This window comes from Chenopodium quinoa, unplaced genomic scaffold (assembly GCF_001683475.1).
Source record: "Chenopodium quinoa cultivar QQ74 unplaced genomic scaffold, ASM168347v1, whole genome shotgun sequence".
NCBI lineage: Eukaryota > Viridiplantae > Streptophyta > Magnoliopsida > Caryophyllales > Amaranthaceae > Chenopodium > Chenopodium quinoa.
In genome coordinates this window covers 4829489-4973667 of record NW_018745650.1, presented here as the reverse complement: position 1 = coordinate 4973667, position 144179 = coordinate 4829489, and the positions used below count along the sequence as shown (strand labels likewise).

Here is a 144179-nt window from a genome sequence, read left to right as displayed (position 1 = left end):
GATGCTAGCGAGCCACGCATGCTAGCCTCTTGCCACGCACCGCACTCCCACACCATGCGCACCACGCATCTCTCTCGCACACACTCTCGCACAGGGTCCCTCGCACAGGGCCTCTCGCACTGCCAGCCAGCTGGGCCAGCATGCGCACACCTACCCAGCGCACTACGCACGCAAGGCCTAGCATGCGTGATGCTAGCGAGCCACGCATGCTGGGCTTGGTGCTCCTTGCTAGCATGTTGTGCTTGGTGCTGCCATGCGAAGGCACGCACACAAGCACACAGCTAGGTGCCTCAATGCGAGGCTGCTAGGCTACGGTGCACACGCATACGCACACACACGCATGTGCCTAGCACTGCGATGGTGCTGTGCGTGATGCTAGGTGTTGCGAGAGCGCCTATGCACACACACATGCACACGAGGGTGTAGTGCTTGGTGCGATAGGGCTGCGATGGTGCGAGGCATGCATGCACAAGCCCATGCGCCAGTGCCTGGCACTACGATGGCTGTGCATGGTGCGATGGGCTAGCGATAGCACCCATGAGCACCCAGGGACCCTCGCTAGCACGATGCTAGCTGCGATGGGCTGCCTGGTGCTTGTGTGGCTTGCGATAGCTGCCATGCGCACCCAGGCACCCATGCTAGCATGCTGCTAGCTTGCGATGGGCTGTTAGGGCGCGCCTAGGCTGCGATGGTGCCTAGCACACCATGGTGCGCCTAGCACACACATGGTGCACCTAGGCTTGAGATGAGCTAGCCTAGCCTAGCTATGACTACGCTCATACTAGTCGATTGTGATTTTGCGATGCTCGGTCACGACGCCCTAGGCTCGATTTCCGACGTCTGTATTCGTAAAACTCTGTCGACTCATTAAATCCTTTCGGATTAATTCAACATCTCGGATCGGAGATTCGATTGGGTTCGACCCGAAGGGTTCAGTTAAGATCAAGCTGTAATATCAATTGTACCTTGATATTACTGATCGGAAGCGGCCTCCACCTAGGCATTCCGATCACTTGACCTTACTGAAGAATTAGCTCTGTAATAATTCTGAACCCTCTATAGGAATAATACACTTGTTGGAAGGACACCATTCCTTTTAATCTCCCACTTGTCCTTCCGGACAAGTGTGTATAGTGTGTATGGCTCATTTCCTTTGTCTCTTAATGTTTCTTCGTGAACTATAAGGTAAGATTATTTTTCATCCTTATTACGTTCAGAAGTGTTTCTCGATCTCTGAGTTTGACTGTCAAATAAGCAGATGATTTCTAAAATCCATCTGAGCATGGCCATGCATTTTACAGTCTCACTCTTCGAGCGGCCTTTTAAACAACAAAACATTTTCCCTATTGTTAGTAGGGGGACAATTCCAGTCTTGTATTGTAAGTTCTTCTTACTAAGAGGACATAGACTCCCGAGTGTTCCCGTTATGATCCCCAGTTACGGCAGACGTTTGGAAACATCAAAGAGCCTAGTACTCAAACAAGAAAACTTCACAGTACTCATGGTCTGAGGAAATAAGTTCCGATAGCCATAATGAGAAATGTACTTATGACAAAATTTAAATTTTCTTAAAGTACTCTCATAGGTCTTATCCTGAACAGTTCCAAACTATACCTGTGCAAATGATTTATGACTGTCACGTCCTCGCAGCACAAGAAACGGTGCTGAAAATCATACTACACACTAATCTATGGCGGTTATCAACCGTCCATCTATTAGATGACCTCGATTAGAGATATTTTTCGATTTAATATTCAATGTTCACTTAACAGGTGTTTCTTTATCCAAGACATGGTCTTGATACCCTGTTTTGAATATTTCCGTAAATCGAATGGACTCATTATTTAATTCTAAACCACAATTAAATAGTAATGGAGTGAACGATAATTTTACACAAAAATTAATTACTCCATTAATGAATGGTTTTAGTACAGTGTCTTACATTAAATCAACCTGTTTAATTAAAACACATGTACAGGGAATTTCAAAGCCAGTCTCCAACATGCTTGATTCCCATTGCCTCAATGTGCTTGTTGTGCTTCACTTGAGGCAAAGGTTTAGTCAAAGGATCGGCTACATTATCATCCGTGCCGATCTTACAAATTCTGATTTCACCTTCGGATTTCCATTCCCTTATCATGTGAAATCGCCGTTGCACGTGTTTGACCTTCTGGTGTTCTCTTGGCTCCCTGGCCTGAGCGATAGCTCCATTATTATCACAATAGAGGTCTATCGGCCCCTTGATTGAGGGTACAACACCAAGTTCACTAATGAACTTGCGAATCCAAACAGCTTCCTTGGCAGCTTCCGAAGCAGCCAAGTACTCGGCTTCAGTTGTAGAGTCTGCAGTGGTGCTCTGCTTGGCACTCTTCCAGCTAAACGCTCCTCCATTCAGACAGAATACGTATCCTGACTGTGACTTCGAGTCGTCTCTGTCAGTCTGGAAGCTAGCGTCGGTGTAACCTTCAACAACCAGTTCTTTGTGGCCTCCATACACCAGGAATTTATCCTTGTTCCTCTTCAGGTACTTAAGGATGTTCTTGGCCGCAGTCTAATGCGCCTCTCCTGGGTTCGATTGGTATCGACTCGTTGCACTCAGGGCATACGATACATCTGGCCTTGTACATATCATGGCATACATAATCGATCCGATTAGTGAAGCATATGGGATCTGATTCATTCTTTCTCGCTCAACAGGTGTCTGTGGACACTGTTTCTTGCTAAGAGTTATGCTATGGGACATGGGTAAATGCCCTCTTTTAGCATTTTCCATGTTGAATCGAGCCAGTACCTTATCAATGTAAGTACTCTTGCTTAATCCAATCATCCTCTTAGATCTATCCCTGTAGATCTTGATGCCCAATATGTACTGTGCCTCTCCTAAGTCCTTCATTGAAAAGCACTTTCCCAACCAGCCCTTTATGGACTCCAATAATTTTGTGCTGTTTCCAATGAGCAGTATGTCATCGACATATAGGACTAGGAATTCAATATCACTCCCACTGACCTTCTTGTATACACAAGACTTATCTGGATTCTTGATAAAACCAAACTTGCTGATGGCTTCATCAAATCGCAGATTCCAACTTCTGCTGGCTTGCTTTAGTCCATAAATAGACTTCTTCAGCTTGCAAACCTTTCCAGCGTTGCCTAGATCAACAAAACCTTCTGGTTGTGTCATATACACAGTTTCTTCCAAAATCCCATTAAGGAAGGCGGTTTTGACATCCATTTGCCATATTTCGTAATCGTAATATGCAGCAATCGCTAGGATGATCCGGACGGACTTTAGCATTGCAACTGGTGAAAAAGTTTCATCATAGTCAATCCCGTGGACTTGTCTATAACCTTTTGCCACCAGTCTAGCTTTGTATATCGATACATTTCCATCTTTGTCTGTCTTCACTTTGAAGATCCATTTGCAACCAATGGGTGTATAACCCTCGGGCAAATTCACCAAGTCCCAGACTTGATTTTTAGACATGGAGTCCATCTCGGATTTCATGGCCTCTTGCCATTTTGCAGAGTCGGGGCTCGTCATAGCTTGCTTGTATGTCGCCGTCTCATCACCATCCATGACTAGGATGTCTTGATCATCGGTTAAGACGATACCGTGGTATCTATCTGGTTGAGATCTTTGCCTTTGCGACCTACGTAGGGTAATCGGTTGAGCATTCTCATTGTCTGTTTGACTCTGACCAATCTTCTTAGATGCTTCCAAAGTATCTAGATTGTCAGTTTTGTCAGGTTGACATTGTTGCTCGTCCTCTCGAACTTCGTCGAGTTCGATTTTCCTCCCACTTGTCATTTTGGAAAGGTGATCCTTCTCCAAAAAGACACCATCACGAGCAACAAACACTTTGTTCTCGGATTTATTGTAGAAGTAATACCCTTTGGTTTCTTTTGGATATCCCACAAAGAAACACTTATCCGATTTGGGGTGAAGTTTGTCCGAAATTAATCGCTTGACATATGCGTCGCATCCCCAAATCTTGAGAAAAGACAACCTTGGAGGTTTCTTAGTCCATAATTCATATGGAGTCTTTTCGACAGCTTTTGACGGAGCTCTATTCAGTGTTAGTGCTGCTGTTTGTAGCGCATGTCCCCAGAACGAGATAGGGAGTTCACTAAGACCCATCATTGACCGAACCATGTCTAACAAGGTCCGATTCCTCCGTTCGGACACTCCGTTCCATTGAGGAGTTCAAGGAGGTGTCAACTCTGAAAGAATGCCACATTCTTTCAAGTGATCGTCGAATTCATGGCTCAAATATTCGCCACCTCGATCCGATCAAAGTGCTTTAATTTTCTTGCCAAGTTGATTTTCAACCTCTTTCTGAAATTCTTTGAACTTTTCAAAGGATTCAGATTTATTCGACATTAATTAGATATAGCCATATCTACTGTAATCGTCGGTGAAGGTGATGAAATATCGGTAACCTTGCCTTGCGGGTGTGCTCATAGGTCCACATACATCCGTGTGTATTAGACCTAATAAGTCACTTGCCCTTTCTCCCAATTTGGAGAATGGCTGTTTGATCATCTTGCCTAATAAGCATCCTTCGCAATTTTCAAACGACTCTAAGTCGAATGAGTCAAGAACACCTTCTTGAAGAAGTTTCTTGATGCGTTTGATGTTAATGTGGCCAAGACGACAATGCCACAAGTAGGTTTGATTCGACTCGATGGTCTTAGTTAGTGGTATCAACTTTTGTCTAATCATATGTAAAAACATGCAATTTGATTTGAACATAAATTTGTAAGACAATTTAAAACAACTATTGTTAAAGTCTTACACTCAAAATTACTAGGTGTCTAACACCATAGATCATAGTATGTTCAAAAGCATGATGAAAAACTAGAATTAGTTTATTTACATATCATAGACAAAATAGTGCATGCAAGCACGACCAAAAAAACCATCTTCGTCGTCTTCTTTCCCTTGCACCAACACTTGATAAGCTTCTCACTTGGTTCCTGAAAAGGCAACATAAAGTGAGTCATACTTGGTATCCAATACCTTATGATAAGCTTAATTTACAAGTGTTAAAGAAGATACCTGAGGCAGATGCTCCATTCCTCTCCTCCTCTTCTCGAAAGAGCTTGCATTCTCTCTTGTAGTGGCCTTGCCCACCACAATAGAAGCAACGCATCCTTTCCTTGACCTTTTCGAACTCCTTCTTCTTTGCTCTTAAGAGTCTTTTGGTCACGCCATAGGCGGTTGCTCGGCTAAGAAGTTGCACCACCTCCTTAAGGGAGCGTGTCTCCTTTCCCGCAGCTATATGCACTCTAAGTGCATCATAGCCCGAGTGGAGCAAAGCAAGCAAGATATGCCCCGCCATCTCATCCTCTATCGAGATTCCGAGAAGCTGCATGTGTTTGAAGAGCCTAGTCATACCAAGCACATGAGGTCGGAGGGGCATGCCGGGTCTCAATTTGGCATTGTAGACCTTGGTCCAAAGTCGTCGCCTTTCCTTAGCAAGACATCCCACGTTTGGTGGCTTTATCCTCATGTTTGAGAGTGACCTAGTCAAGTCAAACACGAGTCCATCAAAGTTGCCATTGTCACTCTTGGAGACTCTTACATTGACAACGTCCTCAAGTGCTTTGAGGAACATGTCCGGAAGATAGGAAGAAAGGGTTTTCTTCCAATTTTCCGGGATGGAATTAGCCATAAGCTGTGAGACTTTCTTGCAATTTGAAGACCATTCTTCATGAGCCTCATCGGTCATGATGCCCTTAGCAAAGAAGCTTGGAATGAGAGTGTCAAGAGTGTACTCTAAGGAACAATTCCGAAGAGTTTTCCTGAGTTCCTCCTCCCATTCCTTGAAGTTGACCAAGTTCAAAGAAAAGGCCAACTTCTCGGGGAGTTCCGGACACATATGGTTGTTGTTTGAGTTACTTGCAGGCATGATTTCTACAATTGAAAGAATTTGAAGTGAAAAAACCATTCATACATCAATAAGTTGAAAATTTAAAGCGTTCATTCACACATTCAAACTTATTGAACATTTTATCCACGCATTTTAAGAATGTCCCTTATGGGCGAGAATAAAATGATTCCGAGATCCCAAAGATCAAGAAATGGATAAGCATGCTTTGGCTTGTCTTAACCATTAAATATCTTAAGGTAAGCAATCCAATTGCTAATAGCTCCAAGCTACTCTCGGTTTGATAAAATGTCGCATCTAATGCATACTTGACATTTTATCTCTTTTGCCACGACATCTAAGGACTCCTTACTGATATCGTTGAGCTTAACCAAGACAACTTGTATACCTAGTATACCTTACGTTCCTAGGGAAGTAGTGATGCCTCGCTTTGGCGTAATCCATCACGTACGCGCATTAGTTCGGTAAGTGTTGTCCTTGGAACGGCAAATTTTAGCTCAATATTATTAAGGGACCTAGGGTTTCTATGTTGGTTGATTTAAGTGAACTTAACTAATCATCGCAACACATAGAAATCCTAGACATGCATCTAGCAATTATATATATATAACAAGAATATATATTCAAGGCATAAGATAGATGCATTTGGCAACTAGCATGACCCCTTGAAATCTTCAATTTCCATGGGTCTTCATCTTGGCTCGTCTTCGTTGAAACGTCGTCTTGAGACATCTTGGCCAAAAATGAAATAAAAGAAGCTAGCTAGAACGACTAAGATTAATCTAAATAGTACAAAAATACTTAACGGTTCGCAGACCGTATTTAGATTTACAAAAATACATAACGGAATGCAGTCCGTATTTTCTATCCTAGTCGGGCCCCACTAGTTGCCATTTTCTAATAACCTGTTTTGAAAACAATTCTTCATTCACCCGTTCACTATTTGTGAACGGCCCATGCAATTTTACGAAATACATGATTAAACACGCAAAACTAGTAACTAACTTAGGTCGTTAATCCAATTAACGCGACTAATTAAAACTAGTCAAAGTTGTTTAATCCATTATTTCTACACGCAAAATGCTAACGCAATTAATTAAGCTCCCACTAAATTCCGCATTCGTACTTAATTAATCCGATTAATTAAGTCGGCATAACCCATAATTTGTCAAAATTTTGCAAAGTCGAAAACGAGGTTTTTAGCCTCGTTAAAATAATTAATCAAAATTATTAACACGAAAAATCGCAAAATCATAGCTCAAGTACTAAGCAAAAATGGCATCGTCCTATGATGCATGGCGCACCATGGCTGCTAGGCAGCCCATGGCCCCTGCGCCATGGTGCGTGGTGCTGGCAGCTAGCAAGTGCGCCCAGCACAGCTTGCCTAGCTAGTTAGCACCAGCAGCGTGCTACGCATGCTATGCATGCTGGTAGCTTGCTGGCACAAGCATCAGAGGGCTGGCTGGCTGGCTGGGGCTTGCTGCCTCGCTGCCCAGCAGCCGCACAAGCGTACCAGCAGCCTAAGGCCCCTATGCGCCAGCACACGCACCACACAGCAGCCCCTCCTCGCCACAAAGCTACGCACCAAGCGATGCACAACCATATGCGCACCATATGCAGCCTACATGTGGGTTGCTAGGCAGCCCGGCTAGCCTTGGTGACGCTTGCGGTTTTGCATCGTTTTGCGTGCATTTTACTCGGAATTTAATTCCGATTTGTGTGTGACAATAATCAATTCTAAATCAAATTTTAGAATTAATTTTGAGGGAAAATAAAATAAAACAAATATTAAGTCTAACTTAAACAAAATTTATTTTATTGGTGCACATGCCTAAATTATCCAAAATTTCAATTTTGAACAAAATTAGGTCTTATTTAATGCTTAAAATAAAATGAGCTATGTCCAAAATTAATCTTGCCAATATGTAAATTAATGATGGATTTGACAAAAGGGAGTTGGAAAAATAAACAAATCATCCAATGATAAAATTTTCCAACTTTCATACTTGTGTAAAATACCAAGATTACATCTTCCAATATGAAGATTAATCAAATTTTACTCACAAGTATTTGAACTTAATGGATTTTAATCAACCAAAACATGAAAAATCCAAAATTTGTTCAACATGGAATTTAGGGTTAGGGTTCCAATCATTTAAACATTTAAAGATTAGAACTTTAACATTACTTGGGAACTTAAAATAAAAAATCACAACAAGTTTTCACACCACATTGCAATTTATTTGCAAAATTTGTGAAAAACAAGTTTATGTGATAAATTGGTATATCAACTTAAGCACTAATAAACAATCCATTATTATGCTCAAGGATATTTTAAAACCAGTAGATTAGTGATGCAAATGTGCATTTAATCTAACCTTGTAATGCTTGCATTAATCAAGGCTTAAAAAGAATTAAAATTTTCGTTGAAAAACGAAAAACCCCAGAAAAAATGGGTTTCTGGTTCGAATTTGGCATCTGGGCAACCCTAAAATGGCTGAAACAGTTCCAGAATATCGATTCCACCCAAAAAATACTATTTTTGAGCCAAAATCTGGGTTCGACAGCCAAATCGAAAATAAAATACGAGTTTTAAAATTAATTAAAATGAGCATCTAATCTAATTAGATGAACATGAATCAGAAAAATAAATTCTTTTAAAACACCTTAATTAAACAATAATTGCAAAAATTAAAAGGAGCGTGGCTCCGATACCGCTGTTGGGTTTCGTAGTGACCCGACACTACGCGGAAGGAAACCCACCAAGACCCGCCCCTAATTAAAGCAATTAACAAGCATAAATAAATTAATCATACAAGATTAAGTACGAGAATTATACCTTTGACGCGTGCTTCGCTCACCGAGGAGCTCTTACTTCAACCTCGAAAACACGAGGCCTCCAACGGGATCGTACCCTCGAACCCGATCCGAGCGTCCTAAGTCTCGAAGGTTAGTCGAGACCCGGACAAATAAAACTATGAGTTTTACGAATCAAAGGTTTACTCAAATCAAGAGTTGCCTTTTTAATTCCACTCAAGGTTGTATCAAATCCCAATACCAAGCTTGGTATTTATAGGGAAATGATCCCTTGATTTTCATTCCCCAACCAATGTGGGAGAATGTTTTATTTGCCAATTAATTTATTTCTAAAATAAATCAATCAATAAATGCAATCACAATTGGACAAGTGTCAAAAGGAGAAAGAGTGTTAGGTGAGGACCATGGAGAGGTGGGGGGACCAATGCCTTGCTCCCCAAGGCTTTCCAAAAGCCTTGGTCCCCACTCTCCTCATAAACCGCCTCACCCTACCCTGCTGCCCAGCTGCCAACTAGCGTGCCAGCTGGCTGTGCCAGCTAGCCCAGCATTCTAGAGCTAGCCCAGCAGCATCGCTGATGCTTGCTGATGCGTGCTGGCGCTGGTGCTGGCTGGTGCGCGCTGGCACTGGTGCTGGCATGCCACGCATCATCGCTGCTCGCATGGCCCAGCATGCGTGATGCTAGCGAGCCACGCATGCTGGCCTCTTGCCACGCACCACGCATCTCTCTCGCACACACTCTCGCACAGGGTCCCTCGCACAGGGCCTCTCACACTGCCAGCCAGCTGGGCCAGCATGCGCACACCTACCCAGCGCACTACGCACGCAAGGCCTAGCATGCGTGATGCTAGCGAGCCACGCATGTTGGGCTTGGTGCTCCTTGCTAGCATGTTGTGCTTGGTGCTGCCATGCGAAGGCACGCACACAAGCACACAGCTAGGTGCCTCAATGCGAGGCTGCTGGGCTACGGTGCACACGCATACGCACACACACGCATGTGCCTAGCACTGCGATGGTGATGTGCGTGATGCTAGGTGTTGCGAGAGCGCCTATGCACACACACACGCACACGAGGGTGCAGTGCTTGGTGCGATAGGGCTGCGATGGTGCGAGGCATGCATGCACAAGCCCATGCGCTAGTGCCTGGCACTCCGATGGTTGTGCATGGTGCGATGGGCTAGCGATAGCACCTATGAGCACCCAGGCACCCTCGCTAGCACGCTGCTAGCTGCGATGGGCTGCCTGGTGCTTGTGTGGCTTGCGATAGCTGCCATGCGCACCCATGATAGCATGCTGCTAGCTTGCGATGGGCTGCTAGGGCGCGCCTAGGCTGCGATGGTGCCTAGCACACCATGGTGCGCCTAGCACACACATGGTGCACCTAGGCTTGCGATGAGCTAGCCTAGCCTAGCTATGACTACGCTCATACTTGTCGATTGTGATTTTGCGACGCTCGGTCTCGACGCCCTAGGCTCGATTTCCAACGTCTGTATTCGTAAAACTCTGTCGACTCATTAAATCCTTTCGGATTAATTCGACGTCTCGGATCGGAGATTCGATTGGGTTCGACCCGAAGGGTTCAGTTAAGATCAAGCTGTAATATCAATTGTACCTTGATATTACTGATCGGAAGCGGCCTCCACCTAGGCATTCCGATCACTTGACCTTACTGAAGAATTAGCTCTGTAATAATTCTGAACCCTCTATCGGAATAATACACTTGTTTGAAGGACACCATTCCTTTCACAAAACAACTAAAAGCTAAGGGGAGATTAACAATATTAAGAGGAATCTAGGGCTCGGGTTATACCACTCAACTTCATCACAAATCACAATTAGCATGCAGTAATCAAGGTAAAATAGGGGATAAAATAGGGGAAGTCATCTAAGGCACCCAACTACTCTCTCAAGCTAGAGGGTTTACTTGAATCATGAATACAACCTACTCTCGTGGTTACAAAGCATAAAACAAGTGTTAAAGCATAATCACAATGACATAAACATTCCCTTGACCGCAAATTCCTATTCTCATGGCATTTCAACTCAAATTAAGCATAAGGGAGCTAACTCAAATTCATCTCTCGATCCTTCGTTGAGAAAGCTTGGATAAATAGTTCTAGCAATGGCCATATACAAGAACTAAACAATTAAACCACTTAGCTCGACTAATTAACATCCCACAATAACAAAATTAGCACATGCAACTAGTTACTAGTGACTACATTGAGGGTTTTACCCAAACCCTAGAAATTAGACTACTCACAATCCATGGAAATTAAAGCAATTAAAGATTTCAAGCAACTCATGAACAAGTTTAAACTAAGAATTAAAATAATTAACAATCTAAGCATACAAGAATTAAGCAAGTAATTAACAACTAAGTAGAGAGAAATGGAAGAGAAGAGTAAGAAATAGTTACTATGAAGCTTCAAAGTGAGCAACAATGGTGGAACTTGTCTTCTACAGTGATTGAATTGAAATTTCCAAGATTAAAAACTAAGAACTAAGCAATGATTTGAGAGTTTTTGATGTTCTAAATTACAAACTAAGAGAAAGGACTCTAAAAACTTCAATCCCCGTACAAATGAGCTCAAGGGGAGTATTTATAAGACCCCCAAATAAAAAGGACGGAGAAAACAAGAATCGGGCTCGACTTCAGGTCTACACGGATGTGCCACCCTATGCACGGCTGTGCAGAGCAAGACAGTAGCTACTGTTTGGGCTGGAAATCCTGCACGGACGTGCCAAGTATGGCACAGACGTGCCAACTTAAGCACGGTTGTGCAGGCCTTGTATTGCAGAATCAGTAGCTACTGATTTGGGCTGGGCATTCTGCACGGACGTGCAGACTTCTACACACGGACGTGCTGGGTATCTTACACGGACGTGCATGTTCTGAAACCCTCAGGCAGAAGGTTCTGACCCTATTGGAGCACTCCTGCACGGATGTGCAAGGTCTGGCACGGCCGTGAAGGGTCTTCTATGCCCTTTTCTTCCCCTTTTCTTCGGTTTTGCTCCTTTCCTTGGCATCTTTCCATCCTCTTCTTGCTTCTAACCTCGGTTTATTATCCATAGGCTTCATTTAGTCGTCTATGGACCTAAAATCTCAACAAAATGCACTAACAACCCGTGAAGCATAGGATACACAAAAATTGCATAATAATAGAGTAAAAGTGAACCAAAACACAAATTTATCAAGTAAACAAGGTTCAAAAACACCCTAAAATCATATCAAATAGCATGTTATCAAATCCCCCCAAGCTAAGATTTTGCTCGTCCTCGAGCAAAACAAACATGTCAAACCAAAGAAGGAAAACAACTTGCTAACATCAAACCAAGGAGAGGCAACAAGGAGGAAGCACAAATACACAAATCCGCATGGTGACAATCATAATCACTTTTAGCGCAAGTGAAAAGCAATTTTAACCTCTAAGCCGCCTTAGAGGACGAGTTTTTATCTAGTAAAGGTTTCCATTGAGCTTAACCCACAACTCACATAAACTACAACAAAACTATCAAACTACACAAATTCCAATGTTTTTATCACCCAAGTCAACTCATCGGGATATAGATCACAAGCAAGACAAGTGAGCGACTTTCAAGAATTACCAATCATAAAAATGTACACAAGAGTTGGGGATAAAGAGGAGAACTAAGCAAGGTTGAACTAGGATACTTCTTTAGACCTTTTACTAGTTCATTAGAGCACATCTAGATATTTCAAAGTTGTAACAAGCCCTCTTTCGGTTATAAAATCTCAAAATGCTAGTCCACCTCCCAAAATGCACACCCAAAGTCCCTTAACTATACTCTAACTCGGGAATTTCACAAGAAACAGCATAGTAAACAATGTGTGGGAGGCATCCACAAGTTGACCTCTAAAGAAGAGAAAATCAAAATTTTGAGAATTTTGGGGGAGTTTTTGTTCTCCCTTCTTTTCTATGTTTTTATTTTTCCTTTTTTTTTTCTTTCCTTTTATTGCCCTCGCCTCTTCTAACTGTGAGCGGCTCTTTCTTTATTCGAAACGTGTGGCTTATTATGCCACTTATTACACATGATACAAATAGAGCTAATTCCCTAATAGATTTTCATTTCGGGGAGGAGAGGAGGCACATTAAGGGCACAAGGACCGCAATTCGATTCAAACATATCCTACTTGGCAAATTTGACAATATCCTATGCTAGACGTGCAATTGACCATTCATCGGTTTTCGTTTCATATACTCTAATGCAATCAAGATTAATAGACCTATAAATGACCCCAACTCTTGAACACACCCTTCTAAAAGAACTTTTACTCATCACTCAAGAGTCAAGCAAGCAAAACATATAAGCATCGTCGTTTGAGTCTCATCCTTGGGTACTTTTTTTTTTTAAGCAAGAATATTTACAACATCTAGCTAAGCTAAGCATAAAAATAAAAATAACTATACATCTAAATAAGGAGATAAGAGAGGTATTCACAAGATAGGAGATTTGGATTTAGGGTATTGGATTTCAAAGGGAGCAAATTTGGATTCAAGGGATTTGGATGTTAGGGAAAAGGAACAAACAACATGCAAACATGAGAACACAACATGAACCAATGACACATGAGAAAACACTCCCCCCCAAGCTATCATAAACATTGTCCCCAATGTTAAAGCAATGCAAGCACAAAGAGAAGGGGAGGAAGAAACTAACTCATTGGTTCGGGCCCCCTTGGGAGCTTGAGCCCCCGCGGTAGAGATGCCGGTACACATTGCGAAATTCGCCTAATTCCGATCTAAGACCCTCGAAACTTGTTCTCATATTGTCGTATGAGGTCTTCATGTCTTCGTTTGACTTTCTTATGGTCTCAAATTCGGTGGTCATGCGACCGAAGTTCGCATTTATGTTGATGATTTGCTGCTCAAATGTGAGGTATAGGTTGTTTTCACCCATACCTTGACCTTGGTACCCCTCTTGGTACCCTTGTTGGAACTCGTGTTGTTGATCAAATTGTTGTTGCTTAAATTGTTGATGTTGTTGTTGATAATGTTGTTGTTGGTCTTGTTCTTGTTGTTGTTGCTCTTGTTCTTGCTCTTCTCCCTCTTCACCGGGAGCCCAAGGAAACTCCTCAAATATCCAGTTGCTTTGGTCATAAATGGCGATGGTCACCGGGTCAGGGGGATAGGCATAGGGCCGCCTACTCACCAACCACGAGTAGGGGTGGTTCCCCTCTGCATCCGGCCATGAGCCTCTTCATGGTCCTCAATGACTGCATGTCCAACTGTGTTGGCCCTGGAACAATCTCTTCATCTGAAAAATCAAGGTTAAGAGCAACAACAATAATAGTAATTATGCCACCTATGGTGATGTTGCCGGATCCCGTGGCAACATCCTCAAGGTGGTCTACAAGCCAAGACCCAACATCTAAGCTAGTGCTCCCTTCACTCAAGTGCCAAAGGAAGCAGAGCTCCCTTGTGGACACCACCCCAGAGCTATCCCCCCTAGCAAACGCCTTGTTTGCTATAGTGCGCTGAGAGAGTCTAAATGCGGGGTGGATAATGGCGATGGCCTTATCGGATCTAGGGCTGTACTAAAAAACCCCCGAGATTCTTCTCCAAAAATCTCCCGCATTATAACCACAGGGGTGTCATAATTCTTCCTATAATTTCTGACCTTAATTCTTGCATGCTCAAGCCTATAAATACCCCATGCATCAAAGCCAAAAACTCACACTAAAACTCTCTCTTTTCTCTCTTAATCTCACGGTTTCTCTCCTATCTTTCTCTCGATTTTCTTGCGCCACCACCACCACTGCCACCACCTCTGGCCAACCACCTACGCCATCCACCCACTACAAGAAAATTGTCTTTTCGTAGCGATTATTTTGTAGCGATTTTACATTCGCTACAATATGCACATATGTTTGTGAAATAGTAGTAGAATCCGTATCATTTTACAATCGACATAGTAAACTCATATGAAATCTATACAAAAAACATATTAATATTTATTCACCTTTTTATGCACATTAATAAAATTATGGAAAAACGTATCGTTTATAATCGCCACTAAAACCCAAAAATCGATACGAAAAGCCTTTTTTACACTTGATTTTAAAAATTTGTTTGACAAAGAGAACATAAAATATGTTATAGCTTATTGGATAAACATTTAATATTAAAGCTTGAGGTTGCATGTTCGAATCTTGTATAGATCATATGTATGGATTTTCTATTTTATTTTTTTTTTGGTAGAAAAAGAGTTCAACATTTGTAGCGATTATAATCGCTACAATAATCACCATGAATATTGAATGATGTTTTCCGTATCGATTAATAAGGACAACCCAGCGAAAGCGAAAAACACTACTAAAGGCTATGGCAACGACGGATATTGTATCGAATAACCAATCGTTGGGATTTTTTTGTAGCAATTACAATCGATACAAAATGTTAAAATAATCGCTACGAAAAGGTATTTTCACCTTCGGCCACCTGCCGGAGTGCTGCTGCCCAAGTCGTGCCCTGTCTTCCTCCTCCTTTTTTCGGTTTTCTTTCTTTTCTTCTCTTCTACAAAAATTATTATTGGTGTTTTATATTAAATAAAATCAGATAATTATTCAAGTTTATAAAAAGAATTTTTATAAGGTTCATGTTCATAGAGTTGGGAGTTTATTTTAATTGTTGTGATTATTTGATGACCTTATATTGATTAAGGTTATATTTAAATGTAGGGTGTCTTTGACAAGAGTGCTTGAGGTTCTTTGTGTTTTGCTTAAGCAAGGATCAAGGTACGTTTAGGTGGCTATATACCTTTGAAATTGATTGGATTGAATAGCATGTTTTGTATGATTGAATTATATTGTTTTGATTAAATTGAATATTATGATTTATGAAATAATCTTGAGAATTCATGTTTAAAATAAATATGTTTGAAAATGGATTTTTAATATCATGTTTTGAATGGTTGGAATTAATTATCATGTTTAAAAGGTTTAGTTTTGAAAGCATGATTGAATTGAATAAAAAGGAGTTTAGAGTTAAATAATTATAAAGGATTGAATTATTGATTAAATGAGTTAAACAGGAATTATTGAATTATTATTATTAAAGCTTTACAAGCATGATTATATTAATCTCACAATGAAGATTTGGTAGATAAGACTTTATTTGGACTTTGTATGACCGAGTCTTTCCTCAAGGATAGTCTTTCAATATAAAGATACTAACTTGGGGGGTGTGTGCACTTAGGAGAGGAATTGGGTTTTAAAAAGTGGAACTGATTTACTAATAACTATTATTGAATTATTAAGTTATTAACATTGTTTTGAGAATCTTGAGGAATTGGTTTTGAATTATGAGTTTGGAATTATTGAAATAAATATTAGAATTGGTTTAAAAAGCATGTTTGCTAATAAATTGAGTTTACTTATCTTGCACTTAATGTACTTAACATGTTTTGCTAATCCATATTTCCTATTTATTTTGGTTTGCCCTGTTTACCTTAACGGTAAGCAGTGTTGACTATTTTAGGTGGAGTCATGAATGAGCATATGCGAAACCCGGGATTTGCTTCACCTAGTTTAAGGAATGTTGGTTTTTGTTTTATTTTGAGTTCTCATAACAATGGTTACTATTTTTATAAGTATTAATAAAAGAGTTTGAGTTTCCGCTGTAAAGTTTTGATATTAAGTTAGTAGTTTGAGTAGCCTTGCATAATCTCGCGGCGCTAGTACGCCTAAGTCTATCTCTACAATATATTATACGTATTATCTAGTATTTCTGTAGAGGGAGATTTGGGGGTTTTACAACCATTCCTTCATAGATTGTTCAAGCATGAGTCGACACTGTAACTGAACAATTGGTGGATGGTGGAACGTCTACTGAGATGCCTAGCGATGATATCCAGAATCATCCCATAGTGAAAGAATTGATGGAAAGCATTCTAGAAAGGGACCAAGGACCAAAGTTCCATAAGGGAGAAAGCTTAGGTGATGATCTGATGGCCACAGACCAACTTGCATCTGAGTTAGTAGACTATCACCTGGAGGGTCTTGATTTGGAAGCCTTAAAGTCATATTTGGAATTTCTTGCAAAGTATTCAGAGGAGGATTGCGAGGCAGATTGCAATACCGAAACTTTACCAGTGGAGTTCAGGTCTCAAGTGGTGAAGCCTGGCACCAGTTCATGGCTAGATGAAGTAGATCAGGCAGAAGCCAGAGGAAAGTATAAACTCTCTATTATATCTGCATATGAATTGAATAAGGCAGTATCTAGCTCTCCTACTAAAGAAACAGTGACCCATGACCAGGAACAGTTAGTCATTCAACATTTGTTAAGAGATTACAATGTTAATAATGCACATAACGAACCTCTTTTGTGACTATGAATTTTGAAGGATTTGAGCTAGCACTATAAGAAAATAGATGATTTCCGATGGGATAATGGATTTCGTCGGAAAGACCCCGTTTTCGATAAAAACTCCGTTGGAAACAGTTATTGTAAACCTATTTGTCGGAAAAACAACATTTTTCGATGGATTTCCGTTGGAAAAGGTTTTCCGACGGAATTAAAGGCATTGTATAAGATTTTTCGACTATCCGTCGGAAATTTCCGACGTCGTAAATGACAATAAAAAAAAAACAAAAAAAAAACCAGCCCCACCCCTAACCTGTACCCCTCCCGTCCTAAGCCACCACCACCACTGAAACCCCCTACAATGATCCACAACCCACCACCACCGAAACCCCTAACCTAGTTCCGCACTCACCACAATCCACAACGATCCACAACCTACCCTATTTCACCACCCCTCCCCCACCCACCCAAACCCTAACCCTAGATTGACCCAAAATCACCTACCACCACCGCAATTCAATCACACACCATCATAAAAAAAAACTCAAACAAAATAAAAAGAAAGCAAAAGAGGACATGCCTTAAATTTCACCAAAAAAACCCCCTAAATTGGCCTCGAATTTGGGTTTTAAAGGTCAAATTCGACCATGAAAACTCTAGATTTCATGGTCGAATTTGACATGAAAAACCTTTAGTTAATGGTGTTTGACATGAAAGCCTCAAATTTGAAGTTCGTTGATGGTGTGCAGGTTGGTAGCAAGGAGAAAGACGAGAAAGAGGAGAAGTGGAGAGGAGAGAGAAAAAGGAAAAGAGGAGAAAGAGGAGAGGAGAGTGAAAGCGGAGAAAAGATCGAAGAGGAGAGGAGAGAGAAAGGGCAGAGAAGAGAAGATGAGAGGAGATAGAGTGAGAACTGAGAAGAGGAGAGGAGAGAGAAAGGAAAGAGAAAAAGAGAAAGATGGGGAAATAAGGGAGAGTGGCGGCTAGCAGTTTAAATTAGGTTTTAGTTTATTTTTGTAATAGTTTCCGACGGAATTTAATTCCGTCGGAAATTATCGATGGATTTTTAATCCATCGGAATTCCGATGGAAAAAATCCGTCGAGAAATACGTAATTTTTGATGGATTTTAGTTTTGTCGGAAATTTTAAAGTTGTCGGAAATTTCCGACGAAGTTTAAATCCCTCTGAAATTTTATATTTTTCGACGGATTTTTGTGTCCGTCGGAACTTGTTCGTCGGAAATCGAGCTATTTCTTGTAGTGTAGGGAAAGTGTTAGTCAATACAGGAGCCACTATAAATCTAATGTCTTTTTCTGTTTTTAATAAAATTGGTAAAAGCAAAAAGGATTTGGCTAGTGTTAAGATTAGCAATTCTGGTTTCAATGGTAAGTTTGAATGTACTGAAGGGTTGGCATGTATTGAGATCCAAGTAGGTACAACTAGGATTGTTCCAACATTTTTTATAGTAAGAAGATAAGAATCTTTTAATGTTATCCTAGGTAAAGAATGATTGCATCAAACGTATGTTATTCCATCATCTTAAATTTGCATCAGAAAATTATACTATGGAATGGTGACGAATACGAAATAATTTGTGTTGATCTAGAAGCTTTTATGATTGATACTAACCAAGATTTTCCCGTAGTTCTTGTAAAGTCAACACCAAATACCGATGAGATTATACTCAAACTTGATTCTCAATCAGTCCCCAAACTGAAAGTAGTGTCAAGTGCAATCGCTAGAATTGAAGTGGCTGATGCAGATGAAGATAAACACAATTCACCTGCAGAGGTTGGCGCCGGGTTGAATTACTAAGGATTTGATATATTTAGTATCTTTTCTGTGTGCAGTTGTAATTCAAACAAGTTTTTATGATTAGTTACACAAAAAAACAAGTTCAGATCTAGTACTTTATTAACTCTTCAAAATTTTAAAAAAAAAAATTATTATTCACAATATGACATAGAGGTTAACACAAACATGGAGAGTACTGACTGTTTATCTGATTACTCAAACTCCAATGACCATAATCGATCAATCATCGCCTAACTCTAATCATGAGTTATGTGGTGAAGAAGTGGAATACGCCGTATTTTCAATCCACTATTTTATGTGCATTTTAACCTATTAAACCTAATTTCTAATTTAAATCTCTATTTCTAAATTAAAATATTAGTTTAATAAATCGTTATTATTTAAGGGTCATCCCAGGCTTTGGAAACCCTAATTATAATATTTTGACGAAGCAATTGAAAGTTATTATTTAAAAGGTTTTATATTTGAGTTTTAATCATTTCAATTATATTTGACTTGTCTGAATTTATATTAGCCTTAAAGGGTGATTCCTTAAGCTTTAGCGTCAATTCAACAAGTGTTATACTCAAATAATATGTAATTTTGATATTTAACCTATTGCGATTGATACGGGTCATCATGGGTGATTCCTTGACTAAAGTGTCAATTTGTAGGTATAAAATGATTTTAAGGTTTGTTAAATGACGTTTTATGTTCAATTGTATCAATATCGATAATTAAAGTTGTATCGGGTGATTCCGTCAACTCGTTTATCGAATTCATATTTTTTATAAACTATTATTTAATTATTATATTTATAAAACTCATTATAATGTCCTTATAATTATTAATTGGGTCATTATAAATGAATAACATTATTGGTTTTGTGTTTCGTCTTTTTATATCGCTTTTTTGTAAAAATATGAATTATATATATATTTTTGTATCATGATTTAAATTATTGTTTTTATTATTATTAATGTAATTATTATTATATTATTATTTAGGTATCGATAATATAATTCATAATATTGTCTTAAAACGCGTTTCAAATCGTCTTCCGTTACTCTTCTTCCATAGTTTAGTTTCGGGCCTATTAGTTGTTGTTTAAGTTCAAGCTTTTAAGTGGCTTTTTGACCTAGCTTTAGGCGGGTAAGTGAGATGCTATTAGGGCTTAATATACTCTATTCTTAAGCTTAACAAACACATCCTAAGTGAGCCCAAAATGAGGCCTTGAACCTTAGCTTTGTATGGCCTTTTGGTGAGCTCAATTTGAGCCCATTCCTAATGATTCTCATGGCAGCCATCAAGGGGTAAGTGGCTGATATTTTTTCACCCTAGTAACCCTCTCCCAACTTTGTCTTAATGACAACCAATCAAAGCACTAATGAAGGTTTCCCAACAGACTCTTCATTCCCAATCACTTTTACGTTCAAATGCAAGGTACAATATCAGTTTTCTCCATCACAACGAAACGCAGCACAACTCCTTCTTTTCTCTTCAATATTTTCGTGCATTTAAGGGGTAAATTAAGGGTAATTTGAACCCTAGTAGCTGCTACCAAGTGCTCCTAATTTGTGCCATATTCATCCCCCTTTGAAGCATCAAAAGTGGAAGAACAAGGGTGTGGAAAGGGTTGTTTTGGGCGTGATCCTACGCGTGGGTGGTCTGATCTCGTGACTCTTTTCTTTGCGCTTTTCTAGTCTATATTTTTATCACGCTTCAAGAAGTAACTTTGATTTACTCCCTTGGGTTGGAACTAGAGGGTTTTGGGGGTGGATTGATGGGTATAAGCATGATTAGGGTAGGTTGTTATTTGTGATTTTCATTGCCTTTCTTGTTGCTGATTTTCACATTGTTTAATGCTCAATTTGATGAGTTTTATTCATGTTTTCATGCCTATATGTAATGAATATCAAAGCCTAGTTGTTTGTGGTATTTTTGTGATGATTTCATTAGGTTTAAACATGGCTTTAGGGGTTTAATGGACTGGTCATTTATGCAGAAAGTTATGCATGTTTTAAAGGGAATTTCTTTTTGTTTATATCATGATTATGCCCTAATTATACTAGTTTCATGTAAGGGAATTATTAAGGATTGAATTTGGGTAAATTTGATGTATTTTGGGATGAGTTTTGATGTGTTAATGACCTTGCATGTGATGATCACGGCTGTTGTCCATGCTCTTCTAATAGGCGTGTAGTACATGGCGTTTATGAGCATGTCTATCTTCTTTTCTAAGGTCAAATGATAGTGTATATCCTTGATTATCTTGAAAGGATTATTTAGGTGTTTTACCCATGTTTAAATTGTATATTTTAACCAAGTAATAGCCTTTTAGTTGAGCATGACTTTCGAAACTTCTGACTAAATTTGCAGCATAAATGGCGAGGGGTTGAGGGCTCTTAAACTGATTTGTCTCATGTTATTCTTTCCTAAATTGACTTAGTATCATGTTAAGGTTAATTAGGTAGAAGTTCCATGTGTTAAACTTTGATTTTGGGCATGTTTTGGACTTGTTTTTTAGCATGGGAAACCAAAATCCGCGAGTAATTTGTAGTAGGTTTGGGGTGTGAATTATGAGCCTTAAATCTGATTATGTAGTTTGAATTCTTGCCTAATTTTAATTAGTATCATGTTAGGATATTCCGTAAATTGATTTGGCATGATTTTATGTAATTTTGGATAGTTTAAAGTGCCTAAATTAGTATAACATAGTTGTTGCCCCTAATTTGCTAGGCATGTGATGGTGATCTTCAATTGTGTATTGCTTGATTTCTAAGCCCAATACATGCTTATTATGGTCTATTATGTTTTTAAAGTGTATACTATAATGGGATAAAATTAGTTTCATGTTTAAGGTGGGTTTTTGAGGTGTTTTGTGTGGAATGGTACTTACGGCAAGCTCAATTGGGGCTGCTGCGTTTGTGATTTTATTTAAGCATGTTAAGTCATAAATTATAAGTTTGAAATGGTTTTATATGATGCCAATTGAATATATGTATGTGCCAAAAAAATTTATGTCGCATTTAAAGCATGTTTGGTTGGGTTTTATGATGATTTTTGGACTTACATGTTACTTAATGAAATGGTAGTTTCGATTTTTGGTTTAATTAAATGAATATGTGTATTTTTTTATTGTAAGTATTATATATTAGTTGAAATTATATTTTAAATAAGTGATGTGTGAATTTTTGGTTATTATAAACCCCTAAAGTGAAATACTTGGATGTGTGTTTTAATTTGGGTGAGTTGTAATTGTATTGTCGACGTCGTAATGCTTTAGAGAAGGATAACACTGTCTTTAGCATTTCTACGTCAAGAGTTGTGAATGCAGTTAATTGTTGGAATTCCGATAACTAATTATACTCCCAAACTCAACCGATACCCTTTTCTGGTTCATTAAGTTGAAATGATGAGTTTTGAAATGGAGTTTCAAAGAATTTAAGAAATATGATTTTCTTATGCAGTTTAAATTGAGTGTAAAACCATTTGGGCTTCTTTGTAGATTTCTGAGTGAAATATAATATAGTAAGTATTTTAAGTGATTTGAATTGTGTATGGGGCCATAGTCGGGTGTGAGGTAGAGTTGCTTCTCGATGGTTACTAAATATGGTAACTACCTTGACTGCGAGTCTTAGGTAGCTAAACCCGGGTTAATTATTGTCGTTCGGGGGTGTGTAAGACCTTATAGGCATCTACCCATAACCAGGAGTTGGCTAATCTTAGACACGATGTTCTCCGAGTTGACCGGGGGTGGACCTAACATACCTTAGGAGGTGGATTGCGAGTTCATCGGCGGTCCTCCATGCCAAATTTGCTGTTTTGAACGTTTCAAGTTTGAAATATTGAAACAATGAAATTATTACTTATTTTGAAGTTTATATAAATTATGATTGAAATTAAGTGATTTAATATTGATTTCCCGTTATAAGTTGATTATGAAATATTTCATAGTTTGTATGGTTTGATGGTTTTAAGTGATTTCATTTGAGTTTGCAAGTTGTTTGCGGTTGTGGTTTTTTTCTATTAATTTAAGTCTGAAATCTTCTAATTCTGATTTAAGGGAGACATGTTAGTTGCTCCCCACTATTTGTAGAACGTTGTTGTAATTTGCAGGTTCTATTTGTTTGTTTGAACGAAGGTTGTGACGATGGGTTGGGAATTGAGAGTTTAGAACCCAACTTTTGGCTTGTATTCCTTTGTTGTTAGTTGATTTTTTAAGTACTTTAAATTTGTTTTAGTTTGATTTCAGTTTGGTCGATAAGGGTTGTTCTGCCCTTGGCTTTTGAATGTAATTAATTTGCCTAAGTTTAAGCTCGTTTGTTATTTTCTTTTTTGCCGTTTAGTTCGTGCTTATATTAATAACTTAATTTGGATGTTTGAATGACTTAACATTAACTTTCAGACCTAGGTTAAGCTTGACTTTGTCAATCGAAGTTAAGTAGCCTCCCGTTCAGGCGTAATTTCGCTAACGCTTCTAGTTCTAAAAGAACGTGGTGTTACAAGAAGAGGATGATTGAGAAGGTATGGGCTAAGAGTGAGGATATTAAACAGGAAGTCCATGATCGTCTAGAAGAAGTCAATCTCGGAACAAGTGATTGTCCTAGGTTTACTTACATAAGTAAGGAATTACCTGATAAGGATGAATCCTTGATGATTGACGTACTTCATAAATATAAGGATTGCTTTGCATGGGAACATCACGAAATGCCTGGTATAGATCCATCTATTATCCAGCATAAACTTCCCATCAAACCAGGCTATAATCCTATAGTTTAAAATCCAAGACGTTTATCGCCAGAATTGATTCCAAAGATAAAGGAAGAAATTTCCAAACTCTTGGAAGCAGGATTTATACAACCCACCAAATATGCAGAGTGGATAGCCAACATTGTGCCTGTGCTTAAAAAGAATGGAAAAATCAGAATATGTATAGATTATACGGACATTAACAGCGTTTCCCCAAATTAAAGGATCAATATCTTGTGCCTATAGCAGATATATATGTTGATAGATTCCTCTTCTAGGCATGAGTTTGTATCAATGCTAGATGGCTTTGCTGGATATCACCAAATAAGGATCGCTGAAAATAATTGCTCAAAGACTGCATTTAGATGTCCAGGTTCTTTGGGGCTCTATAAATATGTGGCGATGCCATTTGGACTTAAGAATGCAGGGGTAACGTATCCAAGATCTATGAACCTCATATTTGCTGAAATGATAGGAGATTTTATGAAGGTTTACATAGATGATGTTTTGGTGAAATCCCATGACTTATCAAGGCATTATTCTTGCTTTTGAAACAATGAGAAAGTTCAATCTAAAGATGAATCCCCTAAAGCGTGCCTTTGGGGTTAAAGCCAGTAATTTTCTAGGATTCCTGGTTCATAGGGATGGTATAGAGGTGGATCAGAATAAAGCTAAGGTTGTTCTTAATGCCTCACCTCCAACCAACAAGAAGGAATCGCAGAAGTTCCTGGGGAAAATTAATTATGTTCGAAGGTTTATCACTAACTTAGCTGGAAAAACAAAAAAAAAATTCCCCTCTTCTTAAACTCAAACAAGGAGAAGAGTTTAAGTAGAAGCCTGAACACCAAGAGGCCTTTGAATAGATCCAGAAGAATCTGGCTGCTCCACCAATTCTAATTCCTCCAAAGCAGAATGGAAAGCCATTGAGGTTATATCTTTCAGCTACCAAAGATTCCATTGCAAGCATGTTGACTCAAGAGAACGAGCAGGGTTATGAGCAAGAAATCTTTTATTTAAATAGAATCTTACACGCATGATACTTAAACCTGATATACCAATACAAAGAAGTGGTGCTTGAGTTTGTATGACGCTTCCATCAAGCTCAACCATTATTTCATGGCCTTTCCAGTATAGGTTATCTCACCAATAGATGTACTCAAATACTTATTAATCCACCCTTTCACCAAAGTAAGGTTATGCAAATGGAGTATGCATCTACCTCAAAAGGCTTTTAAAGGGCAAGCGTTGGTGGACTTCTTGGTTGATCATCCACCTATGGACAATGTGATGGTGGAAGAAGAGAAGCCATGGACTATGTTCTTTGATGGATGAAGCAGGAGAGAGTCAGCTAGGGCAGGAATAGTAATTTATTCACCTTCTAGTGTAGTGACTAAGATGGAGATCACTTTCTTAACTCAATGCAAAAATAATAGGGCACAGTTTGAGGCTTTAGTAATAGGATTGAGGACTCTCAAAGACATGGGTGTTTCAGGAGTTAAGGTGTTAGGGGATTCCCAATGGGTGATAGCCCAAGTAAACAAAGAATACAAAGGAATTTCACCCTTGGCGATGACTTTTTCATCTATAGTACAACAGCTAGTTAATGCTTTTGAATTCATACAAATTTCCCATATTCCAAGAGAGGAGAATAAAGAAGTTGACTTCTGGGCACAACTAGCATCATTACCTAACTCCGAAGGTTTTGACGAATCAGTTATTCATATAAGTACATACAAGCTTAAGCCTTTGGATGAAAAGGTGAAGGCAGAAGTGCACAAGTATAGTATCCTTGCACAAGATCTAGATTGGAGAAAGGAGATTAAAGAGTATTTGATTAACCCTTCAAGAGAAAAGGTGCAAGCCAAAGTTAGATTAGCAGCTACAAAATACTTTCTCATGGGAAGTAAGTTGTAAGGGAAAGATCCTCAAGGCTTACTATTAAGGTGTGTCAGTACAAAGAAGGTGCTAATCATCTTGGCTGAAGTACATCATGGTGTATGTGAGTCACATCAAACTGGAATCAAGATGAAGTGGTTAATCCATCATATGGGCTTTTATTGGCCTTCTGTCAAACAGGATTTCTTGCAATAATCCAAAGGCTGCAAACAATGCAAGCTCTTTAGGCTAATAAGCAGGGCGCCAGTAATAGAGTTACACCCTATAATCAAGCCTTGGCCTTTTAAGGGCTGGGAGATGGATGCAATTGGACCTATTAAACGTCCCTCATCAGCTCACCATGAGTATATCCTCATAGCTACAGATTATTTCACAAAGTGGATTGAAGTCCAAGCTTTTCAAAGATTAAATGCAAAGACGGTAATTCTATTCTTGGAAGAGAAGATCTTTACATGATATAGAATTTTTGAATCTATGTGGATCAGGCTACCATGTTCACAGGACACTAGTTCAATTCCTATCTCAAGGAATTTGAAATTCAGAAGATCCATTCTATACCTTACTTTGCTCAAGCTAATGGACAGGCAAAGGCCACTAACAATGGTGGATGAGAATCCTAAGAATTGGCATGTTCTTCTACATTATGCTACTTGGACTTATAGAACATCAAAGAGAGATGCTATTTGAACTACTCCTTATCAACTAGTATATGGGCATTGAATTCTATTTTTCGGGTTTGGTCAGGAGGGACAAAAGAGAGATGCTTTCTATCAGTCAAAAGCGGATACCGTCCCCCATGCTCTTAAGGTTCGCTTACCGAGGAATAGAAAGGACCTGGGGCCTCCGCAAGTTTGGTTGGGGTGAACCAGTTAAACCAGCAGAGCTAAGCGCTAAGTTTGCCAAAATAGCGCAACAAATGGACATAATTCAAGAAGATTACCAACAGTCTATGTCCATTGAGTTAATGGATATTGAAGGTGAAAGACTTCAAGCGCTGGAAAAGATTGAAGCACAAAAAAGACAAGTAGCAAAGTCTTATAATAAAAAGGTGAAACATAAAATCTTTTTAGAAGGAGACTTAGTATGGAAGATAAAACTTCCAGAGCATGACTATAAAGACCACATTTTTAATAAATGGTCTTCTAAGTTGGAAGGTCCATTCAGGGTTCATAAAGTTATGTTTGGGAATGCCTACCTACAGCAAGAGTTATATAGGGAATTATTTCCAAAAGAACTTAGTGGAAGGTTCTTAAAACAGTATTACCCAAGTATTTGGGAACAATATAAAGTTTTACAACAAAAACATCTATCATTGGAGGCTTTCGACAAATAAAACATAAAGAAATGATTGTTTTACGAATGTAAGGACCTTTTACGAATGCAAGTTAAGTTATCTTTAGGGAAGTAAACATTAGAGCTAAGGAATGTGGAACATTAGTCAGATTGAAAACTCAATAAGTATGGTAATTCATGGAGAGTAAAATACTTACTCTTATCTGAGTCTTTGTCCTTTGGGATCCCGCTAGTTCCAATTTCTTTGTCATAACATGCCATCACTAAACAAAATGAAGCATGTTAGATACAAAATCAATGAGTTCAAAGAAAGAATGCAAATGCTACACTAATCAAAGTCTGGAGATCTGTCCTGCTCCATAGGAACTTCTTCACGAAGACTTGACTCTGTGGCATTGGTTGCCTCTTGAGTGGTATGAAGTTCAGCATCCTTGGTCTTCTTTTTAGCTTCATTTTCAACTTGAATGTCTGCTGTGTTGTCTTGAGCAACTACAGGTTGATGATTTCCTTAAACCGATGCTTCTGAAGTTGAAGATGACAAATTTGAAGCTAGAGGGGCACTAGCATCAACACTAGTATCGACAGATTAAGTGGATTTGTTTTCAAAATTGGAACTGGGATCTATAGGTTGGACTGGACAAGAAGTGAATGGACACTGATTTTGGTATAGAAGTTTCAGACATTGATGGGCAAGATTCTGACTTATCACCCGCATTATCATTGGTACCTAGAATAACAAGGTCACTACCAGATGAAGAACCATCTCCCATTAGCTGATTATACAGAGCAGGATCAGCACCCTGGACTCTTAATAAAGTCATTGTTCCTCTTCCTTTTCTTATCAACCCTATGATATGTTTGGGAAGAGAGTAGAGGATCACGTGGAGGTGACTTTTCTAATGACAACAAGCTTGAGGCAGCAGTTTTCTCTAAGGGACCTCGTGGGTTTGTTGTGCATTCTATTTCTTCTTCATCACTTTCAATTGAAACAGGGTTGGAAGGCGTGGTTTTCTCTGGAGATTTTCGTTTCCTCTTAATGTTAGGAGCCAGACCTAACACGAAGGAAGGCAAAGTGAGTAACAAGATACAAGAAGCTTGGATAAGCTAAGAGCTAATGCACTTACTGTTAAGAGGGATGTTAGTATCTTCTAGCTCTTGCTTCGTCTTTAATGCAGATTGTATTCTAGTGCTAGGACTTGACATGGGGATGCTCCTATGCCTGTTACTCCTTAACTTCTAGATGGACTTCGGATTTGAATGGGAAATCATCTTTTCCAAACCAACTATGTTAGTGTGGATGTAAGTAATACTTCTGTATGAGTCATCTATGGGGATAGGATGATAGTTAAAGTCTACAGCTATTTTTAATGAACGGTTAATTTGATGTTAATCACCTTTGCTCTTCATTTTGACTGAAGACACACTAGTCTTCTTTCTACCTGAATAGTACATTGTGAGTGGAAATGAAGGAAGAAATTGGAATGATTAATGAGAAGAAACAATACCTCTGTAGCCTCCCACGCTCACAGCAAAGTGTGATTTGGCATCATCTACAGCAGAGCCTAGCCTTGAAGTGGTCAATGGTACCACCATTAGAGATAACTCAAGGAGACCACATTGCTTGATTTCCTTGGAAGTAGTTCAACTGAAGGATATGTGAGGGAGTCACTTGTCCAAACATCTTCTTCATTGAATTTTGGTCTTGAATCCCAGGGCATGTTACAAGTGGTGAACAAGGGAACAACAAGAGATTGGCATAAACCAAATAGTCTGGCTACCATCTGAAGATTGTAAGCCTCAAAACCAAAATGTTCTAGTTCTCTTGCAGGTAAATCTTTTGCAACTAGAACCATTGATACTCATAGAGCCAAGGGTATTTGCTCTAGTTTATATTCTTAATAGCTTAGCACGGACTAATATTCAGTGTAATATAGTTGCATTTCTTAGAATGGTTTAATTTATTTCTCAACTTAAAACCATTATGTATCACTCACTACTCACTAAACATTATTCCAGAATCATTTATAAGAAAGACTAGATTAATTGAATATTTCAAATTTGTTGTACTAAAAGGAAGACTTGATAATAGAAGTAGAATCAACGAAAAGGAGATCGTGATTAAATTCTGCAAAGCCACATATATGGTCCATGATACATATATAAAAGCGATGAATGTGGTCTCTACCTAAGGCTAGAACAGAACACCAAAATGGCTAATCTTTCTCAAAGGTTTTCACCATCCCCATTTTCTTAAGCTAGTTTGGAGTAGCATCAAAGCCCCAAAGACTGTCATTATCTGGATTGTCTTTACGACTCATAACATGCCATTTGACAGGCAAAGGGTCTGACTCCATTAGACAATGCATAACTAGCTCGGGTTTAGGAACTTTTTGGTGATCAAAATAGTTGAAACAAATCTTAGCATAAGAAAAACAGATCACCTTTAAAATACTCTCCATACAATCAAGTTTACATGAATATAGAGCTGTCTCATCTACCATATCTTTCAAAACCTCTTCCTCGGTTTTCTCCATACATAAAATGGTGTATAGATGACCCTAACAAGTGACCAACCACAAGGGGCCTCCAATATCTTATAGATTGTGTCCTGTTATAAGGGCTTCTCTACATTTAAACAAACAAATGTACAAATGTCCTAGTAAAATTAGACCTGGAGCTACAAAGGATTTACTATGGGCTATATTCACAGCAAGTGGCAATAACAGTGCAAAAACCCCACCATATTTTCACATCATTAAACGAGTAAGAGTGAATAAAATAAAGAGTACATACCTCTTCCTCTGACGATAATCCAGTTGAGTTTGATGATGATGTAAAGTATGAGATAAAGGCATTGAAGCCGACCTTGCTACTCTTGGATGTTGTTAAAATCTTCTTCAGAAGATCATAGCTTCTTTTGTACAAGGGTTCGGGGCCTTCAATAACATAGAAGACTCTAACTTGATGGCCTTCGTCGCCATAAGGAGACAGACCAGTAAGGAAAGCAATTTCAGCAAGGGTTACAATCATATAACCCTGGCGCAAGATGAAGAAGTTTAACACAGGGTCCCATAGCGATATCAAGGCACATGTCAGCGATCCATTGAATGGAATTTTGCCATATGTCGCTAGCCTAACTGTAAATTCTCTTCTTCTCCCATTTGGAGTGGAACTGGAGAGTCGTTTGAACCAATCTCTGGCTGTAAGGTCTTGAACCCAACCTTTAATTGGATTTTGGCTTAATATCCAATTGTCATATGGGTTTAATTCAATAAATGTAACATGGCAGAGCGTACCTTCTGTAACACCCCCAAATCTCCCCCTACGGAAAATGTAGGAAAATACGTATAAATACAGTAGAGATAGACTTGGGCGTATTACCGCCGCGTGATAACGCAAGGCTTATACTTTAAAAATACTTTTGCAGCGGAAATTCTTTATTCTTATTAATAAAACTTTAAATAAACTTGTTCATAATTTGTGACAAAAAAACGACTCCAACTTTTCCTGCTAGGTGAAACTCCCGTGGACTCCCGTATGCATCAATCAACATCCACCTGAAACATTCACCTGCTTACCATAAATGGTAAACAGGGAAAAGCCAAAACAAAAGCACGTATTAGCAATTTACGCTAAGTAGATAATGTGTAAGATAAGTAAAACATAATTTAAATCGTTTAGGTTTAATTCATAAGATTTCCAATGCCATACTCAAGTAATAACTTTTCCAATTCAATTCTTTCAAGACAAGTTTAAAACTCAATCGATTACATTCCAAAACCAATTCCTCACTAAGTGTGCACACCCCCCAAGTGGTTTACTTTATGAACAAAGGCCAATCTTGAGGAAAGACTAGGTCATGCAAAGTCCATAGTCTTCTCTAATCCATTCCCTAAGTGGGATTCATAACATATCGATTGATTTGCTTAAAAGCACTTTGTTTTAAAATCCGTTACACTTGAATCACAATAAACTTGTAAATCGTTTCCAATCCTTTTTAATAATTTCAATCACAATTCAAAGTCCCCTTTATTTTAAATCAAAATCATTAATTTCAATCCAACATAATTTTATAATTTCATACGGAACGTAATGTCAGAATTTCATACGGAACATAAAGTATAATTTCATACGGAACGTAATAAGATATGATTTGATACGGAACATAATAAATTATAATTTCATAATAAATCATAGTTTCATACGGAACATAAAATATAGTTTCATACGGAATGTAAATAAATATAATTTCATACGGAACGTAATACTTATAATTTCATACGGAATAAATCATAGTTTCATACGGAACATAAATGTAGTTTCATGGTCAACTTTCGAAGGTATCAAACCACATATCGTATCTTGATCGTAACACGAGCGATTCACACAAAACTTCACTTCCCTTTACTTAATCACGAACACCCTACACATTATTATAACCTTAATTAATATAAGGCCATCAAATACACACAACAACTTAATCAAACTACCCTATATGTGCATGAATTATGATTTATTATTATACTTTGATAAAATAAATTTTTCTGTTTTTATAAGAAAATTTTTTGTTTTTATAAAATAATTTATTCAAGAAATAATATTTACGAAATTCAATTATAAATTGTAAAACAAGTTTTGGAGAAGGAGAAATTGAAGGACAAAGATGGAAACCAAGGCAAAGGAGGAGCAAGTGGCCGGCAAAGGGAGGTGGTGGCTGCCGGCGGTGGGGCTGACTGGCGGTTGCCGGTGATGGTGGTCGCCGGTGGTGGTGGTCGGAAATTTGAGGGAGGAGGAGAGGAGAGAAACCGAGGGAGAAAGAAAGGAAGAAGAAGAGAATTTCTGGAGGTTTTTGGTGTGATTCTTGGGGTGTTTGAAAGGGGTATTTATAGGTGTTTAGGTGATGGGTTTATAAAAATTTAGGGTTTATGATTTATGGAAGTTTTGAAGAATAGAAATCAGGGTTTTAAATGTATGGAAGGATATTTATTTTATTTGATCATGAAATTTTATTTGGCAGGTTTTGAGCTTGGAGTGCAAGTATAAAATAGGATCAAATAATTTTAGATTTAAGAATAGAAATAAGGAAATTTAAAGGATTTTATTTTTAATAAAATAAATCAAAAATCCTTTAGAAAATTCATGAGTGGCCGAAAATATTGAGCTAAATATTGTTCAATATTTTCGGTCCTCTTATGTTAGTTTAGGGATTTTGTAAAATAATTTATTTGTCTAAAATTAATGATTCAATAAAGTTTATAATATTTGGAAGAATAAAAATCAATTTTCTTACTAAATTATTGGGGTGGCCGAAAATATGGCCTATAATAATTAATTAAATCGGATTTTTATTATATAAAATCAAAATACCATTTGATTAGTTTAGGAAATTATTTTATTTCATAAAAATAATTAGTTTAGCAAGATATTAAATAAAAATCAGATTTTTATTATGAAAAATCCAAAAGTAACATTTTAATTAGTTTAGAGAATTAATTTATTTCATGAAAATAATTTACTTAGAAGGATATTAAATAAAATCAGATTTTTATTTTGTAAAAATCCGAAAATAACATTTATTTATTTTATTTTATGAAAATAAATAAAATCAGATTTTTATTATGAAAAATCCGAAAATAACATTTAATTAGTTTAGAAAATAAAATCAGATTTTCATTTATGAAATCCGAAAATACAATTTAATTAATTTATTTTAACCGAATTAATAAAATTTCGGTTTATCTATTTAATTTTGAGAAATCAAAAATACTATTTATAACATTGGTATTATTTATTGGATTATCCATTTTAATTAGTTTTGTAAAATAATAAGACAAGTGATTTAGGCGCCAAAATTCAAATATCATTTTGGCTCCAAAACTAAAATACTCTTTAGGAAAATAATTAATTTAGAAAATACGTCAAAAATACGAGGTTAAAATACTCTTTAATTTAGAAAATGCCTTTCAAAAATACGGGGTATTACACCTTCACCAATGATGCGCTTGGTTAATTTCGGATGAATTTCCTTCTTAAATTCTTGTTCAACACCAGGTAAGGAAAAATCAAACTTGAATGTTGGCCCAATGGAGGTTGTGCCTTTCATGATGCCTGAATTGCTGGTTAAAGACGAGATATACCAAAGGAAGTCAGATATGAAGTTCTTAGGGTATTTACCAATCAAATCACATAATTCATGAGCCTTAATTGGACATTTTTTTTACCCTGAGGGAGTCGAGCACTTCTTGCAAAGGAGGGGAAGTCATGTTACACTTTAACAGTTCGAAAGAATCAAGGGTGGAAGAGTTGGAAGATCAGAGAGTGAATGGTGACAAGATGGTGTGAAGGGTGCTTTGAAGGTTTTTATCTAAGCGTTGAAGAGTTAGTTAAATTGTACCGTTTGATTTTTCTTTCAGACACAAAACGATGCAAATGGTTTGTTAGAGTTCGCAAAAATTGATTTCCAATTGGAATTGAGAAACGCAACTTTAAACGATGCGTTTTAAGGCTCAATTTGGTAATTACAAATCAAGCGAATATAACAAGAAAATTACCATATTATCCTTCGACAAATTAATCAAGTAACACCTTGAGTGAATTTTTATGAGGTTTTCTAGGTAATTTTCGAAACTATCATACTAATTAAAGATTCAAAAGTGTCTAGAACATTTATTTCAACTTATAAATATAGGTTGAGATCATAAATTACTTCTCATAAAACACGCAAAGTGAATCTTCTCTTTCAAACTAAAAGTCTTTTGTCTGAGAAGTTAACTTCAACAAGTTCTCCCAAAACTCTTTTTACTTTACAATGGAGGGTTCAACTTCAAGCACTGTTGAGTCTCATCGAAAGGGGCCAAAAAAGATTAACTGGAACAAGGTCAACCAAAAACTTGCAAAGTTGCCTTTTGAGCGTCAAGAGAAAGAGAGGCAGTGCCTGTAAGAAAAAGAACGCCAAGAGCTTGAAAGATGGTAGAAGGTGGAAGAAGAAGCAGCTTAGGAAATGGAAGAAGAGCACCAGCGCCAATTGAGGGTAGGCAACGTGTATCCTGACCACGATCCTGAAGAGGATTTGGGGGGTGCACCTACTAGAAAGAGGAGGAATCTCCGGCACCGGAGAGATGAAGATGAGCCTGTTGTGAGGAGGCGACGAAAGAGAGCAAGAAGATCACCACCAAGGACTTAGGGAAGAATGGTGCTCGTTGAGCAAGGAGATAGCTCTGGATCTTCTAGCCAGTATCAACCAAAGCCAAGAAGCCCCAAAATCCCCAATTATAGTTGGGATTAATTAAGGCTAGGGTTTGTCTGGTTTGTTTACTTTTGTCTCGATTAACTATCTTTTGTAAATGGGTTAAGAACACAAACGTGATGAACTACATGTTCTTAGTTTCTAGTACTTAATCAAAGTATCATAAACATGTTTTTGGAATATGTCTTAAATTTGTAAAAGTTTGTTTTTATTTTGTTGAACTTATGGCTATTTGATCAAACGTTTATCTTTATTTAATGCAATTTTAAATATCTTGATTAATGATCAGGCGATATATTTGATTTTATTGCTTTAATAGCATCACAAATATATTGTTAATTTTCAAAATTAAAATATATGGGATTTAAGCATAATTATGGTCACGGTTTACCAAGTGCAAACAATGATTTTATTAACATTTAATCAAAAAGACACTTCCACTTGCCAATGAAAATTTAAATGTTCAGTAATTATTATTTAACTTGGAAGTTAAATTACCAAGTAAGTTTCGTGACGGTTTAGTTAAATACATCCTCTGATTTAAAATGTTGAAAGGGCATGATGTATCGACGTGATGAATGTGGAGAGTTACGTGGTTTCACCACGACATTTTAATTTCACATAGTAGATTAAAAAGGTGACTCAAAAGTGGCTATAAATACTTGTAGTCACTTCACTTAATTTCCTTTACCAATAAGCCAATTTAAAATACTCTCTTTCTCTCTCTAAAGATCAAATGTCGGAGTTTCTATTTCTACTTTCAAACACTTAATTTTTCAAAAATTCTTTACAAATGAATGATCTTTTAGCTCCTACTAAAATGTTGCATATCGGCAACATCAATGAGATTCAAGGAATCGAAGTCTTCTTCATAACTGAAGTTCTTCAAGGCTCTTTACAATATCCCTGTGAATGTCAAAATCATCATTTGGCCATGAACAGGCGATCCAAATGGAGGAGAAACTATAGGCACAGGAAAAGGAATCGCTTGTACAGAAAGATTAACAAGCGATGGAACGAGAGACCAGAAATTTTAGAAGATGAAGAGGGTCCTACTGGTCCTAGCACTTTCTCAGTAGGCGCTAACGCTGACCACTTGAGGAATCATATCCTCCCCAAGATTGATCTAGACGATCGATCGAACGCTGCTTCGGTCTGTAAAGGTTGGGCCAGAGAAATCAGAGCAATTTTCCCTCCTTCATTTGAGAAGTTGGAGCCAAGGACAATTCCTTTCTCCAGTAAATACTACAAAGTCAAAATAACCCGAGGGACTGAAGGGGAAATGCACACTCTGATGTACAAATGTACATGCCAGTGTTAGGATGAAGAGATCATCAACAACGGGATCAATTGGAAGCTTTCGGAGCCCAGCAATGATGAGTTCGAGGCTTATCTAGATGATCCTGGTTCGAGGAATGATGTTACAAACATCCAAGATGATCCAGGGTACTAAGGGCAACATAATACGTATATATATGTATATATTTAGTTTTAACTCTCAAAGAGCATACGCAATTCAAAATTACTATGTTTTGAAATGCTATTCTTTTGTAATATTTTAATCTTATATATTAATGAAGTTAATGTTTAATGCTTGGTGTTTTCTCCATTGGCAATTAGACAGACGCAATACTTCTTAAATTTTGCAAGAAAGTCATAATTTGTTTAGTTTCAAACGCCATCAACCATCCAAATTAGGGGGGCATTTGTTACACCCAATATTTAAATTTTTTTACTTTTCTTGACTTTGACTTATTGACCAAAGAAAATGGACCTTAGAATTATATTAAGGGCCTTTGGTCAGACGATGGAAGTAAGGAGAAATGGGCTGGATTCAATCAAAAGGCCCAAGAAGATGAACGAACCAATTTGGAGGCAAAATAAGGAAATTCGATTTCAAAAGGGGTTGGGGCCAAGAGGTGTAACTGCACAACAGTTACTGGAGTCAACAATAACCGCTCTAAATTGTCTATAAGTAGATGTGAAGAAACCGAAGGAAGGACATTAGCAAATCAACTAACAACAAGCATTTCATTTTCTTTAAACTTTCTTCTAAGCTTTCTTATGGGCTTAGTAGCCAAGCGATAGTTTAGTTTTCCTTAGCATGTATTGAAGATCGATCATCTTTTCCAATTGTATGAACATGGAGGTAACCTTTCCTTCAACTTGTGCAATTGTAGACCTGACTTTATCCTTTAATTAATGGAGAGCATTTGCATCTATCTTTTGTCGTATGTTTTATCTACTTGTTTCTTTAAGCAATCTAAATTGTTTAATTTCTTTGGGAAGCTGCTTTATTGTTTGTTTTTGTTACTAGCAAAGTTATCAATCTTTTAAAACCAGTAACAAGAGGGGCAGCCCCTTAATACTCTAGAACAAGATAGGGTATTTGACTTGTTGGCAAAGAACAATATTTGCCTCAACAGTAGGAAAGAGAAATAATAATAAAAATAAATAATAAAAAAAAAAGTAGTGTAAGCGGAGTTGGTAGGAGAGAGAAATAATAAAATAGTAGTGGGTTATTACTGAATAAAAAAGTGTTGCAATTATTACAAAACGGATGAAAAAACAAAGTGTAGCAATTATTACCAAACGGATGAAAAAGGAAGTAAATAAACTAGTACTGCGTACCTTTTTCAATATATATATCCACGAAAAATAAGACCTGTAGTCCAGTAAATAAACTGGTGGTAGCTATCGGGATATCAAATATTTTAAAGGGTATAAATTAAACGAAGTATATATACATATAAAAATAAAAAATAGGAAAAATTGGTATTGTTAATCCCAACTTTGGGCCATTTAATTTAATTAATCCCAACTATCAATTATTCCTAAATAATCTCAATTTTGGGGGGCATTTTCTTTCATCAGGCCCAAACCGGTCAACAAAAGTGAATGACTTGTTATACCAGGTTATTGGACACGTGTCAACACGTGATTTGTCCAAAACGTAAAAAAAAAAATTTAAATCAAAGTTTTAAAAAATAAAATTGAAAATATGAAAAAATAATAATAATAATAATAATAATAACTAAACCACCCCAGGCCAGCCCTACCGCCAACGCCACCCTAACCTAGCCCCTCACCTGAAACCATCCTCTTTCTCCTCCCGCCAGAAACAGACCCCCTCCCCTAGCCTCACCAAAACCCAACCTCAGCCACCGCACCTAAAAGCTATCACCACCTGCGACCATCAATTCCCAACTACAGCTGCAACAGTCGCTCCCCCATAGCGCCACCAACACTTCAACCACCGTCAACAACCGCTAACAGCACCAATCGAAATTGGCAGCCCCACAAATCGCAGCAACAAGCATAATTAATTCAGCCCAATTCGCAAACCCTTGATAATCTAACGAACCATCAATTCCCAACTGCGGCTGCGGTTTTGTTTTGATAATCTAACGGCCACGATTTTATGGTGATGATGGATTAACGGTGAATATTGATGGTGATGATGATCGTTGAAGCAGCCAAGCCTGTGGTGTTTTCGACGAAGGGGGGTGGGGTTGCGGTGGTTTCGAGGGAAGAGAGGGGTGAAAATGGTGGCTTTGAGGGAAGGAGGTTGGGATACGAGTGATGTCAAGAGAAGGGTTTGGAGCTGTGGGTGGTTTCAAATGAAGGGGGTGGGGTTGTGGGTGGTTGCTCGGTGGTTTTCGGTCGGGTTGGGGAGGGAGATGGTTGTTTCCGGTGGGGGTTGAGGAGCGAGGGAGGTGGGGCTGTGGTGGGATGGAGGTGGCTGGGTCAGTTTCTTTTTTTTTATTATTTATTTGATTTTTTTGACTAATGAAATTGCGATACGTGGCATTTAAGAAATTTTTTTAAAAAAAAGTTACATTTTAATCAGGTGACCGGTCATTTGAACTGTTAAAAGAAAACGCCCCCCCCCCCCCAAAAGTTGGGATTATTCAGCAATAATCGATAGTTAGGATTAATTAAAGTGAATGGCCCAAAGTTGAGATTAATAATACCAATTTTTCAAAAAAAAATATAAAAATAGCTATTCATACTAGAACAGAATAAATACAACTAATAACGGAAAGCCATAAAATAGACTTCTCCCAAAGAATCAAAGTAAAGCAAGAAACTTTTCAGTTGTGATATCTTCGCCCGAGATGGCGAAAGAGGTCATGAGAACTCACGATTTAGTTCTTTGCAGTCGGCCAAAGATGATGATGCCCCAAGTTGTGTTCTATAATTATAGCGACATTGCGTTAACACCCTATGGGGAGTACTAGCGGCAAGTCCGCAAAATCGCAACACTCGAGCTCTTTACTACTCACCGTGTTCAGGCGTTTCGACCCGTCAGAGAAGAGGAGGTAATGGATGCCATCAAGTCTCTAGTTACGCTGGCAAAGGCAGGGTCTGTGGTCAATCTTAGTGACATCATATTTGCTCTCAACTTTAACATCATTTTAAGGCAACTTACATACCAAGTATATACTCACTAATTTATTACAGACTTCAGAGTGTACTTAGGTGTCGTTTGGTTAACAAAAAAAAAAAAAAAAAAAAAAAAAAAAAAAAACGTAGGAAGTTAAAATTCCTAGAAATTTAAATTCCCTTGTGTTGTTTGGTTGACAAATTCATGGGAAGTAGAAATTTGTTGGAATTTCCAATTTCCACAAAATGAGGAAAGTTAATTACCTAGATATAACTGAAACTTCCTATGGGAATTTCCACTTCCCATGGTTAACCAAACACAATTGAATATTTTCTAGGAATTTCAATTACATGGGATTATGGAAATATAAACTTCCAAGGAATTTGCAATTCTCACATTCAATCAAACGACACTTTAATGTTTAAATAAAGGACATTATGATAGTATAAGAGAAAGTTATAGGATAGATCATAGATGAGAAGTATCATAGGTTTCTCATTTATTCTTTTTCTTTTTTTTTTGGTTAAATTTTTAGTAGGAAGTGCATATATATTTTGAAATTCATTTAAGTTTTGGAGAGTTGTGTTTAAAATTGGTAGCAAATACATACTTGGTACTTAGACCAGAAAATTGTTGAGTCGAGTCATTTCGGGTTTACTTCGGGTATTGGGTTGAGACTTTGGGTCAAGTTCATACCAGGTTATTTCGGGTAAGATCGAGTTTCGGGTCGAGAATTTGGGTTAAATTCATATCAGCTCATTTTGGATAGGGTCGAATATTGGGTTGAGATTTGGGTCAAGTTCAGTTCGAGTTATGTTGAGTTTAAGGTATACAAGTAAAAAAGAAAAAACAACAAAAAAAAAAAAAAATACTACGAATAATATTTATTACACCAATCTATATGTGATTTTATTTGTCATTAGTTTCTAAATTAGTTCTAAATTAGAAAAAATATTAAATGATTAATTTATAATTCCAAGAACTTCATTACTAGATCTATACTATATACAAGTATTAATTTATATTTTTAAATACACCAGTTGTTATAAAAGAGTTTTTTTTTTTTTTTTTGACACAATAAAAGAGTAAATTAAGATTAAGGAAGTTATATGTATTTAAGGTGGACACGCACCTCACTCATTGACTTATCTAATAGATATAATAAAGTCAAGCTAAGTAATTACCCTCTTAGAATTGTATAATAGTGAAACTGTAACATTAAAAAAGATCCGAAAGATTATGACCACATAATACAAATACTTGATGTTGGCAAAAAGTTGTGTCAAATTGTATTCGTGTTTAGTCTCGTGTTTATTCAATATTGTGTTCACCAAATCTATAAAAAAAAACTAGATAAAATGTAGGATAATTACATTATTTCACTAATTTAATTATTACACCGTAAAACGCCCTCAGATCGGGTTCATGTTGGTTTCTTGTCAACTATATGTTTCTTGTAATTTTCTGTCCTATAGTGTCTGTTTCAGTTGTATTGTCGTGTTGTGCCAAAAATTGCTAACTCTACAGCTAGTCCTCTTTACTGGTATATACAAAGTGCAAAATAAATGTATCCTTGCTCATATAATGTCCGGTTTCTCAGGCTAACTATGAACAAGAAAGGCAAAGATGGAAAAGAATTTAGGCAGATGTAGCAGAAATCATCTCCGGATTTTCAATTAGTGACTTGTATCCGTCATTGATGTTCATAAGTACAATTACTGGTATGAAAGGGAAACTCCAAGGGGATAGTTAAGAGATTTGATAAGCTAATGGATCCTATGATTAAGGACCATATTTCTACAAAGAGCAAGGCAAAGATCAAGAGGAAGACTTGGTGGATATTCTCTTAAAATTTCATAAGGATGAATTGCATATTGGCACTGAATTCTCTCTCACCACTGATAACACCAAGGCTATAGTTTTTGTAAGTTCAATTACAATTTTTCTTTCTTATTTACAAGCATATATTTATTTATTTATATATGCAACAATATGACTTTATTTTACCAATTTTTCAATCTAGTGTTTAATGCTTGACCACCCTTTTCTCTCTTCGCCTCTCTATCTTCTCTTCATTAAAATACTACATTTCTTACTTTTTTTTTTTTTTTTTTTCTCTTCTCTTCTCTTGCCTTAATCAATGTGCCACAACTAAAGAAGTATAGTTTATATTTTTTTAATAACATGACACAAATATACTCCCTCTATTTTTAAATACTTACTCTATTTGTCATGGGCACGTATGCCGATGTTAATCTTTGATCAATAATATCTTTAATTATCAATAAGTATACATTCTAACAATTGAAAATTAATAATTTATTCATTTAGACGATTCCAACAAGTACCCACAAGACTATATTTTTTCTTATATATAAATCATAAACATTTAACAAAGTAGGACAAATAAATAGTGCAAAAAGTAGAAATGGAGCAAGTGGAAGGAGTATATATCAATCTAATATATTAAAATATACAGCAGTTGTTTGGTGCCCAAGTGAAACATCATCAACGACAATAGAACGGGTATTCTCTGAATTGTTAAAGAACCCCAAAGCAGTGGAAAAGGCTCAAAAAGAAGTACGACGGGTATTACAAGGAAATGAAGTGATGGTTGACCAAGAAAGTCTAGAAAAACTTGTGTACTTGAAATTTGTTATCAAAGAAACATTATGACTTCATCCTCCTTTTCCTTGCTTGGTTTCAAGAGAATCCATGGATCGATGTGTGATAAAAGGTTATGAAATACCTCCAAAAACACGAATCTTTATCAATGCATGGGCGATTGGAAGAGATTCTAAGTATTGGAAAGATTTGGAAAAGTTTAATCCAGAAAGATTTGAAGATTCATCAATAGATTACAAAGGCACATGGTTTCCAAAATTCACAGTAACCATGAAAATGGCATTGTGTCAAATGACTCAAGACAATGTGCACCGGATCAATTTCCTGCGATTCAGGAGTGCTGACGATACGATGAAAACTTGTAGTCAGTAACCATGAGATGGCCGTTTATAATAACTTGGGACAATATGCACTGGTCCAATTGCAATTACCTGCAAGTTCAGAGCACCGATGATACGATGGAGAAGTGTACTTTGTAATTTGATTATTGGGAAGCCCAGCCTCCTTTCATTACAACACATCTCCCATGGCTTCCAGCATAACTTTTCTCAATCTAACACCTTGAATTGGAAAAAAATTGTATATTCTTTAACAAAATGTCAACTACAAAAGGACTGTCTCAGTCAAACCTTAAATGAAGCCGTGTATGTAATTCTCTAGGGCTGTTTCCTACTGGGTTAATGCCTACTTCGCGGAGATCTCCACAGAGCGACTGACAGAATGGTCAGACCAGCTATGGCTACTGCATACTGTTACATAAAGTCTCTAGTTAGGCAGAAGTAAACAAAAGATCCAAAGTATAAGACAAGCAGATAGCAGTCATAACACAAGGTATATCATTACTGCAATAGAAAAATGAACACACTTTGTTCACGTCATCATGCAGATGTTCAATATAGGTGGATGCAGTTGGCAAAATCAACAGTGCAGGGCAATCATGTAATGAACAACTATGATCCAGCCAAATACTGGGTCTTTGATTACATACGGACTGTTTTGGAAAATTAAAATAATCTAATTATCCAATCAATTAACACCCCTTCATGTAATTTGAACTACTAGCATAATGTCGGGTGTTGGCTCCATAATCCATGCGAGACCATTAATAACCTGAGATAAAGATTAATGTATTTTCACAGGTCAAGTTGCAGGGGTTGTACTTGTATCCAAGCCTCCAGGGTTTACCTAAGTCTCCAAAACCCTAGCCCCAATGTACCGCGCGTCTAAATCTCTGTACAGAGTTGCAATTCCCTAGCATCCCAAGTATCCGAAAAACTGTTGAAGACGTGACCCATCTCTAAGTAGCAATACCTTCACCATTGCCCAAGATATGACAGTATAAACAAGAAAAGTATAATGCTGACCCCAATCCCCCAAAATTATTTGCCTACGACAATATCTTAATATAATCTTCTAGTAATGTAAATAAGTTTTTACCATTCTATATAGTGAATTTTTAAGTACAAGTAACCACATTAATAACTGCTACTTATATCCCTAAATTAAACCTCATGACTGTTTTAGATTGTCACAAAATAAGCAGTATATAGAATTTGTGAACCTTGAACTTTCCAGTGTTAAACTGAACAATGAATCAATGGATACGGCAAAGAGATAAATGCTCAAATAGTGAAGGATAGTTGTGGTGTTTTAACTCAATTCAATAAAAATGATCCCTACTTAATGCAGCCTATTAATAGAGAAAGGAGTAGATGCTCTACGTGATACCCCCCCCCCCCCGCCAATCAAACTACGCAATATTGAATGAAGTACATACTGTATCTGTACCACATTTGCAATGCAAACGTACAACAAAGTATACAAGTCCTGGTTGTACCAAGAAGTAAAATTACAGACCTGCTTCCATCAGCCTGAATCCTCACGACCTAATCTAACCCAAAAAAACGACATGCAAAAGCTGACACATTCCAAATTTCCAACTGACCTTTGAATTTGGGAAGCTTTCCCAAAAGCATGACTTAAGTAATTGGAAACGTGTTGTTTGGGGCATCAAAATGACCACAGTATACTTCTTTCTGCAAGGAAATGGAAGTATCCTTTGCAGTGCAGATTTTGATGTTGAAGGTGTTAGAGATGTTCTTACTTTCAACCGTGCTTCTTCTTGAATCTGCAAAGCAAAACCAGTAATAAGAAAGAAATTTATCTTCAGGAAAGAGATAACCATTACATAGCAAGTGAATGTACCTGCCATCTTTTCTAACAGAAACTTATGATTGAAAGAGCAAGAAAAAAAGTTTGAGGGGTAGGGGGGATGGATTAATTTAGATAAAAAGATCAGGCTACATATATCTTATATAATTTTTGCGGAAGCTTAACAACTGCAGTATATAAGTCTTTGCTACTTATCAGAAAGAAGGCCCATTCAGATACTATGACATTAGTTGCTGCAGGTATAAACAGAAGAAAGGCGAAAAAAACATGGAGAGAGCTAAAAGAAGCACAAAATAGAGCTCCAATGAAAACTTCTAACCTGAAAAGAAGAGCCTAAATCACCAGAATAGACTCTTGATTGGTAGCTTCGAATAATCCTTTCTAGCCAATAATAGTTCTCCTGAGAGAAGATGAGATTAATAAGGAACATAAATCTTAACGTGTACACTCATAAATTCATAATGACAGCTAGAATTACATCAATTTATCTAAAAGAAGAGCCTTAAGGACAACATTTTAGAACTTACCTGCAAGCCATTTTCATGGGCTCTTTGCTCAATTTCAAGTATGGTTGAGATATCTTCATCTGAAGGGCCTTCATTCTGCAGATGCAAAACCTCATCTAATGCCAACTCAACCTGTTACAAATCATTCCACATTATTTTTAGCTCATTGTAGCATAGTCCTTTTAAAAACAAACATAATAGATAAAAGAAAAAGGAGTACAAATGATGACCAGAGTTGAAGACATGGAAGGATCACATGAAAAGTTAATGCTGATGTCTCCTCGTACATCACCAGTTCTTGATGGCTTATTACCCCCCAAGAATACAGACACACCTGCAGAGTAAATCTAAGCCAGATATGCACAAGAAAATCAGGAACATCCTCCATACACAGAGAAAAATTGCAAATCGAAAAATTATGAAAGACATGCCCACCTGCCCATGTTTAAAGCGGAGGACTTGTATCATCTTTGTCTCTAACAACTTACTCAGAAATCCGACAAAGTGAATCTCTTCAATCTAGGACAATGGAGAAAGGGTAAAAAAATCAACAAAGCCAACAAGTGGATATTAATACTTGGTCAGGGCAGGGCGAGCCTTTTCTTGTTTATCTAATGTAGACATGCAGTAAGAAATTCAACTTGTTACTTTGATTTGTGTACCCATGTTAGGCACTCAACACTGAAACGGGAATATAAAATTTTACCCTACACTTCAATATCATTCAGTCACCCAAACACTCAATTATTCTGGACTACATAGCTGTAGAGATAAGATGTATTAAGAGAGGAAAAGTGAAGAGAAATTTATGTGAGACATACTCACAAATGGGATTAAGAACTAGCTAACAATTCATTCTGAAATGTGTAATATATGTATCTGTAACATGAAATGCACATGCAGCAAGTCTTTTAAAAGTAAAATCATGTTCCATATATGCTGTGTTCGCCACATCTATGTCCAATTTCAGGACTGTTCTGGTGTCTCAAATTTTAAGCCCTAATGTATTTGACACTGTGATGTACCCATTACCTGACACTCGTAACAGTGTATGAATAACAATTTCTACTTAACATGACTTATAATAATTAAGTCCTGCGACAAGATTTTCCAATCCAGAGATATAACTGGATAAAATTACTAGACTACTATACACCATTTTGCACACAAGGCCATAAGGGATATAACAGATGAAAAGAAATTCTTAGTGCTGTCAAATCTGTTCTTCATTACACCTCTCAATTATTATCTCCTCTTTAGATTGGGGAGATTACGGGAGGGGAAGGGAGAGGAGAAGTAGTCAACAATTTCAGATAAGGTTCTCGCGAATCACTTAACTCCACTGAACAAGTCAGAACTAGAATAATGGTGGAAATTAGGAATAACTTGAGACTAATAAACATTAGTAATAGAAAATTAATGAGCTAAATATGCATAAATATTCATTCATATATTGGTTCACAGAGGATTAAAGGAAACAGTATCAGTAAGGAATTTTTGTATAAGGTTGAAAGGTTAATCTAAGATGAGTTTGAGAAATAGCTGAGTTGCACTATTGTCAGTACTTTATTCCGAATATTTCCAGAAAGTAGACGATAACTAGGAAAAAGATTTGAACGAAGACAAGGCAGCAATGATTGGTTAATGCAACTTTTCTTAGTAGAAGCGAGACAGCATAGAAACTAAAATTTAAACCCAATTCCAGAAACAGATATAACTTTTAGATCCTTGCTAAAAATCTTGCTTTGAGACTGAAATTAACGATAAGAAAATTGCTTGGGACACATTTATAATTGTATATGCGTTTCTCCCTGATGCTCAAATCTTCTATGCGGAAATGAATGCAAAGGTTTCTAATCTAGGTCCAAAAGGGAAATGGGATTGGTTTGTTATGCAAGCTATATGTACAAAGACCTATTATCACATGTCTGGGACTCTGGGTATTTAAATATTCACATTCAGAAGATGCTTTTCCTAATAAATGGAGGAAATAAATGTGATCTTTTTTCGATATAACTCAAGATCAATAGACAAATAAAAGGTTACTTCGCAAGCTCTCAAGGAATAAGTCAATGCAATCTCTTCATTCTATTTTTTTTTCGAGAGAAACATTCTCTTCATCCTTGTGGAACCTTGTAGTAAATTAGCAGCCTAGGCAACTTAGATGGTACTTTTGGAAAGGTGTATGCATTAAAACAATATCAATTATGACTCAATTGATCATTCTCTCCATCTCCTCTCCTCTTTGCCAATGACACTAAACTTTTAAAAAGCTGACATGAGTAATTTGGTTATTCAAGGCATGCACTGTAAAATTTTGAATTATTTTAAAATTGAAAGTCAAGTTTAAGAAATATCCAAATATTATAACAGGGGAGAATTCAAATTGCAGTGTTAACTGATTCCGATTTGGAACTTCTCCTCACTACCCGATCCTCTGTAGGATCTAGAAAAGGACCTTTGAGTGGAAAACAAAGCTCTTATCTAGACGGAGAAGAATAACAGTTCCATATTTGCCCATTTACTTTAAATTCTATTTAAAATCCCTGTTATCGCAGCATAAAGGCCAAGGAAGGTTGCATGGGACATCCTATGGGCAAACGAGGATTTTGTTAAGGGCTTTCATTGGGTTTAGTGCAAAGATTTTAGCATACCCAAGCAAAACAGAGGTCTTCGTGTAGAGCCATAAATGTTCACAGAACTTTACAATGCCACAAAACTACTGCATACAGGAAGTACGAGAATGAAAATTTTCAAAAGCACAAATGTTGTAATTTCAGACGACAGAATCAGATCAAATCAAGAAACACAAACTTCAGACGAAAGTTTGACAAAAACAAAGTTCACTTACTACAAAAAGTCCTCAAATAGCTAAGTAATGAAGGTCGATACTCTTACCATAGCCCCATTCTTCACCTCCACAGGAAAACATAACTGTACTGAACACTGTGCTTCCACCATAGGTTTACGAACGATTTCCCTGCAACAGATTCTTTGTCTCAAAATTTATAACAGTTAAGAATGTATATGTGAGATTGCAAACAGCACAGGAACTGCTCATTATATCCAGAAGTAGCTCTTTTCTTTCAATTCCATAAATTCACTAGCAAAGCACCACCAGACATGCCAAACATGATTGGAGATGCTCTTTTCTTTCATTTTCATCAATCTGTATGATAAAATATAGATTCTATAAAATATAGTTACAGAGAACTGGTATGGGGTCCAGGGAGAATGGTTGGGATGCTCTAGCAGGTTCTAAGGTCCACTGATACAGTACTTTTAACAATTTCATATCACATATATTCTTTGTTTTTGCCCTTGATCAGGTACAAGGTTAGGGGGGCCCTTAAGATGAGGGTCTGGAAACAAATCTCGGCAAAGGATAAGGCTTTTACTATTTCTTTCCCTTGTTTTACACAATTCCTTATCAGATATAAGATATTACAAATTTATTAGGTGTGTAAGTGTTCCTTTTAGGCCCGCCAGACAAGTGAAGGGATAAGGATATTCTCTGGTTTTTCTCGTGTAAAAAATTGCATAAGTAGATGGATAAATCACCCCATGTTTTTGTTTTCCCACATTCAATTTACATCTGGAGACCTGGGATCTGAAGATGGATAACTCTTGTCTGCGAAATATGACCCCTTGTTTTAAGAGGTTAACACCTACTATAGAATTTAAAGCAGGTGTCTTAAATATATAAATGCGCACCCACAGATGTGTTGATGTGTTTTCAGAATGGCAGATCAGGAACTTATCTCTTCCCATAGTAAGAAATTATCTATAGAACAGGTTATTCACCATTAAAGAGGATCCAGGGCAGTTGTAAGTCTTCTGTTTTACCACAGTATGACAAAGTGAAATTTGATAAAAATAACGAAAGGACGTCTTTGACTCTTGGAGATCATCCTTCCCCACCAACTCACAAAACAGAACCATTTTGAAACAAGCTTGACATCATAGTTTAATAGAGAGAAATTTTTACCATTATAACAAGTGGAAAACTGATTAACAAGAACCAGCAGTTTGAGTATTTTCTTACTCTCTTAATATTGAAAATTTTAAATAGTTGTAATATTACCAATAGCACTTTCCTTTTGAAAATTTTAACATAGTTGCAATGTTACCTTTCTTGCTTCCTTTCCCTCCTATAACATTACCAAAATTACATCCTTGACAAAATTGACGATAACTTGCCTCAAAATATTTTGTAGGGGAGTGTGTTTTGTCTCTATAAAAAATAACTTCATAACTTCATTAATCTAGCACTAACTGGGCCACAGGCCCACAGTAGACAACTTTTGCATGTTAGCAGTAATAATTAATCCAGTGGTGAGCTAGGAAAGAATCAGCCTTATTACTGTTATTAGGCCATCACCTATGCCAGGTAAGACTGTACAAAAATGAAACAGAAAAAGGAAAGCTAAAGGACTTAAGATTTGTAGTTCATAATGACAGATTGATAACAAAAATCTTCTGATTTGTCTTCCATCATCATTTTCATAATAATTTCCTAGGTTTTAACATACGTAGATAATAAAGATTGCTACACTTGATTTCGGAGAAAATCTACCTAATAATGTTGTCAGGAAAAGTGAAGGGCAGGCCATTGAGGTCATCACGGCTGAATTGTAAAATCGGAACGGGAGGCTTTGGTATTCCACCCTGCATATAAAATTAAAGAGTGCAGACAAACAGTATAATGCTAAGTGTAATGAAGTTTGCGAAGCTCCTACTTACCAAGTACTGCAAAATCAATGGACAGGCAGTAGCAAGATCAAGGTTGCCAACAACCACAACCGTGAAAGTTGATGGATCCTTGAAACAGTTGCTGAAATACTCACATGCTTTATAAGCATCAACCTTTTTAAGGTCGCTTATTCTAATAGGCTGCACATAAAAATTAGTAAATCTTAATGCACCACCCATCCAGAAATAAAAATAAATAAAAAAAAAAATTTAAAAAAAAAGGACAAGCATAAAGTTTAAACATACCCTAAAGAAATATGAGTTTCCATAATTTATCTCCCTCACACGGTTTTCAAATGCAGTATATGGATCTCTCTCCTGAGCACGGACAGCTTCTTCTGCCATTTCCATCACTTTTTTAACTTCTTCCTCTCTAGGCTCCACATTTGTCATAAAAAGCTGATAAACAAGCTGGATCCACAACTAAAATGTTAGCCCACAAAACGATAACTAAAAAGAAAGGAAATTTTGACCTTGCCAATGATATATGGTCGAAAATGCAATAAAGTTTATTTCAGAAAAAAAACTAGATTATCCCCGTGCGATGCATGGTTTTATCAAAAAAAAATTATAGTATAGAACTCGCATATACAATGAATCCTTTCATTTTTTTTCATTGGAAGGAGATTTCTTGAAAAGAATACAATTTGAAAATTTCAGGAATTTTCTAGACGTTTGAATATTAGTGTTAAGGAATTGAGGAGAGGGAATGAAAGATCTTTAAATCAAAAGAAATGAATACAGTTGCTATTCAATTTACTATACTCCGATTTTCTAGATTAAAGTTGTTGAAAGAATTCACTTAGCTTGTTTGCGAAGTGTCACACAATAACAATAACAATAACAATAACAATAATAATAATGATGCTACTCTTGCTGATTTGCAAGCTAAGCACCCTTCCTCTCCGGCTCCTATCTTACCGGACATCCCCGTTGATCAGCCCTTATTGCTACTCCTGCTGTTGTTTTAGATCAGATTAGGGGTTTTCCGCGTGGTACGTCATGCGGTAGAGACGGCTTGCGTGCTCAACACCTTATGGATTGCTTGGGTGGTGCTGCAATTGCTATTTCGGATGAGTTGGTAGGCTCTATTACGCAGGTGGTTAATCTCTTTCTCGCTGGGAAATGTCCTGTTGTGTTGGGAGAATACATTGCCAGTGCTCCTCTCACGCCACTGTTAAGCCTGGTGGTGGTATTCGACCTATTGCTGTGGGTACTGTTTGGAGGCGTCTGGTTTCAAAGGTTGGGGCTGCTTTAATTGGTCCGCGTCTGGGAAACTATTTAGGAGGTCTTCAGTTTGGTGTTCGGTGTGCCGGCGGGTGGTGAGGCTATTCTTCATGCTGTTAATCGTTTGGTTGAGGCTCGTGGTGGTGATGTTGGTCTCTCTATGTTGCTAGTGGATTTCCGGAATGCCTTTAACTTGGTTGATCGTACGGCTTTACTGCGTGAGGTTCGTCTTCGTTGTCCAGCTCTCTAGCTCTCTCGCGTTGGGTTGAATTCTGTTACTCTACTCCAGCCAGGCTGTTTTATGGGGAGCATACCTTAAGGTCGTGTCAAGGTGTGCAGCAGGGTGATCCTCTTGGCCCTTTGCTTTTTGCTTTGGTGCTCCATCCGTTGGTTTGTCGAATCAGGGATTCTTTCGACCTATGTTTGCAGGCTTGGTATTTGGATGATGGCACTATTATTGGTGACACCTTGGTGGTAGGGAAGGTCATGGAGTTGATTTTGGTGGAGGGACCTCGTCTCGGCCTCCATGTTAACGTTGAGAAAACGGAAGTTTTCTGGCCCTCGGAGGACCCTCGTAGCCGTCTGGCCGGTGTCTTTCCTCCAGATATTGCTCGTCCTGCTCATGGTGTTAAGCTGCTTGGGGTCCTGTCAGTGCGGATGCCTCTTTCTGTGGTGAGCTTGTTTCGCAGAGAGTTTCGAAGACCATTGAGCTTATGGATGCTGTTGCTAAGCTTGAGGATCCCCAATGCGAGTTGTTACTACTTCGTGCGTGTACTGGGATTTCAAAACTATATTTTTCTATGCGTACGTGTCCTCCTCATCTTTTTGAAGCGGCCCAGGTTTCTTTTGATGTGGCCCTTCGAGGTTCTTTGGAGCGCATTGTAACTGCTTCGGGGCCAGGTTTTGGTGATTGGCAATGGCGACTTGCCACCTTACCTTTTTCTTATGGTGGATTGGGTGTCTATTCAGCGGGTGATGTTCGTCACTATGCTTTCCTTGCGTCGCGTTTGCAGTCTTCTGGTCTTCAGACTTCGCTTCTTCGCAATTCTGGTATTGATGGTCCAGGTCCGGCCTTCGATGGCGCTCTTAGTCTTTTTAATATGACTGTGGAGACTGACCTTTTGCGTAACCCTAGTGAGATCGCTGCCCCTAACCTTATGAAGAAATTGGCAGATATATATTTCGCGAATGTCATTGCATCTGTAGAATCCACTTTCTCCTTATCTCCGCCTCAGGTCGCCTTATGGAAGTCCCAGCAGGGGGATCACACTTCTGCCTGGTTGCGAGCGGTCCCGATATCAGGTTTGGGTCAGACTATGAATGGTAAGACTTACCGTTGTGTTCTTTGCTACCGGTTGGGTGTTCCCTTGTTCTCCGTTTCGACTCCGTGTTCTGCTTGCTCTAGGGTTTTTGATGGGGATATTTATGGGGATCATGCAGTGTCTTGTGCTGGGATGGTGGGTATTAAACATCGGCACAACGTTGTTCGTGATACCCTTGTTGATATTTGTTTCCGCTCTGGGATTTCTGCAAGGAAGGAGGTTAACATTGGGTTGACTGGAGGGAACGACGGGGCTCTTCGACCTGCAGATGTGTTGCTTTATTCTTGGGAAAGAGGTCTTGATGTATGTGTTGACTTGACGGGGTCTTCTCCTTTGACTCAATCTGGGTTGTCTGACTTTGTTCCTGGTCGTGTTGTGTCGGCTGCGGCTCAGCGGAAGCGGGACAAGTATGGGGCGTGTTGCAGGGCAATTGGCTATGGTTTTCTTCCTTTCTCCTTTTCTTCATTGGGGGAATTAGAGAAGGATGCTGTTGCGTTGCTGAAGCGGGTTCAGGCGTTTGCTAGGACTCAGGATATTGGTGCTCGTGCAGCAGCTCATACCTTCAACAGGATCGGGTTTGCTATAGCTAGAGGGGTGGGGGCCTAGATTGTATCTCGGCTCCCCACTAATTTCTTGTAAATCAATTGACTTTGTAGGTTTTTGTTATAATAATAATAATAATTTGTGTAAAAAAAAAATAATAATAATGATGATGATGATGATGATGATGATATAAAAAAAATGACATCATCAATGGTTTTAGGCGGGAAAAAATTTCATAAGAAAGCAACACGTATACAGTTTTGAGGAGAGATGATGTTAACAATGTTTTGTTTTAGTAATAGTTAATACATGTCTAAGGCATAAGAGAAAATTGTCTTATGTGACATGCACAGGCAATAGCAACGAAATTGCTGGCATTGGCGTAAAGGTTTCAATCAATCAAAAATCAAAGCCTTAATCCCATAAGCGAGGTCGGCTACATGAACCAAATTTGATTATTCAGTGTAGTCATCGACAAAAATCTTGTTCCTTCTTTCCTTACGATCCAATGCATCATCCTCATGCAAATCCATATACTTCATATCCTTCCTAACTCCTTCTAACCAAGTCACTTTCGGTCTCCCTCTCCCTCGTTTAACCCCTCCATGGTCTCACTCTTCCACTCTTTAAACCGGTGCACCCTCGGGTCTCCGTCTCACATGTCCAAACCAACGCAAGCGATTTTCCCTTAATTTGTCTGCAATGCTTGCCACACCTATTTTCTTGCGAACAACCTCATTTCTGATTGTATCTCTTAGAGTGTTCCCGCACATCCACCTTAACATGCGCATTTTCGTAACCTCCATCTTTTTAATGTGCTCCTTCTTAGTAGACAACAGTCAGTACCATAGAGCAACACCGAACTTATGGCAATCCTATAAAATTTTACTTTCAACTGTAAGGGAATGCTTCGGTCACATAACACTCCCGTGGCCGCTCTCAATTTAAGTCATCCCGACTTAATCCTGTGGGCCACGTCTTGATCAATGTCACCATTTTTCTAGATGATCGCCCAAGATATTTAGAACATTCACTCATGGTCAAGTTCTTTCCATCCAAACTCACCTCATCATTGTTTGTCCCCCTCTGAGTACCAAAGCGGCATACCAAATATTCAGCCTTACTCTGACTTAGCTTAAACCCTCTAGACTCCAACATTTGCCTCCAATGCTCCAACTTGGTGTTAACCCCATCTTTAGTTTCATCCACCAAAACGATATCATCCGCAAACAGCATACACCATGGAACTTCATCTTGAATTAGTCTGGTTACTTCATCTAGAATCGTTGCAAAAAGAAAAGGACATAATGCAGACCCTTGATGTAATCCAATTGTAATAGGAAAATCTTTTGTCAACCCTCCACATGTCCTCACATTTGTTGACACATCCCGATACATTTCCTTAACTAGGTCCACGTACCTTCGTGGGATACCTTTCTTTAACATTGCCCACCAAAGTGCCAAGTCTCTTGGCACCTTGTCATATTTTGGCATAGAGGTTTGAGATTTCAAAAAACAGATAATGAGTAAAAACAGAGACAGTATAGTACTGGGTTAGTTGGTTAGAGACCAAAAAACATCATATTGCCCAATTTAGCTCCCTATGAATCATCAAGATATCCAACGCAACAACTGCATCTTCACTATCCTTATCTTTTGAGCTTGAATGTGCCTCATTGGCCAATATACTCCAACAAAGGAAGAGCTAGTCTGGTAGCCACTTTATAGAACTTAAAACTTTACAAGCCAAACATAGATTGTTAAATTGAAGAGACTTCATTATCTCCAGCCTGGAAGGACAATTGCAAATTTGCAACCAATCAACAGAGTTTGTGTCCATTGTTTAATTTATTTATTCTTGGCATTATTTAGGTAGAGGGTTTCTAATGCTTATTTCATGAGTGTAGAAAATGACAAGGCAAATCTTGAGAGGAACTTTCCAACACCAAAACTTGAGATTTGGAAGAAAAGAACATATCATTGATTGTTTGAATGATACTTAAAAAAGGTGAATATAATGCCTATTAAACCCACTGTGACAATAAGATTTAGACTTTGTAGAAATACAGCCAATAACTGAACCAAGTATAGATTACATGAAAATGCAACACACAAGAAAAAGTAATAGGAGAGGATATAAAGACACTTGGAAAGAGGGATAGGGGTGTATAGGATTGCATAAGGACTTTATACTACTTGAGTTGAGGCTATGTGGGAGGAGGGCAAGGAACATAACTTCAGGGTACAAAGGCACTGTAACGAACTGGAATTGTGGGCACAATATTAAAGTAGAAAGTTAATTTGATAAATGAAATGAGAGTTACAAAATGTAAATGATAATCAACCTTTGGAGAGGCTGGATTCTCTCCAAATACAGCTAAATCTAAATGAAACACTCAATAATAATTCTCATGTTTTATTCCTCTCTATATTTTAGTATTTATAGAAACAGATAACTACGTGCATTCTCTCCAAGCTATACAGTTATTTTCTAGCTTGACTTCCCCTTATTAACCAATGCATTACAGGCACATTACTGTCTTCTGATAGAAAATTTGCAGACACTGTTAGCCATCTAATCTTTTTCAATACGTGTCAAAATTAGAATGGGTCCTCATAACATCAAAGGCAGAGCACTGAGGAAGTTAGAACCAGAAAGTTCATCCAACAGGAGAGAAAATTTGTTACCAACAACCAGCACATTATGCATAAGATAGATCAATTTGAAGCAAAGGAAATAGAGCTCCAAAGAGCCAACCTGTAATGCAGTCTCCAAGTCTGTTGGTGAACAGTCAGCAGAAAAAGTTCTCATATAAGGTCCAAGTCTTGTTCCAACCTCAGCCCTCTTACCAGCAAGCATGTCCATCAGCACAGATGGTTTATGGCCAAATTTACCAAGTTCACCAGCAATAGTTGAACCCATGGAACATGAAACATAATCAGTTTCTGAGAGTTCTGATAGACCTCCATATGAGTATCCACTTATAAGAACCTGCTCAGATATCATAACACATTTTAACACACCATTCAAAACTCAAGAATACCATGACCAGTAAGGAGGCAATTAAAGTTAGGCAGCAATTTATTCAAAGACGTGTAACTTTAACTAGTGTATAATCAACAAAATTCACAAGAAACACACTGGACAACTCTTTAGGGAAATAACATGATAAATGTGATATAACTTCCATAGCATCAAATATAAAAGGTGTTAACAACATATAAATATTATTTAACCTACAGATGGAGAAAGGATCATTTTTTCACAGGCTTCAGGCCAATTGGCCATAGATCTATTAGTACCAATCTATCACTAAAGCAGTTCACATAGCAAACCCTTTCAATCATGATACCTGATCATCAAGGAAGTCAGTACATTTATAGCAAACTCTCATGCCATTTGATAAAATTAGCTCAGTGACATTGATATCGGCATATTCTTGCTGCTGATCTACACTCCTGAGCCAGACATGGAGACCATTTAGAAGTCTGAAATCTGAATACAACTATTACAATTTACAAGTTTTATAATTTGGGGAACTTTGGAAGAGATTGATATCATATGGTACATGCCAAGAAAAGGCAATCAAGACATCCCTTGCTAGTATTCACTTAGTTGCGGATTAATTTTCTGGGAGCCAGCAAATTATCAAAGAAAAGTGTATATAATACTGTTTCATATTTACATAAAGTGGCAGGTTAAGATCATTTCATCTATGAAACAATTTGTTGACATAGAAATATATACACAAACAACAAGCAACTATATCAACAGTAATCTGCCTCTGACAGTAGGAACAAAGTTTAAAAAAAAAATAAAGAGAAGCATAATAGAATATGCAATTTACTTCACATTATGACACGTGTTTCACAAACGTAAAAGCATTGCACAGTAAATTAGCCAGCATTGCACAGTAAATTAGCCAAAGGATATGGAAGTTTCTTTAAAATCAAATTCCATGAGGAACCCATTATAAATGGAACTTTGGTGAGACTGAATATACACTAAGGATAACAAGCATGAAACGAAAGGAACTTAATTACAACATAAACTTGTGTAATTGCTTCATATATAAAGGTGAAGGGAGAGAGGGGGGGAGTGGTTTCTGCCCCTCTGTTTCATAGATTATGTCAATCTTTTTCAGCAAATTTTTTTTCTCTTCTTCTGAGGTCCCCTAGAGCACGATCGCTTCTTTTGATTCAAATCTTGAAGCTGATTCAAGCTAAAGCTTGCCACATTTATCGATATTTTACTTTGACAGCCAATTTTGCTTGAAAAAATTTTACTCCGTACCCTCACCTTTTTTTCTTCTGAATGTTCTAGTTTGAAAATCTTTTAGCTATTCAAAATTTCAAGGAATCTTCTAAATTATTCCCAATATATATGAAAAATCATAGTCCTGTGGAGTCTTTTTCGTTTTGTCTCAACGAGTGCATTAATAATTAGATATTAATGATCAAAAATGTGCATTTGCAAACGTGTGTAGTCAAAACAAGAACATTAAAAGAAATGAAGGGAGTAACATTATTAGACCACTGTTTCTTCACCATATTTTACTTTTATGATTTTTTTTATATCTATGAAAGAAATTTAAGGTAAAAGTTCAAACACAATAAGTGTGGATGCCTTATACTATGAAATACAGAAAATAAGCCCAATAATTCTACATCCTTTAGATGAATAAATTATACTACATCAGAAATAACACCAACAAAACTTAACCAGATCTCTGTCACGAAGAGAACCAAAGAAATGATGGCAGGGGATATGGCTGGGAAAGGTAAGGGGACTATGGAGGAACAAGAGATAGAGAAAGGGGGGGGGGGGTTAGAGGTGATTGGTTGTGAACAAAAGGGGTTAACAGTAGATGAAGAGAACATAATAGTAAATGCTGAAAATTTGATATTTCTGGGATTGAAATCCATTAAGGATCAGTATCAACAGGAATGATAAATTTGGTGTACTAAATAGTAAAAATAACATATATACACAACAACTAAACACAAAAAATAAGATCGCTTGCTTCCTGAAGACCCGTCAAAGATTGTTGGAAGGTAAAATGTAGCACAAGAAAACAATTAGTCACTTTATTTGAGTAATATAGGGGGATAATGCCTTATAGAGCCCCACCGCCCTCTTTCAAAAGAAAGCAAACAGGGAACGGATTATCAAGCAAACCTGGCAATTGACTAACATTACTCAATTTTCTATTGTGAAAATTTCTCCTAAAATTAAGAATCCAAAAAAATATTCTGATATTAAAACATCACAAAGAAGATCAACAATAAAAGCATGAAAACACTGTACAGAAATGATAGCCAGATCCTCCAGTTAAAGATTAAAAAAAAAAAAGAAAAAGAAAAAGAAAGAAAGAAAAGGAACAACGTCAACCCTTAGGTGAGCCGTTTCAAACAGATTAAGAAGTGCAGAATATCTTAAAAGACAGTTCATCCAAAGAACCTGAACAGCTACTGAGCAAAATCAGCAAAGTACTCTCATCATCTCTAAATAATCTACCAGTTTGTTTTTGCATGGAGATTATGTGAGAATAATAATAAAAAAATTTAAGAAAATTGAGAGAGATAGTTGGAACCATGAGAAAATAGCTTTGGTGTGATGGAGAGAGAAAAAGCAACATATGCTCAAAAAGGAAAACAGGACAATAGAAAGATTAGATAAATACGTCGCAAAAAGCAAACAGGAAGATTACTGAGGGACAGAGTAGGATATTTAACAGTCAGTTAGATTTCACACAGCATTCACACTTCCAAACTGCACGATAGCTCTTTGCTTGAACCAAATGCATTTTATATGAAAAAAGATTGCATTCATAAAAGAAAATTTGTCATATCTTGATCATTATATATTGATTATTGCAAAGTCAGGCAACAGAGCTTGGTAAGAAAAAGGAGGATGGTGGAAGCATGCAGAACTCAACCAGGAAATCAAATAGAAAAAGTTTTCACAAGATTCGAAGTTACCCAGAATTTGGCTTAACAGTAACTATTTCTTCAGGAACTTGTTCTTCATCCCAAGCCGAGATACTTTCTCCTTCTTCAAGACTTGTGACTTTTGCCACAGTATTTTTAAGGTCATCTAAAGTTACAGTAGACTGAGGCTCAATTGCCTTAATGACGCAACTGCATGTTGTGCCGAACTTACGAGCATATGTAGCTACCTCAGCCACAGAGATGGCTACAAATGATCAAATCAACAGTGTGATGGATGAGTCAATGCAGGAATTCATAATCGCATTTCCGAACAGATACTTACATGGTAGAAGAGATTTTTGAAGTTGTGCCTCAAACTCAATTCCAACAACAGGTTCATTGCAGAGAAAATGCTGGAAGAGATATAAAACATAAAAAATTCAAAAAGAGGGAAAAGATAAGCCTAAATAAGGGCTTTTTTTCACAAACACCAACTGAACTATCGAGTGTATTAATTTACCTGCACATACTCATCCCTTAAGCTGGTTGATTGTATTTGATCACGCTCAAGATAAGCAGATTCAATTCCAGATAATAGTAAAGCCCGAACAATGGATATTTCACGTTCTGAAAATCCATGCAGGTGAATCCTTGCAAGCTGTAAATTAAGCATCAGCTTCCAAAATAGCTAATAAAACTCAAACTGGCACCAAGAATTTACCACACCTCTGTGAGCATTGCCTCCAAAGCCTCAATAATTCCATTCTCCTTACAAGATGAAGTCAATACGTAAGCTTTAATTGGATTTACTAGATTATCGGATGCAGCAGAGCATGAATGAAAAGGTGGATCCCTCCTACGAGAAACTTTAAACAACCTCTGGTTTAAAGCTAGAAGGAACATGGACTCCACAAGCAAATCCCTGTAGTCCTTTATGGTCTTTAGCTCTTGTGCTGGCACTTTACAGCTAATCATTACTGCAGACTAAGATAAACAATGCAAGAGGAAAGTAAGATAATATCTTCAGCGTTAATGGATTTGCAGCAATGCACCAACAGACAATTCAATACTTACTCCAGCAGCTTCAGATTCAATGAAACTTGAAAAACGCGGTTCATCATGCGATGGAACTGGAAAACGAGGTATGCCTGGAGGCTCATTAGCTGAGCTTTTCTGTCCAAAGTACGTCCTGATCAATTCTACAACACTCTGCATGATAAAGAAAGACAGAGGAAGAGTCTGATTTAATTACATATAACTTGCATCACTGGGAGATATTTTGGATTAATTATAAGGGAAACCTCTGAGTTGGGAAAGTCTCCAACAGCTATCAAAGCCATATGCTGTAAATGGTACCACTTCTTATAGAAATGCTTCACAGTTGCAGCAGAAACTGTTCGGATAACTTTTTCAGTTCCAATTGGCAAGCGCTCAGCATACTGCAAAAAAAAGAGGCCTTTTAAACTTCTGATTTGTTAACAGGTTTTGGACTGTAAATGAATAGCTAAGAGCCACATCGACATAATTTTAAAACGATACATATGCTCTGTTCTCATAAGTATCTTTTAACAAAAGGATCATCCTCAAATAGACCAAAAGTCAGAATATCAGTCCTAATTCTGGCTTGAAAGTATGCTTGTTATTTTATACACAGAGCTCCTGATGCAAGAGTGAAATCACAAGCTTACGATCAAGGTTATTACAATCTATTCCTCTCATTGATATGGATCAGCCTCTTAGAGTCTTTCAAATGGCAGCTTTTATCACTCAACAAAAAATCAAAGGCTTGGCCATATTACTTACAAAGTTACAATTAGTCATAACATTGTCTAATTTCACATAAAAACAACAAAACCTAACTATAACTCTGATGTGATAGCATGGCTGCTTATTTGTGAGTTTATCTCACACATACACATGAGACAAATAAATTACAAAGATTTGCCTCCATAAATGCAAAAGGACGCTATCCAACAAGCTCAGCACCCTACAAACTACAAAAAAGGCCCTAAATAAAAATAGCTTGAACAAGAACACTAAATTACATAATTGGCTAATTCTAAAGACATTAAACTTTCCCTTGTATTTTGTTAATTGGAGTATGTATTTTGCAAGAATTCCATCGGAGTGGTGTAGATAATTGTTTGATTGATTGTATTCCACTTACCTAGGGGAAACTAGGTAACAATTTCCTGCATTTAGTGGAAAATCGAAATTGTAATGAAGTGCAACCCCTATGGTATTATCAGCCAAACAACTCTCAATTTAACATCCTGATAATCCTGGCATCCTAGGTATTTATATATCCATCGAACAACTACAAACTACGAGAAAAATATGACAAAAGGTCCTTTAACAAAGTAAAACGGGGATATCAATCATGTAGAATCAAATACTCAATGTTTCAACTTTCCATCACCTAGCAATGATACCAACTTTGAGGGGTGTCTTCCCAAATTAGGCTTGTGTTACTTACATCTTTCCAAATTTTAAGAAAATCAAACGTTTTCCCACCCACCCCTTTCTCTTGCTCCCCCACATTAGCAGCCCCTCTCCCTCCACCGGTGAACTCCCCGCCCTTCCCAATGAACTTCCTCTCTTGCTCTTCTCCAGCAACATCCCTCTAAAACATAGGCCTCTTCTCTTGCTCTTCACTTATCGCCAAATTTTAACTTAATTCACATAAGCCACAATAAAAGAAAAAAAAATTCTTTGTTTGATCATCAATCACCAAAAACAAAAACAAAAATAAATACATGCATTTGTGTTTATAACTAAGTTGTAAAACTTAAGGAAAGTAGAAAATCAAAATAAGATGTAGAATAAAATTTTTTAAAAAAAATGAAAAATAGTATTGAAAAACAATAATAAAAACAAGGGAGCAATATATAAATCATTAGCATACTCAAAAATTAATCCAACTTTGATTGATACTAACTAACAAACACGATGATTTAACATCATTACGTCCAAACACATCCATTATTTGGATTGTTGCCTTTTTGCATGAGTAATGCTACTACCAACATCACCCTCATCTTTAGATTTTCTATTTTTAAAAAACAACAGACATTCAACCCAAAAACCCAGACTATAAAGCTCCATCCTCCATAACAGCTTTGATATCCTCACCTCTAGCATTCTCATGAAGGACTTAATATGACATTTTCCAAAACTCATCTCAGCATCCTACTCAGGGAGGAGTTGCTCAGTTACAAGCAGCAATTGAAAGAGAAGCTTCTTGCTGCAATTGATCAAAGGGATGAAAGAATATATGAGGTTTTTGGTTGCTGGTGGTGGGGTGGCACGTGCAGTGGAGAAGGATAGATTGTGGTGACGGTCTAGTGGCTTCATTGGGGTGGGGTTGTGGGGGGCAATGCTTGGTGGGTGCGGATGAGAGAGAACGGGAAGGAAAGAGAAAGAAAAAAGGGCAATGAAAAAATTAACAAAGTAAACCAAGTCGCCTATTAGTGACACGGTGAACCACGTTGCAGACTGAGATGATAAGAGTCAGAAGACATGCCTCAAAGTTAGGATCATGCCTAGTTAACCAAAAGTTAAGACCATTTAAATTAGACAGACAATAGTTAGAAGGTTAGAACCCTTTAATATCAATTTTTCCTAATAAACATTAACAATATACCCTCTATCCCTATTTACTTGACACATCTTGATTGGACCCACTTGCCAATGCACAACTTTGACCTATAATTTTCAAATAGTTTAAACTTAAACAACTAAAGAATTTCAAAAAATAAGATAAACACAACATCTTACATAATAAAATTTGTTTTCATATTTTAGCAAATTAAATGGTCAAACTAAGGTATGTGAATAGTGCAAAAATTCAAAATGAAAATAAATAGGGATGGACGGAGTACTTATTAATCATAGTACAAAAAATTCAAAATGTGCAAAGTAAATAGGAATGGAGTACTTATTAATGATAAGATAAACAATCCAAATTTAATAATTTTCAATATAATCAATTTCATGTCACTGAAGACACAAACAAAGTAAATTAAGAAACACACTAGTTAGACACAATGTTCCAAAACCATGTGTTATAAGGATCTAATAATGACTGAACAATGACTTTAAGTGATACCTTAGAACCTGCCATCATCAAAGCCCAATGTGAATCCTGCATTCGACCATTGGCATTTCGGCTTCCCCTGTACTCTTCCATCACAGCTCCCCTCTCTTTCTCCAAGTCTTCTGCTGAGACCCGAATCTACATTGTGCATTGTCCATTATCAGAACCATATCAATAACCTTGCTTGAACTACCCACTCAATCACAAGGAAAACTATACTACCTCACTACTAAACTCTGCTAAGACTGATATAGCCTGTGGTAATAGCTCAGGTTTGTCTACAGGGACAAACAACTCATAAACAGTATCATCAGCTGAAGTCATGGCATTTTGGCAAGCACCAAATTCTGCTCCAATACTTTCCATAAACTTGACAATATCATGATTTGTATATTTTGTAGTTGCATTGAAAGCTAGATGTTCAACTATGTGAGCAACTCCTCTTTCATCTTCCTCTTCCAAAACTGAGCTGCAAATCCGATGTTCAGAATGTGGACAACAATTTTCAAAGAGACAAAGGGCACACACAATCCATCACACACAGTCATACAGAGATTCAGAGATCAAAGAAGGGGGGAAAAAAAGCAAGAAAGGAGAAGATCATTTAGCATGAGGTCCATTACTAAAATACTAACCCATATTACAGAAGATCAATCTAGAAGTACAAGCGGTAACCATATTTCTTCATATTAAAATAAAACTTTTCTTAAGCTGGGCAGGGGAATTGTTCAGTTTAAGAATCCTGCCAAGTAAAGGAGCCAGATTCAACAGAAGCAAGTTGGACATTCATAACCCAACTAAATTTCTGCTACCGCCCTCACCACTACAATTATCACTATCAAATGAATCTACCCCACCTCAAAACCTCTACCTATCCGAATCCATTAATATTTTTGCTCTATCCCTTCGCCCATCAGGCCATCAGACATTACTAGTTTATTATGCCTAGTTCACCACACCAACTAAAACCATAAGAGCAAGCCCAAGAAAACGCCACTTTCACCCTCATGGCCTCACCATAACTTCCCTCATTTTTGTTCATCCATCTTTGATTAAGCCTATACTCAATAAAGGTCCCAAAAATCAAGGTAAAAATAAGTTTAAATCAAGACAATCCTCTCATCTCAAAGGGACATTAAAACAGCAATGACATGCAAAAGCAAAATACAGCAAGGTTTGCCTGCCCGCACAAATCATTTATTGGCATTATTTCTATTCCAAAAGGACATAGAATGTAAACATGAATTATGAAATATTTACACACGTGCAGAGAAATCTTTGCATTTACTACAAACAAATTCCATCAACATTCCAAAAATATCACACAAATATGGAGTTGAGGACACAGAGGGCATTTTGCATTATTTACACACAAATTCCATTAACATACTGAATTAAGCGCAAATAGTATTCCACATCAATTGCACATAAATTACATCTACATTAACAATCCAAATCACACAAAAATGGTATATCACATCATTCGAACACATATTCCATTAACATTACAAATTACACACAAATAGAATTTTGCATCATTTACACACAAATTCCATAATTATTCCGAATTACACACAAATTCCGTTATCATTCCGAATTACACACAAACAGCATTTTGCATCATTTGAACACAATCTTCATCAACATTCCAAATTATACACAAATAGTATTCCGCATCATTAACACACAATTCCCACCAACTTTCCGATTACACACAAATAGTATTCATAAATCACATCATTCACCCAAAAAATCCAACAATTTCACACAAAAAACAATGCTACATTCTCAAAACAAATCCTCCGATTTCACAACATTAGAAATCAAGCAATTGTGACAAAAAAACAGAAATCATAAATATGAATTGAAGAAAGTGAAAAACACAAACCCAGCCTTGACAACAAGAGCAAGAGCAGCTCGCATTTTAGGTTTGGAATTGGATCGAACGTAATAAGTGAGGCCATTGTCGAGCTTGCCGTAATCAACGCCAAAAGGCTTATCGGCGAGCGGCTGCTCCAAGTCGACGTTTAACAGCTTGAGTGATCGGAATCCATGCTTTTTCGCAAGTTCCGGCGTTTCTGCCGGCAGCAAATCCATATTTTCCGATTACTCCGGCGAGTTCTTCGTCGGCACTCGCACACTCTTTTACTCAACCCCAACCTCGGGGAAGTGGGAACTAGTAACAATGGGAATATGACAATATGCCCACCGCAACAGAGATTTGATTTTCTTTTCTTTTTATCTTTTTTCTTATTTCATTTTATTAGTTAGGAAAATTTGCAAATTGCAATCATTTAAAGTTAGTATTTTGCAAATTACAGCCATTTAAAAAAAATTGCAAATTGCAGCCGAAAAGTTGTTATAAATTATAAATTGTAACCTAAATCAATTTTTTCATCGGTTTGCGTGTCGAAAAATATTCGGTTAAGGTTTTAACAGCCATTTTAGGGCTTAAGGAATCAAATTGAGCTCGGAATTGGCAAAAAATTAGCGTAAGTGCCTTGTTTTTACAACAAAAAATAGTTTCCCACAAATCGATACATTTTTGTTACGCAAAACGAGGTACTTAAGTTATTTTTTTGCTAATTCCGAGCTCAATTCGGAACCTTAAGGACTAAAATGGCCCCTAAATCCTTAACCGAATATTTTTCGACACGCAAACTGATGAAAAAGTTGAATTGGGTTGCAATTTACAATTTATAAGAACTTTTGGGCTGCAATTTGCAATTTTTTTTTAAATGGCTACAATTTACAAAATACAAACTTTAAAAGGATGCAATAGGCAAATTTTCCTATTACTTATTATGTGAGTACTGAGTAGTACAAGTAATTAATTATGAAGTAATGCAAATTTGACATTGTGCATCCGTTGAACATCGAGCCTAAAACCCAAAAAACATAAATACTACGGAGTACAAGTACGATTAAGATGATGTTATGTTCAATAAAGTAAAGGTTCTTTTTGTTTTAATTTTCATGCAGGTCCGTCTTAAACCTTTTGGGGCCTGTGCTATTAAAAAAAATTATATTTATAATTTCAAATACTTTGCATTTCTTTACTCATAAATAAATATTTCGTATTATTTAAGAAAGTAATAAATCTATCTAAATTTAAACATAAATAACATATACTCCTTCTCATAATATTATTTTGCACGATGTTCAAAATGTACCTTGTAAATATCAATATCTTTAATTGCGGATAAACAAAAATTATAAAAAGTTGATATTATAAAACTACATGTTGAAGCCAACTTAACAATACCTCACATGACTTTATGTTATGAGAATTAAAAGTCAAATATATTAAATTTAACCAATAAAATAAAAATAGACATTATATTATAAGACGAGGAGAGTATTATATATACTTTAGTACCTCTAAAAAATGGAAGGGAGGGAACAGATTCGAACCCACGCAGCAGGCATAGTTTCTTTTTATTGTGTAAAACTGACCAACTCAGTTAACTTAAACCTAACAATAATAGTTAACAAGATAATTTTATATTCTTAACTAGATTAGTGCCCGTGCGATGCACGGTAGTAATAATCTTTTTTTCCATAATTAATTTGTGATATAATATAAAAATGAGGCAACTCATGTGGAATAAACAAAATGCAATGCATATAAGAATGATGAAATAATGATAGCTTGCTATTTGGTATGATTAAAGAGTGATTTTTAGCCTTGAATATGTGAGGAATCAATGTTTTAGTCACTGATTACTCTATTTTTATGCATTTCTTGTGTATCCTATGTTTCACGGGGTTGCTAGTGTTTTGGTGCATATTTAGGTATAAAGATGGCACTTTGAAACTTTTGGATAAAGAAGCAAAGAAGTTGGAGGCAAGAAGAGGAAAGAAGGGAGCTATGGAAGAATGAATCAATGAAGGAAAAATGAAAGACGCAAGGAAATGTGTCTAAGAGTTAAATATAAGAGTATTTGAAAGGGTTTTGGAAGGATTTTTGCACTAAGGTCAACTTCAAATGACCATAACTTTTTTTCTACTCATTATTTTGAAGTGATTCAAATTGGAGATTAAAGTTCATCTCAAGTGCTTTCCAACGACTAGTTACATGCCTTTTTTCGGTAAGAAATGAAAAAGTTATGGCCTTCCGAAACAAAACTATTTTTGTCAGAAAATGTTGCACGATCGTGCCAAAAAGTGGCACGTCCGTGCGCATCTTTGCACGTCCATGCCAAATTATGCACGTCCGTGTAAGGGTAGGCAGTAGCTGCTGCACTCATTTTTTTATAGGTCTGCACGTCCGTGTTGACCTGTAACCGACACTGATTCTTGTTTTCTCTGTCCTTTTACTTGAGGGTTATATAATACCCCTTTGGCTTCATTTGGAGGATCGTCTTCTCTTCCCTTAGTTTTCTTAGACCCTTATCTCTTAGTTAGTTCCCTAAACTCTCATTAATTAGCTTAGTTTCTCTCAAACTCAATCATTGAAGTAGATTAATTGAAGTTTGTATTCTCAATTTCAACATTTTCTCAACTTTGAAGCTTCTTTAGTAATCTCTTTCCTCTATCTCTTATTCTTTATTTTCTGTTTTTAATTGCTTTGGATTGTTAATATCTTCTCTAATCTTTTTGTCATTGCATGTTCAATCAACTTAGATTTTATTACTCCTCTCAACTTGTTAGATTGATCTTAGAATTAGAACTTGTTAGATTGATCTTAGAATCAGAACTTAGATTTTATTACTCCTCTCAACTTGTTAGATTGTTCTTCACCATGTTTAGTGAGTAGTTTATTAGCTAGGGGTTGGGTGAAGACCCAACCAAGTCATGGGTTGATTGATATTGTGCTTGCATGTTCATTTTGGGTTGATGTTTGATTGTTAGAGAATTGGTTAATTGCATGTGTAATTGGATGGCCACTTATTGCTCATGTATTCATTTCTATTCTTGCATTGAAAGATGAAGTTTGGTTGTGAACCTTTTCTTGTATGATTAAACCGAATTTCTACCTTGATTACAGTTCCTTGTTTGGATGATGTAGTAACGTAGTCTTAGTTGCGATAATTAGGTGAGAAATCCCAATTACTTGTGCCTTAATGCTATCTTGGACTAATCGAAAGACAAACCCGAGTTAGTAATCTACTTCTCATCGTTAAGACTTGGTTGGCCTATCTTATTAGTTGAGTTTGGTTTAGGAATGCTTAGTGTTGTGGCTTCGAAAGAAGGCAATGTTGAGTGCCCTTTCTATCACCCAATTTATGTTCATGCTTGCCTATTGTTTTGATCCATTGGTTTGGTTGGTGTCGATTCCCAATTCCCCCTAGTGTTTGTCCTCATAGTAGTTAATTAATCAAAGCCCCCAATTTGTGACCGAACGAAATTACAACCGTTTCATAATCTCAGTGTACTCATACCCATTTCCTGTGGATACGATCCTCTACTTACCCTAGACTTGTTTTAGGTTGGTTTAGGTAGAAATATTGTTTGGCTTAGGGTGATTGTCCAACGACCGATTTATCCCTCTACCAAAAAATAAGGTAAAAATTGAGATTTTTTTTTTTTATTAGTTGTGTTGAAAATATTTAAAAATAATATACATTATATTAAATTAATGATTCATGTTATTTCCTATAAAACTATACTATACAATATAGATGTCGTATGGCATTTTAATAATGAATTAATTTAGTTAAAAAAAACTGTACAATGTACTTCCAAAAAATAAGCTAAGTAGAATAATAATAAAAATAAATAAAAAATAAAAACTTAAAGCTGATATCAAATATTGTATTGGCGGGAAATGTTTTTAATGATAGTGACATATATATCTAAAATGATCGATGTATGCATGACCTGTTTTAGTAATAGTTAATAGATTTTTTGAAAGAGAAAAAGTTATAATTGGTAAAATTATTACAAAAAATTTAATAGAAAACTAACTCAATTATTATTATTTCATAAGATTTCAAATCAACACCATGAATAGAAATGTGTTTTTTTTTTTTTTTTCCATTGAACCCAATATTGTACAACTATATAATGGTGATTTTCTTTCAAATAAAAAAAATATATAATGGTAATTTAAATGTTAATATTTTATTTTTTGCTATGTTATTTTATACTCTCCATCATGTATCAACCTTCTAAATTATAGCTTGTTCTGCCTTAATTAAAATGTCTCAATATCTTATATAACCGTTTTAAGTAAATAGAATACGAAATAAAAAGGAATGCAATTATTATAAAGATTATATATAAGATTAGGAATAATATATTATTGTAGTTGTATTATACAAATATTCTAAAACTAAAAGATTTTTGGTAAAAAGGGAGTGAGAGTTTTGGAGGGAAAAAAACAACACCAAAAAGTGACACATGTCATTCCTGGTGTTTGTTTTAGTATTATGTTATTGATTACATTTTCCAGAATTTGGGGCCCAAACAATTTGAGGCCTTGTGCTATTGCCCAATAACCGGCCCTGTTTTCATGTTATTTGGTTTTATGTTTGATGTTCAACGAATAATAGATAATTTATATGTTTAATTAATTATTCCCTTAATTATTTTTAATGCTCTTTCGTTTGCTCACTTTACTCAACTCTTTCAAATAATTATTTTGTTATGTCCTTTTCTTTATATCGTACAATACTTTATGACGATTCATGTTAGCCGACCCCAAATCATTTTGGGATTAAGGCTTTGTTGTTGTTGTTGTTTAGTTTCTTACAAATTTCTCCATACTCCTAACATTCACTTTATAAAACCTTGTACAAAATTTTGTGTATGGGTTGACAAGGTTATGCACATAGGGAAAAATAGAACAAGTAGGAAATCACATTAAAAGATATTCATATTGGATCTCAAGCCAAATTTGGAAAATGTTATCCACAAATGATACAGGGGCCCATCAGTGTGCCTTTTCGTGTGCTATATTAAGCTTGTAGTATATACTATTGTTAGGTCAAGCCATTTTTGTGTTGTAGCTAAGTTATGTTGACTCGTCTCATGCCCAACTTTAGTACTTTCACGATTTATTATGTCCTAGTTGCACATTATTATTAGGAGTAGAAATCCATAGTATATGTTGCATGAATTATTTTGTGGGTCACATATTTCATATGAAAACATTTTGCGTGAGACTTGATTCATGGTGAGTCCAGCCTCAACAACAAAAGCCCATATAAAAAAGCGCGGGCTATAAAAACCCAATTTAGGCCCGAAACATACAAAAAAATGCATGTTAAGCAGTGGATTATAAAATAGCGCAACATGCATTAATATCAAAGGTGCTGTTTTTCATCAAATATAAAAAAAATAAAAATTTAAAAGCTCGTTAAATTGTCAGTAATGGAGAAATCAAAGGAGATTATGATCATCAATAAAGAATCGGACTCACCTATAGATTTAATTTCAAGCTCAATTACAGCTGAAATAGGTACGATTTATTATAATTTTGACAATTTTTATATGAATTCAATTTTCAAATTGTTAAAGTATAAAAAAGCAAGAATTATTAATAAAATATTGATGCAAATTTAGTATCGCATTGGATTAACAGTATAAAATGCAGAAATCATAAATTCCTATTCATGCAAATTTAATTTCATGTCGCATTTTATTCATACAAATGCAGATTTCAAATACTAAATGAATAAAATGCAGAAATTATATTCTGATTCATGAAAATTTAATTTCGTATCGTATTTTAATTTCAAATTCAAAAAGTCAGATGTTATAAATTCCGATTCATGCTTTAATTTCGTATCGCATTTAATTTCAAATTCAGAAATGAAGAAATTAAAAATTCTGATTCATTCAAATTAAATTTAGTATCGTATTTTATCAGATTCAAATAATAGAAGTTGGAATTAAATATTTTTGTTGAAGATTCAAATATGACAGTTCAGAAAATGCTGAAAATTATATATTCTGAATCATTTAAATCTATTTTCGTATCGTATTTTATTAGATTCAAATGCAGCAAGTAAAATAGTAAACAACGATGATGAAGAAGGAGATGAAGATGCTGCAAAAATACTAGGTATGTCTATTTGAAGTTTTGAATATACAACTTCTAATATGTGACACTATGATTCTAATATATGACACTTTAGATTTAATATATATCAAATAAAAATAACATAATATCTGATTAATTATGTATTGTCAAATAAAAATAACGTAATATATGACTATAATAATCTATTATCAAACAAAAGTAAAATAATGTCTGACTGTAAAAAAATTATTTTCAAACGTGTAACTAACATAATACCTGACTATTGTAATGCCTAACTATAGTAATCTATTATCAAATAGAAAAAACATAATATATGACGATAATAATCTATTATCAAACAAAAGTAAAATAATGTCTGACTGTAAAAAATTATTTTCAAACGTAACTAACATAATACCTGGCTATTGTAATGTATTGTCAAATAAAATTGATCTAATACCTGACAATAAAACTACTATTTAAATATTTAAATAAAATAAATTTAACAGTGTTACTCATATTTTTATTGCAGATAATTACAAATACGACAGATATGAAAATATAAATAAATGTCTAGTAGGTTACACAGTAAGAGACTACGATGATGGATTCAATTTGTACAAAGCACATTCAAGATCAATTGGATTCAGTGTCAGAAAATCAACACAAAGAAGAGATAATTCTAATGATAGAGTTCTCTATGAATTTTATTTTAGATGCTCTAAAGAAGGGTATACAAAAAATAAAATGAAGGTTGCGGAAGAAAATTCAGTTGAAGTACCTATATTAGGTAAAACTAGTAAAAAGAAGATAAAAGAAAGGGAGGTAAATAAGACGAGGACTGGATGCAAAGCTTTTATTCGTTTAAAAAAAATGGAGAAGATTCATTTGAAGTAGTTACCCATGAGTTGGAACATAATCATGAAATGGTGCAAACAATCCAATGTCATCATCTGAGATCAGAAAGACAAATATCAGCTCAAATGGGTGAACTAATTAAAAATATGATAGACAGTGGAATTAAACCAATGGATGCTTACAATTACATAAACAAAAATATTGTAAAACCTGACAATGAAAAACTATTACCAAACAAAATAATTTAAAACCTAACTAGAAAAACATATTACCAAAAAAAAATAAAAATTAAAACCTTACTATGATAAACTATTACCAAACAAATATAATTTAAAACCTGACTATAATAACACAATATCAAACAAAAATGATACAACACCTGACAATTAAATTAAAGATCAGAAAAACATATTATTACAGAAAATTATTACAAATATTAATATTAATATTATACTACTCATTAATTCCATTTTCAACTTCAGTAGGAAGCCTCTCATTCCCATCAATACCAAAAATTCTTACGTAAAAAAACTCCATTTCTACCATAATAGACATTCAATCTTTCTCCAACAACAATATTATTAGAAGCTACAAAGTCATTCCATGCTTTATCAACAAATAAACCACCAGGGCCTCATGTGTTTTGTGGTACACTTACCACTCTAACATTCCAAACACGCCCATTATTCCACAATAGACTTTCACTGGCTCTTTAAATTTAAGCAGAAAATAATTCCAATTGTCAAGAAGTGGCTGAAATACAAAAATAAAATAAAATAAAATAAAAACAAAGTTATATACTTTATAATACAGAAAGCAAATAAAGCTAACAAGATAAGTTATTTACCAGTCCAATCTTATGAGGACTTATGAATGTCACATAACAGGAAATCATATTTGCATAAAAATCCTCCATAGCATCGAAGAAGAGTTAATAATAATATATAAAAAAATATATGAGTTAAAAACTTTGTTGAGTATGTGACTCGAATCGTGAAACCCTCACTGCCCGATCAGGCAGCCCGTGCCCGGTCTGACCGGGCGGTGAGGGGTAGAGAGATAGCGTTGCAAACAATGAAGCAGACCCCACACGCCCGATCGGGCAGCCCTTGCCCGGTCTGACCGGGCGGTGGGGGTAGGCTATGTTGAAGCTCTTGTTTGGAGGTTTTCTTCTCGCGCCCGATCGGGCAGACCTTGCCTGGTCTGACCGGGCGGAGAAAGAAAACGACGTAGACGCGTTTTTTGCGGTTTTAAGTTATCTTATTTTATTATCTTTTTGCCCAAGTATCTTTTAATTAGGGATTAATATAAAAACTCCCTAATATCAGTATTAGGGTTAAGGGAGACAGAGTGAGAGCCATTCAAGAGAGAGACTTGATTCATCTTTGTAATCTTTGCAGTTTATAGTGAAATCTTTGATCTCGGTGCCCGTGGATGTAGCTATCACATTGATAGTGAACCACGTTAATTCTTGGTGTGTTGTTCTTATTGTTTACATTGAGTTTCTTTATTGTTTTCTTTATTGTTGTTTCGATCTTTGCTTCCGCTGTCGCACAAAAATTGGTATCAAGAGATTAGGTTTAATCCTTGGAGAGTTCTTTGAGGGAAACAATGGCAGGAGATTCAACAATAAGAATTGAGAAGTTTACCGGGAAAAATAGTTTCGGGCTATGGCAAATCAAGATGAAGGCTCTGTTAAAACAACAACAGATATGGCGTCCGTTGGCTCCAAAGAGTACTACTTCGGGGTCAGGAGACGGATTGACTGACTTGCAATTAGAAGTTATGGAAGAGAAGGCTCACTCTACCATATTACTTAGCCTTGATGATCACATCATCACGAAGGTTGCTGATTAGGGAACGACGGCTGAATTGTGGATGAAGCTGGAGTCATTGTACATGACTAAGTCGTTGACCAACAAATTATTGCTGAAGCTGCGGTTGTTTAGCCTCTGAATGCAGTGAGGTACTCCCTTACGGGAATATCTAGAAAAACTTAACTCTATTTTACTTGATTTGCGTAATTTAGATGTTAAAATTGATGATGAGGATGCTGCGTTGATTTTACTTGTGTCTCTACCGTCTAGCTTTGAAAATTTTGTAGAGTCTTTTGTTGTTGGTAAAGACTCACTGACCTTAGAAGAAGTGAAGGCAGCACTTCATACTAGGGAACTTCGTCAAAAAGCTATAGGTGATAATGGGGATAATGGTAGTGGGTTGTTTGTTAAGTCCGGGAAGTCTAAAAAGAAAAAGGGGTTTAACAAGGGTAACAATGCTGGGTCGGGTGCTGGAAACGACATGGATGGATCCAGTAAAACTGCTACTAAGACCTGTTATTACTGTAAAGAACCGGGTCACTATAAGGCTAATTGTCCAGTGAGGAAAAACAAGCCCCAAGCTGCTGTAGTCGAAGAAAAACTGAAAGAGAGCTATAATTCAAAGGAAGACTTAGCATTAGTCATTTCTACTAAGTCTGGTGATTTATCTGAAAACTAGGTTCTAGATTCGGGGTGTTCGTTCCATATGAGTCCACGTCGAGATTGGTTTGATACATATGAGCCTCGCAATAGGGGTATGGTTATAGTTGGTAACAATGCTCCTTGTAAGGTCACAGGTATTGGGTCGATGAGTTTGAGGACTGTTGATGGGCGGAGGTTAACTCTGACTAGGGTACGGCATGTTCCTGCTTTAGGAAGGAATCTGATTTCATTGGGTACCCTAGATGATTTGGGGTACAATGGTGTGTTTTCGGATGGGGAGTTGTGCATTTACAGAGGTTCTGAGTTGGTACTTAAGGGTATCAAGAGGAACACCCTCTATGTCTTTGAGGGTGTTACACTGTCTAGTTCTGCGGTTTGTGCATCCGTATCTCACCAGGAGATGACTAAGATTTGGCACATGAGGCTTGGTCAAATGGGGGAGAAGGGGATGCAGCTATTGTCTAAGAGGGGTCTTCTTTCCGGAGTCAAGGTTGCCAACCTTGAATTTTGTGAGCAGTGTGTGTTTGGTAAGAAACACAGGTCAAAGTTCAGCAAGGGTGCTCACATTTCGGATGCTGTGCTCGATTACATCCATTCAGATTGCTGGGGTCCATCTAGAGTTGAAGGTATGGGAGGTTACCACTACTTTGTGTCATTTGTTGATGACAAGTCCCGATACACATGGCTTAGGTTGCTTAAGTCAAAGGATGAGGTCTTCAAAGCTTTCAAGCAATGGAAAGCTTTGGTGGAAAATCGACAAGGAAAGAAGATAAAGAAGCTACGAACAGACAATGGGCTAGAGTTTTGCAAAGACGAGTTTAATCAGTTCTGTGCAAATGAGGATATAGGTCGACATCATACCGTCAGGAAGACACCACAGCAGAACGGTGTTGCAGAACGGGTTAATCAGACACTGCTAGAGAGAGTTCGATGCATGCTCTCCAATGCAGGTCTGGGAGGAGGTACTGGAGTGAAGCTGTGTTGACAGCTTGTTATGTCATTAATAGGGGTCCTCATTCGGGAATTAACTTCAAGATTCCTTTTGAGATCTGGAGAGGTAAGTTGCCTAATTTTTCAAATTTGAAGATTTTTGGTTGTGTTGCTTATTATCATGTTAGTGAGGGTAAGCTGGATCCACGAGCCAAGAGAGGGTGTTTTGTTGGGTACGGGGATGGTGTGAAGGGGTTTAGGATCTATTCACCTTCGAAGGGTTGGGTCATTCTTAGTAGGGATGTTACTTTCGATGAAAGCACCATGTATTCAATTAAGAGCACGAAGAATTCTGATTTGGGAAGGGAAGGGGAGAACTTATTACAGACAGATGGAGTGCTTGAGGTACATCAATCTACCATTGCTGATTTACCTCGGGTACAATATATTGATGATGATGTTGATGTTCCAGTGCCAGGTACTCTTGAACCTGAGATTACTCCAACTCATTCTAACTCTGGGGAGGAGGTGGAGCAACCTAATCAGGGGTCATCTAGTCAACCTGACACCATTCTTGAGATGCCTAAACGAGTTATCATGAAGCCTGTTAGATTGATTGAAGAGATGGAGGGAAGGACTTGCTGTGTTGATGAGTTTGACAGGTTATGCATTGAGTGTAGCTGATGATGTAGAGTCATTTGAACCTGCCACATACAAACAAGCAATTAGTTGTAGTGAGTCGGCGCAATGGCTTGCTGCAATGGGTGAAGAGATGCAATCTCTTTACAAGAACAGAGTGTGGGAACTGGTAAAGGTACCGGAAGGGAGGAAGCTTGTGGGGTGTAAGTGGATTTACAAGAAGAAAGAAGGGTTATCAGAAACTGAGCAAGTACGTTTTAAGGCTAGACTAGTTGCTAAGGGGTTCAGTCAGGTAGAAGGGGTTGACTTTGTGGAGATATTCTCACCTGTGGTTCGACACACTTCTATCTGTGTGTTATTGTCAATTGTAGCACACTTTGATCTTGAGCTGGAGCAGTTGGATGTTAAAACGGCTTTCCTTCATGGTGATTTGGAGGAGGAGATTCTAATGAAGCAACCCGAGGGATTCGAGGTTCCTGGAAAGGAACACTATGCCTGCAGATTGTTAAAGTCATTGTATGGACTTAAGCAATCCCCCCGACAGTGGTACAAGAGGTTTGATTCTTTTATGGTTTCGCATGGTTTTGATAGGAATTCAAATGATTGCTGTGTGTATCATAGTAAGCTGGAAAATGGTTCCATGATTTATCTGTTGTTATATGTTGATGACATGCTGGTTGCCACAAAGAATAAATCTGATATTACTAGATTGAAGGAGTTGCTTAACTCTGAGTTTGACATGAAAGACTTAGGTGCAGCTAGGAAGATTTTGGGTATGGAGATCTATCGAGATCGAGCTAGAGGTAAGCTTTTCTTGACTCAGAAAAGCTACATTGAAAAGATTTTGTCTCGTTTTGGGATGGAAAAATCAAAGCCTATAAGTACACTAACTATTGTAAGCTGTAAGTTGTCTTTGTCTATGTCACCTCAAACAGAGGAGGAGTTGACTTATATGTCTAGAGTTCCATATGCCAACGTGGTTGGCTGTTTGATGTATGCTATGGTCTGCACTAGGCCGGATATTGCGCATGTTGTTAGTGTTGTAAGCAGGTTTATGGCTCGACCTGGAAGAGAACACTGGCAGGGGGTGAAAAGGATTTTTCGCTATTTAAGAGGGACAATTGATATTGGTCTTGTGTATGGGAATGGTAAGGAGTGTTTGGTGACTGGGTACAGTGATTCTAATTATGCAGCTGATATGGATACCAGGAGGTCCGTGACAAGGTATGTGTTCACTTTGGGTGGTTCTGTGGTTAGTTGGAAGTCTACATTGCAGTCTTCGGTTACGTTGTCTACTACTGAAGCTGAGTACATGGCTTTAACTTCTGCAGCTCAGGAGTCGATTTGGCTCAAAGGTCTTGTAGGTGAACTGGGTATTGCACAGGATTTTGCTACGGTGCATTGTGATAGTCTAAGTGCCATTTTCTTAGCTAGAGATCAAGTGCACCATGATCGGACTAAGCACATTGATGTCAGGTATCATTTCTTACGTACTGACAAGAGGATTAAGGTGAAGAAGATTGGAACTGCTGACAACCCGACTGATTTCTTCACTAAGCCTGTTCCATTTAGTAAGTTCAAACATTGCTTGGACTTGCTAAATATCGATTACTATGTGATGTAATACGCCCTTAGGGGCGGTGTTGGGAAGCTCCTGGTGTAGGTGTGTTGGCCTTAAGGTGGAGCTTGCCCGGGGCTTGTGATGCAGGTGGAGCATTATGAGTTGTTATACTTGGAGATGAGTATGTGATGGGTCTTGGTTGGAGGCTTATCGGGATGGGTCTTGGTTGGAGACTTATCGGGATGTACGGCTTATGCATGAGCTTTGCATCGGGTTAGGCTTGAGATGTTTTCACTATGTGATTGATGGGATCGTGTTGCTGACTACGAGTTCTCGTCAAGGTGGAGATTGTTGAGTATGTGACTCGAATCGTGAAACCCTCACTGCCCGATCGGGCAGCCCGTGCCCGGTCTGACCGGGCGGTGAGGGGTAGAGAGATAGCGTTGCAAACAATGAAGCAGACCCCACGCGCCCGATCGGGCAGCCCTTGCCCGGTCTGACCGGGCGATGGGGGTAGGCTATGTTGAAGCTCTTGTTTGGAGGTTTTCTTCTCGCGCTCGATCGCGCAGACCTTGCCCGGTCTGACCGGGCGGAGAAAGAAAACGATGGAGACGCGTTTTTTGCGGTTTTAAGTTATCTTATTTTATTATCTTTTTTCCCAAGTATCTTTTAATTAGGGATTAATATAAAAACTCCCTAATATCAGTATTAGGGTTAAGGGAGACAGAGTGAGAGCCATTCAAGAGAGAGACTTGATTCATCTTTGTAATCTTTGCAGTTTATAGTGAAATCTTTGATCTCGGTACCCGTGGATGTAGCTATCACATTGATAGTGAACCACGTTAATTCTTGGTGTGTTGTTCTTATTGTTTACATTGAGTTTCTTTATTGTTTTCTTTATTGTTGTTTCGATCTTTGCTTCCCCTGTCGCACAACAAACTTTGTAACCAGGGGCGGTGCCAAGTTCAAGGCAACGAGGTCAATTTACCCCCTTAATTTTTGTAAAATAATTTTATAAACATTTAAAAAATAAAAAAAAATTACTAATTTATATTGAATTATATAAAATGAGAAATACGATATTAAAAATCGGAAAAATCTATTATTATAAAACGCACATATTTGTATGTGTATATATGTGCAATATATAATATATAGTTACCCCATTTTTTAATATTTGCAACACTTTTCTAAAATGAAAATGTCACAATACTTGCAACACACTATAATTGGAAAGTTATTTTGGGGAAAAGTTGTACTATTTCCCGTATTTAAAGCACATAACCCACTAAATTATACTCATAACAATCTCTCACCCCATTTTAAAATATATTAAATCATGTAAACCCACTTTTCTTAATATCGTGAAAAGTTTGTGTTGTTGCAACTATTAAAAAACGGAGGAAGTAATATATAAGGAGACTACTTACCCAAATCTATTCTTTAGTGCCAATTTTTATATACGTTAGGGTACACATAGAAGTAGATGCACTCAAGGGTAATTTTTTGCTCATTTGATTTTTTTTTCTTTTTTCTTTTTTTTTTGCTTATTTTAATAATGAACAGAAATACCCTCGGGTGCACCATGCACCCGGTGCATATATAATGATTTTCAATTCTTTAGACGTAACAATTATGTAATCCTGCAAGGATTGCTATAATTTTTGTGTTTTATACAAGTAATATGTATAAATATTTTTTTAGGAAAAATTGAAAAGAATAATCCCACTTGTGCTTGACCCTACTCAAAACAAACTAACATTTAAGTATTTGGGAACGAGCCAACCAAAGTTATCAAAATGGGGATTCTACTTTGAATCGGAAGGGGCTCTTTAAATCGAATCGTAGATTGTACGATTCTACGAACACGCATAATCAATACGTCATATCCAAATTTAATTAAATATATTTAAATTATGAGTTTGAAACCTAATTATTAATAGAAAATAGTTGTTTACCCATTAAGTAACCAATAATTGACGACATATTTTTATAAATAACTTTGTAGGCATGTTTTAAGCTTGTAAGGATTTCGCTAGTTAAGAAAAATATGTAAAATCGGGAAGAATCCTAAATCGAATTGTAGGACATACATAAATCGTAAGATTCTAAGATTTAAATCAAGATCAATATAACATAATACTAAAACTGATACCAGGAATGACACGTGTCACTTCCTGGTGCTGTTTTTTCCCTCCATAACTCCCCTTCACTTTTTAACAAATTATTTTTTTTTTTTTTGGAATATTTGTATAATATGATAACTTTTTATTCCTAATCTTATATATTATCTTTATAATAATTGTATTCCTTTTTATTTCGTGTTCCATTTACTTAAAATAGTTACACAAGAATTTGAGACTTATTAATTAAGGGAGAATAAGCTAAAATTTAAAAGGTTGATATATGGTGGATAGTATAAAATAACAAAGCCAAAAATACAACATTATCATTTAAATTACCATTATATAATTGTACAATAGTGGGGTTCACTGGAAAAAAAAAAAACATTTCTATTGTTAGTTTTCTGTTAAATATTTTTGTAATAATTTTACCAACTTATAACTTTTTTTTCCTTCAAAAAATCTATTAACTATTACTAAAACAGGTCATGCTTACATCGATCATTTTGAACATGTGTCGCTATCATTAAAAATTTTCCGTCAATACAATATATGATGTCAGCTTTAATTTTTTTCTTTTTTTTTAAAGTTATTCTACTTAGCTTATTTTTTGGAAGTACATTGTATAGCTATTTTTTTAACTAAATTAATTCATTAATAAAAAGTCATACGACATCTACATTGTAAAGTATTATTAGGAATAACATGCATTATGAATGTAATATAATGTATACTATTTTTAAATTTTTTCAACACAACTAATCAAAAATAATATATTTTTTTTCTTAATTGTAGTTTTAACAATTTTTGCCTTATTATTTCATCTTTCTTATTATGCATTGCATTTGTTTATTCCACACGAGTTGTTTCATTTTTATATTATATCACAAATTAATTATGGAAAAAAAGATTATTACTACCGTGCATCACACGGGCACTAATCTAGTTATAATAACATGTTAATTTATTATTTATTTAATTCTTCGTTTTTTTTTCTTCTCGAAAATGCCCCTAAGTTTCACTTAATTCACCACATACCCATATACCCATAAGTTTCATGAAAATGTCACCAAATGCTCTTAATGACTAACGCCATTAACTCCGTTAGTCATTAAGTATAATTATGCCACGTGACAGCCTTTGATTGGTTCTTATTTGAATAAATTTCGTGAAATTTATGGGTATATGGTAAGTGCCCCTTAATCGAGTCATTTAACGAGCATAAGAAGGGGAATCCTGCACCCTCTAGAGCTTCTACAAGGGCTACAAACTTGTGTGGCGGGGGTGCCACTACAATGCCAAAGTTAATGTAGTCGACGGATTTTTTTTTTTGTTTGTCTAGCCAAGGAAGACAATCATATTTGTCGAAAACGACTTAGATGGAAATATCAAAGGGAAAGGTCCAACACAGAGCAACCTCACTTTAGATTTGAGGTCATTGGTGATTCTGGGTGATCATTTCTCGAAAGTGTTTACGACAACAGTTTTGGCTTTAGGCAACATTGATCCCATTTTGTATACCATTTGATCGAAAATCAAGTCTATACTTTCTGTAACCAATTTAAGAACACACTCTACAATGTCTCTAAGGCGTACATATACCATTTGATCGAAAATCAAGTCTATACTTTCTGTAACTAATTTAAGAACACAATCTACTATGTCTCTAAGGCGTACATATGAAAATCCAGTTCATTTCTCAACCTTCAATTCCTCTTGAAAGATTACAAAGAATGTTTCAAAGAGTTTTTCTTCATAGTGGTTAAATTGAATTGCTTACAAAGAACAGCAAAAGAGAAGCAACTTAGCTCCAAAAAAAAATGCAAAGAAAAACATTTTCTTTTTGTGATACAGAGTATTAGAAAAATACAAGAATATTTAAAGATCATTTAATTTGGCTCTTACTCTTAGGCTCTTGTATTATCTTCAATTTATTTTGATAATCAGTTCAATTATTGACAAAATTTCAATATTTTTATTTTATTTTATTTATTTTATGAACCTAAGTAATTTAGAAGCTTGATTCTCCTTGCATGAATATCAATTGGTTCAAAACTACCTAAAGAATATTTTCAATTTCAACAGCAAATTGAAGACATGCAGAATATTTTGTCAGAATCAAGTTAAGGTAGTGAAAAAAAAAATCTTATTAACCACATAAATCAATGTCAAATGTACGAAAAAGCCGTCAAATTTTCATAAATAAAAAAATCGATTATAATGGAATTTTGTAACAAAGATTAATTTCAAACGAAGGGAGTATATATAGATAACCTTGTTTGAGATCGCTGAATTTAGTCTGAAGAACATCACTATAAAAAAACAGCATAAAGATTAAGGGTGTGTTTAGTTCATCAAGTTGGAATGAATTGGTATAGAATCTTATAATAGAGAGGTATGGATTCTAAAACCCAAACTAGTCCAATGTTATTTGGTTTTATCGTTGGAATAAATTATATCCTTTATTAATAGAATGGATTGTGAATCTTAGGGGAGGTGGGTGGGTATGGAGGGGAGTTAGAACCCCTTGGGTATGAGATTCCATTACTAAAAACCTCAACCAAACAAAAAATTAGATGGAATGGATTCTAACTCCATTTCAATCCATTCCAAATAATCTAACCAAACGACCCCTAACAAGTCCAAATAAGAAATCAAGACAAACCATTCTCCTCAGCAATCTCACAACATACCCATAGAAATGGGTCCGATATCACACAACTAATCTTCACACCAACTCCTCCTCGACCTCCTCCATTCGTTGTCGATAATTCGATGGCGCAGAAACAATGAGGTTCCCAATGGGGTTACCCCCTGCCTCATTGTTCTTTTCCTCCAGGTTGCATGGCCATGGAGTAATGTTAGTAGCATCATTGGTTCTAAAGTCAAACAAGGCAGAGTTGGATGTAGCAGTGTTGATAAAGGAGAAGCGGGTGTCAGGTGAAGTGGATCGATGCTAGTTGTTTTATGAGATGGGCAGGGGCAGCATGGGTACCGAATAAGAATGCACAAACTGCAATGTGAACGCGAGGGGTGTCCATAGCACGGCTGGATGGTATGATATGCTAATGGTTTTATAGTTGGAGGTGCATGGGATATGCTAAGCTTGCTGCTAAAAAAGAACTGAATTGACGGTGATAGTTATAATACTTCCTCCGTTTCTTCTTAGTTGACACATTTCTTTAATCACGTTTGTCAATGTACAAATTCAACCATTAATATTAATAATAAACAAAAATTAAAAAAAGTTAAAATTTTGAAAATATATATCATTACAAATGACTATATTTTTCATTAGTATAAATCACAAAACACGATTAAAAGGAGTGTGAATAGTGTTAGAGTCCAAACGTGTCAACTAAAAGAAACAGAAGTAGTAACTAATAAGTAGTTAATGGATCCTCAAAAAATCACAAGGCGTACTATATATCCATTTTTGGTACTCTATAATTTCTCTTTAGACCACTCTCAATGGTGAGCAAAAAAAAATGCTCACCCACTCTCTCTCTACCCACTTTCTCTCTCAACAAATTAATTTTGCTCATGGGCAAATTTTTTTTACATTTCTTCTCCCAATGGTGAGCAAAAAAAAAGCTCACCCACCACTATCTCTCTCTTACTTTTTCAATACCCCACCATTACTTTCTCTCTCCTACACAACACTTCTTTATTTATTTATTTCATTTATATTTTAACAATGTTACTCCAAATAAATAAAAACTAGTTTAAATTTGTGTAACTTATTTTTTTTATTTTTATCTTTTTTATCGTTAAAATTTGTCGTAAAATTAAATACGTTATATAAAAAAATTGTAAAAAAAAGCTCATAATTTGTTAAATGTTTTTATTTATTTTAAAAGCGGTACAATACTAGAGAACAATTACATTTGCAACGTCATGCGTAATTAAACTTAGGAAATAAAATAAACACAACAACTAAAAAATAACTCGACTGCGTACGGAAAAGTAGCTACGCCATAGTACTTGGCTTTATTTAAGTCGTCTAATTTCTCCCTAATTACGTGGCCCGTATCGTTGCCAAATATGTTCGACTAAATCACGTTTCAGAGATAGATGAATTTCTCTGTCACGGAGGGAAGCTTTTCGCTGTAGAAATGCATTGAAGTCAAAGTTGGTAGGTCGGCCTACGTTGAATTCAAACGGTGGCGTTGTAGATGTTGATGCTGGTGTTGATTCTTGTTGATCTTCTTCGTAGAACGCTCTTAGAACTTCGGCTCGAGTGTAGTTGTGGCGCTCATCTTCAACAATCATGTTGTGCATAATGATACATGCTTTCATTATGTCTCGCAGTATGTCCTCATCGTACGCCAGTGACGGTTTTCGTATTATTGCAAATCGAGCTTGCAAAACACCGAATGCTCTTTCAACGTCCTTTCGAGCAGCAGCCTGGTGGTCAGCGAACAATTTATCTTTTTGAAGTTGAGGGGTTGTGATACCCTGAACAAAAGTTGCCCACTTCGGATAAATACCGTTGGCTAAGTAATATGCCATGTTGTATTCATGGCCGTTAACGGTAAAATTTATCGGAGGAGCTCGACCATGCAGAACCTCATCGAACACTGGGGAACGGTATAAGACATTTAGGTCATTACAAGATCCAGGAATCCCAAAGAAGGAATGCCATATCCATAAATCCTGATCTGCAATGGCTTCCAGTATTAGCGTTGCTTTCTTGTTCCTACCGGCGTACTGCGCTTTCCATGCCGTTGGACAGTTCTTCCATTCCCAATGCATGCAATCAATGCTGCCTATCATGCCTGGAAAACCACGCAGTTCATTTTGATGCAGTATTCTGGCCAATTCATCAGTTGTAGGGTTTCGCATGTACTCGGTTCCGAACTGCTCAATGACACCGGTACAAAAACGTTGAAGGGCAACTCGAGCGGTTGACTCACTGATCCGAACGTATTCATCCACGGCGTCCGCAGCCATGCCGTAGCCTAACATTCTTATCGCCGCTGTACATTTTTGCAGAGGTGATAAACCTAACCTTCCAGCTGCATCTCTACGCTGCTGGAAGTACACATCACCTTCAACGACCTTGTTCATTATACGTACAAACAAAGGTCGTTGCATACTTGATGAAGGGGTGTGGTTGTGGATATGTGCCATGCCTACTATATATAGCAAAAATATCAAATGAATATGTGGTTACAAATCTGAATGACCACACCAAGTACAGGAATCAAATTTTCAACCACGGAATAGGTATACTATGCTAGTTGACAGTGACAAGTCTTGAGTGCAATAATGTCGGTATCAATGACACAAAGGTAAAGCATTCTGATAAAGTGAATATAGGAAAACGTGGCTATACAATGACAAAGATTTATTGTAGTTATGTCGGTATCAATGACACAAGGTTAAAGCATTCTGATAAAGTGAAATCAGAAAAATGTGACTACACAATGACAGAGATTTAAAGCAATTATGTCGGTATGAATGGCAACTTAAATCAACTTGTTAAACAACTTGTCATTCAATATTGGAAAATCAGAATACAAGTGTACATCTTTCTTACATTGAGATTAACCACACCACTAATACAACTTAAAAATAAAAGACTAAATTGCGCTTAATAAATAAAAGACTACAACCAAACATGCTTAAGGGCCTTGTAATTTACCCAGTAAAAAATTCTTGTACGACTCTTCTTCGGGAGTGAGTGGCGTAGGCGAATTCTTCATAGCTTGCACCATATCAAACCAGGTTTTCATCTTATGAATGTCAAGTTCCTCCCTTTTCCTCTGTTCCTTGTCTCTTTCAATTTTTATCCTCTCTTCCTTCAGAATGGCCTCCCTCTCGCGAATTGTAGCGAATTCCTTCATTCGTTCGCTAAGCTCAGACGAACCACTGTCTGTTGCTACTGCTTTCCCTTTACGCTTCGCCTTTGCCTTCTTGACACCCTCGGGTCGCTGTAAACTGCCAGATGAAAAACCATCCGTAGGGGTATCATCCTCTACATCATCTCTGGACCTCTTCCCACTTCCAGCACTACCTTCTTCCTCAGCATCACAAGCGGCTTTTCTTTCCTTCAAGGACGTTGACCATCTTAGCTTTGGTCTCCACTTTGGATCCTTGTTAAGCATTTCAATTGCGTGAGGAAAAGTGAAATTGCGACCTTGCGCAACATGAAAAAGCTTCGCCGCACTTTTCATACGATCAGCTTCATTGTAACCACTCCCTCCCTCCGGAAGTCTACCTGCTTCATCATAGCAAGATATCCATTGCAGTGTGTCCGCTGCCAACCTTCTCCAGTGCGACGTCAGACTCTTAATAGGCCTTGGCGGAATTATATGCGGCTTCTGCGTATGCAAAGTTTGGTATGTTGCGTGTACGTTGCGCCATAGGCTAGTTGCTTTTTGGCTTGTACTTTTAATAGCATCCTCGCTAATCTGCAAGTACAACCCAATCAGAGCTTCATCTTCCGCAACAGACCAAATACGGGTAGCTCGTGCAGGAACCTGATTGGGTTCCAACAAGCAAACTGGTGGAGGAGGATACTGCGGCGTCTCTGGTACGGTTTCCTCTTCGCTCTCATCGAAGAGTGTGTTACTACCAAGATCAGTTTCAGGTGTACGATCTTCATTAGCAGGGTTTTGTAGGGGAACCTCATTGGGTGTCTGATGTAGTGGAGGTGGTTGCGACGACATATTGCCCATTCTTTGCAAGAACAATTGAAACTCGGGATTAGTTAGGAAATCATCACTAAAACCCGAAAATTGTTGACGGAAATTTGGGTGGTTTGGATCCATTATAAGATTCTGCATCAAAAAACAAAAGATAAATATCGTTACAAACATTTACTCAAAAAACAAATTAAAATGATAACAAATCCAAAAAAATACCAACAACTTTCTTCAATTGCATAATGCAATTACATTACATGCCATACAATTTTTTTTTTCCTCACAAAATAACATATATACTAATTTTAACACATAACTACATGTACATATTAAAGAAAATAATTAACCAATACTTGCAACACTTTAACAACTATGAATTTAGAAATTTCTTGAGAAAATATACACAACTTTGTTTAATTACATAATGCAATATAATTTCGTGGCCTATCATATTCATTTTTTTCCAAAAAACCAAACATATACTAATTTTATTATGTAACTACATTTATATATAGCAAAAAAAAAATTAACCAATAATTGCAACACTTTAAATAACTACAAAGTTAGTAATTTATGGAGAAAATATACACAACTTTGTTTCATTACATAATGAAATTTAATTTCGTGGCCTATAATTTTTTTTTCCATAAAATCACATATATACTAATTTTATTAAGTAAATACATTTATATATAGCAACAAAAATTTACCAATAATTGCAACAACACTTTAATAACTGCAAATTTAGGAATTTATGGACAAAATATAAACAACTTTGTTTAATTACATATTGCAATATAATTACATGGCCTACAATTTTTTTTTTTTAAAAAAAAATCACATATATATTACTTATATTATATAACTGATTTTAAAAATTAAATAATTTTTTTTTTACCTCAATATGGCTGAATTGCAACAACAATATTCTTCTACAAATTTAAGAAAATTAAAATTTGGAGGATTTTAAAGTGTTTACAAAATTATATCAAAATATATCAAAATGCATGTCTATTTATAGAGAATTTAATTTTATGACCGTTGGTAATTTTTTTTTTTTTTTTTACAAAATATATTTTTCTGAAAATGCTTAATAAATAAATAACCGTTGTAAACGGCTAGTAATTTGTGATTGGCTCCTCCGCTGCATCTGCCACGCGTCGCTTCTCCACTCGCCAATCGCCTGCACGCGTCAGATCTTCTTCCTTTTTTTTTTTTAAATTCTGGCAGCTCAAAACGACGCGTTTTGAGGCGCGCCTTTGAGGCTGCTTCATCAAAACGCGTCGTTTTGATGGTGGGGGAGGCGAAATTTTTTTAGTGGGTCTGACGCGTGTGGGGCCCACTTCATTTACTGTTCATCACCAAAAAAGCTCAAGTTTTGAGCATTTTTATTTTTGCTCATGAGCTTTTTTTCCCCTTTTCCTCACCATTGTAAGCCTTGAGTATTTTTTTTCCTCACAAAAAAAGCTCATGAGCAAAAAAAAAAACTCACCATTGCTAGTGCTCTTATAACTTTCCTCATCTCATGATTCCTCTCTTCATCTGTCGCCTATTGGCCTATTTGTTAATTTGTATGCCCAAGCTGTGCAACAACTATTTAAAAACAGAAAGGCGGAAAAAGAAATAATAGTAACTTGGTCACGGGCTCTACCAAAGTATTATAATGGGAGACCGAAGAAGTTTTTCTAATGGCCAGATACGGGTATCTGGTGCTAGACAATTTTCAGCAGGAAGGTTCTGGAGAACAATTTCCCATTCAGAGGGGCAGATGGTCCTTTTTTGTTCACTTACTTGTGTATAGATACTGAGATACATAGCTAGATAGAGCATGAGGAAAGTAAAGGCCAATACAGACTTCCTACCCTCTACTCGCGGAAGGATCAATCGAGGATCAAATCCAGGGCAGTGTAGTTCACCACCCAAGCTATCATTTGTCTTCATGACAAATGATAAGAAATTTAAAAAACATGATTTAAAAGATCCCAATTAGATGCTTAACAGCAAATAGAACAGTTTCATTGGGTCCAGAACAACCACCACTTTTAAGTGTATATCAAGCTACTGAGAATAACAAATTTTAAATTCTATCCAACACATAAAAAGATCACACATCAATTTCCTTGAGTAAAGCATAATATACAGACATGAAACTTGCAATAAGACTGATGAACAACACACCCAGGCACTTTTCTTTGGTTGTGCAGTCCTGCTCTATGGCATGCCCTGATTAAAAGCATAACAGAAAGACCCGTAAATCACGAGCAACAGTTGGACTTCTGTCCCACAGGTTGCCCACGGATTGGTACTGTTGTTGGTCTGGTAGCACTTGATGCTGGTTGGCTTGCCACTCTACATGCGGAAAAAGTGAATTTTAGAAAACATTACAACTTCCCAGCCACAAGGGTAATTCATCAATGAACAGTACAGTGAAGCAGAAATCAATAACCCAAAATGGATTAAAAACATAGCCAAGCCATAACAAAATATGCTCTTTAGACTGCTAAGTGCTAACCACCTAAACAATTACTCTGCAGGCTTTTGAATAGGTCTTTTTCCAAAGTTGAAGAAAAAATCCAGCACGTATACAAGGTCATACATCATCATATTTGGTCAAATCCATCTTGTAAACATTATAGGACTTAGTTTATATAAAAGCTTTCGAAAAAATGATGACCATATTGATTTGGTTTTTCTCGGATAAGAGAAAGCAAAACTTAACCTTTTTTTAATCTCTGCAGCCATTGTCATGAATGCGTCTTCTACATTCGTTGAATTCTTAGCACTTGTTTCCAAGAATGGGATTCCAATCTCATCAGCGAATGCCTTCACAAACGATAACTCAAGTAAGAAGCATAATTAATTTTCAAACACCTCATCATCAAATAAAATCGTCAAAATAACACCAATTCCAATTTATCTATTTCAAACAGCCAAATGGTCCAACAGAAATCTTATCTCGAAGTTGCTTTCCCTATTTTCAATGTATCATAAGTCATACCCATAGGCCATAGCAAAAAATGTTCCCATACACAAAAATATCCCCTCCACTGATCAAAATGACTTCCACTAGAGTTCCAGGAGACAAATGTCACTAATTAAAAACCCACAATTGAAACAACAAAAAAATCGTACACAAAGAACTTACCTAGTCATGGTTCCTACACTTGGATAAGGCCAATTTCAATGATCAGCATATTGCTAAATGCTAATAGGACGACTCTTTTCAAAATATAGGTTCTTATTTCTTTATAGGGTCTTCCATATTGGAAATTGACCCACAAGATGCTAGAAGACACTTTTTACACCAGGGACTACATTAGTCTTTCAATGGCACCAGAAGCAAGTGGGATAAATGGTCAGCAGCAAGAGAAGGTGACACTTAGGTTTTCAAAAAGCACACACTCTTCCAAAAGGATGAAATTGAAACATCGGTCTTCTCTCAAAATTTCATTTTTGCAGACAGAAAAGAGCATTGACCTAAATGATGTTTCATCATAGCAGGCTGATCCAACACCAAAAACCTCAGAATGAATAGATGATATAAGATCAAAGTGCAAGAGTAGGCTAACAATACCTTTGCTGTTTCATAAGAAACCACCTTGTTAGAAGTCAAATCACATTTGTTTCCGACCAAAATTTTGACAACATTGTCACTTGCATAGCGATCAATTTCGTTCAGCCATTGCTTGACATTATCAAAGCTTTGTTGATCTGTTACATCATACACAATCTAAAAGAAACATCTCATTAATGCAAAGAAAACACAAACATCAACAAGGCACTATGACTTTTAGATATGACTACAAAGATTTATCAGCTTACTATAATTCCATGAGCACCGCGGTAGTAACTACTTGTAATAGTCCGAAAACGTTCTTGTCCTGCAGTATCCCACTATATTGGGCAAGAGTGACATCAAAGTTTGTTTCCAAGCTTATAATTCACATAGAAACTGCAAAAATGCAAATACTTACAATTTGAAGCTTAATGGTTTTCCCATCTTGTTCGACTGTACGAATTTTCTACAAAGAAAATTTATTTCAGAAAACTGATCAGTAAAGTATTTCCGTCACTTTCTCTTTTTTTGCTATGATGCTCAAACTCACAAATGGGTGTCCAACTAAATTATAGTGTGACAAAAGGAAACATTTTATTACATTATATAAAAACATGATACAGTTTAAAAAAAAAAAATCATTAGATATCTAGAAACAAGGACACCAACATTTTATAACTCATATATTCCAGTACTTTAAAAATAAAAAAAATAAAAAAAAAAGAAATAGTCTTTGAAATATTTTACTTAAATAGTTATTATGTTCAGTCTTCAAAGAGTGGAAGTAAAGATAAGAAAGAGTAAATACATGAAAAGACAAGAAAAGAGGGGAAAAAAAAAAAAAAAAGGAAAGGAAAGGACTAAATTTTAGGAATTACATCTTAGACTGATCAAACCTATTTTAACTAGTCAAAGTACCTTAACCCTCTTTCATCACATTCAATCCACAAATGTGACATTACAGCAATGGGTAGAATAAATCTTTATGCCTACAGACAACCGGCTTATACCACAACAAGGTCCCCTCACTCAGCTGACTAATAGCCCTACATGTTCGGATGTTTCATATCACCAACTAATGTCTCAATTTCCAGATATAGGGTTTTATAACAAAGTCCTATAACTAGAACATGAAACAGATAATTATTTCATACCAAGTAAAATTTACATTTCTAATTGTCCAAAGGAAAATCAAATCTAAGCAACACAACTTTTTATTACTGGGCAGAGGAGGGAGGAAAGTGGTTCATTGCCACATCAGAGAATATACTCACAAAATCAACGCCGATTGTGCTTATGTAGCTCTCGACATATGAATCATCCTGCATAACAGAAGCATTAAAGCTCCATTTAGTACATAATCATTCCTTTAGAAGCAAGAAGCAAAAAAGGAGCCGAGGCCCGCTTTCGCAATGCAAACAAATCCAAAAGCTAACATTTTACCGCGAATCTCAGCAGAAGGCATGATTTTCCAACACCGGAATCTCCAATAAGCAGAAGCTTAAAAAGGTAATCACTGCACCACAGACATTGTTCAACATCAAAATTACAGCATATCAATCAATTGTCTTAGACTCGAAAAGATAACATAATCACAGAATAACATCTACATTAACCCACCATCTCATCTATCATTTCCAATGAACTACATTTTCACCCATTTATTTACATACAATGTATTTTTGCAAAATATCAAAGCTAATTACATAATCATCACAAATAAGTCCACCTATTTACAATCACATAATCTTCAAATAAACTACTAACATCCAAACAACCTACACTATTTAACCCCAATTATTAAAAATAAAAAAATAAATAACAAATCAGAAAACCCTAACCCTAAAATCCAGTCTACTACTCAAATCAATCAAAACGCATAACAATATAAACAACAATCAGCTAAATTAAGAGAGCATACTATTCTTGATTCATGATGGAAAATCCTGAAAGATGATCGAAACCCTAGATTTGATCTTCCACCCAGAAAAATTGACGAGTGAAAGAGTAGAATTAGATCGATTGAGTCGCGAAAATAGGAACGATGAGAGAGAAAAAAGAGAGACAGAGATTTGGAGGAATCGTGGTTGCAAAAAAATTGGGGGAAATTTGGTTGTTTGAGTATGTGACCGACGATTGAGAAAAAGAAATAGTGTGTGTGTGGGTGACCAGTGTTTATACTTTAGAACGTGTGAAGGCCGGGATCTTTGTGTTTTATGAACTGCTGTGCACGGCTTCTTTTCCTTCGCCAGGTGTATTAGCTTCTTTTTTGTCAATTCGGAATATGTTACGGGACGGAGGGAGTATAATTAATCCGGGTAATAATTAATCCATGTAGGGAGGCAATCATTTGAGTCGATGGATAATTGATTAATCATCCAAATGATCCAAATAAACGAAGTATGTATGAAAATTGATGTAGAAGCAACGGATCGGGTTGGAATTGGGTGGTGATACATCCAACCCATTACTCGCTTATTCAGGATTCGTTTTGTACCGCTATGATTTTCTATTTTTGTTTTTCAAAATTATATGATATATGTCATGTAATGAATTAAAAGTTAGTCAAACTTATTAAAAACATGAAAATTTTGAAAACTGACAATAAAAAAGTGAAAACACCTTTTTCTTATTGAAAAAATTGGTATTATCAATCCCAACTTTAGGCCATTTACTTTACTTAATCCTAACTTTTGATTATTTTTTAATAATCCCAACTTTGGGGGGGCATTTTAATTAACAGGCCAAATGACCGGTGACCTGATGAAAAGAGTTTTTTTTATTTTTTTTAAATGCCACATGTCTTATTATCATTGGTCAAAAAATATATGATAGAAAAACAAAAAAAAAAAACAGCCACCATTACCAACGTAACCTAGAGGTGATCAACAGGTGGGCCGGGCCTGGCCAAGGTCAAAAAAATTTGCCCATTCAACGGGCTGGGCCAAACTTTGGGTCGGAGAATGTGTGCCCAAACCCGCCCAAACAAGGGGGGCCGTGCGGGCTTTTCAGGCCAATTTCTGGTCGGGCCAATAAAATCAACTAAAATTGCATAAAATCGATTTCCCAAGCCCGCCCAAATTTTTGTTAATGTCGGGCCGGGCCGGACTCGACTCGATTTCGGGCTGAAAAAAACTGCCCAAAATCGAGCCGGGTCGGGCCGGACTCAACTTGATCAGGTCTAACGTAACCCCCTGCCCCCACCAGCCGGCCACCACGCCGATGCCTAGAACCCCAACTCATTTCCCTCCCTACGCCGGTGGCAGATCCCAGTCACGGGATAATTTGTGGACTAACTTTTTTTTTTTCTAAGTTAGGGACCCAAGAAATTCCCGTGATGGCGCCTAGACAAAGTCTAGACCAGCCTTTCACTAAACACAAGCAATAACGAGAGCAAACACAAGGATACTTTTATTACTTTGAGAACAAGAGTACAATACAAGGCAAAGTGCCCGAATGAGTGAATGTCCAGCAACTGGGGCAAGTCCTTTATTTATACTACTCAAGGGCTGGCCACATCCCGGCCAAATAGGAATAATTTCCCACTACTTTGTTAACTACCCACTACGTGATAACTACCCATTACAAAGTAACCGCTCCTTTGTACAGATGTCTTGCATATGCACGCCCATAGCATAACTAGGGTTGCTCATCTGTCCAAGACTGGACCGGACCGAAGATTGAAAAATTGAATTTCAAGAATCGAAGACCGTACCGATTAAGCTAGGATTGAACCTAGACCGGACCGAAAAAATCGGTCCAAAACCCGGACCGGACCGTTTTGGACCGATTTTAGAATTTTTAAAAATTTCCTAAATTTTAAAATATTTATCGAAAACTCGAAAAAAATGAAAATATTTTAACGTCTTTTTTTTAATGTTTAGTATAAAAAAGCTCATACGACTAAAGTTTTCCAAGCTTGTTAAGGATAATCTTAATTATTATTAAAGGTTTTAAGTATAACTTTAAGCAAAAAACTGGTTCGGTCCAAAACCGGTTTTTATAGGGTTTTGGACCGGACCAGACCGAAGATCGGAAAAATAAATTTCTCAACCCGGAGACCGGACCGATTAATTTGGTTCGGTCTGATCCGGGGTCGGTCCGATCCATTTTTTCGGTCCAGACCAATTTTTGAACACCCCTAAGCATAACCGTCCCTTAATGTAGGGGCAGTGGGCTACGTGGGTGGTTACCATAACCGCCCCCTTCCCACTACATAAACCCTCCTAACTTCAATGAGTGACTGCCACGTCATCATTATGCTTCTCAAATGATGAGGGTTACCACTCCGTGGTAACTGTCCCCACAAAAGGGGTAACCGTCAGCCCACGTTCCCCACTAAGCCATCCAAGTAACCGTCAAGTAACTACCCCATCCATGATCCCTATAAATAAGGTTCACTATGAACATCAACCACACTAAGTTATGCTTAGACTTCAGGAGTCTAGTAACTCTTAGCCATCGTGTTTAAGACATGGTGCACTGGTTCCGTCCAAGTCGTAGTTCAAGCCAACCACTTAGCCAAATCGCACCGTGCCCTAGCCCCCATAGGCTATCCTATGTCCAAGTCTATGCCCATGGCCCTTGGCCATGAAGCTACCCAAGGTCGGCCACCAACCTATGAGTGAACACCTGCCCCCTAAAGATCTTTATATTGGCTTGGTCAAGTAATACCAGTGAACACCCAACTGACAGAAATACAATAATGGCCCCATGGGCCATTCTCATGCCTATGGTTCCACCAACGATGTGGTTGAGAGGTTACGAGGACCTTCTTAGAGTTCCCTCCCTTGCGGGTACGGGCCGAAGGGTTGCTAGGCAAGCCTAACACAATAGGTGGAAACTCGCACTCGGGACTAGCCATGGCCTTGCCATGCGTTTGGCATGAGACTATGGCCATGTCAGCGGCGGTGGCCCTAGCCCCCGTCTTTGGCTGTGACACCTACCCACCTCCCTTCCTCCTTCCCCCTTCGCCGATGCCTAGACGTACCTCTGCCCTCCTTCTCTCCCACCTCGATCTCCCTTCCCCACTCACAAAAACCACCAAATGTCGCTCCCCCACTCACAAAAATCACCAAACGCCCCTCCCCCACCATCGAAAACCCTAGCGCCATGGTGGGGGGGGGAGGGGGCGTTTGGTGGTTTTCGTGAGTAAGGGAGGGGGCGTTTGGTGGTTTTCGTGAGTAGGGGAGGGAGATCGAGGGTGGTTGTGTGCGACACAAGGGGTGGTGACTAGGGGCGGGTGGAAGGGCAACGCTAGAGGGTGGGGGGGGCCGACGAGGGAGGGGACTGGGACTGGGCGGTCAGGGTGGGGTTAGGGTGGTCCGGTGATGGGAAGGGGAGGAGCTAGATTTTTTTTCTTTCAATTTTTTAATATTTTTAAATTTTTTTTTATTTCTTAGACCAATTAGGGCTTGACACGTGTCAAGTAACCTGTTACAATAGGTCATTGACTTTTGTTGACCGGTCATGACTTGATTGAAGAAAATGCCCCCCAAAGTTGAGATTATTAAAAAATAATTGAAACTTGGGATTAATTAAAGTAAATGACCCAAAGTTGAGATTAATAATACCAATTTTCTTTTCTTATTTCCTATTTTTGGTTTTTTGTTTAAAATAAAAAAAAAAACAAAAACCGAGACAAAAAATAATGCCAAACAAGGCCTGGCAATTAGCAGATTTATTTAAGGTGAACCGACTACTTTAATATACGATTTTGGTGTCAACCGGTAAATAAATGATACTTACAACGGATGGTGTGGAGGAGCCGAAAATTTTGTTAAAATGTGGCGTAATTAAAAAATTTAGGCTTTGTTCTCTTCACCTTATTTTGCTAAACTGAAATTATTTTCACTAATTTATTATATATCTCTATAAAAATACTGATTTTTTACTAAGCTGAAATTATATTTATAAGGCGAAGAAAATAGGGCCTTAGACTTTTTCAAGTAAAGTATTTTGTATGAAAATCACTTTAATTTGTATAACGACATAAAACTAGAACTTGGCCGAATTGATCCCAAATGCTTTCCCAGGTGTTACGCATAACCAATTAAAGCAAGTCTTAAAAAAAATTAGAAAAAAAAACAAAAAGCAAAATGATTGATAATCACAACATATTACGTCAAATTAATAATCAACTACAATGACTGATAATCACAGCATATTACGTCAAATTAATTATTAGTTTAGGACCATTACCAGAAATTATCACTTCACTTTAATTCTTAAAATTCACTTTAATTCTTAAAAAAAAAAAAAAAAAACAAGAAATTATCACTTTAGCCTTCAGCATATGAATGTGAATATCAATATAAATAGAGCATATTAATCATCTGCTTACCCATCTAAAAAACATCTAAATTGATATACGGAGTACTTCGACATTCAATCTTCTAAACACAATTGCGTAAAGTTCCAACAAACGGAATTATCGTTAAAAACAGCCCTGATAACAGGTAAAAACTAGTAAAGAAAAGAAGAAACATAAGGAATGAATAAAAGCAAATGCATAGGAAACAAAATTTAAATAATTTCACCATTAGCACATGATACTGGCCTCTATTGCTGTTAGAATAACAATGAAATGAACATAGAACTCAATTATTGAAGAGCTATGACTAAAGTTTCAAATTTTTCAAGGTAGATGTCAGCAAAGGAAGCTTGTCAGGTGCCCTATATTTGTAGTCTCTCTCCAAGACTTTGGCGGCAAGGGAATGCAACTCACTCTCCTTATACTCCTTGTTTCGGCCTTTGGCCAGCTGCCCGATGGCGGCAGTACACTGTAATTAGATTAATGGAAAATCATCAGTAACTTAAGGCAACTTGCATGTAGATGTTAGATGTGATGGGCGATGAAACAAATAAATATGTCATGTAGGTGGTAAGAATGGAGGGAAAGAACAAAACTGACCAGGCAAACACCATAAAGTGCCCTAGTGTTCTTGCCTCCTGTAAAATCTATGGTGGCAGCATAGTATTTCTTAGCTGTCTGAAGGTTTTCCAATCCTCCAAGAGTGTAAAGCACCTATGTAGCCAAAGAAAATCGATATTAATTAAACAGAAAAAATATCAATCTTAACAGATATTATAGGTAAGCTGAAAACAACGCAAGTCAACATCGATCAGGCACGAGGCCATTCAGTGATTCCATCGTCAACAAGGATAACAAATGGAAAGTGGGTGCAATATTTAAGAATCTTATCCCTTGAAATAAACTCTAACACTTAACAGTCCTAAGAGCAAATACACACCATCCCCTTGGAAAATTAATATTAAAATTGGATATGCCATGTTAATTGTTATCGCAATACATGGTCCTAGTCCTAGCCACTACATTAGAGAATCTGCGAGATGAGAAATTGTAGTCATAGGTAACCCACTTAATGTTAGGGTTCTAGCCATTCTAGGTCATGCGTACAACATAACAAAACAAGAATGGCTGAAAGTGTGACAGAATAAATTTGTGACATATATTGATAATCATATATGCAATGACATATATGGCTAGCTGCTCCCTTTCGCATGTCAGTGTCCCAACTCTAGCTAGGAAGAAAAGGCAAAGGGTTTTTGGCTATAGGAGGGTATTAGTCCATTCAGGATTTTGACAAAAATAAATAGGCCAGGTCAGTGATTGGTAATTAAAAGTATCAGCATACCCAAAATGCTAATCCAAAAATGCCATTCTAACTAGCAATTTCAAAATAGCATACTGGGTTTTAATAGTAAACATGTCTACATACCTGCCAAGCTGCAGGTTCATAGACACTTTTATATAATATGTTACTGATATATGCTAATTAAAATTACTGATCCAATAATTTAATAGCTAATACAATTTTATATGTTAACTACAGATTTTCTAGGAAGCCATAGGTATTCAGGGTGTATCATAATGACAGTCCACTCTTTTTCAATAGAATATCTTAATCGATTTACATACAGCCCTTCCATGATAATTCTTCTCATTTGAGTGCTCCTATGAGGCTAAAACCTGTATTGGGTTGGGGCAGGTCATTTCGGACAAATGAAAATTGTTAGCAGCCTGAGTCAGGCTAGGGTTAGCAATAAAACAAGGGTCGTTATGGGCTGAGTCGGAATATTGCTCTAAAACCTGCCTGGTCAAAATTTTGTACACTTTAGTCAGAACCAATTCTAGTAGGCCGATAACATCAAAATACAAAGGTTTAGAACAGTTTGGGACCACTTGAGTCCACACACAAGGAACTGAAGGAAGCAATAATGAAAAAATGTTAATTCATGTTATACTATATACTGCAAGGTGCTTGCTGTTAATATACACATTTTTACTTGAAGATCACAACTTTAAGCCTTCAAGAATCAAGAGATTAAAAAATGCTCTTTATCCACACTTGACAATCAAAACATCCCCAATTTTAACTTTGCTTAATTTTTTATTTGACATGGTTTAATAAGAAACTATACTGCATGTCTGCACCCACTTCAAAAAATTTCTAGGTTACTCACAAGCACAGTTTTGTTCCAGAACTGCAAGGTATTCCATGTAAATTGGTGTTGTTGAAACAAGGAAGAATTAGGAATCACTCAAGTCCTCAGATAATTTTACCCTTTTCTTTATGGGATTTGGATCTAGAAATATCACCACTACCCCCAAATAATATGTAAAGGAATTTCAGGCCTACAATTCCAGGATGCAGGCTTATCTAGGTTAATTCTACTGGTTCCATTTCTTCCCCAAACGTTCTCCAGTAAGATTACACAAATCCTCCAAAAAAGAACTGTTAGAAAAAGAGTTAAAGTACTTACATCAGCATAGGCAAGGTGATACATAGGTACTGTGGGTTGAGCTAATATGAGCTCCTCGTAGCAAAAAGCAGCTTGCTTATACCTAATCACATAAAGCATAATGTTAAGCATGTGTAGGGAAGGAGTTTGTCAAGCAGTGTAAAGTTGGAAGCACATAAATTTGAATGAATTACAAGTCAAGATGCCTTACATCTGCAGTGAGACATAGATTTCTGCAAGTTCCCTCCATGCATCATTATCTGCCATAAATCTAGCAAAAACAAGACACAAATGAATCTCGTGATATCAGATACATTTAGTTGTAGAAACACTGTAATTACTTCAAAGAGAGGGGAAATTAAACACAATTACTATTTCAAAATAATAGGACACGTCCTTAAGATGGTCACGACATGCTATCTTTACATCAGAGAAGCATGCACTGGGCAACTAAGCAGGATGAATCCAGTTTTCTTAGTGGAAATTTTAAGAATTCTGGTTGGTTGTACAGAACTGGTATGCAAAAGTCTGATTATCATGTATATAGCTCTTAATTTGGAAAGAAGAAAAAAAACTTGTATTGATTTCTAAGGAAAAGTTTGATACTCTGTATAATACAATGATAAACACAAAAGTAATTTGTGGCTATCATTTCAATTGGAGGGAGTAGCAAAGTAGAGAAAAACCATCAGCAATAATCTGATGCAAGAGTCTTACACTTTCAAATATTTGTTTAGGGATTCAATGGCCTTAAGTAGATCACCATTAGCCTTTGCCATGGCCACTTTTCGTTTATGGACCACCTACAGAGAAAAAATTATTAATGTGATTACTTCAGAAATAAAATAAACTCCAAAAACTGACTGCTTCTGTAACAGACAAGACAAATCACAGGCCATCAGGTGTCAACTCGTTAAAGGTTCAATAGATGTAACAGTGATGAGAAATAGGAGGGTGTGGGCAACCAAGGCAAATGAAACCTACTTGATCAAGTGGATTGTCTTCAAGAAGACTTGAGTAAGCACTTTCTGCCTCTTCCCAACATCCCTTTGCTTCTAGCAACATAGCCTCTAACTTACCTGTAAAACATTCAACGTACAGAACATTAAAACTAAAATTATAAATAGCCTTATTGCTAAATCCAACTTTCGATTGTTCTATAACTACTTACACTTAGAGCAAGATACAACCTTTGTGAACAATTCAATACATAAAGTAGGTTTAGTTTGTCACAAACGATACCACTATGAAGCATAAAGCCTATACACATTGGCAAACTAATGGTGTAAAAGAGCTGCCAAATTATAATTACTACTATATAGTATGAACACATATATGCATTAATGCTACAATTCCCTTTAAGATCTCCAGCACATATAACATTCAAAATAAACATCCATGTGATCCACAGTTGTTGAACAATATGTCACTTCACTCTTTAGAGGTTCCAATTTCATAAAAAGCATTTGACATGGATCCGTCAAAGTTTGCTTCTCCATTTAGTATTAAGTATCACACCTGGGAATCTGTAACCATTCATGGTGTAGGATGTGAGACTGAAACAATAGGAGAAGAAACCTTCGGTAGTAAGAGCAACAGAGGTCATCCGATACATATTTATAACAGATAAAATTGATCTATCAATCAAAGATTGTTAACAATGATTTCACCTTCATACTCACAGACAAATCAAATTGAATCATGGGATCTACAGTCTACACTCAACTGCTTTTCGAGGACTATCTTACTTCTGGCCAGTCCTCCTAATGAGAAACTGTGAAAGAATGAGCCTTTTCTGAAGAGAGCTGTATTTATATTCTAATGCCTGAAGTTCATTATACTAGGTTTATATTTAGAAAAAGCTATCCCCATGTCCTTGCTGACATATTTTGTATTCTCAGCAGACATCTTTTCTTTTCAATCTGTGAGTCCAAATTTGAGCCTTTTGTTGTCTAAGATTGATAAACCACATAGAATAGCATTCTGGTTTTTCCCACAGCATCAGTTCTTTCCTTTTGTCGAAAGATTCATATCCTTGGACCATCCTCTCTAACTTGTGGCCATTTAATTCACCTGAACTTCTTGGGTGTCAATCTTACAAGCAAGATCTGCTTTATCTTAAAGCCTATGTTAAGTGTACCTAATGCTTCACACTAATGACTAAGCTTCAAGTCACAACATTTTAATTTCGGCCATCCTCCTCTATCACAACATCCCTTCAACCAAAAGGCATTACCCAGACCTTAAGCACATACTGTGCTAGATCATTTAATAAATCCTCGTCTTTCTTAGACATAGAATCAAACTGTTAAAGCAGGTAACCACAACCGCTATTAGCACTAACAATTTGATATGATGCTGCTAATTAGGGCAGCAGAAATTATTATGTGCTTTGGTTCACTCAAATGCACATATCATGCTCAAAATAAAAGATTCAATTCTCTCTTAGTTACATGAAATGCTCTAGAGATCTTTTTATGAGGCTTCTTAGATCATATAACCTTGTTTAGTCAGTTGGACCCAACAACATTATTTTCATTTGAGAAGAGGTCCAAAACCAACACCATTACAGAATGAAAATACAGACCATATCCATTTTGCAAATTAATATGGAAAATGCCTTGTTCCTTATGGGCCGAACATTTTGTATTTTCCATTATATAATTTCACTTTGATTAGTCAAAATTATAAAATAAATAAATAAATAAAAAACAACTTCCTTATGCATCCCTTTTGCACATAATATAGACCACCTTGTTCCTCACAAAACGCAATTGTTCTTGGTATTACTGTAATTACGCTGAAGATTGTTCGATTTGAGATAATCATTTGAAGATTAAAAGACTTTGTGAGTCAACATACATGTCTTTCAGCATTGTTTTCTTATCAACATTCTCAGCAGTAGTGAGTGGTAACAGACATCAACGAAGAAAAACACAATTGCAAGTGGAGATGCATTAACTGAACATAGGCATAGAAATTCCATATCAAACTAGACGTAATTTACATTAACATTGACCTTTTAAATAACGTTATAACAAATGGAATGCAACATCTAGCTTAAGTGACCCTTGCACACAATATGGATTATAAACCATGAGCTTGTTCAAAAACCAATTTACTTTCGAGTAGAATGAAACACAATAACATAGCAAATAACCGTCTTTCTTAGCTCCTTGATCAAATTCGCTACAAATAGATCCGTTTGCTTCCATCCGAGAATGTACCTCATACAAGTGCGACCTATCTGATTCTAAACCTAAGTTACTTGCCTCACATTTGGGGGGAAAAAAATGCTTCAAGTCTCTTAATACAATGTATTAACACAAACAAAAGTAAATACCACAAAATCATTTTATTTTTATAAATCAATCAAAGCCTAAATCCCATAAGTGGGGTCGGCTTTTATTTTTATAAATAAAGGAAAAAAAAAAAAAAAAAAAGATAACAGGGTTCAGTACATGAGAAGTCACACAAATGTTGAAGGAATCTATAGGTTAACATAAACATCATTGTGTAAATATAAAACCTAATCTCTTATGATCCAATACAAATTAACAAATCACAGTTTATCTTCCCATAATTACAAAGAAAGACCTGTATGCAACAGCCTATCAAATGTAATTGATAATGTGGAGCAAGTAAAAATCAAGTCAATGGGAACAACTCACCAACTCTTTTGCTGTCTGGGAATTTCTTGCTCAGAACTTCAATGCAGTCCTGCAAAAACTTAACATCAATAGATCCATAGGGAAAAACAAATGACAGGTAATTCTACTCTTGTGAGTTGTGATTAAGAAATAAAACCAGCTTTATCCATTTGGTGAGTATTAAGCATATTTTGTAGAGCAAGACAATGACTTGGGAGTGAATTAAGCAACGATTAACATATAAACATAGATGGCATGAAGCAACGCTACATACCCTTGCTGTATCAAGAGAATTGCAGTCCATGGCAGCAATGGCAACTTGCTCATATAATGTCCATTCTACAAAAGAGAATCAATATAACAGTTAAATAAGATACCTAAAACTCATGTTTTTAAATGGAGAAACTAGAAAATTTGCTACACAAAACACAAATAATAACTACCAAACAGTACAAAGTACATATCCTATTTTGTAGCCTATCCTTTAATCTGGTACTCGTGTAACTGTTATACCCTTAACCTACTTAAGAAAAGTAGCACAACTAATTCCACTGGAAAACATTTTCTCAAATAAAAATTAGGAAAAAGTAAATAATAAACTGTATAAATTCGGGAAAGTTTTCCTATCTTTGTCTAGCAACAATGAATTTAAATTTTCAACGAAGTTGCTAAAGATTACAACCTAGGCTCATTTGCTCATAAAAGCAGGCACACAAGCTATGAGGTGGATATAGGAATATAGCCCCAAATTTTTCTAGACAAAACAATGAAATTAGAATCTGGATCTCCTACTTTGTAGCATAAGATAAGCCCATAACCAAACTTATGCATTATCTAAGAACTGTCTTAGATCACATTCCAATGAAGAACAGTAGTGGCAGAAGTAGCACACACAAACTGTCCTTTGAATACAGAATAAGGCAATACAAACCACACCGAACACAAAATAAGGAATACTCAACTTAGTATACCCTAATATATCTGTACTCTCTGAGTCTTACATGGGGGAGCCTGAAACTCATTTGTCAAGTGTTAACAAACAATTTCCCAAACTTATAGTGTGTTCGGATGAGAAGATTTGGGGAGCGAGGGTGATGATCCTTTTATCATTTATTTGGATAAAAATAGGAGGAGCGAGGTTGATGATCTTTTTATCATTTATTTGGATACAAATAGGGCAAAGAGGAGAGAAGGGAAAAGAAAATAAATATTTACTTTGATAAACCAAATCCTTTGCAAAGCTTTGGAGGCAAAACACAAGCCCACTCCACCATCCACCCTTTCCCATCCCTTCCTTCCCTTACCCTTCAACATTGCATCCAAGCACACAATTATAAACTCTCACACAATTATAATCGCCAACTAATTATTGCCACTCTAGTAACACTGGACTACATCAAAGATTAGTCTGCGATGGAATTTGAGCAACATAACTACTAATCTTAGTGCAAGGATAAATCAACAAATCCCAATCCACAATACATCTAAATTTCAATTTAACCGTTAATATCCGGAAACAATGTCCCAATCAAACAATACATCAAAATTGGAATATGCTTATTTCAAAGAATCCAAATCAAATCCAATATCAATGGAAGTAGGCTAATTTCGAGTACGATTGCAAGCATAAAATTATTCGGATACAACCCCTAATCACCAAAAACAACAAATTCCAATCAACAATACATTTAATCAAAGAAACAACCATTAATTACCAAAACTCCAATCACCCAACATGAAAATTGGAATATACCCAACAATAATACCCAAATTAATGTCCTTAATCAATGTAAATAACCAAATTGATGAACAAACAATCAAAGTAAAACCCAGAAAAATTAACCAAAACCAAAATCCAATTAAAATAAATTCGATTAAATTCGAAAGTACCTTCATCCGCAAGAGCAGATCGCTTCTTGGGGTCATTCAAAACCGTTAATCCATGCTTTAAAACCTTATCAGAGCGTCGAATTTTGAGCTTACGAACCAAACAAAGGTATTCCCAAGCACCTCCACCACCATGCTCAACTTGAGATTCTAATCTCTTCAACTCTGTCTCGTCTAATTTGGTCACCATTTTCTCTCTCTTAAATCTGAATTTTCAGTGATTTTGTGATTGAGATTTGAGAAAGGGAGAGAAAGCGAGGGGATTTGACTTGCAGTGGTTCAGGGTACTACTGCTATTACTTGGTTGTGTTGCTGTTATTAATCATGGATCCTGAAAAACCAATGCAGCTCCAAGATTTTTGTGTTTTGTGTTTTGTTGTTGTAGTTTTTGGGATTAGGACTTTGTGCTTTTGTGGAGCACCCTTTGTAGAATTGTGGAATTGTGGGTGCTCCATGGGTCGAGGGTAAAGGTAAAGATGGTTATGGGTTATGTCGGGTTCGTATGCTTTGGGGTTAGTTAGGCCTATTTCTTGGCTCGTAATAAGTCTTAGCTACACTCTGGTGCAGCTAGATAGATGGAACATGCCCAATATGTCCCGTTTATATAGGCCGAAGAAAATCCACACCCAATTAAGTGCAACTTCTGCAATTTTTCTCCATTCACACAAGCCAGACCCATTTATGAGATTTTGGTGGTCTGGGCGAACATATAGATTGGGCTCTAATGAACGAGCTTTATTTTATTTTATTTTAGTTTTAAGGGTATGCAAAATGAAAGATTAGCTTCCTCAATTCTAACTTCAAATTCACATATCAAATATTAAAATATATTAGTTATAAATCTTAAACAAATTCTCCTAGATTTTCAATTTTTTAATTGCGGAAAAATATTTTTTTGAACAATTATGGAAAAATATTTAGTTGTAAAAGATATATGAAAAAAAAAATCGTTGTTTTAATTATAATAATAATAAATTAATAAAAAAAAACTATAAAACTACTAATCACTCCGTGAGTATGATAAGCTCAAAAATACTACTAGTAAAAAAACCTCTTAATTTATCTAATTAACTTCTAAATTAGTGCATCATCACATATATCTTAATTGCTTTTGTTGTTACTGAAAGATTTATGTTTTCGTCAAGTGCAATTACTAGATATAACAAGGATCACTATCATGGAGATAATTAGTTTATTCTTTTGGGTCGTCATTTTCTGTTGCTAGATATGATAAATGATCTTTGGGCTAGCCAAATAGTTCAAAACCCAATATAATGGATCCTATGAGATCACACACAAGGGTATTGGATTGAACAAGTATGAAGCCCATTAATGGGCCTCATGAGGTAATGACAAGCCATGTGAGTAGTAGGGCTAGAGTAGATTGGATTGGATTAGGAGTTTGGGCTTGACATGGACTCTAGTTATGTATGGGATATATAAATAGAGTCCTTGCCTAGGGTTTGATGACAAGTCATAATTTACCGTGAATTGTAAAGCAAGCAACCAAAACTCCCTAACCCTAATCTCTCTCTCACACGCCTCTCTCCTCCTCTCTCCCTGTCCGTACGGACGCTGGCCCCCTAGTGGCGCACGGTGGTGGTGGTTGGTGGTTCGTTTATTCCTCTCTCCTATTCGTAGAAGGTTGACTGAAGGGTTCAATCACAATTAACTAGCATTAGTGGAGGTTCAATCCTTGCTCGTGGACCAAGTAGAGGAATCACGTTTGGGGTTCTAGTTCTCCTTATTGTTCTTGCTCGATCACACGTGGAATCACGCTTCAAAGGTATAATTATGTTTTCTTTGTGTGTTAGTGATGAATAGTGTAAAAAGTCCATTGTTGCAATATTAATAGAACGGAGGAAGTATAAGTCAAAACTCTCATGCATGTAAACCATTAAATTATGTTTGAAAGATACGGGGTACCTGGTCATTAGTTGATTAAATTGCATAAAAGTGTCTAGCATAAAATAATCCTAGCTATTTTGTCTAGGTGTGGCCATTAATAGATATGATCAAGTGACCTCTGCATATATTTGCTTAAACAAATTATTCTCTGAAGTAGCTTATACCATGATTGTGCATAAAATTAAAGGACATGAGTTTGCATAATATTACTTATATTAACAGCACCACCAAGCACTTAATAACCTTAAGCATTCACAGGTCTTCTTCCGACAGGTATCTAGTATTGGCTTATGTGCATATTGGACTATTGGATCAGATTTATGACTTGGAGTTTATATGTTGAACTCATAGAGGGAGGGGGGAAGGACTTGTTGCTTGTACTCTGTGTTTCTTCAATGAAAATCAGCTCTTGTGCTGTAACAAAATAAAGTAGCTGCAATGGTAGAAAAAAGTAGAAAGGCAGCATTGTATTTTGTGGGGTTTTTTTTTTGTTATCTTTTCGGTGATTATCGGAAATGCTAATATGATTACAATTTATATATTTTTTTTTTATCAATCTTCGATAATAATTCAGAAGTAGATATCAGCACTAAACATTTGAGATGATTTCTATGTGCTTCCTTTTTATCAATCTTCAAAATTTATTCAAAAATAAATAACTTGTTATCTCATGTGTTGCTTAGACTTATAATTTGGTTTCATAATATCTTTTTTGTCTTTACGTGGTTGTGCAATGAAAGCAGCTTAGCAGCGTGTGTGAAGGCTATACTGATCCCAACGTGACCAACTGTGATAATCCAAGTACAAGGAGTGACGACGGGAGCCGTATCTACACTGCTAGGCCTTTTTTTTTTTTACCATAATTTGCTGCAATGAAATGAGATAAGAGGATCGGAACAAAATTCAGTTTGTATCTATTAATTGAAAAATTATTATTCTACATTATATTTATATATTTATTTTTATCTTTTTGTGATCAGTGAGTTGTTGCCCTTAATTATGGTTTAGTAATAAAAGTATCATTAAGCTACAATGAAACATCTCAACCTAGCATTTGCTGGATAATTTTTTTTTAATATTGAAAATGAGCATTTGTAACTGACATATTAATTGTTAGTTACAAATACATACCTATTTGTAACGGACAAATTAATTGTTAGCTTAGTTACAAATATATATCTATTTGTAACGGACAATGTTAGTTACAAGTGACTGGATTATTTGTAACCCCAGTAGTTGTAACCCTCAATGTTGGTTACAAATAGTCCGTTTTTGTTAGTTACAAATAGCATTTTTTCTACTAGTGTGTGTAAGGATGACCATCAAAGGTGATTATGTACGGAAGTTAACAATTAATTATTTAATTTGTTATAAGGATAAGCCATTTCAAACAAGTAAAATACGAAGGATGATTTACAATTTGAACTGAGCAATGAAATACTGACAAGCAAAAATTACACTGAATGAATTTAGCCACTAAACAAAGAAATTGATGAAATTTTTACACTTATAGAATTATCCCTAGTGAATTAAGAGACTAAAGAAATTAAATTGCCCTTATTTAAAACAGAAAATAATTAAAGAATGTCATTTACTGAATGTCACTTAATGAGGGTCCCTTAACTAATGTAAAGACTATAACAGTATAGGATTAATGAGTTGCACATAATGAATTAACAGATTGAAATTGCAATTAATTAAGTTAAACACTAAAAATAGTATTAAATTACAACACTTAAATTGCAATTAATTAAAACACTCAAATTGCGATTCATGGGTGGATGCACTAAGGACTAAAAGGGGTCAAATGAAGCCAGTAATGTTGGTATCAAATACTTAAAATATAGTAGAAGCAATGGATTGATCTTCCTTTTAATCAAACTTGACCCCACTAACATAGTTACATTGACCTTAAATGGAGCCGGCCCCATTGATCTTCATGATCAATATAGCAAAGCAATCAATATGGCAGAACTGTAAATATATTGAACAGTAAATGTCCACATATCATCTTGCGTCATTGTGGGCAATTACTCAGCACATGACTCATCTAACATCCGTCATGCAATACCGTCAAGTTGCAATTGTCAATGATTTGTCTTGTTTAGAGCCACATATGATGTTCATCTTGTATGAGTAAATTTAAAAATCCATACTCTTTCATCCATTGTTTATGATGTACATCTTGTACGAGTAAATTCAAAAATCCATACTCTTTCATCCATTGTTTATGATGTTCATCTTTTACGGCAACCGAAATCGCCTCGATTGTTGAGTGCCATTGTTTTCGGTATATGAGCAATTGGATTGTTGGGTAAGTAAACGCCGAAAAACGGCTCAATGTGAGGTTGAGCAACCACCCAACGAGGCGCCGGAACACCACCGGGTTGTTAAGGAAGATGTCGGAGAAGTCGGTGATGAACAGTCCTAGGATGAGGACCCTTTGTCTGAGGAAGGGCATGAAGAGGGCTCCGATGACTCTGAATATGGGGATGGGTGTTCCGACGACTCTGAGCAAGAATCCAATGAGGCACTTTTCATCGACATAGAAGATGACCAGCCGGACGAAGACATGACTCCCCCTAGCTTACTTGTCTGGTTCAGGGACTGAGGATGATGATGATGATTCTAGTTCATCTAATTCCGACGCTTATGGTCGCTCTCCCCGAAACTACTTCAACATGGTATAGGGCTTGATCTCTTTGCTCGGTTGTTCTTGGTAAATGTAATCAATATTTTCACTGATTTGGTTTTTAGTATTTAACTTAGTCTGGTTTTTTAGATTGTAGGTTGTTTGGTTGCCTTTTTGTTGTTCTAATTTTTTTAATCTTACCTACGGCAACCCGGCAAGTACGGGGTTTAAACAATGTTTTGGTGTATAAGGTTTACTACAAAGTTGCTTTCATGGATGATTTATGGTTTAATGGTATATGTAAATTAACCAACTCGTCCAGTACTAAAAGTGTTAATGTTTAATGGTATATTGGAAATAAATGTTGATTAAAAAATTATTTTTTTTTACTTTTGAATTACTAACAAGTACCAACTCGTGAAGTACTAAAAATGCTTGTTTGTGGATTACTCTCTCTCCGGTTTTGTAGTTAAAAGAACCTAAATTTTTATGTCTTTTCAGTTTCTACTAATTAATTTAATAGAGGTAGGACTTAGAAGTCTAACATTGAAATCGTACCAAAATGCAACGTCCTAGTGACAAATACTAACATGCAACGGATTAGTGTAGTCCCTTTGGAATGCAACGTCCTAGTGACAAATACTAGCATGCAACGGATTAGTGTAGTCCCTTTGGAATGCATATAAATTTAATAGAGTATAAATATTACATGTTTTTATCGTCTTACAATTAGTTTAATAGGACCTTTAGTACAGTGCTTTTGACACATGTTTCGGGCGTATCGGATGCAAAAGGATATGATAAAACTCATACTCAGGACAATTCTTGCATTCAAAGTACATCGTAATGATAGAGATCTTAAACATTATAGTTCAACATATTATTGATAATATATTAACCCACCTACTATCTACTTAGTACTGCATATTAAATTATCATTTGGGGTAATGAATTGCAATACCAATGAATCATGCCTAATAGGGTAATTTTGAATTAATTAATTACGTTTCATTTCAAAATGGTGTTACAACTAGTTAGTATTAACACTTATTATACCGAAGTTAAAGTACTTAGAACAACGTAAATATTAATACATACTTTTTTTGAAAATTCAATACATTAATTGTGAAAAACAATAAAGAGCATCCCACATTATAAGGGGTAGTTGCAAGTTTGCAACTTGTATGACAAACTTTAAAAAAAAAACATTAAAATGTGCATTTATGGCACATGTAAAAGGAAGTTTGATTAACGGCAATATTTAGCCGTAACGTCCAAAGCACAACAACAATCACACGTCAAATGCTCATATGGCAAAGAGGATGAGTCACCCCATGCGATTTTACCATATTATCCCCGGTTTAATGATGGAAAAATCTATTTTACCCCCTTGATTGACAAAGTAAATTGATCATGAAGATCAACAAGTATTTAACGCCTTAAATGTGGATTTACACTTATGCTGTATCATTATTGTTGTATAGATTGTCTATCTTTTGTAAGAAAAAGAAAAAATATTTAAAGTAATATACCAGAAATAAAAATGAGGAAGTACGATGACAATTTAAAAAATTTATCTTTACGAAAGTATCCAAATCACAATTTAAGTACGAAGACCGCCCATCGTTAAATTGAACCCTAGTAATTAGTATTCTAGATCGAACAACAACTTGTTGCTAAGGTCGATTTACTAGATTAGTCTCAGTAAAACTTAGTTAATTTTAAAATTTTCACCCTTATCATTAATCGATAACTTATTATTTGATTTGCCTTCTCCAAATTAATTAAATTAAAGACTAAAGATAGTTATAGTTTATACGATCCTATGTTAATTATTACCTCAATGCTTACATGGCTTGTGATAGTTACATGTTGAATGTTATTGGATAAGTGCTCACAACTTAGAGTGTAAAGGGTGTATTAGGGCAAAGAATACACTAGGTCATAGTTGTCGTTGTTTCCCGCCATTCTCAGGGGCGCGTGTAAGGCTGTTATTGGACATGTATGAGTATATAAAGGACAATGGTGGGAAATTCGTTTCTCCCACCACTTATGTTCATTATTCACACTCTTAGGAAAAAAAAAAACACTCCTCTCATCAAGTGTCTGAAAACTTTTTCTCCATGCCCTTCTCCCTTGGGAAAGAAGATGAACCACTTCATTAGTGGCTCGTCTTCTCAATCCTATGCAAAATGCAAGAAACCCACTAAGCCACGTCATGCAAACTCTGGAAAGCGTAAGCAGCGAAACCTCTTTGTTGAAACTTTGGCAAAAAATGCAACAAGGAGGTTTCGTGAGCAAATTATAGTACGTCCCAAAACCCTTGGTACTTGTTTTGCCAAAATGGGAAGGCTGTAGTTGAGGTACAACATCTGCTGAACCATGGTCAGCCAAGCACTAACGTGGTTGGCTAGACTAGTAGTGACCATCCTGTCTTGGAGGATGATGTTGCTGACCCCCACCCACCTAATGAGATAGGTGGTATGAACCACACTATCCTTGTTAAAAGTAGACAACGCCGAGACAATGGGGTTGTTTATGACATTAGGGATGATGAAACTTTTGAAGCTATCTACGACGATTATTCTTCTCGTGTGGATTTGACAAGGCACGATATTATGGTGAAGAAACATCAAATGTTGATAGCACCTACCGCAACTACTTCTTCAGTTTATATTAGAACTGGGGACGTTTTATATGTTTTTGGTGTGGTAAGTATGCTTTTCCATAGTTTTAGCTTTTTAATTACGTGATAATTCCACCCTCACTGATTTTTTAACATCATATGTGGTTTTTTCATAATCCTTCAAAGAACATGAATACGAGGATGAAGTGCTTCTACATTCGTAACACTTGCACACCTTATCATGAGGCAAAGGTGTGTGCAAGGGTGACTTCAAAGCTAAGGAGATTGTTTGAAAAATGGGGTGAGGAGGTTAATGAGGATCCAAAGCACTTGCGAATGATGCATCAAGATATGAAATTATCAAGATCGACTTCAAATAAGCCAAGAGGCCGGAATTAAGAACTTTGATTATATAATTGCATTCCCTGAAAACCGAAATTAGGAGGATTTAGTGCTTTTAAATATTTTGGGTGATTATGTGATGCTAGAGTTACAAGTCTCATTTTGTTGTAATATAGGACTTTTAGCACCATCCTATGTGTAGTGTTATAACAGTATGGGTAATTTGTTAAATATTTTGGGTGATTATGTATTGCAAGAGTTACAAGTGTCTCCTTTTGTTGTATTATAGGACTTGTAGCAACATTTTATGCGTATTGTTAGCAGTATGAATGAAGCCAATTAATATTGGAAAAAGTTACATTCCAATAATATAGGCCAAAAATCCTAGACCAGTATGAAAATTATTAGAGCTTTCGTGGCAAGGACTAAACGAACATATCCCATTAAGATCGCCTTTTCAATGTTAGTTTGGAATTGCAAATCTATAGCCCAACAACTTAAGTAAAGATTGATTTCGGGCTGAAAGTATGTAATATTGTGAAAAGTGGGCCTTGCAATGTTAGTTTGGAATTCCAAATCTATAGCCCAATAACTTAAGTAAAGTTTGATTTCGGGCTGAAATTATGTAATATGTGAAAAGTGGGCCTTGCAATGTTAGTTTGGAATTCCAAATCTATAGCCCAATAACTTAAGTAAAGTTTGATTTCGGGCTGAAATTATGTAATATGTGAAAAGTGGGCCTTGCAATGTTAGTTTGGAATTCCAAATCTATAGCCCAATAACTTAAGTAAAGTTTGATTTCGGGCTGAAATTATGTAATATGTGAAAAGTGGGCCTTGCAATGTTAGTTTGGAATTCCAAATCTATAGCCCAATAACTTAAGTAAAGTTTGATTTCGGGCTGAAATTATGTAATATGTGAAAAGTGGGCCATTCATTGTTACACATGATTCAAAATCAATGTATGAGCTGATCATTGTAGTTTGTAAGAGCATGGAATCAACTCCATCACCCAATCAAAATACATGTGAGTATGACTACTTAAATTTGATGAAATTAGACATTGATGCATACACCACAAACAAGTATAAATTCAGATGACTACCAGGTTTAAAAACAGTTAGAGCACACCAAATATAGTAATCACATTGTCATGTGAAGTGGGTTACAACATTCTGATTTTCAACATCAGTAAATTCCCCAAATCAGAACATCATATCATTACAGAACCAGAAATATCACAATCAGAATAAGGTCTAGGTTTAAGTAGAATCAATTCCTACCAGATGACAAATTATAAAATTGACTTGTCTACTGGCCTACCAAATATTAACCAACACCAGCATCAAGTTCTTCTTCACAGACCATCAGAGCAGTAGTGAAAGAAAACTTATGCAACCAAAAATTCAAAGTAGGATTTTAGATGTCTGACAAAGTTACAATGGTCAAAATATGTGGGAATCATTCAGTAATCTTCCGTGATTGTGTTAACCAGAAAATCGTCCCATGACACTTCAGCTTCTGCAGCTTGTGTATAGAACTCGGTATACGGGGTTAGGAGTTTTCTTTCGCTTCACCTGCAATCCATACAACATTACTGTTAATTTTTTGATTATTTAAAATATATTTATATCTTCTTGAAATTATTTTTTAATATTTTCGAAATTCAAGAAATAAAAAAAAATATATAAAATAATTAAAAAGTGATTTTTAATTAAAATTATTAATTAAAAATAAACCTAAAACAAATAAAATCAGCCCTCCATTTTAAAAAATTGTGGTAGTCAAAAGTTATAAGACTAAATTAAAATTTAAAAAAAAAAATATACTGTAATTTTTCAAAAGATTGGCTATTTTCGGCCTATGCTGATTACAGGGTTATATCAAGCTAGTTAACTAGCATACGGCATACCAAAAAGGATGCGGCTGGAGACTTGAAGAGATCCTAGCTTAGTTTTTTTTCTTTTTTTTTTTTTTTATTTTTTTTTTTTTTCACTAGTTGCCCTCACCTATAACACTTGTTACTTGAGCTCTTCAATAATGGCTTTCAGATCATATGATGATCTTATGAATTCACATTAATTCAATTAAATTCAGACGGTAATAAATCATTCATGAAGGACTTATGACTTATGACTTGATGATGGGGTACATTGGGCTTGCAATAATAAGTTGTACGTATGTAGTACATGCAACCATCACCTTGATAATTTATTGGTTAGACTTAAAGAGCTAGGGATAAGGGGCACACTAAGAGAAGATGTGATTATGAATAGAAATTAAATGAAAGACCATCCACGAGAGAGGGTTATTTCCCTTCCCTGGATTACTCCTGTTATTTCTCCCCAAGATAATTCTGAACTAATCCAGTCTTTTCTGATGATGAAATTCAATTCGAGACGCTTTTTTTGATATGTCTCCTTATAAAGCCCCTGGCTCGGATGGTTATGGCCCTAAGTTCTTTCAACATTACTTGGTAATCATTGGTCCTGATATTTGTAAGGCTATTAAAGGTTTTTTCCATAATGGTATTTTATTAGAACTTCTTAATCACACCATTATTACTTTGATCCTCAAGATTGTTAACCCTTCTAAACCCAGTCAATATAGACCTATCAGTCTTTGTACTACTATCTACAAAGCCATCTCCAAAATATTAGTTAATTGTTTGAAACCTTTCTTGCAAAAGATTATCGGCCCCCATCAAAATGCTTTTGCACCAGATCGTGCTATTCAGGATAATATCCTACTCGTTCATGAAATTCTAAATCTGTTCAACAAATCTAAATGTAAAAAGGGTTGGCTCGCCCTCAAATTAGATATGGAAAAGGCTTATGGTCGTATTGAGTGGGACTTCTTATGGTCCACTCTCGAGTCTTTTGGCTTCGATCAGACATGGATCAACTGGATTAAAACCTGCATTACGACAATTTCTTACTCTCCGTCAGTTAATCCTTTGACTTCCAATTTAATTAAACCTACTAGAGGGTTAAGACAGGGAGACCCTCTTTCCCCTGCGTTATTTGTCATCTGTATGGAGGTTTTATCTAAAAATTACTTCTCCTTAGCCAAAGAAAATCTTTAGGCATTGGTGTTAAAATAGGCTCTGCGCTCCTATTATCCCCTATTTATTATTCGCCGATGATAGCTTATTGTTTTGTAAGGCCACTCCTACAGCTTGTGCCTCTCTTCTTGATACCCTTTCTGAATTTGCTTCTCTTTCAGGGCAATTGGTGAATTTCCACAAATCTTCTATTGTCTTCTCAAAATATGTATCCAATCAAAGTAAATCTACTCTCTCTAGTTTTTCAATGTGACCCCTAAGTCTTTTTTGGGTCGCTAGTAAGGGGTTTCAAAACATTCCCCGGCCAAAAAAGGTCTCCCTTTGGTTGCTTGGGATACTATTTGTAAACCCAAAAGCCAAGGGGGTCTTGGCTTGCGTAAATCTGAAGCTATAAATTCTGCTTTCTTAGCTAAGTTGGGTTGGAAAGTAATGTCTGAACCTTCAAATTTGTGGGTTCAATCTGTTACTGCTAAATATCTGCGCCACTCCCATTTTTTGACCAACCGTCCCCATTCTAAGGATTCTTGGATTTGGAAGAAACTTCTCCAAATTCGCCCCTTATTAATTAAAGGTCTCTGTTGGAAAATTGGCAATGGCTCTTCTGTGCTGTTTTGGGTTGATATTTGGTGCACTAACACCAATATTATTGCTCTTTTAAATTTAGACCCTAATCAAATTCCTAATATTGATGCTATGGTGGATATGTTTATCACCCCTGAAAATACTTGGAATGTTTCCCTTCGTCTATTGCACCTTCCTTATGACTTAGTCCAGCGTATTCCTGGAATCCCTCTGCCTATATATCAGATCCCGGATGCTCCTATTTGGGGTTTGTCTAAAGATGGGCTTTTTACTGTTAAATCGGCAACATGGTTGGCCCACTCTCATTCTCCTTCCTCCTCTAAATGGGAGTTCTACTGGATTTGGGATTTAGATATACCGCCTAAAATTAAAATATTTTGTGGCAACTTCTTTTGAACAGCCTCCCACCCATCAAACTTTAGCCTCTCGTCATGTTGATGTTCCTACTCATTGTGTTTTTTGTAATTCCCATGTCAAATCTCAACAACATTTATAAACTTTGCCCCTTCTCTTCTGATCTTTGGTCCTCTCCTTCTGTTCGTAATTGGCTCGACCCTTTGCCTTCTTCCACTCAACTCTCGGACCTCTTCCACTTGTTTAAATCTAGTTCTCCTCGTCTTCTCCCTAAATTTGCCTTCCTTCTTTGGAGTCTTTGGAAATGTCGTAATGCAGTTTTTTTTTAAGAATTCTGCTGGTAATTTAAGTTCTGTGTTTTCTCGTGCTTTCTCCCTTTACCAAGAATGGCTCTCTCGTTCTTTCTAGATGATATTTATCATTATTCAAGTTCCCAGCAACCTCCGACTTCTCCACCTCCCCCTCCTGTTATTTCTTGGTCTCCCCCTCCAGTAGGTTACTGTAAGCTTAATTTTGATGGTTCAGCTATCCAAAACTCCGCTACTGCAGGGGTTGTTCTAAGAGACCATCTTGGCAACCATATTGCTAGTCGCACTTATAATTTAGGTTCATGCCCGACCTTCCTTGCTGAAGCTATAGCCCTTCGTAACGGTCTTCTTCTAGCTCGGGATCATAATATTTCTAATATTTTTATTGAAGGTGATAATCTAACTGTTATTAATATTTTGTAGGGTTCTTTTACTTGTCCTTGGAAGCTCCAGTTGTTGATGGATGATGTTAAGACTATTTTGGAGTCCTTTGAAGCCTTTCAGTCTCATCATGTTTTTCGTGAAGGCAATCGGGCTGTAGACTATGTTGCTTCCCTTGCTTACTCTACCCCGACCCATCAGGATATTGATCCTTTTTTGGATAGCAAGTTTTCTTATTTTTACTTTTTGATAGATTAGGACATGGTCTTGCGAGAAGACAATCCTAGTCTCTACCCGTATCTTACCTTTTTTTTTAAAAAAAAAAATTGAAAATAACGTATACATCCATGAAGACAAATTAATAATATTGAGTAGTATATGGTTACAAATTAAGGTATGTAGGGTAATATGAGTGATATATTGATATCATAATACTAAAATAGATATCATGAATGACACGTCTCACTTCCTAGTGCTGTTTTTTTCGTTTCAAAATCCCCCTCCTCTTTTAGCAAAAAATCTTTAATTTTATTTTTAGAATATTTGTATAATACAACTATGATAATATTATTCCAAATTTTATATATTATGTTTGCATAAAATGTATATCTTTTTATTTTGTGTTTTAATTCTTCAATACACATTTACCTAAATTATTATTCTAACTCTTTTTTAATTATAGACTGGTTCAGGTACAAGATACTATCATTATCGCCTGGACATCTTTTAGATGGACTATCATTGAATTTTGCCAAAAAGTAATAAATAAATTGTTTCAAATAATTGATATTAAAGATATTTCTTTAAAACATCACTTTAATTTTTTTCAAATACCTCTAATATTTTGTTTCTTAGACTAATGGTTTATTACATATGACTATATAATAATAAATTTTGTGTTCAACAACTATATCATATGTTTAACTTCTAAGAAAATGTGAAATATCAATCAATTTTTGGTTATTACCTAATTAAATAAATTAATATATTAGTAAATACAAAAAAAAAATGTCTTTTGCTAAAACATGTGATTGAGATAATAAATTTATTACATACATTCAACAATATAAATAAGATGCACAGTACGTAAAAGACACGTCGGACATAGTGACAAGTGACATCTTCGATCTTGTGTATCTTTTTTTTTTTTTGTTTTTTTTTTTTTTGATAAATAGCTATCATCTACAAATAAACTTTTAAGGCAATAAACAAGCAATGATCAAACTACAATTATTCGATTCTTCAATACACATCTATCTTAAAGAGAATAATAATTATGATGGTGTGTTGTGACGTTATGTTAAGAAAAGTAAAAATCGATCAAAACTGTAGTACAAATTTCTACATATATAGTAATACACACAATATAATTATTCTTACAATCAAACATTTATTTCAACATCAAATAAAGATACACATACATTACAATATTAAGCTTAAGCATAGTTACCAATTTGACATAAAGACTGGTAACTAGCTAGCAATAATTAACACCATTCTTCAATCAAACCATACAACAACAAACCAAGTAGTACATAAGATCTAGAATTCCATCATTCATACATACATTCGTTCATTCAATTCATGCATAGAAAATAATATTATCAAGCATTAATCATGCATGCATATAGATAATATTATTTATATAATAATTAATCTTTGAGATGATGCTTTTCGATATCCCTAGTGAGATGAATACAGAAGTCCATAATTTTGGTAGGGTAGGGCCCATCATCAGCAATTTTTTCAAACTCAGCAGCCCACATTACTGCAGTAGTTTGACCTTTTGGAACAACATGAATGCTAAAAGTTATGCTCTTGAATTCCTTAAGAAGATCTCCTTCAATGACTTTGAATCTCACTGATTTTTTCTCTTCATCTATGGCCTCAACTACTTCCTTTGCAACACATTTTTTCCCATCTGTAATTCATATATGCTTGAAAAATTAACTATGTTTAATCTATGATTGGTAGTGATATATAAACATGCAATGCAATTATACATACAAGAATCACAAAAAAGATGGATGGATGCATGAATGACATGAATAGTTTTATTCACCTGCTTTACACTAATCTGAACTTATGTTATTTTACCGGAGCTTCTTAGCACTCACTTATTAATCTTGTCGGAACTTATTTTAGTTGGAATTCGAACTTGGTAACTCTTATCAACTCTTTTCAGAATTTATTTTTCCTCAACTTATCTTATCTAAATGAAGTTGAACTTATTTTTCCAAAAATAAGTGACACTAAGGTGAATTGCATAGACCCCTAAAATGTATAAAAGTAATTAAATTGGACAATTCAAATCATTCGTAAATGGTGGTGTTACTTGAACAAAAAGTATATACAAGGCGACATGGTGATTTTAGCAAAATTTTCAAATATTTAGTTCTAGATTATTATTGGAGATCAAGATCTCCATTACAAATGAATTACTAGTTTTTGAAAAGTTTTTAGATTCAAACCTATAGGTGCGTGCTTGGATCAACTGGCAAGGGACTTGTTCTATATCAACTAACCAAGTATATACGGTTTCAAACTTGGGAACACAACACTTGTAGGAGAGTTTTTACGTCAATTGAGATCTGACCAAGTCGAACTCGAATTAATTATAAGATTCGAGTAGGCTCTATATTGTTGGGTATGCTTGAAATATAAAAAGTTGTTAAATTGCAATGCGCATCGTCCTCTGATCTTAGATATATTATCTTACGGATTTGTATTAAGGGATATTCTTAAGTGTGCCCATGAGTACAAAATGACATTTACATAAACATTTAGATATTTAACTAATCAATAAATCAATTCAAAAAAAGGAAAAAAGGAAAAAAAAAAAAAAAAAAAACCCATGAATTTTTTTATAAATTTCTTTTTAGGGATTCTCAAATCTCAAATTTTCAGATTCACCACCTCTTCTATAAAGTTTTTTTTTTTTTTTTTTTTAATTTTTTTTATTTGAGTTAACAACAAAGCTACAGGTAAATTAATATTTTTGTTATATTATTCTAAATATTGTATAACATTCTATAAATAGCTAGTAGATAATTTCCAAATACTTATCAACTATGCCAAAAAGAGTATTACAAAGTACGAAGTACAAAAGTGATCAGTAACATATGTAGCTAGGTCAATAAACCTTGCTTTTTTGGGGACCTAAGAGAATGTTTTCAACACACTATATGGAGTATCAATAATGAAAGTATAAGCAAGTCCTTACAACAGAAAACTCCAAGTTTATATAGTCGGCAACACACTATATATGACTATATTGAATCATATTAGCTTCTTTTATTTCAATATACTTGCAATCATACATCATTTGACTTGCGACTTAAGAAACAGATTTGATTAGAAAAGATAAATAAAAAAATTATTCAAATAACTTTAAAGCTAGTAATAAGGGCGGGTTGGTCTTTATTAAGGCTTCGATTCATTTTTATTAAGTTGATCATAACCTTTTCTATTCTCTTCCTTAATTGCACACAAAAAAAATATGTTCAAATTAAAAACAAACAATTAAAGGAAATATATATAAACAATACTAATAGTAGTAATAACAATATGAGTTGGTGCCATAATGTCATAAATAAATAAAGCATTATAAAGTACTTATATGAGCATATTATGATAGGTTAGAATGTAACGATAACGATGAGGATAACAATTTATAATATCGAGTTAATTGATAGATTAGGGTTGCATTACCAACAGTATAGTTCCATAGAATGATGGAACCAGGCTTGCCAAATTCACCCTCATGGACCTCACAACCATGAATTTTGTCGGGGACGATTTTGGAGACGTGGTGTGGCTTCTTCCCAAATAGTTCATGAAATACATCTCCATGACACTTGATATCAACTTCAACTTCAAGCTTTCCTGTCACTCCCATACTTGAATGAAAAATACTTTAGGAAATTAATTATAAAAAAAAATATGGATTTTGAATTTTGAGATACAAATAATGTTTATAGAAAAGCCTTATTTATAGATGGTTGGCAGACCACTGCACCACCCTCTAAATAAAAATAATAAAATAATAAAAGAAGGATCAAGAATACTAAAAAAAATAAAATAATACTAATAATTGTTGCATATAGGGAGTGCATCTTAGGTGCTAGCCTGCTATTCGTTTACAAATGCATATATGATGGTAGAAATGTAAATTTGGCAAACTTTCGAATTAAAATGAAAAAAGTTGACTCTACAGTGGTACATTATAATGTACCATTATGTATGTATAATGTACAATTAAAGTATAAGTTGTCTTAATAATACTTTTTGTGTACTATTATGCATGTAGTTGTACTTTTTGTCATCCTATAGGTTGAATATTTTCTCCCAAAATACTTACCACCTGTTACCTTTACCTATTATGCATATAGTGGTACATTTTTTAATTCTATTTGTTTTCTAACAAATAGCAGCTATGCGTTAATGGTTAACCTACCGCGAATACTAATAGTTGTTCGATAGTAACTAATAATTCGTCACCTTGTTATCATTATTATTTTTTTTATTACTTTTTTTAATTGAAACCCCGTGAATCATATGAGTACCAAATCAACTACTTTTTGTCTCTCTATCTTAATTAAATGTCCTATATTGACAATATTAGCAAATTCACAATAATATTATTGTAAATTTGATGTACTAGCTAACGTGATGTCAAATATATAATGACCCTACTCTTAATAAAGCAACCCTAATTTTAAAATAGTGACCTTTATTAAGTTTTGTGTGGATCTAGTTAACTATAATATTATTGTAGATCTTGAGATTTACACGTGTCAAATGACGTTATATTAAAAATAATGACCTTAATTTTAACATAGTGACCTTTATATTCATTGTGACCTGTGTATTAAAACTCTCATTATAAAACATATTAATGTCTTATGTATATGGCCTTTATTATAACACTGTTATTTTTATTTTAACATTATAACCTTTATTTTGACATAGTGACCTTTTAATTAATTTAACAACTCTATTTTAAAATATCAACATTTAAGCATAGTGACCCTAATATTAGTGATTCATAATAAATTCGTATGAACCAGATCTATTTTAGAGTTGAAGTTGATATTTGAAAACTATTCGTTGAGACAGTTTAACAAGTACTTAGTGACTATTTAATCATACGTATATAACATAATATAACATTGGTTAACGTGGTGAACGTAAATAGTGCAAAAGTTAAAATGTGCACTTAAAAAAAAAGGGAAAGTGAAGAATAGTATTGAGATAAATTTTCTTGTATTTTTCGTCTGTTAAAAGAATATAAAAATTGACAACTCTTCGTGTGGCATTGTTATCCTGCCTATCCATGTATTCTCCACTCTCTAATTTGCTAACTGATATGTATAATGTTTGCATAATTACATTGGTTTTGTTTGTTGGACAATTTTTGCAAAAGCCACAATTTTAAAATAGAGTGAATTACAACCCTTCAATTGTTAGAATTTATCTTATCCATTCATTAGGTTGAGTTTACACATTTAAAAAATAAAAAATCAGTTTTTTTATTTTTTAATTTTATTTATTTTTTAATTTTTTAATTTTTTATTTTTTGGTACATAAAAACTAAAAAGCATATAGCAAGTCATTAAATTATATTTATATACTTCGTAATTACTAGGTTAGAACTCGTGCAATGCACGGTTTATATAAAATCTATTTTTATAATTTGTATATTTTTTAAAAAATGGATAAATATAAATAAGAATTATGCACCTTAATATCTTTACTTTAAAATTTTAGATTTTTATCAAAATTATGATATAATACCTGTTCAATGTCGCCTAATACATATTTCAATGTAGGAATCTATTTATTAGTGTGCTACTTAAATTTATTTCATTTTTTTATTAAGTATAAATTGATAGGTTGTAGTTGTAATGTAGAAGCTTCTAATATTCAAATTTCAAAATTATTAAATATGATAACTCCAAAAAAAAAAAAAATGACATCATCCTTATATTTAGGCGGGAAAATTTTTATTATGAGAGTGACATGTGGACAGTGATGACGTCAACAACGTTTTGTTTTAGTAATAGTTAATTGATTTGAGATCTAAAATAAAAATTACCAAACTTTTTCCTTAAAATTTTTGTCAATCTTCTTTTTCAAATTTTTATTTGGTTTTGTTTTTTGTCAAAATATATCTGACGGAAAAACCATAAACCCAAATGCTACTAGGTTTCGGTTTATGGTTAATAAAACAAAATTTAAGGATTATGAACCACCAAGAACCAATGAAAATGTGTGCTAAGTACCTGGTCTTCAAGCATGAATTTTTAATTTGGGCTTATTTTTAAAACTATAAATCTAATATATTATATCATATCACTAATATATAAAGCCGGTCTCGCAGTCAGGCCACGAGATATCGACACTTGGCATTCCAGTTTTTCGCCAAGTGTCGAGCCACGTAGGCGACAAATAGGTATTATTGTAACACATATGATGCTAAGTAAGCGATTCTTGGATAGATTTTTTTAAGATAAAAAATATTGTATAGTGTTTTATTATCACTATACTTCTAATATTTCATATATACAAAATTAATCATAACTTTAATAAATATCGTATAACTCAGTTTTATTTCTATCATAAAATTCCTTTCAAAAAGTTCTTTAAAACAAGATCCATTTATAATATATTTAATTTAGTTAAAAAAAATAGATAATCAGTAAAAAAAATAAGTTTTAATCAATTAATAAAAACAATTTTGGTTTGGTAAAAATACTTTCGGTTCAGTAAAAATAATTTAAGTATAATAACAATAATTTCAAGTCAATAATAACATAGATATCTATTTACAAACAAAACTACAAAAAGTACACTATTATATGATATTGTATGTCTAAATATCTTGCATTATCAAAAGGGATTATATGCCCAATTTAACATTTAGCCAAAAGTTTATCCTAAAATTTTATCAACAATGTGGACATTGCTCGGGCACAAAACTAGTCACTAATGAATAAAGCCGGTCTCGCAGCCAGGCCACAAGACAGCGAAACTTGGCATTCCAGTTTTTCGCCAAAATGCCTAGTGTCGTGCCACGTAGGAGAAATAGTATTATTATGCAATCGATTTTTGGATAGATTTTTTAAGATAAAATTGTTGTATAGAGTTTTATTATCGATAGAATTCTAATATTCATGTATACAAAATTAATCATAACTTTTAATAAATATCGTATAATTCGATTCTATTTCATCATCAAATTCGTTTAAAAAAGTTCTTTAAAATAAGATCCAGTTATAATATATTTAAAATAATATAGAATTAGTAAACATAAGTTTTAATCGGTAAAAATACTTTTAAAAATAATTTAAGTATAATATTGCATATCTAAATATCTTGCAATATCAAAAGTGATTATATGACCGTATTTAACATTCAAGCCAAAAGGTTTATCCAAAAATTCAATAAACAACCTGGGCATCGCACGGGGCACAAAACTAGTGTATATATAAAGGGGAGTTTTTTTTTCCCGAGTTTTTAGAGAGCCACATAGGATTTTAATTTTTTTAAAATTATTAGAGCGCCGTGTAGGATTAGTATTTTTAGAGCGTTATGTATAGGATTATGCCACGTAGAATTATTATTTTAAAGCACCACGTAGGATTAAAATTAAAAGTTTAAATTTATTATAAAAATAAAATATTATCTTTTTAAATTGGAAATTTTATGTAGGAGAAAAGAAACAATTTATTTTATTTTGTATATATAAAAAAATACTATTAAATTTAAACATTGAAATTTACCTTCAATTGATATTAAAAAAAATTGAAGTAGATAAAAAAAAATAATGAAATATGAGAAGTGATTATAATAAAATATTTTATAAAAAAAAATTAATAAAAAAAAATATGAAATTACGTTCAATTAAAAAAAATATCAATTTTGGATTAGATACAAAAAAATTGAAAAAAAAAAACAGTGAAACTAAAAGTATATCTATTCTCTTTTTCCAAAAAAAAAAAAAAATTGTTCATCATTTATTATTTATTCGGCCAAAAGATTAAGTTTTACGTTAACAAAATTTATCATATATAATAATAAACTTTATCATCACTTTAAATTCAATAGTTTTCAATCCTATATAAACTCATCTAATGTCCCACACAAATAAACGTAAAACTTTTGCAGGCAAAGAAGCATATTTAGAATTTAAACACCATGAAATTCTTGAATACGGTGAACAGTGATGATAATTAAGAAGTCAGTCATAAGTGTTAATTTTGCAAAGGGGTAGGTTTAATTATGCAACTTTTCAGCTGGCACAATCAACGATTGATTTCCAAAGGATGATGGAAGCTTAGAAGATCGTATATATTTTCACCATGTACACAATTTGAAAAAAAGTTGGTTAAACAAAAACATATAGCTTTACATATTTTATTTTCTTCCTATTTTTCTTCAAGCATTGGTTTGTATTGTTGTTTAAACAAAAAATTTACAAAATATACAGTGTTTATATATGTGTGAACCTTAATTGTATAAAATTAAAAACAAATAGTAATATTATGTATTACGGAGTAATATTTTGTTATTACGATTGAATATTAAATGTTAAATTTAACTATTAATAAAGACCCTGCATCGCACGGGCTTAAATCTAGTTGATACATATATAGTGGAGATTGGAGAATTCCTTAATTAGTTTCAACTTGGAATTTGAAGGTATGGCGATAGGAGGATGAGGATCAATATTTTTTATTTTATTTTTTCAGAAATTGAAAAACATATTTTTTTAAGTCAATGGATGGATGGGCAAGATTGGTCCATAAAAAATATAGGGTCAAGATTAAAACTAGTTATAGTGACTACAATTTTAAAACTATACATTGAGACAACTTAACAAGTACTTACTATATTTAATGATACATATATAACATAAACATTAATCAACGTGATGCATGTAAATAATGCAAAAGTCAAAATGGACGCTTAAAAAAAAAGCAAAATTAAAATGGAGAATAATATTGAGATAAATTTGTCCTAATTTTCGTGTATTTTTCCTCTTGTTAAAAGAATATATAAAAATTGATAGCTATTCGTGTGGCATTGCCATCCATGTATTCTCCACTCTCTAATTTGCTAACTGATATGTCTATATCGTTTGCATATATCGTTTGCATAATCACATTGGTTTTGTTTGTTCGAAGATAAAATCAATATACATGCAATTTGTCTAATGATGTGTTATTTCTGTATAAGAATTATTGTGTATCAAATTCCCTAGTAACTGTATTTTTGCTATACTTCATGTGTATATACATTTAGCAATTCAAGCTAAGCTTGATTTAGTGGTAAGGATTATACTATTCAATCTTGATATTGGGAGTTCAATCCCCACTAGAGATATTCTCTAAGTGTCTGACCCATAAATAACTAAATATCGAACCAAAAAACCGTAAGGGTTAAGCGGTCATGATCTTTTTCTTTACCAACTTCATTATAAAAGGGAATTTAGCTAGGTAACCAACTACATTATTTTTTTTATGAAGATATGATTTTTAACCAATTGAAAGTTTCTAGCCAAACAACTTCACTTTTTTGAAGTTCCTATAAGAACCTTTTGTTTTTTGTTTTTTTTTTTTCTAATTTAATTGTTTTAATATTTATGTTTATTTGCATGATAATTAGAAAAGCACTTTTTTTTTTGAAGAAATTTAGACAAGCACTTTAATGTGATGGTCCGATGGATGTTTCACCAAACATGCGTATTAAATATTATCAATAAGACTGACTAAATCTTACACAAACATTTATAATTACCCTACATAAATCTTATATATGCTCAATCATTTCTCCAATAAATTATTATGTCTAACAAATACATACATGTAACATCTTTATGCTCACCGGTCACCGGCTAACAACCAGCCATTATGAATGAAGTGCAAATGTACAAATTTGCAATAGCTTTTGCTAAAAAAAAGGTTGAAAAATGGATCTCAAATTAGCGGAACGAACACCTGTATTATTTTTTAAAGAGGTTTGAACACCAAATCTCATTGAATGAAAAACACATGTATTACTATCTTAGCTAGAATAAATTATGCTTTATTAATATATATATATATATATATATATATATGTATATATATATATATATATATATATATATATAAGAATATAGAGCAAAAAACAACAAAAAAAATCCAAAATAATATTGTTGTCATTGTTTTCTAATTTACTCATTCTACCCAAAAAATATTTTCTCGCAATAAAATAAAAATAAAAATTGTTAACAAGTCTTTTAAAGCAATTAATATATAAAAGAAATTATTCAAACATTATCTGGAGCAAAGCGCGGGTCACACACTAGTTGATCCATTATTAGATAGTAGACTATCTTATTTAAATTACTAGCTCCATTTTTTTTTTTAGAAAAAAGGGAGGAATACTACTAACTTTAGCATATCTATAATCCGTTTTTTTATCATGATGATAAAACTTGTTTTTTTTCCCATACTCAACTCCTTCCCGGTTTTTAAATTGTTAGGTTACTAGATTAGTCTCGATGTCAGTGGCGGAACCAGAAACAATACATTAGGGCGGCCAAGATCAATTTTACTTACTTTAATCTGTATATAATTAAAAATAAAATTCATTAATAAATGAAATTTTTGACCCTCTACAAAAACAAATAAAAACAATGTAGTGTTTGCAAAAGAAAGTTTTGAAAAAAGTAAAAGTAAGTTTAACATTCTACTTTAATAAGGCTATAGGAGTCATGTGGCTTAAGCATATGTGAAATACTAGTAAATGCGAAATTTAAGAGAAAAGTTTATTAAAAATAACAAAAAGTAGTTAAAAATGAATGCAGAGAAATGATCTCACTTGCAAGCTTGACCACCTGATCTACCTTACAAGCATGGTTTCTATTACATACAAATATGTATTATACATAATCAAGGGGGTGGCCATGGCCAACCCTAGCCCCCTCTTGATTCCGCCCCTGAGTCTCGTGCGATGCACGATTTATCTATATATGAAATTTTATAGCAATTTAGCATAATAAGAGAAGATCAAACTACTCCAATAAAAATTGATATGCCTTTGTGAATCATTAAGATAAAAAAAAACATAAATCCAAAAATAAAATAACCTAATAACAATACAACTATACGCAAACTTTGTAGTCATGAAAAAAAAAGAGGACACGGAATCTGGCAGTTTGTTAGTGTAAACAGTTATTTTGGTTGATGGCTTGTGGAATAAACAAACTCACAGATCGGGGATGGATTGGTGTCTAGAATTTGGGGCGTACGGGGAACAGGGTTGGCTTGGAGGGGCTTCTTCTGGGCTTGCTCAGTCTGCTCTGCATGCAGAGTTGAATGCCTGTCTTGCAGGGTTACAGTGGGCGGTTGCAAGGTCAGTTCGTGCGGTTACAATTTATACAGACTCTACTACAGTGGTTCGTTGCCTTCGGGGTGCCCAAGACTCGGATATTGCTATTCGTTGGACACTTGCTCGTATTCGCCACTTAAGCAGCAGTTTTGAGTGGTGTGCCGTTCTCAAGGTGGATCGGGTGGTAGTGGAGAGGGCTCACGTTCTTGCTACGACAGTGAACTATAGTTTATCCTCTTTTAATTTTGTCTATTAGTTTCGTATTTTGTGTAAGCTCTTGTCAAAAAAAAAAAAGGATTTGCTAAAAAGTAAAAGTTGACATATTAATAATTTTGTGTTTATGGGAGGGTTTTTCTTGGTTCTCTCTAGGGTTTGTCCCATGGGAGGGTTTTCTTAGCCTCCATTGCTAGGTTTGTTGTTTTTTGTTTTTAAGGTTTTCCTTCTTTCTTCTTCCTTTTCTCTCCATCATTACCATCTCTTTTCCTTTTGGTCTCAGTTGTGAATCTTTATAGGGGCTTCCATTGGTGTTCTTACCGGTGGTTAGCCCTAAAAAACTTTTAATTGCTTTCAATAAAATAGATCTCATCATTAAGATGATATTTTTCTCTTGTATTTATTTTCATTTTCTGTTTGTATATATGGCGAGAATTGAAGAGTTAGGGTTTCATAATCTCCATAAGAATCTAGAGGACCACATGAGTATTTTCACTCCAACGATTACGCATCATTGGATTTCAAGCCGAACCAGAGCTAACTCACAAATTGTATTGCTTCAGATGAAGTTTTTTATTAAGACAGTTATTAATCAAATCTGTGATGTATTTAGTTTTAAGGTGCTATGTACTTGTGCTGGAATTCTTGATTTCTTAGGAATTATATGTAAGTGTCGTTTGGATATATTTTACTAATGAAATTCCTTTTCTTCTTGTCAAAAAAAAAAATTGTGTTTATAATACGTTATAAAATGACTTATATTATTACTAATAAGTTTCTATTATTATTTTTATTTGTATTTTTTATACTCTAAATTTAAAGAGTATAAATAAGAAATTAGATTTTTTTTTAAAAAAAAAACGATAAGAGGGAACCTGATAAAATTACCCACAAAGATAACCATAAAAATGATCTAAAAGTCACATATTTCTTTGATTTAGTTTAAACTGCTCTTGTGGCCAGGCGATGTCCGGATTGTTGATAAAATTTTAGGATAATCTTTTTTATTTGAATGTTAAATATGGTCAAATAAACCCTTTTGATGATACAAAATAGTAAAAATAATAATAATATGATTAGCATAAAAAAAATATTGAAACAATTTTAAGTGAAAAACCCGTAAAGTTCTAAGATCTTGCTAATATAACTGATCTGAATTCACATCAAGATTCCCTTGTATTATACAGTATATGTTGTGTCCTAATTTTAGTACTTTTTACTTCTTTAATTTCATTAGCAAAATCACAAACATATTACAACCAGAATACCTAATTTAAATGCTTTAATGGTAAATCAATAGTAGACTAAAAAAAATTAATGATACATGGCCATATTTATAAACAAATTTATAATTATAATTACGTGGTTATTCGTATAGGAGTAAAATTCTATTGTTAATTGGATATTCATATTAATTATAATATGTGGTGATTTGGGTAAAAAATACTATACCCAGGCCACATGGCCCAATCAGAAGGTGACACGTGTCACCCTAGTAGAGGTCCCAATGGGACCAATCAGAGGCTGACACGTGGCATCCCCTTATCATTAGGGAAATGGCGGCCTTCAAAGGCCCAAATCCCGAGGCGTTGTAAAAACGGCGCAACCCAAATACCTAGGTTGATAACCTAGTACAAGGGCACTGATTTCCAATGCCCTGTAAATAGGGACATTTACCCCATTTTGGGGACACGTTCATTTATTACATCATTTACAATTCTCTCACAACAGAGAAATCACATGATCTCGGGATCCGAGAAGATCCACTTTACTTTTCGCACTTTTTACTCTCCTACGACTCTTACTAACTTGATCGTCGGAGGCGGAACTCCGCGCAACCGGAGCTTTTGTTTGTTTGCAGGTACAAGCAAAGAGGATCCAGTCTTGGTGACGTAACACTCTCGCAAGACACATAAAAAACCCCGAAACATTTGGCGTCGTCTGTAGGGAGAGTACCTCTAAGATGGTTTCTAGAGAACCTGTACCGTCAGCTGAGGACAAACGTCCGTCAGCAAAGGTCCATTCGGACCATGATAGTGAGTAGGATCCTAAGGTCGAAGTACATACGACCAAAGATGGGCCCCTCATCTCTAAACGCATCCGCTAAAAAGAGAAAAAGGAGCGGGGCAAAAATTAGGCGGGTCCGAGCAAGTCAGCCGGCAAGCCCCAGGCTAAAGGGCAGACTGCTCACATCACCCGTGAAGAGTTCGTGAAGTTCATGACGAACTTCAAAGGTGAGATGAAAGATCTCATCAAGAGTCAAGCGGTTGGTCTAAGCAAAGGACAGTAGGCCAAGAAACCTTCTCACTCCGGGAAGACAAAGCCGGTTAAGGACAGGCAACCCACTCTACATCCCAAGCAAAAGGAGGGGGACCGGCCCTTGATTGACTGGACAAAATTTCGTCTCCTAGAGACGATGAAGAGGAAGCCCATCCGGCAAGTACAACCGGATGGCAGCAAGAAGACTTTCACTGATGCTCGGCAGATCATCGAGCACAGACGAAACAACCAGCTATCTAACACGACATCCACGCTAACAATGTTAGACAGCTTCAGGTATACCTCACTAAGGTATTCTTACACAAGAGCACCTGTCAGGCGGCCAGTTCGTCCACACAGGCCCTCATGTGATAGGCTCGGCGCTGTATGTGCCCCATCAATCATACGGGTCGTTTTCCCAACCATATCAGCAACCTGCCTTCTTCGGAAGTCAGGCGGCATATCAAGTCCAGCCCCTAGACTGGCAGCTCCGTCTACTCAAGCTTGGAGATCAACCCTCTGCATTCTCCAAGGAAATAACCGAGGCGGCACATCCGGCCAAGGTTAAGAATGTCTTAGTTGGTGCCTATGATGGCATCACCAACCCAGAAGACTACCTGATGGCTTACAAAAACCTCATGTATCTACAGGGATTGGATGATGCTGCCTGGTGTAGATGCTTCCCAGCCACACTGAAGGGCATTGCCCAACAGTGGTTCGACAACTTGTCACCTAGCTGGGTGCATAAACAATTTCAAGAAGCTTGCGTTCCCATTCGCCTCTAACTTTTCCATGAACATACCGGCCAAGAAGACAAGCATAGACTTGGGCACGTTTATTCAGGGAGGGGCTCTGTTCTTACGTCAAGCAGTTCAATTTGGTGAGAATCCAGATCCAAGGATTGACTGACGAAGTTTCTTTCACAGACTTTTTCAAAGGTCTGAAGGACGGGTCACAATTCAAGTTTGACCTCGTCCGGAAGAGAATCTTCACTCTTTCAGATGCTTTGAGGGAGGTAGAGGCCTATATACAGGCGACAGAACTCTGCTCCTCAAGCAAACATTCGGAATCTAAGAGGTCTGACAAACAGAAAAGGAGGCGGCAAGATCCGGCTCAGAAAAATAAAGAGAATAAAAAGAGAAAAGATGTATGGGCAGTCAACGACTCTAGTCAACTGTCTAAAAAGAAAAAGAAAGAGGTTCAGCCGTACGTCCCTAAGTACGAGTTTAACAAGGACTGTTATTCCATCCTCATGGAAATCAAAGACCGAGTGAGCTTTGAAAAGCCCTCGGCAATGAAGGGTCTGGCCAAAAACCGAGACAAGAACAAGTATTGTCACTTCCATGAGGACATTGGCCATGACACCAACAACTGCTATAGCCTCAAGCGGTTGCTGGATAGATTGGCTGATAAAGGAGTGCTAAAGTCCTACATTCTCAAGTCCAAGGTGACCTTTAAGACGGAACCCAGGTAGCCGTCGAAAAAGCCAGCAAAGGTTGATAGTGGTTCGGACACAGATCCGGACATGATCTACACCATTGTAGGCGACTTTGCCACCGGTGGGTAACTATCAGAGGCACTAAGGACCACATCAGACAAATGCATGTCAGCTCAGTCGTCGAGGGTCAGACGTCTGCCGATACTTTACCTGAGGTCGTCATCTCTGAGAAGGACCGGGCAAGGTTCGCCAGCCGCATGACAACCCCATTGTTATTGAATGTAAGGTGGCTAACCAAAAGGTTGGTCGGATCCTTATAAATACTGGTAATTCGTCTAATATAATCAGCCGACAGTGTCTGTTGAAGCTGAAGTACAATCCAGACAACATGTACAAGGTCTCTCACCCCTTGGTAGGATTTGGGGGTGGAGTCGTGCACCCATCAGCCGTATTGACCTGCCCATCCGGCTGGGAGAGAGGGGAGAAGGGAAAAATGGTTGTCCGGTTCTTGGTCGTTGAAGAGCTGACCGCCTACAACCTCATCTTAGGTCGTCCAAATCTAAATGAATCCAAGGCCGTAATTATTCTCTCCCTCGCTCTGTTGAAATTTGAGAGGGGTGATGGCTCTGTCGGCTCCTTAAACGGAGATCGGAAGATGGCTCGAGAATGTTACCTCTCAGACTCGTCAAGCCCACGAAAATTGGCCGGGACTCTGAGCCGATAGACTTTGACGATGTCAAGGACCTTGAGTCTGCCCCACCAGGTTGCGGCAAAAAGAGAAAGACCAACTAGCTGGTAACTGTCAAGAAGGAGAAGCAATAGCAATCACTGACCCGGGAACGGTCATATGAACTCCGTCCCCAGCTGGTTGTTGAGCACATTGACATTGTTCTGGATGACACACGTTCAGAAAGAACTGTTAAGGTGGGGACGATTGCCTTTGAAGTGGAGGAGATGCCAGGTGTAGACACATGATTGTGTCTCCCCAAAAACCAAACCCAGTGATGAGTACCTTTCACATCTTTGATTAACGTGTTCGATAAAGAGTTGAAGAGTCTTGTCAATTTCCCTTGAGCCTTAACCATATTTCTAAATTTTCTTAAATATTTTAATCTAAAATCATTCATTTTTTGTCTTAAACCCAAATTCATTCATTTCGCGTCCTTAAAATCGTTCATTTTGTGTCCAATCCATAAAAACATCCAAACCAGATTATTTTGGTCCATGATCCTGGTACAATTATTATTTAGTTGGATGGGTCTTTAAAAGATATTTCCAACGATATATTATAAGCCCAAATCCAACTTAAAACGAATAAGTTATGGCAAAAATACTAAACCAAGCCCAAACCGAGCCTAGGTCCACCTTACCTATGACCCAATGATCATGTGAGGGTCCAAATATCTTATTTCCAATCCTCAACCAATTAGGATTCCTTAGGATCTTCTAGAGTTCTCTAAAATGTTCTAATTTATCCTTTCTGAAAAGATAAAGATCAAAGAGTTTGATATTGAATAAACTTCTCTTTTAATAATCCTAAACTGACACTGTTCACTATTTCGGCCATATATTTTATTATAAAAAATATATCTTTTTGATTCTAATTGGGTTGGAAAGTAGACTTCCAGAGCTTTCCAACAATATATCATTTATCTTATTCCGATTTCTGGATCAAAAGTTATGATAAAAACAAAAATCGCAAAAACTGATGTCCAACGCGCCGTGATAGTTCCATCGCGTCGCGATGGACTTTGTCGCGCCGCGATAAAAGGAGTTTTATTCCGATTTGAATTTGGATCTTTTCTAATCGCTTCGACCCTCTTTTTTCCTATAAATAGAGGTCGTTTTCCCCCCGTTTCAGATCACCAACAATCATCATCATCACCTTCAAATTCTTAATCATCCCTTCTCTCTCTTTTCTCCCATGTTCTAAGCCTTAGATTAAATACATCCTTGATATTCTCCCAAATCATTCACCATACCTCATTCACGACATTTGAATACTCCTAGACATCCTCGACGTTGCCTTCAACCACGACATGAAAGGTTGATAATTCTAAGGGTTTGGTCCCAAATCTATATTTCAATTCATATTTGATTTATTTACTTTGTTGATTTAATCTTTCTTGAAGTTGCCAAAGTGTGTATTGTTTTAATAGCAAGAAGGTTGAGGCATCAAAGTGAGTAGTTCAATCACCCTTATTATCGTTCTTTTATTTTGGAGTAGAAATCATGTTTAGAGTATTATTTTAATTCCTAATATCATGTTAGGATGTCTTATGATTTCTAGTATCATGTTAAGATGTCTTTTTTATTTCTAGAATCATGTTTAGGATAACGCTTTGATTTGATTATTAGTGACATGCTAGGATTTGTTATTAATCCATTTAGTATCATGCCTAGGATCTTACTAATGATGTTTTGATGATGTTATTATGATGATGATTGTTGTTTTAATTATACGTTGCCTGATTATTCATGATTTATTATTATTGCTTGATCATGCCCCTTTTCTACAGGTTTAAAGGGAATTTGTACTTGAAATCACATACACCTAATAAGATAATTAATAAGTTGAGTTAGGCTAATATGATTCTAATTGAAGTGATCACCAATATTAGATTTAATTGTGCATTAATAATCAACCAACGTAGATTAAACAGTTTTAGGGCTAACTTGATGTATGTTGATCAGAAAGCGCACATGAATATTATAAGAATTAAGTAGAGGTCGATTTAGGGCGGGTTCAATCTCTTTTAGGTTGGATTCGTACCATCATCCCCAATATCTAGTCATGGTTCCGGACCACTATGGAGTTAGCGATCTCCGTGATCGTGAATGGGGTGTAACCTTCGCACCCGTGAATGGTTTACAAGTTCCTAAAACTTGTTGGAGACTCTTTTATCTCTATCTTCCTTCCCTTGGAGCGCCACCATGCCTAAAAGCATGAACACAGTGGGGCTCAAAAGGTTGAGTTTGAAAAATTCCCTACACCAGGCATCAACCCGGATCAAGCCGTCCACAAACTCGCCGTTGACCCGAAGAAAAAGCCTGTTAGGCAAAAGAAAAGGAATCACGGCGAGGAGAGAAGTCAGGCGGCAACCGCTGAAGTCAAAAAGCTGTTAGACGCCGGGATCATTCGACAATGTTACTTCCCGGATTGGGTAGCGAATGTTGTTCTTGTCAAGAAGTTGAATGGGACCTGGCGCATGTGTGTTGATTACACTAATTTGAACAAGGCATGTCCGAAGGATAGTTACTCGCTTCCAAAGATCGACAGTCTGGTAGACTCTATAGTCGGACATGCCATGATGAGTTTTATGGACGCCTACTTAGGCTTTCACCAAATACCCTTGTAGAAGAAAGATAAAGAGAAGACGAAAATCGTCACTGATCAGAGGTTATTATGTTATAATGTGATGTCACTTGGCTTGAAGAATGCGCCTGCTACATTCTAACGTATGATTAATACGGTCTTCATTAACTAGATTGGTAGGAATGTAGAGGCGTACATCGATGACATGATAGTCAAATCCAAGCTGCAGACGGATCACCTTGCTGATCTCCGAGAAACATTCACCACACTCAGGCAGCACAAGGTCATGCTCAATCCAAAGAAGTGTGTCTTTGGTGTTGAGTCTGGGAAGTTTCTCGGATTTTTTATTGATCAAAGGGGGATAGAGGCAAACCCAGAGAAGATACAGGCGGTCATTGACATGAATTCACCCCGCACTGACAGAGAAGTCCAGAAGTTAACGGGTTTCCTGGCGGCATTGAGGAGATTCCTCAGCTGGTCGGGTGACATAGGGGTCTTCATTAGCCCTAAGGACGACAGAAAATCAGAATAAAAACCCTAGAGTTCTAAAAACCCTAATCTCTCAAGTTCTCTATTACTATCATACTACTTTTCCCCTCTCTTCCAAAATACTTTTCAACCCAATCCATCCCATTGAAGTCCTTGGAGGTACGAAGAAGGAGAGAAGTCCATAAATTCCCCAAAACGGAGATTTAGCAAAAAAAGGAGAATAGTTAGTTTCCTGAGCACTTAGTTAAATCACTTTTCCTTTCTTGTTTAAATAACTTTAATCATTTAATTAGTGTTGTTTGATCACTTTAAATGGTTCTCTAATTAATTAATTTCACTTAGTATTCTTTCATTAATTAAAGACTAGAATCGAATATTTAAATTGTTGTTTTATTACCTAAGTCAAGGCGAATATTTGTTATTTCTTGTTCCTTTCACGAATTTAACGACATTCGTTGCAATGTAGACTTTTTGTGATTAATGCTTGTAAGTAAAATCAACTTAGTTTTTAGGAATCACGTTGCATATATCATTTGGTAATGAAATTGTGAAAAAAGGAAAAGCTAGTAGAGGCCACACTAAAGCTAGGATTGCGATTCTCAAAGAGAATGTTTTTCTAGTACCCTCACTCCCGAACTCATTTCTGGTTTAGTAGACCAATTTGGGCATGGGTAAACTTATAATTCATGCTAATTATCCCTTGAACACTACTTGAGAGAAAGGTATGAACGAGGATTATGAGCTTTCCTAAAACTCAATGGCGACTCTCTATTGGTTACTTATAAAAAAAATGTAATGATGGACTCAATTCTAATTCAAGGTCTCCCAAAGAGTCAGGAATTCAAATCCTAACACACCCTAAAAAGTATGAATTCCTAGGCTTTTAAAGGGCCAAGGGCATAGAGGAAATGGGATCCCCAACGACGGGCTACCCTCCTCACGACGGCCTCAACTCTTCTGGCCGGCCGACGGTCATTAGCTGTTATGCCAGCTCCAAGTTAATTGACTTGCGCTTTTTTCCGACCTTCTATGCTTGGAGTGAACCTCCTTCCGAGTTTTGCTCAGATGCCTTGCCATGTCCGAGCGATGTAGGCTTCACGGCTAGCTGATTACAATCTTTCGTCATCACCTGATCTCCTTGAATAGAGCCTACTTTTCCGTCTGACCGCTCGAACTTCATCAGCATTAAATGAGGGATAAATACAGCCTTTGCTGAGTTCAGAGTCGGGCGGCCGATGATGACATTGTAGCCAGTCAGCTCTTTCACAACTAGGAAGCGGACGACCATGTTGATGGGTTTTACGATGCATGAGCACCGTGCGGAACCAAAACCCTAGAACGCAAGCATAATTAATACAACTAAACAAATAACATGCAATTAATAAAGCGATAAACACATAAAGAGGGAGAGAGAGAAAGTAAGGAAAAGACATATTTACCCTCATAGCGTGTTTCACACGAACCCGAGCACGACCTGTGGAAAGCTCAAGACACGCACGCGCGAATCCTCCTACTTCGCACACCCACGCGCCCGAACAAGGTTCCACCTCGTAGCTTAGACGAGGCTAAACCAAAACTTGAGTTTTGCAAACTTAAAGGTTCTCTTACGCTTTTGGGAGATGCGTTATTGAGTTCAACTCAAAGTGTAAATTTTCCAACTCCCAAAGTTGGTATTTATAGGCAAAGCACTCCCAAAAACCTCAATCATCTTTCCATGTAGCAGAGTTGATGAAATGAGAAAATAAGCAATTAGTTCTAAATTAAATTAAATAAGCAAGACAAATAATCAAACAACACTTGGCACACACATGGGAGGGGTTAGGTGAGGACCACAAGGGTGGACTACATGCCCCCTTACTCCCCAAGCAAAGCTCTCCCCAAATAAGCACGTGCCACGTGGCCGACCTTTTCCTTGGGCAACAAGGGTGCCTTATAGGCTGCCCCTGTGCTCTCAGCAGGGCCAACAAGCACAGCAGGCCTGCATGCTTACTGTCGGGCGCTACTCGCTTGTGGATTGAACTTGCAGGTAGCAGCTAGCGAGGCCTAGCTAGCCAGCGCTTCTGGCACGCACGCTAGCTCAGCCAGCATGTACAGACTCGTATGCCTCAGCCAGCTTGCTGCTCGGCCTATGCGAGGGCTTGTGCTGCGATTGCACGCCCAGCCCCCCATGCTCCGGCTAGCACCATGCTGAGCCTATAAAAGGGCTTGGGCTGCAATTTGGCCTTGCCCCCACTAGAGTGGTGTGGAAAGGCCTCGTGCTAGGCTTGCAAGCCTAGCACGTCGTGTTATTTGATTATTTTACGTCTCGTCAATTCCTTGAGTCGTCTCGACGCTTGACGCTCGGCTTCGACGCTCTAAGCTCGGAATCCGACGTCTTAGTTTGTAAAATCCTTATCGACGTATTTAATCCTTTGGATTAATTCGTCGCCTTTATTCGGTTACACGATTGTGTGTGACCCGTAGGGTTCAGTTAAGAGCAAGCGTTAAGATTAATTATATTAATCTTACTGATCAGAAGCGGCCTCCAACTAGGCATTCTGATCACTTGACCTCACTGAATAATTAGCTTTCCTAATTAATTCCGAACCCTCTATCAAAATAATACACTTGTTCGAAGGACACCATTCCTTTCAATCTCCCACTTGTCCTTCCGGACAAGTGTGATGTATCTGTATTGCCTTTTTCCTATGTCACTTAATGCCTCTTCATGAACTATAAGGTAAGATTTATCGTCATCCTTATTACGTCCAAAAGTGTTTCTCAATATTCCAAGTTTGACTATCAAGTACAGATGATTTCTAAAATCCATCTGAGCACGACCATGCATTTTCACAGTCTCGCTCTTCGAGAAGCCTTGTAAACAACAAAGACATGTTTCCTATTGTTAATAGAAGGACATTCCCAGGCTTGCATTGTCAAGCTTCCCTTACTAAGAGGCCCTAGCCGCCTGAGTGTTGCCTTTATAATCCCCTTGTACGGCAGACATTTGACAACATCAAAACGGACTAGTACTCAAACAAGAGAACTTACAATACTCATGGTTGAGGAAAGAGGTACCGATAGCCATAATGAGTAACATACTTATGACGATTATTAAATCTCTTAAAGTATTTCTCATAGGTCGATCCGGTATGGTCCCAAACTAATACCTGTGCTGATGATTTATGACATTCATGTCCTTGTAGCACAAGAAACGGTGCTGTAATCATACTACACACTAATCTCGTGTGGTCATTAGTCGTCCAACTTTCATATGACCTCGATTAGGGATAGTTTCGATATGATATTAAATGTTCACTTAATAGGTGTTTCTTTATCCAAGACATTTATTTTGAATATCGTCAAATTGAATGGACTCATTATTTAATTCTAAACCACAATTAAATAGTTTGGGAATTATTAGAAAAAAAAATAATAATAATTATTCCACTATGAAACTTTTTCAACGTTTCATCTTATGATAAATGGTTTTCCCCAAATGTTTTAAGAGTAATACTCTTTACAAAACATTTATAGAAATCACACCCATATCTAATATGCTTGATTTCTTTTATGCAATTGTGAATGTTGTGGTTCACTTATTGCATAGGTTTAGTTATGATTACTTTGCAAATCTTAGCATCTTCATTATTGAACACTATCATAATAAGATGATAAGATTCGAGTATGTTATGGATTATATGTGATTTAGGATTTATTGTCCAAGTGACGGCTTCCACTCATTTCCATGATTTGAGATCTTCACTTGGCAACCTACAATCATCAAAGTTCAACAATGAACTATCCGTTGAACAACATCCCTTTCATTGCCTTTAAGGCAACAATGTTCTCAACATATATTTCAATAGATTTTTCTAATGATGCTTTGCTTGGATTTTACTCCAACCAGTTCACAATGATTTGGGATACCCTAGTCATTTGTGACCATGGAAATTTACCTTAATTTCCGCACAATACACATGGACATAAGTTCATGTTGCCATTCTCAAGCCACGACGCGTCTAACCTTGTGCTTATAAATGGCTTCCTCATTAAGGATCTAATCCTTGCTAAGGTTGTGCTCGCAACATCAATATTTAATTATACTTGTTTCCATGCATCAAGAACTCATCCTCTTACTTAATCAAGTACTTTAGATGTTCTTGATCATAATCTAACGATCCACTACTTAGGTTCAAGTCGATTGGTACTTTATACTTTGTCATGCTCTAAGCATGCAGGTCATGTGATAATTCCATATCGTAGCACACATGAGGATTCAATTGCAGAACTATTCCCAATTTGATCCCACTCATGTGACTTTTAGCTCATGTAGTATCACTGAGTCTTGCTAAACTGTTTGCTATATGATACAGTTGAAAGTCTCTACTAGAGTTTTTCATGTTTAAATTAGTATTTGCCTATCTTATACTTAGTTCAAACATTTACTTGATCTTATACATATGGGTCGAAATCCCTTTTCTAGTTCTTCATGTTTAATACGGTGAATTTCTTTACTCGTTTAAACATTTTATTAAGTCTATCCAATAGATCTTAATTCCCACTATGTACTAAGTATTGCCTTTAGCTTGGTCAATTATTGAAAATCACTTTCAAATCTAAGCATTTAGCATTTGATAGTCATTTTACAATAGAGTTCGTAAACTTTTGTTGGACCTTACAAAATTGACTTTAGCTCCCACTAAACTTCTTATTCAAAGAATTTCCATGTTTCTCAATAAGCCAAACCTTATATTAACTTTATGAGAAAACCCATACCCATTCCAATTCCTACATGCTTCCCTCAATCCACCAATGGATTTCTTAAGCTTGCTTTCAAATTTAGCATTATTAAGATTTACAAAACCCTTAGACTATATCCATAGTTTCTTCCAAAATTCCATTTTAGGAAAGCGGTTATGATATCTATTTTGCCACATTTCATTTGCGCAATTTTCCTAGAATAATCACAAAAAGACTTAAGCATTCCGATTAGTGAATAGGTTTTATTAAAATCAACGTCGTGAATTTAATTGTAACCTTTTCAACCAATCTAACTATGTATGCATATACATTTCCATATTTGTTAGTTTTCTCCTTGAAAACTTATTTGCGATTGATGGGAATTTACCCTTCATGCAAATTAATCAGGTTTCAAACATGATTTTCAAAGATGGAGTCTATTTTGAATTTTATGGCCTCTAACCATTTTCGGAATTTGGATTTGTCGCAGCTACCTCACAAGACACTATTCCCTTACTATCCAATAGTAAATAGTATGCTTATATGTCTTAGGTTCATTTCTAACTTAATAGAAACTTTATAGGATTCAATCCAAGCCTTTTAGTGAATTTTATACATATACGGGGTAATTGCATCAAACACTGAGTTTCAAGGCGCTTCTAAAGCCCTTTGATTATTTTGATCTTATTCCAACACTTTTTAAAGTTTTGTGAGTAATGAATTCTCTTTAGCACTTGTAAAGTCCTTTGAGTATTCTTGATCAATTATTCTCATGGAGTCATTCTAAAGTCTATCTCCCGAGATTCTCAGTTCTAGTTTATTGCTTATCTCAATGAGTCAATTGTCTATACCAAGCACAATAGCTCCTTTCTTTGTCGGTTTCAACAAGTAAGACTTTCTTGTCTTAGAACGATTCCGAATCGATCAACTTTCAAGAGTCTATCTGATAAAGCCTTGAGTGTGTTCTTATTGATGTGATGTTGCTAAAGATAGTCGAAACACAAGTCATGTTCATGATTTGAACCTTGTGAGTTTATGTTAGGGAATTGTTTGTTTATAATCAAGCATCCTTGACTCATGGCTTAAACGACCATGCCATTCAAATAAAACCAACAACTATTGTTCTTTTACTTTGAATGTGAGTTTCCGTGTGTAAACAGGATGAGTGCTGATTATGGAACACAATAACCATTATTTGTTCCAGCCTTAGCTTTAAAGGTCTTTAAACAAAGCAAATGACCTTACAGCTCATGTAGCACCACTTGCTTCATTCCAAGCAGTGGCGTCACCAGGATTTTCGAAGTGTGTGTTCGAAACTTCGGAAATTTGAAATCGTAATTAACAAAGGAATAAAAATATAATAAGTAAATATTCAGTACATAAATAAGTTCAAACTATTGATTACAAATAGATTACACATAGTAAAATGAAAAAAAAAAGACTACAGAAGCATTCTTCGAGTCTTCATACTTTGGAAGCGTTCAAATACATCATCATCACTAACTCTTGAAAATAAATCTCTCTCAAGAAAAGTGACTAAATTATCATTCAATAATAGTTGATCACCCATACTATTTTGCAACTTATTTTTTACGTATGTCATTGATGAAAACACTCGTTCCACGCTTGTAGTTGCATATGAAATTATGAAAACCAGAAGGCAGAAAACGATATACGGAAATAGCATATGAAATTCAACAATGTAACAAAAAAACCCCAAATTGAGAACTTGAGAAGTAAAGTAGCAAATTATAACCAATCTTCAGCAATTTACAAAAAATCCCCAATTTGTAATGTATATTAGCATATGAATTTCAAGTATTCAACAATTTAGCAAAAAAAATCCCCAAATTGAGAAGTAATTAATTACATTTGCAAAAAAAAAATCCCCAAATTCACTTACCTACATAGTACATACACGACTGTGACGGTGGGTCTGATGGCTGTTGCGCCATGCCGCCGTGTTCTGCTGCGCCGGGAAAAGAAGGAGGAAGAACGGGAAGAGAAGGAGGAAGAAGTTAGGGTTTTGCAATTTGGGGGAATGAGGAAGAGGAAAGCTGGGAAGGTAAGCTCAGGAAACAAAAAAAAAAAAAAAAAAAAAAAGGTGTGAGTTATGGGTTTTGAACCCACAAACTCTTGTGTGATGGGAGGTAAAAATAACCACTGGGCTACAGCTTTACTTGTTGTTATATAATACACAAATATTCTATTTAAACCTATTCCGATTTATTTTATTTTTTTTAAAAAAAGTTTTTAATTTTTCTCAAAAAATCAGTGGGTTCAATGAACCCACTTGAACCCACACTGGCTCCGCCCATGATTCCAAGGTCGTAAGTCAATGATTTAGCTTTTTTTTTTTGGTGTTGTCAATGACTTAACTTAACTTCATTTGTTTTGAGGTCACTTGGAAGTGGAACTCTCAAGCAGTATCTAATACTTGTGAAGATAAGTTTCTAAGTTTAACTACGATAACATGAACTCTTAGGTAGAATTGGAATCTTGAATTCCTTTTCTTTGTTCTTTGTTTCCTATATTTCTTATCATACATCATCTCATAACTTTGAGAACCTTTTCTTCAAGTGTTTTGACTTTTATACTTTGTTAGGCATAGTTAAGCATCTAATGCGCCGTAAAACAAAGTTCTTTTCTTTTAATTCATGCTTGAATTATTACATTAATGAGTCCTACTCATTAGTGTATAAAGCGAAAAGATATGTCGATTGCCAACTATTGACAAATTGAGTTTTCAACTCAATATTCATGTTTATCAAAATTACCTAGTATTTTGAATACATGATGTCCAACCGTCCTTTAGAACTTAGCCATAAAAGTCATTTATGAGAAGTTGTGTTTTAGAAATGCTTTTTCTATCTTTGAGAACCATTCACAAAAGATTCTCTTTACCAATCGTTGGAAACATTATAATTCGATTTAGAATACTACAGATATTAGTGCAAAGTATAACCATTTATAAAGATAACATAATAAGCATTGAAATACATGCAAATTAGCAATTTCAATTAACTTATTAACGTTCTATCCACACATTTATAAAATTTGTCCCAATTAGACAAGAATAAAACGATTCTAAGATCCCAAAAATCAATAAGTGATTAAGCATGCTTTGGCTTGTCTTAACACTTATTATTTTAAGGTAAGCAATCAAATTGCTAATAGCTCTAAGCTATTCTTGGTTTGATAAATCGTCGCATCTAATGCTTTCTTGACGATTATCTCTTTTGCCACGACATCTAAGGACTCCTTACTGATATCGTTGAGTTTAACCAAAATTAACGCGTATACCTAGTATACCTTACTTCCCTAGGAAAGTAGTAATGCCTTGCTTTGGCATAGCTCATTACTATTCTCAAAGTTTCGGTAAGTGTCATTATAGGATGGCAATGTTAACTCAATATTCTTTGGGACTTAGGGTTTCTATGTTGGTTGATTTAAGTGAACTAAATTAATCATTCAACATTCGAAATCCTAAACATGCATCTAACATCATCATATATAAGCAATATATAAAAAGATAATTAAAGACGCATGGAAAACTAGCATGACCCCTTGAATCTTCGAAGCATCTAATCTTCAAGGGGCATCTTTTAGCTCCGTCTTCTTAGAAAAACGTCGTCTTTAGACTTCACCATCAAGCATGCAACTACTAGAAACTAGGAGTAATCTAAATAATCTAAGTACAAAAATACTTAACGACACGCAATATGTATTTAGATTTACAAAAATACATAACGGAACGCAATCCGTATTTACTATCCTAGTCGGGCCATACTAGTTGCCTTTTGTAAAACCTGCATAAGAACATTTATAATATTCCATTCACCATTCACTTCTAAAGTGAATGGCCAATACGAGCAATAATACAAAACATTGTATCAATCGAGCGCGTACTAGTTTTTAACTTAGGTGGTTAATTCAATTAACACCCCTAATTAAAACTAGTCAAGTGTTTATCCAATTATGTGAACTAACGCAATAACGAAAAGCATAATTTAAAGCTTAACGTGCTCAAGACCGATTAATGAAACTCCCACTAAAATCCACATCCAACTTAATTAAATTAATCAAATTAAATTATAATTAAGCCAACCGAGTCAAATTTTGTCAAAATTATGCAAGTACGTTAAAAACCGAGGCTTAGCCTCGTTTTAAACAAAATCGCAAAATCGCAAAATCGAGCCAAGGGCTAGGGGCTGCTAGGCACCCTGGCATGGCTTGCGAACGTGGCTAGCTACATGAGCCTAGCAGCATACCAAGGCAGCCACAAGCACCGCAGCCGCACAGCATGCCTAGCATGCTTGTGTGCTGCTACTGGTGCTAGCAGCGCTCCTTGCGCTCTAGTGCTCGCAGCATGTGCTTCCTAGCAGCCCTGGCCTTGCGGGCTAGGTGCTGCTTGGCAGCCTACTCCGTAGCACATGCAGTAGCCTTCCGCACCCTATGGTCGCACACATCAGTGCACACACCGCACCACGCCCTCAGTCAGCAGCTTAACGTAGTTGCGCGAGCAGCCCTGCTGGCCGAGGCTTGCACCGAGGTTCCATGCCTCGATTTTGGGGTATGCCTTGGGATTTTTAATCCCTAATTTTTGTGTGACCTTTAATTAATTCCAAATTGAACTTTAGAATTAACATTTGAGCAATTTTGAATTAAAACAAGTCTAACTTAATTAATCCAAGTTTAGTGCAAAAACCTAAATTATTTCGAAGAACCATTCTTTAATAATTTTAAGTCATTTTGATACAATCAAAAATGAAAAGGCATACTACATAATTAAATTAACTCATCTAATGATTAAAATAATTATATGTATTTGACAAAATTAGTTGAATAAATTAATCAACCATCTAATAAAAATAATTTATCCAACAAATACTCATGCATAATTGAATATTTCAACCTTCCAATGAAGAATAATATTCAAGCACAAATATGAACATTCATGATTTTAATCAACTTCCAAAATGATTTAAACTCAAAATATGTTCACTTTGGATTTTAGCAAGTCAAGATTCAACCAATAAGCCATTAAAGATTCAATCTTTGACTATTTTAAGGGTTCAAAAATCATATTTAACATAAACTCGTACATTTCAAGCAATCTAATTGCAAGAATGAACCATTTCCAAGTTTATGTAATTTTTAGAGCTATCCAAATGAAGCAACCAAATCATATCAAAAACATGCTTAATAAGGAAGATAATTGCAGTAGATTAATGCCATAATCAATCACATAATCCAACAATTGCATGTCATAATTAATCAAGGTTTAAAGATTTAAAAATTTTCGTTCTAAACGAAAAACCCTTCGAAAAACACATTTGTGGGCATATTTTGGCCTCTGGAAGCCATTTTTTAAACACTTTGTGAGTAAAGGTTGATTTAGAACATTGATTCCACCCAAAATCCACTGTTTTTGAGTCGAAATCTAGGTTCGTAGTCATAAAATAACAATAAAACGATTTTATCTAATAGAACCGAGATCCTTATCTAATTAGGGTTTTAATCCAG

General features: G+C 36.0%; 5 protein-coding genes across 5 annotated transcripts; all 5 read right to left on the bottom strand.

Annotated features, from left to right (window-relative positions):
- Nucleotides 1-40827: 40827 nt before the first annotated feature.
- On the bottom strand, nucleotides 40828-63669 carry LOC110717048 (zinc protease PQQL-like). The gene is made up of 21 exons (XM_021895685.1): nucleotides 63461-63669; nucleotides 61795-62041; nucleotides 61585-61710; nucleotides 58778-58915; nucleotides 58551-58685; nucleotides 58203-58460; nucleotides 57997-58134; nucleotides 57820-57889; nucleotides 57528-57741; nucleotides 54899-55004; nucleotides 54304-54537; nucleotides 48700-48864; nucleotides 48445-48594; nucleotides 48278-48369; nucleotides 46600-46681; nucleotides 44137-44220; nucleotides 43932-44048; nucleotides 43723-43833; nucleotides 43515-43595; nucleotides 42969-43151; nucleotides 40828-41772 (listed from the first exon to the last, which is right to left on the bottom strand). Exons 1-21 carry the CDS (start codon nucleotides 63667-63669, stop codon nucleotides 41701-41703), a joined length of 3012 nt encoding a protein of 1003 aa, XP_021751377.1. The 3' UTR covers nucleotides 40828-41700.
- A 20090-nt stretch (nucleotides 63670-83759) lies between these two features.
- LOC110717022 (glutathione S-transferase T3-like) lies at nucleotides 83760-86723 on the bottom strand. The gene is made up of 2 exons (XM_021895662.1): nucleotides 86574-86723; nucleotides 83760-84917 (listed from the first exon to the last, which is right to left on the bottom strand). Exons 1-2 carry the CDS (start codon nucleotides 86721-86723, stop codon nucleotides 83760-83762), a joined length of 1308 nt encoding a protein of 435 aa, XP_021751354.1.
- Nucleotides 86724-86753: 30 nt separating this feature from the next.
- On the bottom strand, nucleotides 86754-90566 carry LOC110716819 (ras-related protein RIC1-like). Its single transcript, XM_021895461.1, has 8 exons — nucleotides 90260-90566; nucleotides 89782-89854; nucleotides 89613-89660; nucleotides 88757-88804; nucleotides 88605-88676; nucleotides 88357-88512; nucleotides 87502-87605; nucleotides 86754-87131 (listed from the first exon to the last, which is right to left on the bottom strand). Exons 1-8 carry the CDS (start codon nucleotides 90271-90273, stop codon nucleotides 87038-87040), a joined length of 609 nt encoding a protein of 202 aa, XP_021751153.1. The 5' UTR covers nucleotides 90274-90566; the 3' UTR covers nucleotides 86754-87037.
- Nucleotides 90567-94669: 4103 nt separating this feature from the next.
- On the bottom strand, nucleotides 94670-103045 carry LOC110716848 (ER membrane protein complex subunit 2-like). The gene is made up of 9 exons (XM_021895494.1): nucleotides 102645-103045; nucleotides 101029-101093; nucleotides 100776-100824; nucleotides 98089-98183; nucleotides 97822-97907; nucleotides 97316-97375; nucleotides 97126-97207; nucleotides 95252-95365; nucleotides 94670-95120 (listed from the first exon to the last, which is right to left on the bottom strand). Exons 1-9 carry the CDS (start codon nucleotides 102829-102831, stop codon nucleotides 94959-94961), a joined length of 900 nt encoding a protein of 299 aa, XP_021751186.1. The 5' UTR covers nucleotides 102832-103045; the 3' UTR covers nucleotides 94670-94958.
- A 13159-nt stretch (nucleotides 103046-116204) lies between these two features.
- Nucleotides 116205-118810, bottom strand: LOC110716842 (MLP-like protein 43). Its single transcript, XM_021895488.1, has 2 exons — nucleotides 118549-118810; nucleotides 116205-116758 (listed from the first exon to the last, which is right to left on the bottom strand). The coding sequence occupies exons 1-2, from the start codon at nucleotides 118733-118735 to the stop codon at nucleotides 116490-116492; spliced, it is 456 nt and encodes a 151-aa protein (XP_021751180.1). The 5' UTR covers nucleotides 118736-118810; the 3' UTR covers nucleotides 116205-116489.
- Between the last annotated feature and the right edge of the window lie 25369 nt (nucleotides 118811-144179).

Excerpts from the sequence above, each read along its gene's own strand:
- LOC110716842 (XM_021895488.1), bottom strand. The coding sequence starts at position 118,735 with ATGGGAGTGACAGGAAAGCTTGAAGTTGAAGTTGATATCAAGTGTCAT. Across the intron at positions 116,759-118,548 it reads TCTATGGAACTATACTGTTG|ATGGGAAAAAATGTGTTGCA; the intron begins GTAATGCAACCC and ends TATGAATTACAG.
- LOC110716848 (XM_021895494.1), bottom strand. The coding sequence starts at position 102,831 with ATGGTGACCAAATTAGACGAGACAGAGTTGAAGAGATTAGAATCTCAA. Across the intron at positions 100,825-101,028 it reads ATTCTCTTGATACAGCAAGG|GACTGCATTGAAGTTCTGAG; the intron begins GTATGTAGCGTT and ends AAGTTTTTGCAG. Across the intron at positions 95,121-95,251 it reads CACTTTATGGTGTTTGCCTG|TGTACTGCCGCCATCGGGCA; the intron begins GTCAGTTTTGTT and ends ATCTAATTACAG.
- LOC110717022 (XM_021895662.1), bottom strand. The coding sequence starts at position 86,723 with ATGAAGACAAATGATAGCTTGGGTGGTGAACTACACTGCCCTGGATTT. Across the intron at positions 84,918-86,573 it reads ATCTCAGTATCTATACACAA|AATCTTATAATGGATCCAAA; the intron begins GTAAGTGAACAA and ends TTTTTGATGCAG.
- LOC110716819 (XM_021895461.1), bottom strand. Across the intron at positions 89,661-89,781 it reads GCCTTCTGCTGAGATTCGCG|GATGATTCATATGTCGAGAG; the intron begins GTAAAATGTTAG and ends TCTGTTATGCAG. Across the intron at positions 88,677-88,756 it reads AAACCATTAAGCTTCAAATT|TGGGATACTGCAGGACAAGA; the intron begins GTAAGTATTTGC and ends TGCCCAATATAG.
- LOC110717048 (XM_021895685.1), bottom strand. The coding sequence starts at position 63,669 with ATGGATTTGCTGCCGGCAGAAACGCCGGAACTTGCGAAAAAGCATGGA. Across the intron at positions 62,042-63,460 it reads GCTCTTGTTGTCAAGGCTGG|CTCAGTTTTGGAAGAGGAAG; the intron begins GTTTGTGTTTTT and ends TCGGATTTGCAG. Across the intron at positions 57,742-57,819 it reads TCAAAAATCTCTTCTACCAT|CCATCTCTGTGGCTGAGGTA; the intron begins GTAAGTATCTGT and ends GATCATTTGTAG.